The sequence below is a fragment of the Lonchura striata genome, chromosome Z (genome assembly GCF_050655825.1).
Source record: "Lonchura striata isolate lonStrDom1 chromosome Z, ASM5065582v1, whole genome shotgun sequence".
Taxonomy (NCBI): Eukaryota; Metazoa; Chordata; class Aves; order Passeriformes; family Estrildidae; genus Lonchura; species Lonchura striata.
In genome coordinates, this window is record NC_140740.1 from 11,676,951 (window position 1) to 11,820,324 (window position 143,374).

Below are 143,374 nucleotides of genomic sequence, written 5' to 3' on the forward strand. Positions count from 1 at the left end.
GCTGCAGAATCCCAGAGGACTTGATGTGTTTTCCTAGAGACGGATCTGAGCAGGGCTCGGGCCAATGGGTAGGATTCTAAGAGTCATGGGAAAGAGTGGGGAAGGTACGAAAAAGTGCCATGGATCTGAGGAATATACCATGGATGGGCTGGAGGCTGTCTCCTGAGAAATGCCTGCAGTACAGATTTATCTGATCAAGCCACTTCGATGTGTCTCTCTTGGACACATCTTTAGAGGCATAAAACTAGGATATGAAATACAGATTGTTATAAAAGTATCTGTTTTTTTCTTTGGGGGCACACGGGAAACACCTCCTGCTCTCTATTTCTCCTGTAACCTGATATTCTTTCACAGTATTTTTTATTGACAAAAATATAGCATTCTCACGAAAAGAAACTGTATATGTAGTAGTGGCAACATAAAAATGTCATAAAAATGACATCAATAAGACATGTGGGGCAGAAGGGCTCCTTCAGGATGGAGATAAACCAACTCCACCAAAAAAAAACCCCTACAAAGAAACAAACAAAACCAAAAAACCCAGCAAAAAGAAAACCAAAAAAACAACCCCATAAAAAATAAACAGGGAAAAAGCAAAAAACCCCAAACCACCAGCCCCCTAAAAAAAAATCCCCAACCAAAAAGACAAAAGTCCAAAACCATAAAATTTCTGTGAAGATTTTTTGCTCTGATGACTGGTTGGAAGTCAGGAGTCTAAGGGGAAATTAGGAAGCTAAAAATTCTCTTTGGTTTGGCCACTAGCATGCAGGACTTGCCTAGCCTTCTGCTGATGCAAGAAAAATCCCTGCTTCAGCCTTTAGCCGAGAGGGAAGCTCAGGCAAACCCAGGCCAGTCCCAGCTACCTTCAGAGGCAGCAGGAACACCCAGAGCGCTCTCTCGCTGCCTCGGAGCACAGCACTTCCTCTCGGGAGTCCTAAATGGCCCTGTGACACCAAACTCAGGAGGAACATTTGGTACAGCTCTGCTGACACCTGCACACAATCCACTGACCCTGAGACAAGAAATACACCAGACGTACGGAGCATACGCAGGTACTGTTCCTCAGTCTCCTGGTTCTCAGAAGCCACGTGGAGGTCGATGAAGGAGCTGAGAAGAAGGAGATCACCAAAGGCTGAGATTGAGTTCACAGGTTCCACATCATAGGTTCCTTTAAGTAATGCTGCTGCAGAGCGAGGATTGGGACCAGAGCCCGTGCAGACGTGCTGAAACTGCATCACTTTTCGAGGAGGGGGAAGTTCCAGTGGTCCGGGACAAATTTGGTGATCTTCACGGCCAGTGTGTTCTTGGAGGTTTTTGGAGGCTGCCTGGTGAGATATCAACACATGCACCTCAAGTCAAACAGAATATAGCAGTCAGAGACAACAGCTTATCCCTCTCAGACAAGAGTGACTGACTGTGAGGAAAGGGAAAGAACAGGTTAACAAGGAATACAGACAGCTTGGAAAAGAATGGGGCCTCACAGATTCCTAGACAACTCAATCATCTCCTTGCAGCTTAGCAAAAGCCAAAAGAGACTGTACAAGTGAAGAAGTGCTCCAGAAAACTGCAGAACACTTCCACAAACCAAACACACCTTTCCACAAAGGGAAAACAGACAAAAAAGCCCTGCCACCTGCAGCACTGCCACGTGTGCCCTTGGCCACGACGCTGCAGAAGCCCAGAGATCGACCTTCCCTGAGCCGAGCAGCCAGAAGCTCAGCCAGAGTCCCCAGACCTTCAGGGCCTCAAAGTGACAGGTCAAAGGCCAATTTCTAGCTGGAGGCCACTGCCTGCAGGAAATGGCTACGTCCCACAGGATTGCAGCACTCGGCATCCTCAGCAAGCAACATGCAAGTGCTGGCTGGTCAGAAACTTGCAGCTCTGCCTTGCACTAAAGACAGCACCACCCACAACTGGCACTTACTGTCTTGGATCGATCGGCCACAGCTGCAGGCTTGTGGTCATCTTGCTCCTTTTGCTCCTTTTTGGCTCCTTCTCCAGGAGCAGAGGGAGCCGGGGCAGAGACCGCTGTTCCTTCTGCCATCTGCGGCAAGAGAGAAGCATGAGGGACAGGCCGTTACCTCTCATTTATGACCTCGTTTCTCCTCAGATCCACAACCACCTTTTCAAAGGAGAAATCCTCAACTTTGTTAGCAATGGGATTCTAAGTCACTCCAACCAGATGAAAATGGGCCAGCTCAACAGAACTCTATTTGATGCACTCTATGAATTTGATAGTCCTCCCCGGCTGCCATCAGCAAGCAATGGTGCCCCTGCACAACAATGGAGCTTTGAGCTCTTTTATTTATTGCCCTGAAATGGAAAAAGAGGAAATAGCCAGCAAGGCCATTGCTATTGCTGCGGCAGATATGGAAAAGTCAAACTGGATCAGAATGCCATCCAGTGCGTGAAAAGGGCAGGAACGTTTGTGCAGAAGCATCTGTGCTTGTTGTAAAAGAGAGAAAATGGGCAGGGCTTCACCTCCTAGCAAGCCAACAAGCCAAAAGACAAAAGCGTCCCCTCCTCAGGTGGCTAAAGCACTTGGAGGCAGTGAGGGCATGTTTGGCAGGGAAACAGCCCTGGTGGTGAGCACTGTCACATATGGATCTATGGAAGTGTGCCTGAAGGTCCCTCAGGAGGCTCCCGTTGTCCAGGCTGAAACCCCTCCCTAGCTCTCGTGTCCTTCTCTGCACACGCTCCAGCCCCTCAAGGACTTTCAGCTTCAGAGGGGCCAACAAGTGGACACACACTCCCAGCTCTGGCCGCAGCGCTGCCCAGCCCAGGGGGACGGCCACTGCCCTGCTCCTGCTGCCCCACTACTGCTGACACAGGCCAGGATGGCCTTGGCCTTCTTGGCTATGTGGCCAAGCGCTAGCCCACATTCAGCTGCTCTTGACTGGCACCACTGGGTCCTTTTAACCTACTCAGGTCCCTCACCACAAAATTGCCCCTTTGACTTCAAATACAGCATCCCCGGTTCCAAGATGTCCTGCCTCTTCTCAGCCAAACAAGACAGCAGTCAAGGACTTGCAGCTTCACCCCCACCCTAGGCCCTAATGCCATTTCCAGAGCTGCAGGCTTCATCGCAAAAGGCGTCCACAGAAACTTGCCGCTTCTTCTTTCTGCCACACAAGAAGTCTTCCCAACGAGGCACTTGGTTTCTTTGGCCACACTCAACAAGAATGGCACCCACAGATTCCTAGACAACTCAATCATCTCCTTGCAGCTTAGCAAAAGCCAAAAGAGACTGTACAAGTGAAGAAGTGCTCCAGAAAACTGCAGAACACTTCCACAAACCAAACACACCTTTCCACAAAGGGAAAACAGACAAAAAAGCCCTGCCACCTGCAGCACTGCCACGTGTGCCCTTGGCCACGACGCTGCAGAAGCCCAGAGATCGACCTTCCCTGAGCCGAGCAGCCAGAAGCTCAGCCAGAGTCCCCAGACCTTCAGGGCCTCAAAGTGACAGGTCAAAGGCCAATTTCTAGCTGGAGGCCACTGCCTGCAGGAAATGGCTACGTCCCACAGGATTGCAGCACTCGGCATCCTCAGCAAGCAACATGCAAGTGCTGGCTGGTCAGAAACTTGCAGCTCTGCCTTGCACTAAAGACAGCACCACCCACAACTGGCACTTACTGTCTTGGATCGATCGGCCACAGCTGCAGGCTTGTGGTCATCTTGCTCCTTTTGCTCCTTTTTGGCTCCTTCTCCAGGAGCAGAGGGAGCCGGGGCAGAGACCGCTGTTCCTTCTGCCATCTGCGGCAAGAGAGAAGCATGAGGGACAGGCCGTTACCTCTCATTTATGACCTCGTTTCTCCTCAGATCCACAACCACCTTTTCAAAGGAGAAATCCTCAACTTTGTTAGCAATGGGATTCTAAGTCACTCCAACCAGATGAAAATGGGCCAGCTCAACAGAACTCTATTTGATGCACTCTATGAATTTGATAGTCCTCCCCGGCTGCCATCAGCAAGCAATGGTGCCCCTGCACAACAATGGAGCTTTGAGCTCTTTTATTTATTGCCCTGAAATGGAAAAAGAGGAAATAGCCAGCAAGGCCATTGCTATTGCTGCGGCAGATATGGAAAAGTCAAACTGGATCAGAATGCCATCCAGTGCGTGAAAAGGGCAGGAACGTTTGTGCAGAAGCATCTGTGCTTGTTGTAAAGAGAGAAAATGGGCAGGGCTTCACCTCCTAGCAAGCCAACAAGCCAAAGTGTTCCCTCCTCAGGTGGCTAAAGCACTTGGAGGCAGTGAGGGCATGTTTGGCAGGGAAACAGCCCTGGTGGTGAGCACTGTCACATATGGATCTATGGAAGTGTGCCTGAAGGTCCCTCAGGAGGCTCCCGTTGTCCAGGCTGAAACCCCTCCCTAGCTCTCGTGTCCTTCTCTGCACACGCTCCAGCCCCTCAAGGACTTTCAGCTTCAGAGGGGCCAACAAGTGGACACACACTCCCAGCTCTGGCCGCAGCGCTGCCCAGCCCAGGGGGACGGCCACTGCCCTGCTCCTGCTGCCCCACTACTGCTGACACAGGCCAGGATGGCCTTGGCCTTCTTGGCTATGTGGCCAAGCGCTAGCCCACATTCAGCTGCTCTTGACTGGCACCACTGGGTCCTTTTAGCCTACTCAGGTCCCTCACCACAAAATTGCCCCTTTGACTTCAAATACAGCATCCCCGGTTCCAAGATGTCCTGCCTCTTCTCAGCTAAACAAGACAGAAGTCAAGGACTTGCAACTTCACCCCCACCCTAGGCCCTAATGCCATTTCCAAAGCTGCAGGCTTCATCACAAAAGGCGTCCACAGAAACTTGCTGCTTCTTCTTTCTGCCACACAAGAAGTCTTCCCAACGAGGCACTTGGTTTCTTTGGCCACACTCAACAAGAATGGCACCCACAGATTCCTAGACAACTCAATCATCTCCTTGCAGCTTAGCAAAAGCCAAAAGAGACTGTACAAGTGAAGAAGTGCTCCAGAAAACTGCAGAACACTTCCACAAACCAAACACACCTTTCCACAAAGGGAAAACAGACAAAAAAGCCCTGCCACCTGCAGCACTGCCACGTGTGCCCTTGGCCACGACGCTGCAGAAGCCCAGAGATCGACCTTCCCTGAGCCGAGCAGCCAGAAGCTCAGCCAGAGTCCCCAGACCTTCAGGGCCTCAAAGTGACAGGTCAAAGGCCAATTTCTAGCTGGAGGCCACTGCCTGCAGGAAATGGCTACGTCCCACAGGATTGCAGCACTCGGCATCCTCAGCAAGCAACATGCAAGTGCTGGCTGGTCAGAAACTTGCAGCTCTGCCTTGCACTAAAGACAGCACCACCCACAACTGGCACTTACTGTCTTGGATCGATCGGCCACAGCTGCAGGCTTGTGGTCATCTTGCTCCTTTTGCTCCTTTTTGGCTCCTTCTCCAGGAGCAGAGGGAGCCGGGGCAGAGACCGCTGTTCCTTCTGCCATCTGCGGCAAGAGAGAAGCATGAGGGACAGGCCGTTACCTCTCATTTATGACCTCGTTTCTCCTCAGATCCACAACCACCTTTTCAAAGGAGAAATCCTCAACTTTGTTAGCAATGGGATTCTAAGTCACTCCAACCAGATGAAAATGGGCCAACTCAACAGAATTCTATTTGATGCACTCTATGAATTTCATAGTCCTCCCCGGCTGCCATCAGCAAGCAATGGTGCCCCTGCACAACAATGGAGCTTTGAGCTCTTTTATTTATTGCCCTGAAATGGAAAAAGAGGAAATAGCCAGCAAGGCCATTGCTATTGCTGCGGCAGATATGGAAAAGTCAAACTGGATCAGAATGCCATCCAGTGCGTGAAAAGGGCAGGAACGTTTGTGCAGAAGCATCTGTGCTTGTTGTAAAAGAGAGAAAATGGGCAGGGCTTCACCTCCTAGCAAGCCAACAAGCCAAAAGACAAAAGCGTCCCCTCCTCAGGTGGCTAAAGCACTTGGAGGCAGTGAGGGCATGTTAGGCAGGGAAACAGCCCTGGTGGTGAGCACTGTCACATATGGATCTATGGAAGTGTGCCTGAAGGTCCCTCAGGAGGCTCCCCTTGTCCAGGCTGAAACCCCTCCCTAGCTCTCGTGTCCTTCTCTGCACACGCTCCAGCCCCTCAAGGACTTTCAGCTTCAGAGGGGCCAACAAGTGGACACACACTCCCAGCTCTGGCCGCAGCGCTGCCCAGCCCAGGGGGACGGCCACTGCCCTGCTCCTGCTGCCCCACTGCTGCTGACACAGGCCAGGATGGCCTTGGCCTTCTTGGCTATGTGGCCAAGCGCTAGCCCACATTCAGCTGCTCTTGACTGGCACCACTGGGTCCTTTTAACCTACTCAGGTCCCTCACCACAAAATTGCCCCTTTGACTTCAAATACAGCATCCCCGGTTCCAAGATGTCCTGCCCCTTCTCAGCTAAACAAGACAGAAGTCAAGGACTTGCAACTTCACCCCCACCCTAGGCCCTAATGCCATTTCCAAAGCTGCAGGCTTCATCACAAAAGGCGTCCACAGAAACTTGCCGCTTCTTCTTTCTGCCACACAAGAAGTCTTCCCAACGAGGCACTTGGTTTCTTTGGCCACACTCAACAAGAATGGCACCCACAGATTCCTAGACAACTCAATCATCTCCTTGCAGCTTAGCAAAAGCCAAAAGAGACTGTACAAGTGAAGAAGTGCTCCAGAAAACTGCAGAACACTTCCACAAACCAAACACACCTTTCCACAAAGGGAAAACAGACAAAAAAAGCCCTGCCACCTGCAGCACTGCCACGTGTGCCCTTGGCCACGACGCTGCAGAAGCCCAGAGATCGACCTTCCCTGAGCCGAGCAGCCAGAAGATCAGCCAGAGTCCCCAGACCTTCAGGGCCTCAAAGTGACAGGTCAAAGGCCAATTTCTAGCTGGAGGCCACTGCCTGCAGGAAATGGCTACGTCCCACAGGATTGCAGCACTCGGCATCCTCAGCAAGCAACATGCAAGTGCTGGCTGGTCAGAAACTTGCAGCTCTGCCTTGCACTAAAGACAGCACCACCCACAACTGGCACTTACTGTCTTGGATCGATCGGCCACAGCTGCAGGCTTGTGGTCATCTTGCTCCTTTTGCTCCTTTTTGGCTCCTTCTCCAGGAGCAGAGGGAGCCGGGGCAGAGACCGCTGTTCCTTCTGCCATCTGCGGCAAGAGAGAAGCATGAGGGACAGGCCGTTACCTCTCATTTATGACCTCGTTTCTCCTCAGATCCACAACCACCTTTTCAAAGGAGAAATCCTCAACTTTGTTAGCAATGGGATTCTAAGTCACTCCAACCAGATGAAAATGGGCCAACTCAACAGAACTCTATTTGATGCACTCTATGAATTTGATAGTCCTCCCCGGCTGCCATCAGCAAGCAATGGTGCCCCTGCACAACAATGGAGCTTTGAGCTCTTTTATTTATTGCCCTGAAATGGAAAAGGAGGAAATAGCCAGCAAGGCCATTGCTATTGCTGCGGCAGATATGGAAAAGTCAAACTGGATCAGAATGCCATCCAGTGCGTGAAAAGGGCAGGAACGTTTGTGCAGAAGCATCTGTGCTTGTTGTAAAAGAGAGAAAATGGGCAGGGCTTCACCTCCTAGCAAGCCAACAAGCCACAAGACAAAAGTGTTCCCTCCTCAGGTGGCTAAAGCACTTGGAGGCAGTGAGGGCATGTTTGGCAGGGAAACAGCCCTGGTGGTGAGCACTGTCACATATGGGTCTATGGAAGTGTGCCTGAAGGTCCTTAAGGAGGCTCCCGTTGTCCAGGCTGAAACCCCTCCCTAGCTCTCGTGTCCTTCTCTGCACACGCTCCAGCCCCTCAAGGACTTTCAGCTTCAGAGGGGCCAACAAGTGGACACACACTCCCAGCTCTGGCCGGAGCGCTGCCCATCCCAGGGGGATGGCCACTGCCCTGCTCCTGCTGCCCCACTACTGCTGACACAGGCCAGGATGGCCTTGGCCTTCTTGGCTATGTGGCCAAGCGCTGGCCCACATTCAGCTGCTCTTGACTGGCACCACTGGGTCCTTTTAGCCTACTCAGGTCCCTCACCACAAAATTGCCCCTTTGACTTCAAATACAGCATCCCCGGTTCCAAGATGTCCTGCCTCTTCTCAGCCAAACAAGACAGCAGTCAAGGACTTGCAGCTTCACCCCCACCCTAGGCCCTAATGCCATTTCCAAAGCTGCAGGCTTCATCGCAAAAGGCGTCCACAGAAACTTGCCGCTTCTTCCTTCTGCCACACAAGAAGTCTTCCCAACGAGGCACTTGGTTTCTTTGGCCACACTCAACAAGAATGGCACCCACAGATTCCTAGACAACTCAATCATCTCCTTGCAGCTTAGCAAAAGCCAAAAGAGACTGTACAAGTGAAGAAGTGCTCCAGAAAACTGCAGAACACTTCCACAAACCAAACACACCTTTCCACAAAGGGAAAACAGACAAAAAAGCCCTGCCACCTGCAGCACTGCCACGTGTGCCTTTGGCCACGACGCTGCAGAAGCCCAGAGATCGACCTTCCCTGAGCCGAGCAGCCAGAAGCTCAGCCAGAGTCCCCAGACCTTCAGGGCCTCAAAGTGACAGGTCAAAGGCCAATTTCTAGCTGGAGGCCACTGCCTGCAGGAAATGGCTACGTCCCACAGGATTGCAGCACTCGGCATCCTCAGCAAGCAACTTGCAAGTGCTGGCTGGTCAGAAACTTGCAGCTCTGCCTTGCACTAAAGACAGCAGCACCCACAACTGGCACTTACTGTCTTGGATCGATCGGCCACAGCTGCAGGCTTGTGGTCATCTTGCTCCTTTTGCTCCTTTTTGGCTCCTTCTCCAGGAGCAGAGGGAGCCGGGGCAGAGACCGCTGTTCCTTCTGCCATCTGCGGCAAGAGAGAAGCATGAGGGACAGGCCGTTACCTCTCATTTATGACCTCGTTTCTCCTCAGATCCACAACCACCTTTTCAAAGGAGAAATCCTCAACTTTGTTAGCAATGGGATTCTAAGTCACTCCAACCAGATGAAAATGGGCCAACTCAACAGAACTCTATTTGATGCACTCTATGAATTTGATAGTCCTCCCCGGCTGCCATCAGCAAGCAATGGTGCCCCTGCACAACAATGGAGCTTTGAGCTCTTTTATTTATTGCCCTGAAATGGAAAAAGAGGAAATAGCCAGCAAGGCCATTGCTATTGCTGCGGCAGATATGGAAAAGTCAAACTGGATCAGAATGCCATCCAGTGCGTGAAAAGGGCAGGAACGTTTGTGCAGAAGCATCTGTGCTTGTTGTAAAAGAGAGAAAATGGGCAGGGCTTCACCTCCTAGCAAGCCAACAAGCCAAAGTGTTCCCTCCTCAGGTGGCTAAAGCACTTGGAGGCAGTGAGGGCATGTTTGGCAGGGAAACAGCCCTGGTGGTGAGCACTGTCACATATGGATCTAGGGAAGTGTGCCTGAAGGTCCCTCAGGAGGCTCCCGTTGTCCAGGCTGAAACCCCTCCCTAGCTCTCGTGTCCTTCTCTGCACACGCTCCAGCCCCTCAAGGACTTTCAGCTTCAGAGGGGCCAACAAGTGGACACACACTCCCAGCTCTGGCCGCAGCTCTGCCCAGCCCAGGGGGACGGCCACTGCCCTGCTCCTGCTGCCCCACTGCTGCTGACACAGGCCAGGATGGCCTTGGCCTTCTTGGCTATGTGGCCAAGCGCTAGCCCACATTCAGCTGCTCTTGACTGGCACCACTGGGTCCTTTTAACCTACTCAGGTCCCTCACCACAAAATTGCCCCTTTGACTTCAAATACAGCATCCCCGGTTCCAAGATGTCCTGCCCCTTCTCAGCTAAACAAGACAGAAGTCAAGGACTTGCAACTTCACCCCCACCCTAGGCCCTAATGCCATTTCCAAAGCTGCAGGCTTCATCACAAAAGGCGTCCACAGAAACTTGCTGCTTCTTCTTTCTGCCACACAAGAAGTCTTCCCAACGAGGCACTTGGTTTCTTTGGCCACACTCAACAAGAATGGCACCCACAGATTCCTAGACAACTCAATCATCTCCTTGCAGCTTAGCAAAAGCCAAAAGAGACTGTACAAGTGAAGAAGTGCTCCAGAAAACTGCAGAACACTTCCACAAACCAAACACACCTTTCCACAAAGGGAAAACAGACAAAAAAGCCCTGCCACCTGCAGCACTGCCACGTGTGCCCTTGGCCACGACGCTGCAGAAGCCCAGAGATCGACCTTCCCTGAGCCGAGCAGCCAGAAGATCAGCCAGAGTCCCCAGACCTTCAGGGCCTCAAAGTGACAGGTCAAAGGCCAATTTCTAGCTGGAGGCCACTGCCTGCAGGAAATGGCTACGTCCCACAGGATTGCAGCACTCGGCATCCTCAGCAAGCAACATGCAAGTGCTGGCTGGTCAGAAACTTGCAGCTCTGCCTTGCACTAAAGACAGCACCACCCACAACTGGCACTTACTGTCTTGGATCGATCGGCCACAGCTGCAGGCTTGTGGTCATCTTGCTCCTTTTGCTCCTTTTTGGCTCCTTCTCCAGGAGCAGAGGGAGCCGGGGCAGAGACCGCTGTTCCTTCTGCCATCTGCGGCAAGAGAGAAGCATGAGGGACAGGCCGTTACCTCTCATTTATGACCTCGTTTCTCCTCAGATCCACAACCACCTTTTCAAAGGAGAAATCCTCAACTTTGTTAGCAATGGGATTCTAAGTCACTCCAACCAGATGAAAATGGGCCAACTCAACAGAACTCTATTTGATGCACTCTATGAATTTGATAGTCCTCCCCGGCTGCCATCAGCAAGCAATGGTGCCCCTGCACAACAATGGAGCTTTGAACTCTTTTATTTATTGCCGTGAAATGGAAAAAGAGGAAATAGCCAGCAAGGCCATTGCTATTGCTGCGGCAGATATGGAAAAGTCAAACTGGATCAGAATGCCATCCAGTGCGTGAAAAGGGCAGGAACGTTTGTGCAGAAGCATCTGTGCTTGTTGTAAAAGAGAGAAAATGGGCAGGGCTTCACCTCCTAGCAAGCCAACAAGCCACAAGACAAAAGTGTTCCCTCCTCAGGTGGCTAAAGCACTTGGAGGCAGTGAGGGCATGTTTGGCAGGGAAACAGCCCTGGTGGTGAGCACTGTCACATATGGGTCTATGGAAGTGTGCCTGAAGGTCCTTAAGGAGGCTCCCGTTGTCCAGGCTGAAACCCCTCCCTAGCTCTCGTGTCCTTCTCTGCACACGCTCCAGCCCCTCAAGGACTTTCAGCTTCAGAGGGGCCAACAAGTGGACACACACTCCCAGCTCTGGCCGGAGCGCTGCCCATCCCAGGGGGATGGCCACTGCCCTGCTCCTGCTGCCCCACTACTGCTGACACAGGCCAGGATGGCCTTGGCCTTTTTGGCTATGTGGCCAAGCGCTGGCCCACATTCAGCTGCTCTTGACTGGCACCACTGGGTCCTTTTAGCCTACTCAGGTCCCTCACCACAAAATTGCCCCTTTGACTTCAAATACAGCATCCCCGGTTCCAAGATGTCCTGCCTCTTCTCAGCCAAACAAGACAGCAGTCAAGGACTTGCAGCTTCACCCCCAGCCTAGGCCCTAATGCCATTTCCAAAGCTGCAGGCTTCATCGCAAAAGGCGTCCACAGAAACTTGCCGCTTCTTCCTTCTGCCACACAAGAAGTCTTCCCAATGAGGCACTTGGTTTCTTTGGCCACACTCAACAAGAATGGCACCCACAGATTCCTAGACAACTCAATCATCTCCTTGCAGCTTAGCAAAAGCCAAAAGAGACTGTACAAGTGAAGAAGTGCTCCAGAAAACTGCAGAACACTTCCACAAACCAAACACACCTTTCCACAAAGGGAAAACAGACAAAAAAGCCCTGCCACCTGCAGCACTGCCACGTGTGCCCTTGGCCACGACGCTGCAGAAGCCCAGAGATCGACCTTCCCTGAGCCGAGCAGCCAGAAGATCAGCCAGAGTCCCCAGACCTTCAGGGCCTCAAAGTGACAGGTCAAAGGCCAATTTCTAGCTGGAGGCCACTGCCTGCAGGAAATGGCTACGTCCCACAGGATTGCAGCACTCGGCATCCTCAGCAAGCAACATGCAAGTGCTGGCTGGTCAGAAACTTGCAGCTCTGCCTTGCACTAAAGACAGCACCACCCACAACTGGCACTTACTGTCTTGGATCGATCGGCCACAGCTGCAGGCTTGTGGTCATCTTGCTCCTTTTGCTCCTTTTTGGCTCCTTCTCCAGGAGCAGAGGGAGCCGGGGCAGAGACCGCTGTTCCTTCTGCCATCTGCGGCAAGAGAGAAGCATGAGGGACAGGCCGTTACCTCTCATTTATGACCTCGTTTCTCCTCAGATCCACAACCACCTTTTCAAAGGAGAAATCCTCAACTTTGTTAGCAATGGGATTCTAAGTCACTCCAACCAGATGAAAATGGGCCAACTCAACAGAACTCTATTTGATGCACTCTATGAATTTGATAGTCCTCCCCGGCTGCCATCAGCAAGCAATGGTGCCCCTGCACAACAATGGAGCTTTGAGCTCTTTTATTTATTGCCCTGAAATGGAAAAAGAGGAAATAGCCAGCAAGGCCATTGCTATTGCTGCGGCAGATATGGAAAAGTCAAACTGGATCAGAATGCCATCCAGTGCGTGAAAAGGGCAGGAACGTTTGTGCAGAAGCATCTGTGCTTGTTGTAAAAGAGAGAAAATGGGCAGGGCTTCACCTCCTAGCAAGCCAACAAGCCAAAGTGTTCCCTCCTCAGGTGGCTAAAGCACTTGGAGGCAGTGAGGGCATGTTTGGCAGGGAAACAGCCCTGGTGGTGAGCACTGTCACATATGGGTCTACGGAAATGTGCCTGAAGGTCCCTCAGGAGGCTCCCGTTGTCCAGGCTGAAACCCCTCCCTAGCTCTCGTGTCCTTCTCTGCACACACTCCAGCCCCTCAAGGACTTTCTGCTTCAGAGGGGCCAACAAGTGGACACACACTCCCAGCTCTGGCCGGAGCGCTGCCCATCCCAGGGGGATGGCCACTGCCCTGCTCCTGCTGCCCCACTACTGCTGACACAGGCCAGGATGGCCTTGGCCTTCTTGGCTATGTGGCCAAGCGCTGGCCCACATTCAGCTGCTCTTGACTGGCACCACTGGGTCCTTTTAGCCTACTCAGGTCCCTCACCACAAAATTGCCCCTTTGACTTCAAATACAGCATCCCCGGTTCCAAGATGTCCTGCCTCTTCTCAGCCAAACAAGACAGCAGTCAAGGACTTGCAGCTTCACCCCCACCCTAGGCCCTAATGCCATTTCCAAAGCTGCAGGCTTCATCGCAAAAGGCGTCCACAGAAACTTGCCGCTTCTTCTTTCTGCCACACAAGAAGTCTTCCCAACGAGGCACTTGGTTTCTTTGGCCACACTCAACAAGAATGGCACCCACAGATTCCTAGACAACTCAATCATCTCCTTGCAGCTTAGCAAAAGCCAAAAGAGACTGTACAAGTGAAGAAGTGCTCCAGAAAACTGCAGAACACTTCCACAAACCAAACACACCTTTCCACAAAGGGAAAACAGACAAAAAAGCCCTGCCACCTGCAGCACTGCCACGTGTGCCCTTGGCCACGACGCTGCAGAAGCCCAGAGATCGACCTTCCCTGAGCCGAGCAGCCAGAAGCTCAGCCAGAGTCCCCAGACCTTAAGTGCCTCAAAGTGACAGGTCAAAGGCCAATTTCTAGCTGGAGGCCACTGCCTGCAGGAAATGGCTACGTCCCACAGGATTGCAGCACTCGGCATCCTCAGCAAGCAACATGCAAGTGCTGGCTGGTCAGAAACTTGCAGCTCTGCCTTGCACTAAAGACAGCACCACCCACAACTGGCACTTACTGTCTTGGATCGATCGGCCACAGCTGCAGGCTTGTGGTCATCTTGCTCCTTTTGCTCCTTTTTGGCTCCTTCTCCAGGAGCAGAGGGAGCCGGGGCAGAGACCGCTGTTCCTTCTGCCATCTGCGGCAAGAGAGAAGCATGAGGGACAGGCCGTTACCTCTCATTTATGACCTCGTTTCTCCTCAGATCCACAACCACCTTTTCAAAGGAGAAATCCTCAACTTTGTTAGCAATGGGATTCTAAGTCACTCCAACCAGATGAAAATGGGCCAACTCAACAGAACTCTATTTGATGCACTCTATGAATTTGATAGTCCTCCCCGGCTGCCATCAGCAAGCAATGGTGCCCCTGCACAACAATGGAGCTTTGAACTCTTTTATTTATTGCCGTGAAATGGAAAAAGAGGAAATAGCCAGCAAGGCCATTGCTATTGCTGCGGCAGATATGGAAAAGTCAAACTGGATCAGAATGCCATCCAGTGCGTGAAAAGGGCAGGAACGTTTGTGCAGAAGCATCTGTGCTTGTTGTAAAAGAGAGAAAATGGGCAGGGCTTCACCTCCTAGCAAGCCAACAAGCCAAAATACAAAAGCGTCCCCTCCTCAGGTGGCTAAAGCACTTGGAGGCAGTGAGGGCATGTTTGGCAGGGAAACAGCCCTGGTGGTGAGCACTGTCACATATGGATCTATGGAAGTGTGCCTGAAGGTCCCTCAGGAGGCTCCCGTTGTCCAGGCTGAAACCCCTCCCTAGCTCTCGTGTCCTTCTCTGCACACGCTCCAGCACCTCAAGGACTTTCAGCTTCAGAGGGGCCAACAAGTGGACACACACTCCCAGCTCTGGCCGCAGCGCTGCCCAGCCCAGGGGGACGGCCACTGCCCTGCTCCTGCTGCCCCACTGCTGCTGACACAGGCCAGGATGCCCTTGGCCTTCTTGGCTATGTGGCCAAGCGCTGGCCCACATTCAGCTGCTCTTGACTGGCACCACTGGGTCCTTTTAACCTACTCAGGTCCCTCACCACAAAATTGCCCCTTTGACTTCAAATACAGCATCCCCGGTTCCAAGATGTCCTGCCTCTTCTCAGCCAAACAAGACAGCAGTCAAGGACTTGCAGCTTCACCCCCAGCCTAGGCCCTAATGCCATTTCCAAAGCTGCAGGCTTCATCGCAAAGGGCGTCCACAGAAACTTGCCGCTTCTTCTTTCTGCCACACAAGAAGTCTTCCCAACGAGGCACTTGGTTTCTTTGGCCACACTCAACAAGAATGGCACCCACAGATTCCTAGACAACTCAATCATCTCCTTGCAGCTTAGCAAAAGCCAAAAGAGACTGTACAAGTGAAGAAGTGCTCCAGAAAACTGCAGAACACTTCCACAAACCAAACACACCTTTCCACAAAGGGAAAACAGACAAAAAAGCCCTGCCACCTGCAGCACTGCCACGTGTGCCCATGGCCACGACGCTGCAGAAGCCCAGAGATCGACCTTCCCTGAGCCGAGCAGCCAGAAGCTCAGCCAGAGTCCCCAGACCTTCAGGGCCTCAAAGTGACAGGTCAAAGGCCAATTTCTAGCTGGAGGCCACTGCCTGCAGGAAATGGCTACGTCCCACAGGATTGCAGCACTCGGCATCCTCAGCAAGCAACATGCAAGTGCTGGCTGGTCAGAAACTTGCAGCTCTGCCTTGCACTAAAGACAGCAGCACCCACAACTGGCACTTACTGTCTTGGATCGATCGGCCACAGCTGCAGGCTTGTGGTCATCTTGCTCCTTTTGCTCCTTTTTGGCTCCTTCTCCAGGAGAAGAGGGAGCCGGGGCAGAGACCGCTGTTCCTTCTGCCATCTGCGGCAAGAGAGAAGCATGAGGGACAGGCCGTTACCTCTCATTTATGACCTCGTTTCTCCTCAGATCCACAACCACCTTTTCAAAGGAGAAATCCTCAACTTTGTTAGCAATGGGATTCTAAGTCACTCCAACCAGATGAAAATGGGCCAGCTCAACAGAACTCTATTTGATGCACTCTATGAATTTGATAGTCCTCCCCGGCTGCCATCAGCAAGCAATGGTGCCCCTGCACAACAATGGAGCTTTGAGCTCTTTTATTTATTGCCCTGAAATGGAAAAAGAGGAAATAGCCAGCAAGGCCATTGCTATTGCTGCGGCAGATATGGAAAAGTCAAACTGGATCAGAATGCCATCCAGTGCGTGAAAAGGGCAGGAACGTTTGTGCAGAAGCATCTGTGCTTGTTGTAAAAGAGAGAAAATGGGCAGGGCTTCACCTCCTAGCAAGCCAACAAGCCAAAAGACAAAAGCGTCCCCTCCTCAGGTGGCTAAAGCACTTGGAGGCAGTGAGGGCATGTTTGGCAGGGAAACAGCCCTGGTGGTGAGCACTGTCACATATGGATCTATGGAAGTGTGCCTGAAGGTCCCTCAGGAGGCTCCCGTTGTCCAGGCTGAAACCCCTCCCTAGCTCTCCTGTCCTTCTCTGCACACGCTCCAGCCCCTCAAGGACTTTCAGCTTCAGAGGGGCCAACAAGTGGACACACACTCCCAGCTCTGGCCGCAGCGCTGCCCATCCCAGGGGGACGGCCACTGCCCTGCTCCTGCTGCCCCACTGCTGCTGACACAGGCCAGGATGGCCTTGGCCTTCTTGGCTATGTGGCCAAGCGCTAGCCCACATTCAGCTGCTCTTGACTGGCACCACTGGGTCCTTTTAACCTACTCAGGTCCCTCACCACAAAATTGCCCCTTTGACTTCAAATACAGCATCCCCGGTTCCAAGATGTCCTGCCTCTTCTCAGCCAAACAAGACAGCAGTCAAGGACTTGCAGCTTCACCCCCACCCTAGGCCCTAATGCCATTTCCAAAGCTGCAGGCTTCATCACAAAAGGCGTCCACAGAAACTTGCTGCTTCTTCTTTCTGCCACACAAGAAGTCTTCCCAACAAGGCACTTGGTTTCTTTGGCCACACTCAACAAGAATGGCACCCACAGATTCCTAGACAACTCAATCATCTCCTTGCAGCTTAGCAAAAGCCAAAAGAGACTGTACAAGTGAAGAAGTGCTCCAGAAAACTGCAGAACACTTCCACAAACCAAACACACCTTTCCACAAAGGGAAAACAGACAAAAAAGCCCTGCCACCTGCAGCACTGCCACGTGTGCCCTTGGCCACGACGCTGCAGAAGCCCAGAGATCGACCTTCCCTGAGCCGAGCAGCCAGAAGCTCAGCCAGAGTCCCCAGACCTTAAGTGCCTCAAAGTGACAGGTCAAAGGCTAATTTCTAGCTGGAGGCCACTGCCTGCAGGAAATGGCTACGTCCCACAGGATTGCAGCACTCGGCATCCTCAGCAAGCAACATGCAAGTGCTGGCTGGTCAGAAACTTGCAGCTCTGCCTTGCACTAAAGACAGCAGCACCCACAACTGGCACTTACTGTCTTGGATCGATCGGCCACAGCTGCAGGCTTGTGGTCATCTTGCTCCTTTTGCTCCTTTTTGGCTCCTTCTCCAGGAGCAGAGGGAGCCGGGGCAGAGACCGCTGTTCCTTCTGCCATCTGCGGCAAGAGAGAAGCATGAGGGACAGGCCATTACCTCTCATTTATGACCTCGTTTCTCCTCAGATCCACAACCACCTTTTCAAAGGAGAAATCCTCAACTTTGTTAGCAATGGGATTCTAAGTCACTCCAACCAGATGAAAATGGGCCAGCTCAACAGAACTCTATTTGATGCACTCTATGAATTTGATAGTCCTCCCCGGCTGCCATCAGCAAGCAATGGTGCCCCTGCACAACAATGGAGCTTTGAGCTCTTTTATTTATTGCCCTGAAATGGAAAAAGAGGAAATAGCCAGCAAGGCCATTGCTATTGCTGCGGCAGATATGGAAAAGTCAAACTGGATCAGAATGCCATCCAGTGCGTGAAAAGGGCAGGAACGTTTGTGCAGAAGCATCTGTGCTTGTTGTAAAAGAGAGAAAATGGGCAGGGCTTCACCTCCTAGCAAGCCAACAAGCCACAAGACAAAAGCGTCCCCTCCTCAGGTGGCTAAAGCACTTGGAGGCAGTGAGGGCATGTTTGGCAGGGAAACAGCCCTGGTGGTGAGCACTGTCACATATGGATCTATGGAAGTGTGCCTGAAGGTCCCTCAGGAGGCTCCCGTTGTCCAGGCTGAAACCCCTCCCTAGCTCTCGTGTCCTTCTCTGCACACGCTCCAGCCCCTCAAGGACTTTCAGCTTCAGAGGGGCCAACAAGTGGACACACACTCCCAGCTCTGGCCGCAGCGCTGCCCATCCCAGGGGGATGGCCACTGCCCTGCTCCTGCTGCCCCACTACTGCTGACACAGGCCAGGATGGCTTTGGCCTTCTTGGCTATGTGGCCAAGCGCTGGCCCACATTCAGCTGCTCTTGACTGGCACCACTGGGTCCTTTTAGCCTACTCAGGTCCCTCACCACAAAATTGCCCCTTTGACTTCAAATACAGCATCCCCGGTTCCAAGATGTCCTGCCTCTTCTCAGCCAAACAAGACAGCAGTCAAGGACTTGCAGCTTCACCCCCACCCTAGGCCCTAATGCCATTTCCAAAGCTGCAGGCTTCATCACAAAAGGCGTCCACAGAAACTTGCCGCTTCTTCTTTCTGCCACACAAGAAGTCTTCCCAACGAGGCACTTGGTTTCTTTGGCCACACTCAACAAGAATGGCACCCACAGATTCCTAGACAACTCAATCATCTCCTTGCAGCTTAGCAAAAGCCAAAAGAGACTGTACAAGTGAAGAAGTGCTCCAGAAAACTGCAGAACACTTCCACAAACCAAACACACCTTTCCACAAAGGGAAAACAGACAAAAAAGCCCTGCCACCTGCAGCACTGCCACGTGTGCCCTTGGCCACGACGCTGCAGAAGCCCAGAGATCGACCTTCCCTGAGCCGAGCAGCCAGAAGCTCAGCCAGAGTCCCCAGACCTTCAGGGCCTCAAAGTGACAGGTCAAAGGCCAATTTCTAGCTGGAGGCCACTGCCTGCAGGAAATGGCTACGTCCCACAGGATTGCAGCACTCGGCATCCTCAGCAAGCAACATGCAAGTGCTGGCTGGTCAGAAACTTGCAGCTCTGCCTTGCACTAAAGACAGCACCACCCACAACTGGCACTTACTGTCTTGGATCGATCGGCCACAGCTGCAGGCTTGTGGTCATCTTGCTCCTTTTGCTCCTTTTTGGCTCCTTCTCCAGGAGCAGAGGGAGCCGGGGCAGAGACCGCTGTTCCTTCTGCCATCTGCGGCAAGAGAGAAGCATGAGGGACAGGCCATTACCTCTCATTTATGACCTCGTTTCTCCTCAGATCCACAACCACCTTTTCAAAGGAGAAATCCTCAACTTTGTTAGCAATGGGATTCTAAGTCACTCCAACCAGATGAAAATGGGCCAGCTCAACAGAACTCTATTTGATGCACTCTATGAATTTGATAGTCCTCCCCGGCTGCCATCAGCAAGCAATGGTGCCCCTGCACAACAATGGAGCTTTGAGCTCTTTTATTTATTGCCGTGAAATGGAAAAAGGGGAAATAGCCAGCAAGGCCATTGCTATTGCTGCGGCAGATATGGAAAAGTCAAACTGGATCAGAATGCCATCCAGTGCGTGAAAAGGGCAGGAACGTTTGTGCAGAAGCATCTGTGCTTGTTGTAAAAGAGAGAAAATGGGCAGGGCTTCACCTCCTAGCAAGCCAACAAGCCACAAGACAAAAGTGTTCCCTCCTCAGGTGGCTAAAGCACTTGGAGGCAGTGAGGGCATGTTTGGCAGGGAAACAGCCCTGGTGGTGAGCACTGTCACATATGGATCTATGGAAGTGTGCCTGAAGGTCCCTCAGGAGGCTCCCGTTGTCCAGGCTGAAACCCCTCCCTAGCTCTCGTGTCCTTCTCTGCACACGCTCCAGCCCCTCAAGGACTTTCAGCTTCAGAGGGGCCAACAAGTGGACACACACTCCCAGCTCTGGCCGCAGCGCTGCCCATCCCAGGGGGATGGCCACTGCCCTGCTCCTGCTGCCCCACTACTGCTGACACAGGCCAGGATGGCCTTGGCCTTCTTGGCTATGTGGCCAAGCGCTGGCCCACATTCAGCTGCTCTTGACTGGCACCACTGGGTCCTTTTAGCCTACTCAGGTCCCTCACCACAAAATTGCCCCTTTGACTTCAAATACAGCATCCCCGGTTCCAAGATGTCCTGCCTCTTCTCAGCCAAACAAGACAGCAGTCAAGGACTTGCAGCCTCACCCCCACCCTAGGCCCTAATGCCATTTCCAAAGCTGCAGGCTTCATCGCAAAAGGCGTCCACAGAAACTTGCCGCTTCTTCTTTCTGCCACACAAGAAGTCTTCCCAACGAGGCACTTGGTTTCTTTGGCCACACTCAACAAGAATGGCACCCACAGATTCCTAGACAACTCAATCATCTCCTTGCAGCTTAGCAAAAGCCAAAAGAGACTGTACAAGTGAAGAAGTGCTCCAGAAAACTGCAGAACACTTCCACAAACCAAACACACCTTTCCACAAAGGGAAAACAGACAAAAAAGCCCTGCCACCTGCAGCACTGCCACGTGTGCCCTTGGCCACGACGCTGCAGAAGCCCAGAGATCGACCTTCCCTGAGCCGAGCAGCCAGAAGCTCAGCCAGAGTCCCCAGACCTTCAGGGCCTCAAAGTGACAGGTCAAAGGCCAATTTCTAGCTGGAGGCCACTGCCTGCAGGAAATGGCTACGTCCCACAGGATTGCAGCACTCGGCATCCTCAGCAAGCAACATGCAAGTGCTGGCTGGTCAGAAACTTGCAGCTCTGCCTTGCACTAAAGACAGCAGCACCCACAACTGGCACTTACTGTCTTGGATCGATCGGCCACAGCTGCAGGCTTGTGGTCATCTTGCTCCTTTTGCTCCTTTTTGGCTCCTTCTCCAGGAGCAGAGGGAGCCGGGGCAGAGACCGCTGTTCCTTCTGCCATCTGCGGCAAGAGAGAAGCATGAGGGACAGGCCGTTACCTCTCATTTATGACCTCGTTTCTCCTCAGATCCACAACCACCTTTTCAAAGGAGAAATCCTCAACTTTGTTAGCAATGGGATTCTAAGTCACTCCAACCAGATGAAAATGGGCCAGCTCAACAGAACTCTATTTGATGCACTCTATGAATTTGATAGTCCTCCCCGGCTGCCATCAGCAAGCAATGGTGCCCCTGCACAACAATGGAGCTTTGAGCTCTTTTATTTATTGCCCTGAAATGGAAAAAGAGGAAATAGCCAGCAAGGCCATTGCTATTGCTGCGGCAGATATGGAAAAGTCAAACTGGATCAGAATGCCATCCAGTGCGTGAAAAGGGCAGGAACGTTTGTGCAGAAGCATCTGTGCTTGTTGTAAAAGAGAGAAAATGGGCAGGGCTTCACCTCCTAGCAAGCCAACAAGCCAAAATACAAAAGCGTCCCCTCCTCAGGTGGCTAAAGCACTTGGAGGCAGTGAGGGCATGTTTGGCAGGGAAACAGCCCTGGTGGTGAGCACTGTCACATATGGATCTATGGAAGTGTGCCTGAAGGTCCCTCAGGAGGCTCCCGTTGTCCAGGCTGAAACCCCTCCCTAGCTCTCGTGTCCTTCTCTGCACACGCTCCAGCCCCTCAAGGACTTTCAGCTTCAGAGGGGCCAACAAGTGGACACACACTCCCAGCTCTGGCCGCAGCGCTGCCCAGCCCAGGGGGACGGCCACTGCCCTGCTCCTGCTGCCCCACTGCTGCTGACACAGGCCAGGATGCCCTTGGCCTTCTTGGCTATGTGGCCAAGCGCTGGCCCACATTCAGCTGCTCTTGACTGGCACCACTGGGTCCTTTTAACCTACTCAGGTCCCTCACCACAAAATTGCCCCTTTGACTTCAAATACAGCATCCCCGGTTCCAAGATGTCCTGCCTCTTCTCAGCCAAACAAGACAGCAGTCAAGGACTTGCAGCTTCACCCCCACCCTAGGCCCTAATGCCATTTCCAAAGCTGCAGGCTTCATCGCAAAGGGCGTCCACAGAAACTTGCCGCTTCTTCTTTCTGCCACACAAGAAGTCTTCCCAACGAGGCACTTGGTTTCTTTGGCCACACTCAACAAGAATGGCACCCACAGATTCCTAGACAACTCAATCATCTCCTTGCAGCTTAGCAAAAGCCAAAAGAGACTGTACAAGTGAAGAAGTGCTCCAGAAAACTGCAGAACACTTCCACAAACCAAACACACCTTTCCACAAAGGGAAAACAGACAAAAAAGCCCTGCCACCTGCAGCACTGCCACGTGTGCCCATGGCCACGACGCTGCAGAAGCCCAGAGATCGACCTTCCCTGAGCCGAGCAGCCAGAAGCTCAGCCAGAGTCCCCAGACCTTCAGGGCCTCAAAGTGACAGGTCAAAGGCCAATTTCTAGCTGGAGGCCACTGCCTGCAGGAAATGGCTACGTCCCACAGGATTGCAGCACTCGGCATCCTCAGCAAGCAACATGCAAGTGCTGGCTGGTCAGAAACTTGCAGCTCTGCCTTGCACTAAAGACAGCAGCACCCACAACTGGCACTTACTGTCTTGGATCGATCGGCCACAGCTGCAGGCTTGTGGTCATCTTGCTCCTTTTGCTCCTTTTTGGCTCCTTCTCCAGGAGAAGAGGGAGCCGGGGCAGAGACCGCTGTTCCTTCTGCCATCTGCGGCAAGAGAGAAGCATGAGGGACAGGCCGTTACCTCTCATTTATGACCTCGTTTCTCCTCAGATCCACAACCACCTTTTCAAAGGAGAAATCCTCAACTTTGTTAGCAATGGGATTCTAAGTCACTCCAACCAGATGAAAATGGGCCAGCTCAACAGAACTCTATTTGATGCACTCTATGAATTTGATAGTCCTCCCCGGCTGCCATCAGCAAGCAATGGTGCCCCTGCACAACAATGGAGCTTTGAGCTCTTTTATTTATTGCCCTGAAATGGAAAAAGAGGAAATAGCCAGCAAGGCCATTGCTATTGCTGTGGCAGATATGGAAAAGTCAAACTGGATCAGAATGCCATCCAGTGCGTGAAAAGGGCAGGAACGTTTGTGCAGAAGCATCTGTGCTTGTTGTAAAAGAGAGAAAATGGGCAGGGCTTCACCTCCTAGCAAGCCAACAAGCCAAAAGACAAAAGCGTCCCCTCCTCAGGTGGCTAAAGCACTTGGAGGCAGTGAGGGCATGTTTGGCAGGGAAACAGCCCTGGTGGTGAGCACTGTCACATATGGATCTATGGAAGTGTGCCTGAAGGTCCCTCAGGAGGCTCCCGTTGTCCAGGCTGAAACCCCTCCCTAGCTCTCGTGTCCTTCTCTGCACACGCTCCAGCCCCTCAAGGACTTTCAGCTTCAGAGGGGCCAACAAGTGGACACACACTCCCAGCTCTGGCCGCAGCGCTGCCCAGCCCAGGGGGACGGCCACTGCCCTGCTCCTGCTGCCCCACTGCTGCTGACACAGGCCAGGATGCCCTTGGCCTTCTTGGCTATGTGGCCAAGCGCTAGCCCACATTCAGCTGCTCTTGACTGGCACCACTGGGTCCTTTTAACCTACTCAGGTCCCTCACCACAAAATTGCCCCTTTGACTTCAAATACAGCATCCCCGGTTCCAAGATGTCCTGCCTCTTCTCAGCCAAACAAGACAGCAGTCAAGGACTTGCAGCTTCACCCCCACCCTAGGCCCTAATGCCATTTCCAAAGCTGCAGGCTTCATCACAAAAGGCGTCCACAGAAACTTGCTGCTTCTTCTTTCTGCCACACAAGAAGTCTTCCCAACGAGGCACTTGGTTTCTTTGGCCACACTCAACAAGAATGGCACCCACAGATTCCTAGACAACTCAATCATCTCCTTGCAGCTTAGCAAAAGCCAAAAGAGACTGTACAAGTGAAGAAGTGCTCCAGAAAACTGCAGAACACTTCCACAAACCAAACACACCTTTCCACAAAGGGAAAACAGACAAAAAAGCCCTGCCACCTGCAGCACTGCCACGTGTGCCCTTGGCCACGACGCTGCAGAAGCCCAGAGATCGACCTTCCCTGAGCCGAGCAGCCAGAAGCTCAGCCAGAGTCCCCAGACCTTAAGTGCCTCAAAGTGACAGGTCAAAGGCTAATTTCTAGCTGGAGGCCACTGCCTGCAGGAAATGGCTACGTCCCACAGGATTGCAGCACTCGGCATCCTCAGCAAGCAACATGCAAGTGCTGGCTGGTCAGAAACTTGCAGCTCTGCCTTGCACTAAAGACAGCACCACCCACAACTGGCACTTACTGTCTTGGATCGATCGGCCACAGCTGCAGGCTTGTGGTCATCTTGCTCCTTTTGCTCCTTTTTGGCTCCTTCTCCAGGAGCAGAGGGAGCCGGGGCAGAGACCGCTGTTCCTTCTGCCATCTGCGGCAAGAGAGAAGCATGAGGGACAGGCCATTACCTCTCATTTATGACCTCGTTTCTCCTCAGATCCACAACCACCTTTTCAAAGGAGAAATCCTCAACTTTGTTAGCAATGGGATTCTAAGTCACTCCAACCAGATGAAAATGGGCCAGCTCAACAGAACTCTATTTGATGCACTCTATGAATTTGATAGTCCTCCCCGGCTGCCATCAGCAAGCAATGGTGCCCCTGCACAACAATGGAGCTTTGAGCTCTTTTATTTATTGCCCTGAAATGGAAAAAGAGGAAATAGCCAGCAAGGCCATTGCTATTGCTGCGGCAGATATGGAAAAGTCAAACTGGATCAGAATGCCATCCAGTGCGTGAAAAGGGCAGGAACGTTTGTGCAGAAGCATCTGTGCTTGTTGTAAAAGAGAGAAAATGGGCAGGGCTTCACCTCCTAGCAAGCCAACAAGCCACAAGACAAAAGTGTTCCCTCCTCAGGTGGCTAAAGCACTTGGAGGCAGTGAGGGCATGTTTGGCAGGGAAACAGCCCTGGTGGTGAGCACTGTCACATATGGATCTATGGAAGTGTGCCTGAAGGTCCCTCAGGAGGCTCCCGTTGTCCAGGCTGAAACCCCTCCCTAGCTCTCGTGTCCTTCTCTGCACACGCTCCAGCCCCTCAAGGACTTTCAGCTTCAGAGGGGCCAACAAGTGGACACACACTCCCAGCTCTGGCCGCAGCGCTGCCCATCCCAGGGGGATGGCCACTGCCCTGCTCCTGCTGCCCCACTACTGCTGACACAGGCCAGGATGGCTTTGGCCTTCTTGGCTATGTGGCCAAGCGCTGGCCCACATTCAGCTGCTCTTGACTGGCACCACTGGGTCCTTTTAGCCTACTCAGGTCCCTCACCACAAAATTGCCCCTTTGACTTCAAATACAGCATCCCCGGTTCCAAGATGTCCTGCCTCTTCTCAGCCAAACAAGACAGCAGTCAAGGACTTGCAGCTTCACCCCCACCCTAGGCCCTAATGCCATTTCCAAAGCTGCAGGCTTCATCACAAAAGGCGTCCACAGAAACTTGCCGCTTCTTCTTTCTGCCACACAAGAAGTCTTCCCAACGAGGCACTTGGTTTCTTTGGCCACACTCAACAAGAATGGCACCCACAGATTCCTAGACAACTCAATCATCTCCTTGCAGCTTAGCAAAAGCCAAAAGAGACTGTACAAGTGAAGAAGTGCTCCAGAAAACTGCAGAACACTTCCACAAACCAAACACACCTTTCCACAAAGGGAAAACAGACAAAAAAGCCCTGCCACCTGCAGCACTGCCACGTGTGCCCTTGGCCACGACGCTGCAGAAGCCCAGAGATCGACCTTCCCTGAGCCGAGCAGCCAGAAGCTCAGCCAGAGTCCCCAGACCTTCAGGGCCTCAAAGTGACAGGTCAAAGGCCAATTTCTAGCTGGAGGCCACTGCCTGCAGGAAATGGCTACGTCCCACAGGATTGCAGCACTCGGCATCCTCAGCAAGCAACATGCAAGTGCTGGCTGGTCAGAAACTTGCAGCTCTGCCTTGCACTAAAGACAGCACCACCCACAACTGGCACTTACTGTCTTGGATCGATCGGCCACAGCTGCAGGCTTGTGGTCATCTTGCTCCTTTTGCTCCTTTTTGGCTCCTTCTCCAGGAGCAGAGGGAGCCGGGGCAGAGACCGCTGTTCCTTCTGCCATCTGCGGCAAGAGAGAAGCATGAGGGACAGGCCGTTACCTCTCATTTATGACCTCGTTTCTCCTCAGATCCACAACCACCTTTTCAAAGGAGAAATCCTCAACTTTGTTAGCAATGGGATACTAAGTCACTCCAACCAGATGAAAATGGGCCAACTCAACAGAACTCTATTTGATGCACTCTATGAATTTGATAGTCCTCCCCGGCTGCCATCAGCAAGCAATGGTGCCCCTGCACAACAATGGAGCTTTGAGCTCTTTTATTTATTGCCCTGAAATGGAAAAAGAGGAAATAGCCAGCAAGGCCATTGCTATTGCTGCGGCAGATATGGAAAAGTCAAACTGGATCAGAATGCCATCCAGTGCGTGAAAAGGGCAGGAACGTTTGTGCAGAAGCATCTGTGCTTGTTGTAAAAGAGAGAAAATGGGCAGGGCTTCACCTCCTAGCAAGCCAACAAGCCAAAGTGTTCCCTCCTCAGGTGGCTAAAGCACTTGGAGGCAGTGAGGGCATGTTTGGCAGGGAAACAGCCCTGGTGGTGAGCACTGTCACATATGGATCTATGGAAGTGTGCCTGAAGGTCCCTCAGGAGGCTCCCGTTGTCCAGGCTGAAACCCCTCCCTAGCTCTCGTGTCCTTCTCTGCACACGCTCCAGCCCCTCAAGGACTTTCAGCTTCAGAGGGGCCAACAAGTGGACACACACTCCCAGCTCTGGCCGCAGCACTGCCCAGCCCAGGGGGACGGCCACTGCCCTGCTCCTGCTGCCCCACTGCTGCTGACACAGGCCAGGATGGCCTTGGCCTTCTTGGCTATGTGGCCACACCCTGGCTCTTGTTCCAATGCTCTTGACCGGCACGCCTTCATCCTTTGGGCCCACGCAGCTCCCCCACCACAAAGTTGCCCCTTTGACTTCAAATACAGCATCCCCGGTTCCAAGATGTCCTGCCTCTTCTCAGCAACAAGACACCAGTCAAGGACTTGCAGCTTCACCCCCGCCTCCAGGCTCCAATGCCATTTCCAAAGCTGCACTGTAACCCTAAAAATGCATCTACAGAACCTTGCTCCTTGAGCTTTTTGCCTCACAACAGGGCTTCACATCTACACACTTTGTTTCTGTGGCCACAGGTCTTGTTCCCCACAGATTCATAGACAACACACTCGTCTCCTTCCATCTTATTAAAAGTCACAAGACAGCTGGGCCACACACTTTGTAGAACTGAATAAATTCTCAAGAAATCTGAAGAGCAATTTCACCAGCCAAACACATGTTTCCACAAAGAGAAAGCAAACAAAGCAAACAAATGAAGCTCCAGCACCACCTCATGTGCACTTGGCAACAGCACTTCAAAAACCAAGAGACAGAGCTTCACTGAGCCGAGCAGACAGATGGTCACCCTGAGGCAAACAGGCTTTGGTGCCTCAACATGACAGGTCCAAGGCCAATTTCTGGCTGGTGGTCACTGCCTGCAGGAAATCGCCGGGTCCTGGCAGGACTCCAGCACTCAGCATCCTCAGCCAAGCAGCAGCAAGAGCTGGCTGGTCAGAAACTTGCAGCTCTGCCTTGCACTAAAGACAGCACCACCCACAACTGGCACTTACTGGCTCAGAAAATTCAGGCTCTGCTGTGACCACTGATGGAGCCTTGCAGTCATACTCCTCAATTTGCTCCTCTTTGGCTTCTTCTCCAGGAGGAGAGGGAGCTGGGGCAGACACTGCTCTTTCCTCTGTCATCTGTGACAAGAAAGAATTATTAGGGACGGGCCGTTACCTATAATTTATAACCTTCTATATTCTCACATCTACCACCATTTCTTCCAAGGAAAATTGGGAAACTTTAATTGCAATGGGATTCCAATGCGCTCTTATGGCATTAAAATTGGCTAATCCACCTGTAATGCAAATTCCTCTGAAATAAATATTCCACCCTCCCTACTATCATGGAGCAATGATCTCTTTGTAACTGACTTTTTAATTCTTGAAAGCTCTGAAAACAAAAGGAAATCTTGCTGCTCTGTGTTGCACGATAGACAGCACCACCCACAACTGGCACTTACAGAAGTGTCAGGCTCTGCTGTGACCACTGATAGAGCCTCGCGGTCATGCTGCTCAATTTGCTCCTCTTTGGCTTCTTCTCCAGGAGCAGAGGGAGCCGGGGCAGACACTGCTGTTGCCTCTCTCAGCTGTAGCAAGAGAGAACCATGAGGGATGAGCCATTACCTCTCATTTATAAGAATCTTTCTTCTCCCATATAACACTAAATCTTCCAAGGAATATTAAGAAACTTTGATTGCAATGGGATTCTATGGTGGTCTCATGGTATTAAAATTGGCAGATCCATCTGTAATGCAAATTGCTCTGATGTAAATATTCCACCCTGCCTACTATGAGGTAGCAATGATCTACTTGTTTTTCTGATCTTTTGAATCTTGAAATCTCTGAAATGCAAAAGCGAAACTTGCAGCTCTGCCTTGCACTAAAGACAGCACCACCCACAACTGGCACTTACTGGCTCAGAAGATTCAGGCTCTGCTCTGACCACTGATGGAGACTCGCGGTCATTCTGCTCAATTTGCTCCTCTTCATCTTCTCCAGGAGCAGAGGGAGCTGGGGCAGACACCGATGCTGGTTTTGTGCTCTGGGACAAGAGAGAAGCGTGTGCGACAAGCTATTACCTATCACGTATAACCTCCTTCCTTCTCACATCTACGACCGTATCTTCCAAGGAGAAATCATAAAATTCCAGAGTAAAAGGATAGTAAAAGGATTCTAAGCCACACAGATCAAATTAAACCAGGCCAATTCAACAGAACTGCATATGGATATGAAGCTGATATTCCTCCCTGGCTGCCATCAGCAAGCAACATTGTCTCTGCAATGCAGAGTTTTAGCTTTTGAAAGCTCTGCAATGGAAAAGAAAGAAAGAGACAGCTGCACCTTTGCTATTGCTGCTGCAGACATGGAAGCCTACAACTGGATCTGAATCTCATCCAGTGCTGGAAAAGGGCAGGAAATGTTGTGCAGAAGCATATTTGCTTGTTGGAAAATGAGAAAATCAACAGGACTTTTCCTCTACTAAACCAGCAAAACAAAAATGCAACCAGCAACAAGCAGGGAGTGTCTCTGACACCAGGGTCTAAAGCACTGGGATGCAGTGAGGGCATGTTTGGCAGGGGAACAGCCCTGGTGGTGAGCACTGTCACCTATGGAACCATGGAAGTTTGCCTGATTGTCCCTCTAGAGGCTCCCGTTTTCCACCCTAAAGCTTCCTCAGCACCTCCTCCTTGGCCTTGTGCTCCACAGCATTCCCCAGCTCTTGTGTCCTTCTCTGCACACGCTCCAGCCCCTCCAGGGCTTTCTGCTTCAGATGGGCTCACAAGTGTTTACGTTAATAAAAAGATAAAAATCTTTCTAAAGTGTAAGATGACTTTAGAATGTAGACATAATTTTGGGAAATGTTGGGAAATTTGAAATTAATAAGCACAATCAGGACCATAAAATCGGGATCTAAATCATTAAGGAAAATTAAAATTTATAAAGCTGAGACTGCGAGTTGCTATAGTAAGAATTTAGTAAGGAACCAAGCTGAGACTTCTTTCAGCAGAAAGCCCAGAACTGTGTCTAGAAACCAAGACAGATTTCTCTCAGAGCTCAGTTGCTACAACAATAATCTGCCTAGTTCAGAACATGATGTAGCAACATCTGATTAGAAAAAAATAGGGTTATATCTTTTGGAAAAAAAAAGAGGTTTTAAGTTTTTAAACGAACAAATTTTATCCATGCCAGTCTCTTATGGGAGGGATAATAGTAGGCCTATGTATTAATCACTCTCACATTATAACTCTTGTTTTTTGACATGGAAAAAGAATTTTCTCGGAAGGCAGAGGTCAATTTGGATATTGACCAATTGAAGGTGGACACGCCTCTGAGAACACAGAGGGGTTAAAATCAGAATTCCCAGGAGAACTGGCTCTCTTTGGTTCTGGTCAGCGTGCAGTGCAGGACTCTCCCCTGCCCGGCCGTGGCTGGGTGGGGAGGGGGAGGCCCATGGCCTGACTGAGGTGGGCCCAGGGGTGGAGGGACTGGAACTGGGCTGGCCACTGCAGATAGAAGGGTGGAGAAATCTGGGATGTCTCCATTTCCCCCCAGAGTCGAGAGAGAGAGAGAGAGAGAGTGAAGAGACAGCGGTGGTTTTATCAGCATCAGCAGTACGCCGCAGGAAAGGAGAAGAGTGAGGGGCCGCAAGGTGCCCAGCTGCCTGTGGGAGCCAGAGCCTGAGCATCGAGCCAGCCCTGGGAGTCAGGACTTTTAACCCTTCCTTGAGAAATGAAAGCTTGGTGAAATTTCACTCCTCCTCGGTTTGAAAGAGAGGAAGAGAGACAGCTTGGACCCTGGGATGTTAGAAGGAGGAATTCTAGGTGGGAGGAGGTGAGGAGTGTTTTTTTTGGCTGGACTTTTCCTTGTTGGCCATAGACTGAACCGATTTTTCTCTTTCAAGAGAGACTGTATTTTAGGAGGATGCCAGTGAGCCAAGAGACCTGCTTCAGCTGGGAAAAGACAGAAGTGGAGCAAACAGAGAAGAGTTAGGGGGTTTGTGGTGGTGTCCCCTGACCTCAAAGAAGAAGAAGAGAAGAAGATCTCTGTTCTTGGACCCTCGGCCCCAGGGGAAAATGGGGGGAACTGTCGTCCCAAAAAATGAAAAAACTGAGCTGTTGTTTTCCCCCTCTTGGAAAGCATCCTTGAAAGAAAAAATCCTAAAAGCAGTCGGTCCATCCAGGCATTGGTGGTGAGAGCACTGTGCATGGAAAGGAGCAGGGTCACCATGGCAAACTTTTTCTCCGGGCAGTGCCATGTGTGACATGGAAACACAGGATGTGGCAGTGTGTTTCTTGGGGGGGTCTGTGGCACAGAGGAGACTCCTGTTCTCCCTTGATGGACTGAGTATCGATTGTCTGCAGGGTGGAAACCTGATTGGGGTCCAGATTGTGTCTCACTGTGGTTTGTTGGAGTTGGTGGTGGGAGGAAGAATACTTTGCAAGGTTTTAAATTTGATCTTTGTGTGGTTTTTTTCTCTCTTTTTTTTCCCTTTTATAGTAGTAGCTTGATAAAGTTTTTTCCTTGTTAAAAAGCTTTGGCTTGCTTTGCTCTGTCCTCGATTGCATTACAGCATTCAATTGAGAGATTGAATTTTCATGGGGGCACTGGCATTGTGCCAGTGTCAAACCATGACAAGAACATCAAAGAGTGAAATCAAACTTTGAAAGAAAGCAGAATTAACTCTCTTTATTTTTAATTATGTGTTAAAAAGTATTTTTTTTACTCTTATGAACTCATGCCAACTGATTATCGCATTGTGGCAAGACTGATTTTAACTAATTCACAATTTATGTTATTTATGAAAACTCCAGCAGAAAATACTTACTAAGGTTTTAAGGGAAAAATATGTTAGTAGTACATATGAAACATTTTCAGAAGCTAAATTGTCTAGCAAACTGCCATATGATAAACCAGACACAGAAACTTTTTTCCTAGGTCAGTGCTGAGAGATATTAAACAAGCTGCAAGAAAAACTTTCATTTCTGTCAAATCAACAGGTACTCCTCTTAAAGCATATTCGACCATGACACAAAGAACAAATGAATCATATCGTACATTTTTAATTAAGTTAACACAAGCTGTTGAATAACAACGCCCTGATAAAGCAGCTCATTCTTATATTCTCCAAAACCTAGCATTTGTAAATGCAAATGATGATTGCAAAAAAATTATTTCTACATTACCCAAACAGCCTCCAACTGTTACTCAAATGCTTTCAACTTACAGTAAAATTAGCACTCCAAGGTATCTTGCTACAGCACAAGCTAGTGCCTTTAGAGAGCAAATTACTAAATCTCATGATTCACTAAAAAACAAAGTTTAAAAAGCAATGGAAGAACAAATAAAACTTTTTGAAAAAACTCTTGCTGCTGTTCAATGAAATTCTACTAAAAAGTCGTGCTTCAGATGTGAGAAGACTAGTCATGTGATAAAGACTTACCTTGATCCAATAATAAAATCTGAAGAATACCTTCTCTTAGTCCTCAATATCAAAAAGGGAAACATTATGCAAAAAATTGTCATTCTAAATTTGATATAGATAGTAATCCCCTACCGTTAAACTCCAAGCAAAGCGTGACCCACCACGCAGTGAAACAAGCATTAGTAACCCAGAATTCAGGGAATTTTGCCCCCTTAGCCTTAACTAGGAGACCTCAAAGCCAAACACCTTTACCACCAGTACCACAAGATGTTCCTTCTTATTACCTCCAAGGACAAAACTGGACTTGGCCAACTCAAAATTAATACGGTTTTTAAAAAATTTCTGTTACGAATGTATACCTACAGGTGTGATTAAGAAATCACAACAAAGACAAGAATTTTAAATTCTTATAGGTTAAGACAACAATACAAGTCTTGGACTATAAATTTTTCCAGTTATCATTTCAGTAAACTACAATGAAGAGCTAATAGTTTTAGCTCTTCTCCTCAAAGCCCCAACAATAATTCAACCTAAGACGCCTCTTGCTTTTACAATGGCTTTACCTACAGACATACTCATACAAAATGTATCTCAACAAGATGCTTTGTTAACCAATCAAACGGTGTACCAAGGTGTTCCAGATGTGATTTCTACTCCAATGCTAGGTGTCTTCTAAGTAGAACATACTTAGAAGTATGTTCTAAACCAACCAGAACTGACTTGTGCCCTAACTCATCGTGGTAGAACAATTGATGTTACAGGCATACCAGATACGGTGCAGATGTCTCTGTAATTTCTCTCCTGTTTTAGCCCAGTAGCTAACACTTAGTATCACCTATGAGAACACTCACAAGGATCAGAAGAACTACTGTTTGCTTACAAAGTGAATCCATAATTACTAGTACAAGTCCTGAAAGGAAGACAGCTGCTGCACGTCCCTCTCTATCAATAATTCCTAGAAACTGGCCTCTTGTCATTATCGCTATAAAAGACTGTTTCTTCAACATACCACCACTTCATCCTGAAGATGCCCCAAGATTTGCCTTCTCAGTTCCAGTCATCAATCAAAGAAAGCCAATGCAAAGATATCACTAGAAATCTTTACCACAAGGGATGAAGACTTCTCTAACAATTTAACAATATTTTGTCACACAAGTACTGTGCCCAACTTGACAGAAGCATCCACAATCCACAATTCTACACTACATAGATGATCTCCTCATTGCAGCACTGACACAGACAAAGATGAAACAAACTCGTGACAGTGCTGTCACTGAAATCCAAAAGACTGAACTAGAATTTCTACATCTAAGATACAAGAAATCCCACTCTAAAAATATCTAAGATAGAAGATAGCAAAACAAACAATTTCACTACAAAAGATACACCTTCAAGTCAACATCAACACTTTGCAAGATTTACAGCAACTTTTAAGAGAAATTAACTAGATGAAACCTATTTTGAAAATTGCCAACGATGAACTTGCTCCACTTTTTGATCTACTGAGAGAAAACTGTGACATTAAATCTCCCAAGATTTTAACACCTGAAGCTCAACTCACCATAAAAAGTCACAAAAACTTTCCAAAGAAGACAAGCCCATCATTATGCTCCCAAGAAACCTTTCTTCCTGACTGCTTTGAGACAGAAGCTACAACTTTATAGCCTCATTTTTCCATGAGATCCATCTGAGAAAGATCCATTATTAATAGTAGAATAATAAGTTTTTCTTCCCTACAAGTCTCCAAAAACAATTTCTACAACCCTAGAGATAGTAGCACAAATTGTAATTAAGGCCAAAGCAAGAATATTAACCTTAATAGGTAAAGATTTTACAGTTCTCTAATTACCTTTAAATAAAGATTATTTAGATTAGGCATTACAAAATTCAGATGATTTACAAAATGCATTCTTAAATTTTGCAAGTGTTTGTGCTATTCATTATCCAAGTCACAAATTATTACAAACAAAATTGAGTTTCAAAAAATAGCCCTTGCTAAGTGAAGGGCCTTTAAGTAATACAACGCTCTTTGCTAATAAGTCAAGAAAAACACATAAATCAGTAATTGTATAGTTAAATCAAACTACAAAAAATTAGAAATCAAATATCCAAATAGTTGAAAGTTCTCCTCAAGTAGTTAAAATAGCTGCTGTTGTTAAAGCTCTTCAGCTATTTTCAAAACCTTTCAGTTTAATTACAGATTCTACCTCTGTTACTAATGTAGGTAAAAATATCGTTTTAAAAAATATTAGTAATAATAATTTATATTGCTAGCTCTCATGTCTTCATAAAAATTTACAACACAGAACTAACCTATATTTTATTTCTCATATTACAACTCATTCATCTTTACCAAGATGTTTAGCAAAAAGAAATACAAGAACAAAAAAACTGGCCATAGTTATCTCAAACACATTAGCAAACATTTTTCAGCATGCAAAATTGAGTCATACCTTTTTCCTCAATATACACAAGTACTTGTACAGACGTTTTGTATCTCTAAATCCCAAGCTAAAGCTATTATTAACAGTTACCCTGATTGTCACCTTGTGCAAACCCCTGTTTCTACAGGAACTGTTAATCCACAAAGTTTATAAAGAGTACAATTATAACAAACATCACTAAATACCCTTCTTTGGGGAGATTTAAAAATATTCATGTTTCAGTAGATTCACTATCAAGTACAGTTTTTACCTCTATCCACACAAGAGAACAAGTAATCGTACCTATCAACATTTTTTACAAACATTTACTTCATTAAGTGTACTCCAGGAAATGAAAACAAACAATAGCCCCACATATCTATCTCAAAAAGTAACAACATTCCTAATAAATTAAAATGTTCATCACACCTGTAGTATTCCCCACTCCCCCACAAATCAAACAACTGTTAAAAAGACATATCACATATTAAAAGACATTTAGATCAACAGAAGAGGGGAGCAGAAGTAATACTACAGATAAAATTGAGTCAAGCTTTATATGTTTATAATTTTTTAAACAGTTCTTTTGCAGAACCAGATCCACCAATTCTTAAGCATTTTACAAATAACACACAAACAAAACTAAAAAAAAATTCTCTTGTTTTAATTAAAAGACCTGAAAGAAGACAAATTAAAAGTCCTCGCCAATTAATAACTTAAAGCAAAGAGTATACTTGTATTTCTCCAAGTACTAGAAAAGCAAAGTGAATTCCAATAAAGAGCATCAAACCATACAACACACCAAAACACACTAACAAACCCAAAAGTAAAAAAGCAATCACACAAACGTAAGCTAAACAGAGACTACAAGTCACGCCCAGTGTTCCTATGTCACCTGTAGAATCTGCAAACTTCAATCTAATGATAATGATACATGTGTAGAGCTTGTTTCGTAGAGCTCTTTTAACAAAAACATGAAAAGAAAGATTTCTTATCATTAGATTCTAAAAAATTAATATTCTAAACTCTCCAAAAAATGCAGTTTAAAAGTTAAAATATTATCGAAAATTCTTTTAACAAAGAGTAACTCAACAAAAAAGATATGAAAGAAAATCAGTTCACTTTGTATTTTCTAACTTTGCTTACTTTTTATCATGCAAATTTTCCTATACAACACCAAAACCAAATGTCTAAGTCACATTAACCAAAGCTACAAGATCAGATACCATATGTATGTCTCACTCAAATCCAAAAAAGCCTTTTTCAACCTGTTTAGTTAGTGTACCACTAAAAATTAGCCAATACCTATATAACATGATCTTTTAACAAAAAAGTGATTTAACAACAAGCTAAGTGAAATTACTAATAGAAACAATCGCACATGGGATTAAAGCCTCTAGACCAAACAACCCCTCAAAACAAGTTCAGAACCCCAAGAATTAAAGATCCATAGTTCCTTAGCAATAAATTTCCGTGTCACATTTTCAAGAAACAATTAGAAAAAAAATAATTCTCCAAAATACAGTGCTATTCACTCTTACTATGAATACAAAAATTTAAGGCTTTAGTGCAATTACTCATACACTGTAGATAAAAATCTAAAGTTAACAAATATCCACGGAAATTACCAAAATGTTATTAGTTCATTTGTAGAAATAAAACATAGCAAAACATTCTATCATACCCTAAAGACAAACCATGTAACATTAGCACACTCACTGTAATAACACCTAGTACTAAAACAGTTTCAAAAAAGACAAGAAAAGACAAAAGATCTATTCATATATACCCAAAAAATTACAGCAGTAATTTCAGTCTTTCAAAAAAAACCACAAAATATTTCAACAAGCTTCTTCTTACCTACAATTGCTTCAGAAAAAACATTAAGACAAATAGACAAGATTAAATATTAACTAAACAAACAAATACCACATCCAGTGCGCTCAGTAACACGCAGACTGACATCAGCAGTGTCCAACAAATTCCAAAATCAAACAACAGTTAATTTTCTTTTCTAACACATAAACAGAGTTGAAAAGAATTCAAAAGAATGTGCTACATAAATTTGTCTAATCATTCTAAATCCATTCACAAAAATATACAAAAACTTAAAAACTCTACAATCTACAATTAAAAATAAAGAAACATAGTTAAACAATTTATTCAGGAAGTAGAGCTTAACTCCTTAATCAAAAGAACTTTACAAGTTCAGTAAAATCTTGTTATTAGAATATTAATATTAATACCACATACACTTCATTATTCACAACAAATTACAAACTCATCAAAAAAGTTTTTATTTTCCAAAAGAAAAAAATTTTTAAAAATTATAGACAATTCACAAAACCTCAGCAAAAACAATTAAAGTCACTCACAAATTTAACCTTTACATTGAGGCCTTAAAAAAGTCAAAATTTATCAGAACCTAATACAGATACTAAACCTAACTTTACCCAACATTAAGAATGGTTTAACTTAGAATTATAGAGCTTAAAACAAACAAAAACAAAAGTACCTTCATGTAAAAAGTTTATAACTTTTTTCCTACATGAATAAATATATGCAGTAGTAAAGCTATGGAACACAAAGTAATAAATAAGTGACAAGTCAAAAATAGTTTATTTAAAAAGAGAGGGGGAATTGTAGGAATATATAAAAGGTAAAAAACTTTAGAAAGTGCAAAAAGGCCCCAGAAAGTAGACATAAAGCTGAAAAAGGCTGGGAAATTTCAAAACCTTCTCATGGGAAGCTAGGAAAATAAGAACCAAGTGAATTCATTTATATTTATCATAAGGAGCAAGAAAGAACAAGAACTTAGTGATAGTTTGAGATGTCAAAAGTCCTAGATATATGCTTTGCAAAAATAGAAAAAGTTTCAGTCTTATATAATGAATTACTCTATATCGTTTGAGGTTCATAGAAGTCCTTCTGGTAATGTTAAACCCACATGGGTCCTTTTCTTATTGGTTAGGGTATAATGACTCTGCACCTTTTCTTTTATGGTATTGGTTCAAAGAATATGTAGAAAAAGGCTTTGCATCAACTGCCATCTTGCCTTTGATCTAGATTTGCATGGATGTTCATTTCTCTGTGTCTCTGGCTTTTTGCTTGGAGGATACAGACATAATAAATGCTAAGTCTGCAACCAGTCCGGGTCCCATCCTGTTTTGTGAGATGCAGACCGACCGGGCAGAAAGTGGACACACACTCCCAGCTCTGGCCGCAGCGCTGCCCAGCCCAGGGGGACGGTCACTGCCCTGCTCCTGCTGCCCCACTGCTGCTGACACAGGCCAGGATGCCCTTGGCCTTCTTGGCTACCTGGCCAGGCGCTGGCCACCTTCAGCTGCTCTTGACCAGCACCCTGGGCTCCTTTGGCCCACACAGCTGCCCAGCCACAAAATTGCCCGTTTGACTGCAAATACCGCATTAAATTGTCCTTCTAATTCTACAACCACATCTTCTAAGGAAGTATCATGAAGTTTTAGAGGGATAGGAATCTAAGTTGCTGTGACTTCATTAAAATGGGCTTATTCAACTCTCTGCAAAACTGAGTTTGTAGGTCTTCAAGGCTCTGAGTTGGAAATTAGGAAATATCCAGCTATGCCTTTGTATTTGTTGTGGAATGCCTGAAAATGGATTTTCTTTCAGCCTGCATGCCTGGCCCTCTACAGCCTACTGGTTCTGGCTAAGCATACAGCTTACTCTGCAATTGCCAAACAGCACAAACATGAAATGTTCCTTTCTTACTCACCTTAGGACCAGCACCGCTGAATACATGCTTCAGGTGACCTGTAGTAGGCAAGGGAAAATGAACCAGATGCTGTGAGAAAATTGTCTGGGCTGGTGAAACCCACAGAACAAGCACCACGAACAGAGAGTTTTCCCTTTCACAACATCCCTTCAGCAGACACATTTCATTCATACAACCAGCAAGAGATCCAGATAATATTCTTGGGCATGCCTACCCTTTGGCCTGTTTAGCCATTAAATGAACACAAACATGATAAAGAAAATGCAAATTGTTCTCTAACACTCAATGCTCCTGTTCTACCAAACACATAACACCTCTTTTAAAAATCCTCTCCTTCTGGTACCTAGGGTTTTTTTTAATCAGATGCATGCACAACTTCTCATTAACTTGCTGGAAACAGTTGCCCAGAAAAGCTTTTCCAAAATTCCACTCTGATGGGGCAGGCTCTATTGTGACACAACACAGCAGCAGCTCCAAGTTCCAGGAGCAGACACTCACTGCTTTGGAGTTTGCTCTTCCTTGCAAAGGGAATCACTATTTAACACTCAGTCAAGGCTCAAGTTAGACAGTCAAATCCTTTCATGACAAAATGTAGAAAGAAAGAAGCTTTCCCTGAATTCTGGGAAATACTGCACAGTTGTTAGAAGGCCTTCCAAGAAGGTCTCCAGTTTACATTTTCAAAGCTGTCTTGCATGTCCCAGCAAACTGAGGAAAAGACAGACTCTGCTGCCTCAGACTCTCCCGTGGAGGGAAAAGAACCCCTGCAGGTTCCCTTGCAAATGCTGCCCCTGTGGCTGCAGAAATCCCCTTGTACCTGGATGCCTTGACAGGAGCTTTACCAAACCAGTGGCACTCTAGTGTTCTTTCTGTTTTAAAATAACTCAGGCACTAACAAAGAGCAGGAAGACATACAGAAGCCAGGTTCGGGTACACCCAGGGAAAACCTCTACTTACGTGCCAGGTTAGTGAGGTAATAGCCAGAATAAACAACGCCATAAGCTGTGAAAGCTGCAGCAGCAAGTTGCTCAATCATTGTAGCACTGCTGTGCAGATTTGTCCAACACTAGAAAAAACAAGGCTCTTGTCAGTGGGCAGCTCTCACTGACAAGCACCTCAACCAGGAGGATGCTCCTGCACTGAGCAAGCCCTAGGGTTGCTCTGACACTGAGGCCTTCCGTGCACCAAGACAACCTTCTGCTGTCACCATGACCACATGGCAACCATGCCCTGACATCACAGTGCAAGCACTCTATATTGGCCTGTGAATTTATGCAGAGCAATAACCACCCTTCCGTACAGCAAACGCAAAATAACCGGGGAAGTTCTTCTCTGTCACAAAGCAGCACAAATTCACTTTGTGGCCAAACCCTGTTGTTCAAGGAATCCAAGAGTAACTCCAGGAGTGCACCAAACACCTATAGCCTGTACCCCAACTGAGCACTCAGATGGGACCCAAGCAAAGGAAACCAGACCAAGAAAACGGCCCAAAGCATTGCACTTCTGAGAAACAACGCTTACTTTTAAAAAATTTAAATGTTTATTAAATCTTAACAAAGGACTGAATAAGGAAAATTTGCAGCACTGGGAGTCTCTGACCATTACAAGCAGCACATCTATAGAATGGATGCTCTGCCTTTTATACCCTTAACCCCTCCAAAGTTTTGTCAAAGTTTTGCCATCCACTGGTGGAGATTCCTTTCTTACATTCTTATTGGAGGTCAGGTGTTGCTACGCCACCCACACCTCCTGGTCACAAGCCAGCCCTCCCCAAAACCCCTGACTACCAAGGCTATTGCAAGGGGCAGGGGAAATAGGACTCTGGGAGGATGTATTACAATAACATCACTATACATTTTTACATCCCCATAATATCTACCTCTTAACAGTGAGAGCCAACTGTTACATGACTCATCTATAACACACAGAACCAGGAGAGAAGGCACTGTTGGCATAACAGCTGAAACAATTCCTGACAAATCTCCCACATGTTTGCACATTTATTGGATATGCCCAGGGCTCCTGAGCATGTACATCTCTGCCTTTATTCCCCTTTGAAAGCAGTCAAACTGGCAGCATCTGCCTGCCAGTAGGAGCTGCTCCGAGCTGGGAAGAAGACTGGTGGTGCTGATTTCCAGAGGCTTCTGTGTCCCAGGAGAAGATAAGGAAGGAGTGGATTGAAAGGTGCTGGCGCTGCTGCTGCTCTGTGCCAGACAGCCCTGGCTGAGCAGGGCACGGCGCTGCAGACTCTTGCTCCTGTCAGAGCTGGGCACACCTGGGAACAAGGCATGGCAACTTGTGGGGAAACCAAGGACTTCATGGGTTCTGCACTGCTCAGCACACACCCAGGCCATCTGTGACCCAGAGTTCTGGCACCTAAAAAGATAAAGCAGACGGAAATAGCTGGGAAAAGTTTCATTTTGACCTTTCTTACCTGTTCACAGAAGTGGCCAAAATGAAAGTTACAGAGCAGGGCCTGATCCTTTCTCCTGCAGGAGGGGCCCTGTACTGGCTCCTGCCCAGGGCTGGTGCCCATGTGCTAACATTCAGCTGAGTGGGAGCAGAGCTCCTGGGGCTCTACAGCGATACACCAAGCCCAGCCCAGTTACCTGGTACACATGCAAAGCTTCAGAAAAAGATTAGAATGGAAAAATGTAACTGTCATGATCATTGTATTTTACTATGTTCACATGCTGTATAGGACTGCAATTTTATGTATTTGTGGTATTTTCACACATTTTAATCTCCGAAATACTGTCAGATACACTTTGATTCCTAATGGAAAGTCTTAAACTATTAATTTAGCTTATAAAATGAAGTTACTGACATTAAATAATATGTACTTTGTAGCGTAGAAGAACACAGTAATAGTATGAGTAATTATGATTGCTTAAGCACAATTGGCTTGGGTCTGTACAGGAATGTGAAATTTTGCAAGAAAATAATATTTTCACTAGGTTTTGTAAAATATTTGAGAAACACTTCTTGTTTGAAAGAATACGTTTCAAACAACCTTTTACTTAGGAGTTTGAGGAAGGTTCTTACTTTTGAGAGCAGTACAATTTTACATTTTAAGAATAATGTAAGCAGCTGATGAACTTTAGAATTATTGCAGACCATATTTAGTCTTTCAGAAAGTATTAGTGATATATATCTGATTCAATGCATCTTTTAGCCAGGTTTTGTCAGTGTAGGAAAGCCTGGTTGTAAAGCTCCCATTGTTGCCATTACAGCATTTATGTGCTGTAAATCATGTAAAAGTCTCCATTTTCCTGATTTCTTTTTTATTACAAGGGGTATTCAAGGGGCCGAATGATTCTTCAATATGACCCACTTGCAATTGTTCTGTGACTAATTCTTGCAGGGCAGTAAGCGTTTCAGTAGTAAGGGGCCACTGATCAACGCAGACAGGTTTATCTGTTAACCATGTCAAGGCTACAACTGGACATTCACCACCCTGCATCACAGTGGCTCCTATTAAAAATCCATAGCAATTCTGTAATAATAGTAATTAAAAATCCCAGTAATTCTGAGGGTCTGATGTTAGCTTGTTGGCCATCGGGATGTTTCACATGAATTACAATGGCTGACAAGCCACCTGTTGTAGAACCACCCAACCCCATCAGTCCAAAACTTGCACGAGTGAGAGGTCACGATTGAGGCCAACGCAGTCACGAGAGTATTGTAGCATCTGCTCCAGTGTCAATCAAACCTGTTACCGATACGGTCCCTGGATGATATCCACTGGCTGTGAGGATGCATGTCTTTTCTGGATGGTTCTCCGTTACTTTCTCAGTCCGGAACACTTGAGGTACTTACCGTATTGGGAACAAAACTCACAGAGGCTACAAGCTGAGTGATGCAAGTTCCTTTCTGAATAGTAATAGGGCACTCATCAATTCATATCATAGCATGACTCTGTCCTAAATAATCAACATCAATAAGTCCTAAATGCACATGAATACCTTTAAGTGTAGTACTTGATATCCCTATCAGAAATGCACTCAATCCACGTCCTATTGGGCCATAGGTGTCATGGGGCACTTTGCAGATTTCTTTTGTCAAAATAGTTACTGTGTCGGTGGTGGGTACATCAATCCCTGTGGACCCACTTGTTGCTCCTGAATACTGTTTGCAAATGGGTAGCTTTACAGTGCTGGGAAGGCCCATAATTGCTGTTAATGGTCGTCAGGTTATTTGTGTCCCCACACACCCCTTCGTGTTCTTCTTCCCATTTCCCTGCAACAGCTGACCATTTGCATGATACTTACTCGTGCACAGTGCCCAAATTTAGCACAATGATTGCACATAACATTGCTGCTTGCATTTGACTTAGATGTTATTTTCTGGGTATTACACTGTGCCCTTACATGCCCTTGCTGTCCACAATTACAGCATTTCGGTGGTGGTCTTAGAACTGCAGCAAGAGCTGTCATTTTATGCTCTACTGAACCATCTTTTGAGCAAGCAGTAACCATTTCAGGCAATGTGGGCTCCCCAGGTAAGGTGTCAATAATCGTTCTGCAGTCTGGGTCTGCACTTTCTTTCACCAATTCTATACACAATCTATGTCACAAAGGTTCATTATCTACCTGTTTTTCAATAGCTGCAGCAAGCTTTTCCACAAACTGCAAAAATGGTTCTCTCATCCCTTGTTGTATAGTAACATATCTCTGTTTTGGAGCTGCCATTTCCATTGTTTTAATTAAAGCACTCATGCCTATTTGCCGAGCTTGTGTCAAAATTGAAGGATCCCACCTTGCCTGCAAATCTGGGTTAGCAAAAGGCCCAGTGCCCAATAAGGCATCAACACCCACAGCATGACGAGTCGTGTTGAGGCAGCTGCATATTTGTTAAAGCTGTGAGCTCAGCCACTCACCTCCGAGTTTCTTGAAACACACCATACTGTACTGGTTGGAATAAAACTGTAGCAAGATGCATGATGTCATAAGGTACAAGCATACTGCATTAATTACATGTATTAATTGCATTACCTCTGAGGAATTAATACCAAACTGAGCCACTTTCAATTGGAGATCTTGCACAACCTTCCAGGCAAAGACATGATGACTGTCATCCTGCCCTATTCCAGGAACTGCATTAAAAACTGGAAAAGCCATAGGATTATCACAGGCAACATTTGCCTTAACACTCTCCTCCTGAGGTACTTTTGGGGCACCAAATCTTTCTATTAGGTCCCAATTTTTTTATTCAGCTGCTTTCTTCCTAAGAAATTCCCAAAACTTCTGAGGTTGTCATGGAAGCACAGTTACTTGACACAGAGGCAAAGTCCATGGGGCAGTAGGGCTAGATCTCTTAGAAGCTGAACTGCCAACAGTTCCCTGCCCCACCTCAGGTGTTACTGCGGGTGACTCTTCACTTGATTTGCTGTCACTGTCCAGCAGTGGAGGATACGACCTTGCAAACTGTTCATGCAGCTCAGAGGGGGGCGGGCGGCAAATGGCTGGGCTAGAGTGGAGGGGCGTAGGTCTTAGATTCAAAGAAAAACCATAAATTTCTAACCAGGTAGAAGCTTGAGAAAGTGTTGAGAAAGAATGTAAGTTCTTTATCTCTCTTGTTCACATTGTTTATAATTAGGTTTTACTACTGTACGTCATCCACTGCACACCAATAGGGTGACATGTTTTCACTTCAGGACCAATAGAGTTGGTCTGCACAAAGCTCTGTATAAAAGAGTGATGTATTTTGAAATAAATCAGTTATAGTCTCAGCCTTCTGAACAAAGTCTGTTCATTCCCATCCTGCCTCAACAGCGTCAGAGGGGAGCAGGGGGCAGACAGCTGGGTTTGTCTCTCTGCCAAAGACATTTCCGCTAACTGGCGCAGTGGTGCAGTGTATAGAGGCACCGCTGAAAGCTGCTGTGCAGGTGTGAGATAAAGAGGCTTAGGAGTCTGAGAAGGAGATACTCTGTCAGTCTGCCCAGAAGCCTTAGCAGCTTTCCCAAAAGCTTCAGCATCCAGCCCAGAAGCTCTGGCAACTTTCCTGGAAGCTTTGGTAGCCTGCCTGGTAACTTCCATGGGCACCTGCACTTTCTTCAAGGATGTATGCAACAAGTTCCCCATCAGAGGCCCCATCTGACTCATCCCTCCCATCAGACTACTTTATCAACCCCAAATCTTCATCCACCTTGTACTCTGCTTGTTCCCGCTGTTTTCCATTCCTTTAATGCCTCAAAAGGCGATCTCCAAGTAACAACTAGATTGACAATAGTTTTATCTCCCGCTCAGGTGACTTCCCACAGCTTGTTCCTGACTTTTTTTCCAACCTTTAACACTAAATGCTGTGTCAGGATCAGTAGCAAAATCCTATGATCTAGCCCACAGCAATATACTACAAAGGGCATAGTCTGAAGTAGTAATTCCCTTATTTCTTAACAAAGCTTTCTATGTAGCCAAAACAGTCTCTTCCTCTTTAGATTTATCTCCCATTATCACTAGTTGTTGCCTCACCTGCTTCCAGGTGTGTTGATAGGAGAAAATCAGGTCTGGACTTGCCTGTGGCTTCCACCCGCCACTCTCAGCTGCACCAGCGCCGCCTCCCCCGCCACTCCCCAGCGGGTCAGGGCTGCCAGTCGCTGGGACCCCGCGTGGCTCCAGACCGACCACGCTGCTCAGGCTGCTGCTCCACGCGGTGGGCACCAGCTGTCACTGGTATATACACTGCATCGTGAGGCGGTCGCCACACAAAGCACAGACCACAGGCGGTCTCAGATGGCAACTCTTTATTATCGAACATGACCTTTTATAAACTTTCTAATTGTTTATACTTCTTCTACCCCAACTGTTGGCCACAAAAAAATCAACATAACACCACTGGTGAACAGTAACAGTGACTTTAGTTAACTTTCTGAAAATGCTTTATCCAGCTGCAGTTCTCTCCTTATCTTTCTCCAGTTCTTCTCTCAGCCTCCTTGGTAGCAGCCTTGGAGAGAGCTCTTGATCAGCTTCTTGCCTCTCAGCTTCTTTTTGCTCCTTTAGCTAACAGGCCTGCTGTTAGCCCCTTCCACAGTAATTCATCCATGAGGGGCAGGAAACAAGAATAGGGGGCAGGAAGCAGAATAGGATTAAAAAGCCTAGTGATTAATTAGAATTGGTTAAAATCTGACAGACCTTGAGATGACACCAAAATTCATCATCCTAGAGTGTAGCCTACAGCACACTACTCGCATTTCTATATTCGGGAAACATGTTTTCTTCCTTTTACGCTGTCTTAATTTAAAAGCTGAAAGATTCAAGAGGAATTACTACATCCTCCAATGAGTCCATGAAGTTTCCTCTGAATGATCTCCTTTGTGTTACTGCAGTCTACTATTCAAGTATATAGGGACAACTGTCACAGTAATCTCATTAAAAATGTGTGCTTTGTTAAAATAACCATCACAAAAATCAGTCATAGTAAGGCAGGTAAGACAGAATCAGTATTGATACTGAAAATCTATTATGAATGCAGAAAAAGGCAGAATCCAAAAACTTCAGAAGTATGTATATAATATACTCATTTAGTTGAAAAAAACTTACACGTTTATTAGAACAAGTTTGGGATTTTTTTTAAATCTCATTTTTTCTACTTTGGATAGCTTTACCTCAGCAGTCCATAAATTATTTTTGCTGTATTAAACTAGTGAAACAAGGATATTTAGTCTAGATTTTTAAATTCCAGAAGGAAGTATTATGCAGTGTTACAAATGAAAAGCTACGTTAGATTCCTAATTTATCAGTAAAATACCTAACTGCAGAATGATATCAGCAAGAAATTCTATTATTTTGGAAGAGCAGGGTAGTATGTTAGAGAACTCTACCTTTCCAGACACTGGAGAAGAAGGAGTAGCACAGGGGCTGGAATAGCTACTGCTTTCTGCAGGTTTTACTGAGGACTGAGCTGATCTGTCATCTGAGGATTGTCCGGAGAGCAAAATGTCTTTTTCTTTGTACTTCTTTGGCTGGTGGAGTGCAGGAGAAGAAGATTTCACTGAAACCCTACAAAGGACATACCTTGAGTTTCACAAGCAGTCACTGAACAATTTACATCGACCTGTCCACCTACAGCATGACCCCATGTATTACAGCAACTACAACATCTATTAAACCTAACTAAAAACTCATACTGACCATTCATTGCTTTTTAATGCTACTGTTAAACTTCTTCTGCTACTTCTCAAACATCACAATTCATGGACAATATTCCTGACTGCTCTCTCAAACAGCAGCCCCAGGTATGAAATACTTCTCTTTGGGATTACAATGCAGCATACAACAGTATAACACCTTCCAAATGTACTTCCACTGTTTTCACCTATTACTAGCAGAAACTTAAGTGATACTTGTATACATAAACTGCAACCTACAGTAAGCAGAAGACCTCAGCATCTTACTTTTCAGCATGAGAGGAGTCAGACAATTCTGTTTCTGTTGAGCTTTTTCTGCTGCTGGTTGACTTCCATGTAGATGCCAAAGGAAGTTCTTCACAAGTCACAGGCCTTGGTCTCTGGCCAATTCCTGAAGGCTGCTGCAGACCTGCAGACTGTTCTTCAGCACTCAGAACAGCTGTAATTGCTCTTACAGTTGTTTCATCAACCTGAGACCACAGCTTAGAAGGAGCTCGCATACGACGCAGAAACAAGCTGTGCCACTTCTGCCTGAGCTGCAGCAGCATACCAGCAGCCTGCAATGAATTCCAATTCTGTTAAATACTGATGAAAATTAGATCACACAGGTAAGAGAACCCTGTCTTTTCCCTATCAAGCAACACCTGGCATTCCAATATAAACAGAGCCCAGAATTGAAGGCAAGACTAAGGTCTTGGGGAAGGGGAATAATCCATATTTAAACTATGATGTTAATTTGCTTTCTTTTCCTTGGGTACAAGGTCATTTTGGAAACATTTCATTTAGCTCTGTACTAAACTTAGCTTTGTATTGTAATTCCACAGACTTTTTTTTTCCTTCTTATCTTTCAAGAAAACTCAATCCTTTCATGCTTTATGCCCTTCCTCTCAAATCAGTCTCTACTCATGCACTCTTCAGTATAGTTGATGGAAAAGAGCTCTAAGTGATATTTTTCTTACATCAACACCTGGTCAAGTGTGATGACTAAATTCAGAAGACTATTGTCTAATTCTGCTACCAGAAACGCTTCCATTACGATAAATTTTTAAAAATCACTCTTCTGGACATGACTAGGAGAGAGAGTATTATTATTAGAGTTGGTAAAGTTGTGTGTTTCATGACCCATAAACTGCAGCCACAGCTCCTCAATGACATAAAGACTTCTATTTCAAAGAGGATTTGAAATGTATCCTTCCAAAATCTGACAGCAACTTTCTCTCAGCAACTTCAGCTTCAAGTGCTCCTTTTTTGATCTGATTTTGGTTATCCTCTCAGAGAAAGAAGAACACAATATGCCAATGTGACTGTTCTCTCAGCTCCTGTCCAGATTTTAGCTTATCCCAGCTTGTGCTATGGCCTGATGGAGCACCATGCAGGCAGGACAGGAGGCCAGAAGGAGCAGAAGGGCCCTTATGCTGTCACTGTCACCTGCAGCTTGCTGTCCCTTGCAGTCATCATTTTTTGTCTGCCAGTCTCTTCAGAATCTGCTGACTTGTGGAAAGGGACAAAACTGCCAAGCTCAGATATAAAACATCATATTACCCAGAAAGTTTTTGAAACAGACCCAACAGCATCTGGATTGCTGAGGCTTTCCTGCTCCCTTTTGTGAGAGACAGGACACCCACACCAATATGGAGGAAGAGGGATGAGCACTCTCACTGTTGACTTAGGTGACTATTCTCTTTCTTTCTGCTGACAGGTAAAAGAAGAGAAAGGTATGGGTGACAGGTGATCAAACACTGCAACTTGGATTTTGAATACACAAATTCATGCAACAGACAACTCTGTGCCAAAGGGGATTGAAGCCGTTTAATTCTTAATGAGCTTGTGAAGTAAAGGTTAAATCACAGAGTACCTAGTTCGAGAGACCTAAATGGACCATGACATTCTTGGAGAAAATTCTTGGCTACTCAAATGTTACAAAAACCTTTTCACATCTTTTTACAATTCCTCTACATGAAGCAAACCCAGGAGTAATTTCTTACTTCAGGGTCCAGTTTAAGATGGAGCCATTCATCCAGCTTCAGCAGTGCCAGATCAGCAGACGTCCTGTCCTCCATCTCACTGTCGCTGCTATCATTAGATACCCCTCCCCCTGAATTAAAGACAAAAGGTTCATCAGAATTTCCATATTTTTTCTACTATTATTTCTATACAAAAACCCGCATACTACTATATTACCAGCAATATTTTTCCTTCTAAAATTGACTTTAAATGTAAACATTTGTAAAACTACCTCTTCTTTTCTGCAAATACACTGCAAAGTCTTTGCTCCAGATAGCAGCAATCAAGTAGCCAGACCTGCTGAAGGTCCTACTATGTAAAAACGTGGATTGATATGATGTGACCCAACTCATGTACCTTCACCAGTTTTCACAGGCCACTATACAACTTTTGCCTAAAGCTGTTGGCAAAATCACACATGCCTCTATTTCCTAGTAAAACAGCAGATTTAAAGACCCAGTAAGAAAAAAAAATATGTATGGCTATTAATTAGGATTCTTTATTTTTCTTAAGTGCAATTCAGTCAGCATGAGTACTACTCTAAGGTTCACAGTTTAAAAGCAAGACAGGAAAGCTTTAGAAATAAGTTGGACTTTTAGTTTGATTCAAAGTATGACAACTAGAAGCAGTTATTTTTGCTTCCATTCCAACAGGACTCAATTTAAATGAGAAAAAAAGAAGGAAATGTAAATATATTCTCTATTACTTACAGTTAATAGTACAGTTAACTGAAATTAAAAATTATCAGTAGAACATATCTTGAAAATGTATGTGTTAGCTAGAAGCAACATGACTTGTTTGCCATACTGATTGTTTCTAAATTATTCTGTTTGAATAATCTGGTTCAATGATTCAAATAAAGTAGTCTGCAGAAAGAGAACATGCATACTACACTTCTCAGTACCAATACTACAGTTCTCATTAGATATTGTGGCTGCATTCTTTCCTTACAAACTATACTGCAGTTTCTGAGACCCTACGACTGTGTAATTTATGGACTTGAATAGGTAAGGAATCCCAAAATGGAGAGATTTGTTACAGAACCAACAAACTCTTCCTGAATAGCTACAGGAATTATAACAGCGCTGTTTCCAGAATCAGCCAATATATGTATTAAATATTACTGAAAAATAAGCTCTGCATGTCACACGCTGATGTATACCAATGGAAACATCCCAAATCCAGACTCCAGTGTACCTTGAAAGGATGAAGATGCCTGCAAGGCATTACTTTGCAGTCTGGCTGGTCCACAGAAGAGGGCCACGGTGACAGGTGTCACAACAGAGCAGCACCTGATGTTTGCTGTCTTGTGAGCTCTCGTCATTTCATCATATATAAGCCAGTCTGTGGGGAGGGCCTGGATGGCTGCAGCTTGTCCATTTGCTGGGGCAATCTGTGGAAGAGCAGGTAAAACCAGGCTATTGTACCCTCTACCTGTAATTAATGTAAATTTGAACGTATTTCTCATTTTATCCGGAGACACTGTGGGTGCCTCAACCTGGCAGTGCCCAAGGCCAGGCTGGGTGGAGCTCTGAGCAACCTGGACTAGTGGAAGGTGTCCCTGCCCATGGCAGGGGCTGGAATGAGATAAGCTTTAAGGTCCCTTCCAACACAAACCATTCTATGATTCTGTATTTTGAGAATTAAATACATGTACAATTATATACATATAAAAATATACATGCATGTTGCTATCATGCTGGCATGGTAGTGTGGAGGAAGGTTTTAGAAAGGCCTTGGGAATGGTAAACAGAGGAAAAAGATACATTTATGTATGCCCCATTGTTTTAGGAAGGCCCTGGAAATGAGAAACTGAGGGAAAAGATACATTTATGTATGGTCCATTGTTTCAGGAAAGTCCTGCTTCAGCATTCCTCTCTAAACCCCCTTTCTCCCCACCCCTGAGCAGTTCCCATTGGACCTGGCCCCTGGGGCGGTTCTGATGTGCCTAAGATGAAAACTGTCTCTATTGTTTAGACCTTAACTCTTAATTCTGCTGTATAAAACTGTATCTGGGCAATAGCCCGGGGCTTTTGGTCCCTGCAACCGTTCAGGCAATACAACCTCTCTGGACAAGCATACCATTGGTCTCTCTTGGTCTCTTTATCTCGAATCCTAGCGGCGACTGAGGCAACGCTGCCGCTCGGACCGTGCTAACCCAGCCCTGCCTGGTGAGCCCAGGGCAGCGGGACCGCGGAAAACCCCGGCCCCAGAGGGGACAGCTAGCCGGAGGGTCCCGGGGGGCCGGGGAGGGACGGGGGACAGCAGCGAGAACCCCCCGAAAGCCGCACATGCACATAAAAAAGTGTGAGAATTCAACCAGATTCATCAATTATCCTACCATGGTAAAACAAAATATGTTGTTTTAAAAAGAAATGTTAAAAATGAGTTTCAGAGAAAAACTTGCTTTTAAGAATAGGGATCATTATATCTTTAAAACAATTTTATAGCAGGGCAGTTTTTTTGCCTTTTTGCCTTTTCCATCTAGAGAAAGGACTAACTGAAACGACAGAAAAATGAATCAACTCCAATTCTATCAGCTGGGTAGAACAGTATTTTCTAAAGCTGTAGTGTTAAATGCCTATACTGCTTTTGAAGTACTGACAAACAGGAAAAGACATTTCTAAAACACGTGACAGATTTTAGTGCCCTTTTTTTTGAACTATGAATTCAAAGTGTCTTTACCTTTTTATATTGAGACTGACCAAGAACAGAGGTAGGATGAAATCGCACTTTCTTCTCCTTTGGTTCCGTCAACACCAGGCTGTCTCTGTCTACATGCACAAGATTGGGATACATCCCAGCCACTAAGGCACCTTTAATTACAGCCCAGTTCTCAGAGTTAGTATTAACATCTCTAATATCAGCTCCTCCTCTGGCTCTCACAAAACCTGACAAATGAAAGAGACAAAACAGTGCCATGTTACCTTGTGTTTGGCTCTCAAAAGGAGTCAGAAACAAAAGGTGAAATAAATGACTTCTTTGTTGCATTTTTCACCACTGCCAACCTTAACAGCACCAAGAAGAAACCATTACACTGAAATCCTTCCTGATAAGGGGTTTCATACTGACACAGAATACCACTATTTTCTACAATATAAAGACATTTCCTATGGGAATAATTCATTAAAACATGAAACGCAGTGGCATGTGGAGATGAAGGTGCTTTCAGTTTGATCAGCCACAATTCCTCATCTGCACCATACCCTGCATGAATGTGTGCATGACAGTGTATTTCAAATTAAGGAAAATTACACCAGTGAACATGATTTTTGTTACAATTTCTATATGCTTGACTTTAAAACAACGTTAAAATTGTTTCCAACTTCTCTACCTGAGGCTCTAAGCTGGCCAAGCACCTGTGTTCTCATTCCTGCAATGATTTCCATTGTGGCTCGGGACAGGAAGTTCTTTTCACAGAAGGCTCTCTCCCAGCCGTCACTGCGTGCCTTCTGCCATGCCTGAAAATGTTTTTACATTTGCCTATTAATTTGAAGGACTTAAACTAAAAACTGCAGGTGTTTTTTTAAAGATTACATTTATGTCAATAAAATGAATGCAAAACCCACTCTAAAAGTTAATGTATCAAACCAGATTATTTTTTCTGTTCAACAATTAGATTCTCTTTATGTGCTCACTCTAGTGATGATTATGTCAAATTAAAACAATAAATAAAGATCATTACATTAAGATCATGATTCAAAGTTCAGTGTAGTAGGATGCAAAGAGGCACATTGTTGAAACATTCAAAATTTTCTAGGGTTTGAAACAAAACATACTACAAAAAGGGTTCCCTCACAAATTTATGAGTCCAATACACAGGAAAGGCACTAGGCAAAAAGAAAGTCTTCTCTGAGGACTTAATCACAGTCCGCCACTCTACATCCAACTGGTACATCTGCATTTTGCTTGGGTGATGTGCTGTGATTAGTACTCTCTGAAATGAAAGACTACCTGGAAAGCCCTGAGCAGGGCCATGTGGTCACTGAATGTCCCGGCAGCAAAACGCTTCCTGCACAGCACGGCTGCACGCTTTTGGGAGGCCAGCGTGGGCAGCACAAAAGGGTCTTGGCAGGCAAGAGCACAGGCAATGGTCAGAACAGGATCCAGGCACTTCAGAACTACAGCATACAACACCATTTTACCGAGGTGTGGCTCTACAGGTAATTCAGTCAGCTGATAACCAAGCTCAGTGAGATCTTCCCAAGGGTCCAGGGCATCTATGGTCTGTTCATAAACAAACAAACAAACAAATAAAGGAGAGGAGGATGGGTACAGTGGACAAAATCAATTTACAGTGAAAGCAAAAAGGATGTGAATAATGGACTTTAACTAGACTTGTTTCCAAACACTGAAGAAGCAAGTCAGACTATTAACAGAGACAAGACTTTGAAGCACTCTCTTCCCTTGACATGGAAAAACACATCCCCACACACAAAATGAAAACAGACAACAAGCAAAACTTCAAAACATCCTTAAGTAATTAAAAACAGCTTCAGTACAAACTGAAGTCAGTAAACTGCTACACCACAAATTTGGGATCAAACACAATTACCATCTAAACTTATTCCTTTTCTGACCTTAAGCATATGCACAGCATTTCTCACAGTTACAGCAGGCGGAGGATCAGGAGCTTTCATAAGAAAGTCTACAATTGGACAATTAATTGGAGCCAGAATTTTTGTGTACAAACAGATCTCCTGCAAGGTAAAAGGCAGTACAAAAAAAGATTACCAAGATTTGGAAGCAGCCGCCAAACACATGATTTGTTGCAATTAGTAGTATGGTTTGAGGACATTGTATTTTTTAAAGTTATAGTTTCTAACTGAACATGCACCTGAAGCGGCAGTCTTAGAAGTTCTGGAGATTGAAATTCCAACATATTCTGAAATCGGAGCCTGCTGAAGAGATGAAAGCAGACCCCAGGCTGACAGCGCCCAGCCCTTGAAAATAAAATATGGGAAGTTGTGAAAATGAGGATTTCTTTCTAAAAACAAAACCAAAAGCCAACAAACAGACACAGAAACTCAGAATGGAAAAGAAGAGGCACTACCATGAAGAAAGTGTTGTTAGGTCACATGCAACATGAGAATTTCCTAATCATTAATTATTTTTGAGAGTGTGGCAATTTTTTACTGTAATTTTAACCCAACACTGAGAAATCTGGAGAAAGAAAAACAAGGCTTTTCTAATGTAAAGTGCTGTGGGTTTTTTGCTAACCTAAGACCAGTCCAAATCTCAATCATCCTTTGTTGTAAGGAACCAGTTGCAAACTTTCTTGCTTCCCCTCACATCCCCTAAACAGAAGTTATCCTTGGAGTAAAAGGTAGAATAAAGATGAAGTAACTTGTGAGTGAATGAGGGAGGAATGAGCAAATTCTCTCAGTCATATACATCTATGTGCATACATGCAGCTTAATGCCAATATGATTGATTAAACAGGCATTTGTTGCTACATAAACTTCTGAGCCCTCCCCCACAGTGCTGGGAAGAATATAATCATGGCCTGTTAAGTCATGGATAGCTTGGAGAAAGTGAAATAGGCAGTCCTCTGCCCATACACATGATGTGAAAACATTGTGACTGCGGGTGCTACGTGGGAGAAAGAGGAAGGAGAACAAATTAATGGGGGGAAAACAACCCAGACCTTTGGGAAATGCCTGAGCATCACTTTTCTACAACTTGGGAGATTATTCCAAGGAAATACATGCTGACGCCTACTTGTCTGCAGAGAACCAGTGTTGGCCTCTATGCAACACAACACCGGAATAGGCCAGAAACAATTACTATGTTGTGTGGTTTATTCTAAACATAAAGGACTGTGCATATCTGCAAAATGGGAACCACTATGAGGCATTTATTACCTGCCTTTTCTCTGGATAGCACTGGCTTTTGAAATCCACCCCATTTTTAGCACTGTAGCACAACTCAGTGCATCAAAAGACTTCTAGAAAAACAAAGAAAGGAATACAAACTGAAAACTCAATAGGGTACATGAAATACAAGTTACTAGTTAGATTACCAACAGGAGTTTTCTAAAAAGTATGAAATAGTAATATATACAGCAGCTTCTGAGACAAAGGTACCTTCTCAATTTCAAGTGAATTAATGAGGGTATCTCCTTTCTAGTATCTTAATGCTCCACAAGTTTTGAAATTCAAGATTTTCAAGGTTTTTGAGACGGATAGCTTACAGTATTTGTCTTAAAACAAATTCATGTTGAAGCCTTTCAGAAAGGACTGTTGCCTGACAGGCACTAGCTCTCAGCTAGTAAAAGCTTTTTCTCACTTTACTGTAAAGTAATAAAAAAAAAAAAAAGTTCTCCAAAATTTATACACTGTGTGTTTTAGAATCACACTAGGAAAATTTAAGGCAGTCCTACCTCTTTCACCTTTCCTGAGTCAATGACAAACACCACATCATTGACTGTTATGCTGGTTTCTGCAATATTAGTAGAAAGAATCTGCAAAGAAAAAACCCAAAACCACCAAAACTATAATAACTGCAAAAGCAATGGCAAAATAGGTCATTGTGGCATTGGAAAAAGTCCTCTAATACTTGCAATTTTGCGGATGCCAAAAGGTGGACTTTCAAGCACTTTCTTCTGGTCCAAAGTCTGCATACTTGAATGAAGCACGAAAACTTGGTATCTAATGCAAGACAAAAGGAACATTTTAAGGATCCTTAAAAGAAGCAATGAAAAGCCACAGTAACTAAAGGTTTTACCTGTGAGCATTATCAGAAAATCTCTTGTCATCCAAAACAATGCGGTCCCTCAGGCTCACTATCTCATCATACCCAGGAAGAAATATTAAAATTGCTCCTAAAAAAGGAAGTGGGTTTGCAAAGTTAAACAGAAAATTCAAATACATGTCGAATAGCACTCAGAAGGTTTTAACATCTGTGGATTGCTGAAAAAAGAGCATGATTATCAGAAGTCAAATCCACAACCACTGGTTAGGTATTTACCTACCTGCATCAGAACTATGACAGATGCTGTGAAGTAAGTGCATTATCAGATCCAGATCCACTTTTTCATCATCAAAACTGTGATGGTAAGCTGTCAGTAGCTCTCTGTCCTCTGCACTAAGGTCACTAGCACTTTTTTGGACCAGGGAACTGGAACTTTCATCCATGTTTCCAAATCCAAATGAAGCGCTGTAACAGGAAAATACACCAGAATCAAGGCTGCCCCTTCGGGTTTGCATTGAGCCATCAAATCAAACTTAGATTGAGACCAACTCAATTCAAGACTGTTGGTCTTGAATTCTGATGTTTAAGTGTTGCAGAAGGGAATCACCATACTATTACTGTTTACTGATTCCAATGTTAACCCAATGAAGGATGCCACTTTATTTATTAGTGTTAACTTTAGTTTTCTTCAACTTCATTGAAACACAACCATAAGCAAAGGAAAGTATAAAGATACTTCTCGTTTATCTGTTCAAGTAAAAATATTTGAGAGATATGTCTTCTCCAAAAATTTCCCACTAGCAGAAACTACACTAAGAGAAATTATAGTAGAGATAATCTTTACAAAACACTACCACAAGTATGACAACTGTAAGTTAATCAGAAAATCATTCTTGAATGGCCTAGTGTACACATTACTTCTGCAAATTTTCTTTAATATGCCTATTGCATATAAAAAATATAGATAAAAACACATTACAGATTTGTTTCCAAAATAAGCATGTGAAAAGAAAATGGTACATAGTATAGAATTAGCAAGTTGTGCAAGCATAAACAATATGCTATTGAGTACAAACTTTTTTGCTGTTTATTTTTTGAAATACTCCTATTCTTAAAAAAAGGTATTGCTATTAAGTCCAGATTTTAGAGCATGAAAAGCTAAAACCTGTTCTGATTAGAAGAACACAAATCTCAAATTTCCCATCACAACTCTATGTATATCATATACAACTCATTCTGCAAAACAGTTACAGCTTACCTGTAGGATTCCAACAGATGAACAACCTCTGTCTGTCCAAAGTGCCTAGCCCAGTCCACAGCCATCCTGAAATAGTTGCACAAGTATTTTTATTAGACTTTTCACTTCAAAAGATGCATATGAAGAGCACATCAGGAGAGGCAATTGACATCAGACTTTTGTACCCATTTCTGTATTGACATCAGTACTGTTATTGCTGGATCTGCAACTTCCCATTTGAAAGTGCTTGAATAGGTGTTAACAGCTGACTTTTAGGTGACTACAGTTCTTTACCACAACAGAATGTCAGTTTTACACAGGAGCAAACATGCTCAAGGAAGTGAGGAGGAAGAAGGTGCCATTCCTTTAAAAATGGTGCAGAGATCAGACCTGCCTGTTTGCAGTATCCTTGAAGTCATCTCAAAAAGTCACACCCCAGGCATAACATCTGGCTATTTCATGTCTTTCAGAAGCTGTCCTCACTATGCAGTTCACCCTTTTAACTTTAAATTGCATTTCTTCCCCAAGTTATTCAAATGTTAGTACCAAATATCAGACCCCTGGAATCCTAATTCTTATCATTCCATACTACAATTATTTACTGTACTTCCCTGTTTATATGAAGACATACTCCATGACCACAAAACCTGAGTTTCTACAGATCCACAAATATTTTTACATGCTACAATATATTTAGAAACATAACAGAAAGATCTTCTGATATGTGTAACTCCATGAAAATAGGAATTGCCAAATATTTTGGTTCAGTTCAGTAGATTACAGTTGTTCTACTAACCAGTATCCTAAACAAGACCTACTGAAACAAAATTTATAGCTCACAATCAAGACCATGTAATTAAGAATTCAATTTAGAATTTACAGAAAACAATGTGATTATCAGGAGTTAGAAATTGTTGAGGCTGTCAAAATCTATAGTTCTTACAGCAGTGTGATAAGCTAGCAAATTAATTTAGATGTTAAAGAATTTTCTTCCTCTCTCCTATATTGACAAATAAATCTATCTTTTGGTTTCTCTGTTTTTACCAGCCATTAGATGATTTGCAGTGGATACTTGCTCCCATGCTGATCAACTGTTCTACTTGACTCAAAAAGCCTCCCCCTGAAGAAATCATCAGAGCAGTCGCACCAGTTTCACTGTGCCTATAATCAACTGAGAAATAAAAAAAAAAAAAAATCCAGCAAACCCAGTAGAAATGTTATTTTTTCATCTAAATATAGTACAAATACTGCTTTCAAATTCCAGCCCAAAGAGAATTTGTTTCCTCACTTTATCTCTGAAGTTAGTTCATATGAATTCTACACTGTTTTAGAAACACACTTCTGTCAATACTTCAAAACAATAACTAACTAAACAACTCATTATTTCTGCTAGCCCTATCATTTTTCAGTCAGCATCAGAATGCAAAGGTAACACCATTTGAAACTGGAGATAAAAGTAGCCATAAAAATCTAAGTACATCTGAGGTTGCTCTTTTCTTATGCAATAACACATGAAACTTACCACTGACATTTTCAGTTAAAATAAGATTTAACAGCTGAGCAAACGAATCAATATCTTTATGCAACCAGATGTCAGAAAGACAGGAATCCATTTCTTTTACTATCCACGGTTCAAGGCAATTCACATCTTTTTCAGTCTGAAGATAAAAAACAATATTGAAAGCTTAATCTTTTCCAAGAGTTGTCTTTATTCTCATACATTACCCACAAAGAATTGCAATGGTTATTTTTCCCAGCAGCCACAGAAACCCAGCACTCAGGTATCAGTTCATGCATTGATTTTGTCATACGCAAGTACGAACACAATGGCAGTCGAGCCATTTGATCTGAGGAAAAGCTGTGTGCAACCACCCGAACTGAAGAGCACACTTCAGCAAGAGCCGTTCATCCTCATCAAGTAATCTTTAAAATACGTTAATGTCCTGAAAGATTCAACAGAACTTTAGAAAACAGATTTTAAATGGCTAGTAATACAACACAAATATAAACACCTGTAACATCTCTTCCGACTAAAGAAAAAACTTACCAGTTGATTAAATACTGTGTCACCGCCATCATCCAACCGTTTGTACTCCTCATTTGTCCTTGGAACCGATTTTTGTCTCCGAGATGTCCCTTTGTTAGTGTTATCTTGAGCTGAACACCACTCAGCAAGAGTGTTCTTCTGTTTCTCTTCTAGAATGCAAAGTATTCCCCAAGAAAGTTTTAGAGTCATATTTATTATCCATTGTTTTCTACTAAAAAAGTTAGTCACAGCAGGTTTTACCAAGTTTTACCCATTCAACATCTTTTTTTAGTCTAGAATGCTACTACCAGTCCAACATAAATGACATGTTTAAGGGTACCCAAAGTGCACTGCACCAGGGCTATAAAAACGAGGTAAAACCCAACACTTTGGTGTTTAACCCCCCAAACCTCCATTATTCCAAACTACTGCATTCAAAGTATCTTCCTTAAGTAATCACCTTCCACACAATCTCAGGCCAGATCTTTTTCCACAAATGGAATTCTGAAGACAAGTGATACAGTCCCTGCATGTAACAACTTACTTTTCTACACCAGTGGAAGAAACATCAGAAAACACCAGTGTCCTAACTGAACTTTTCTGACCCCAGTGATCAGAGATGAGCACTGTGATCAATACCCAGTTAGGACTGGATATTGAATGTTATAGCTTTGGGGTTTGCATTTTTTACTTTTCCTTTAAATAATCACTGGGATCATTACTTTCAGTTGCCAGGAAAACTTCTGAAGCAGTATCTACTTAATCAACTTAAAACCAATGATGTTTAGCTCAAGAGTGTTAACACTTAAAAAAATACATCCATGCCTGAAGAAAGCAGTGAAAAATGTTACTGAAGGGAATACCTTGTCCATTTAGTGCAAGATGTACAAAATCATGCCTGCTTTAATAGCTGCACTTTAATTTGCACCCAAAGGTACAGAGCATCCTATGCTTCTTTAGCATTCATGTGGGCAGAGCCCCCAGTTATATATAACTCTACAGCATAATAATTAGAAAAAAGATGACATTCATCAACTGAGTGAAAACAGAATGCAACCACTGAATCAAAGTGATCTTTTTTCTTTAATTGCATAAACTATTTCCATAATGTAAATATTGACAGCTTAAAGATACTTGCTGTCATCTAAATCACACTCATTTAATCTCCTGACTCTGGAATTTCAACAGAAAATAATCCTGTTAATTGTTTGTTCAATCAATGATTCTCATTGCCAACCCTTAGAATTAACAAGTCCGCTGACCTTGCTGCTTCTTTTCTTTGTACTTCACCATCTCTTTGTTTGTATACCCAGTGCTTCGTAAAATGTCCTCCAGAAACATCTCTTTAACTTCAAAAGGTCTCCCTTGGACTAAAATAGAAAAAATCCGTAAAAGATCATATATTCACCAGCTTCACTTACAGAATTAATTTTTTAAAAAACTACCTTCACTGGAGTTTATTTTTCTCGAAACTGTACAAAACAAAACATTTCCAAAATCAAATGCCACCTTGTTTCTCCTCAACCTCTTCAATTTTATGAAGTGTTCCAGCAGATGTTCGTAAGATTGACAATTATTAACTACAATTTTTTTTTAAACGAGAAAAAGAAAACAGCTGTTTTTGTTTAGGCTTACAAACAAGAACTTGCCATGTAAGTCTCCCATCTGGATTAAAAATGTAATTAAATAATAAGCAATTAATACAGCTTTTTGCAAGGTTCCACACAGAGACAGTAAATCTTTGTACTGAACTCCTTTCTTTTCATGAGAATCATGTGAGAAGGCAGCCTTATCTCCATGTCCTCTACTAATTCAGCAAAGCTGAGCTTTCTTTACTGAATACTTCTTGACAGATGAGACATCCCAGCGGCCTTTACCTTCTGATAATTTATCCTGATCTCTCTTTCAACAGGACTGTTTTCTAGACCTTATCTGTCGACATTGCAGGATGCTTTTTGCATGAAGATTAAAATCTCTACATTTTGATTTCTTGTTCCTTAACCTGACTCAGGAACACTCAGGATTTTCCTTCAGAAAGAACAATCCACAATTCACATACTTTTAGAAGCTGGTCACAGAGGAAGCCTTCCAACACTGATCACAAACTCTGTGTACTACAGCGATCCACAGCCACAAAATGTGGTTTCTGTGGTCAGGATTTTGTCAGCCGTATTGCTGAAGGAGACTCAAACCTTGTATATTAAATTAACAGACAAAGCCACTTCTTTTAATTCTTAAATTAACCAAAAAAAAACCCAAAAAAAAACCCCCAAAACAACAACAACAACAACAAAAAACGGGAAAAAAATATCTTTTGAATTGTTATTGGCCTGTTACATAACCAGCACAAACACTGTGGTAAATTGGAGAGATTGGGAGAGATTGCCAGCAGATTTTCCAACACAAATTGACCGATCTGAAAGAACAGGAAGCTGCAAAAAGACTAAACTGGAAAGTCATACAACAATCATAACCGAGGCACTCCCTTGCAAAAAAAATTCAAAGAACATGAAATCACGTGTAATTTCCAGATTCCTGTCTCCAACAAGCTGCAAACCTTATTCAACTGGGCAGAAATTCAAAACTGAGAACTAAACAATTCCATCTGCAAAAAAAGGAAGGAAAAAAAGGTTTCCTCCTCACAAACATTTGCTAAAATAAACCAGTAAGCAATCCCATTTCCTAAAACCATTGAGATTTTTTTTAAAAAGGCTGACATGCAGAGAGTCTACCTGATTGTCAGATAAAGCATTTCTCTTAAAAGCTACTTTTCAAAACACATTAAAGTTGGACATTACTGTTGAAAAAGTAAGAGGATTGCAAGGTGCCAGAGGAGGTCACCCATGCAGAAAACCTGCAAGCCAGGAGGGTGGGGCAAAAACCGCAAACCCACAAAAACCCGCAATCTCCCACGCATTTACATTTTGGCTTTACTAAAGATCAGTCAAATGAAATTAAACCAGCAAATAATGGTAACTTTTCTTTGCATTTGAATGTAGTCTAACTGCAGGTAACTGAGTCTGCAAACAAACTAAGCAAAACTGGATGTCTTTTCTGAATATTTACCTAGATGAACAACTACTAATTTTCCTTAAATCAGAGAATCATGTGATTCTTTTTTCATGTGAAACCCAATCTGCCTAAGCCTGTATTTCTGAACTGAACTGGTACAGTTATCTGTGTTTTATCCAGTAACCAGTGACAACCTTCACAAAGCCTGAAGAGTAAGATCCTACTGGAATGCACTGATATATATCACACTCATGTAGCTCCTAAGTCCTGTATCAGCATGAAGACAGAACTTCAATAACCTCTTCCTACTTCTTCAATTAAGAGTGGAGGGGGGCAGGATGTACCTGCATTTACAGAACTCCCAGTGACTCAAACACTTCACTTTGAATGAGGTGCAAACAGTCAAGAAACAAGAAACCTGCATACAGAAAGAACAAGGATTCCTGGAATTCTCAGTGTATTAATCATGTGCCTTTACTCAGAATAATTTGCTACAGTTTAGTAAGATCTGTGAGTCTCAGGGCAGGTATACTCAGACTTAAGAGTTAAGATCAAGACTTACTATGTATTACTGGGCAGCTTCCAAAATACCTAATAAAGAGATTTGCATCTAGAGGAGCACTAGAGAGAATTAGTTTTAAATTATTCTGGTTTTGCAGCACATCTCTCAGTTTTATTAGCAAGAAGTCACTGAACCTATCCCTCTCATGTACTTCATCCTGTAACAAAAAGGGAAAAAAAGAGATAAAAAACCATCACAGATTCACAACTTCTGACAAAAACAAACTTCTCTAAAAAAAAAATACATGTTTTGGTGGCACATTACAGAGGCCTTAATATGTGTGAGTCTAGTTTAAGTAATAGGTTTTTTTTAAAAAAACTATCCATAAAGAAACAAAAATGCCTCAAAAAGTTTTTGTCAGCGCTGAGTGCATTACAATGCTGAAGCTGTAAGCACCTTAACTTTAGAGGCTAAAGTGAGTATCTGAAACCTCTCTGGTTTTGTATTTGAAGCCAAATTTCAAGAAAACACCACAAAGTACAAATCTTATTTTAATAAATTCTCACTTCACCACTGATAAGCATTTAAAAAAATGTATGACACCACATAATCAGAAAAACAGACAAATTGCTTAGACAAGTCATACACAAAGCCTATAAGTTAAGGTACATAACTGATTAATCATCTTTTTCATTCTTCTGTTTTGATTTATATTATGAATGAAGGAAACAAGGAGTCAAAATACAAAGTTTGTAGGCTGACATCAAGAATGTATAAATCATTCTCATGCTTTTTTAACTCTGATAAACAGGCAGGCATCTAAACTTACCTTTTCATCTTCAGTACTTAAGTCTTGCCAAAAACATTCTAGTTCCCTTTACTTATTCAGTTCCATCATAGGAATATTGACATAATCACAAATGAACAATCTGAATAGTTTGCTAGCAATTAGACTCCACATTATCTAGAAAACTCTGGGCAAACAAATGGACTGAAAACCTGTATTGCTAAAACAAATGGTAAGAGAAAATCTGACACAATCACATTGAACCACATCAAGGTAAGCCTCCCTAAGGATTTTCTGCTGACCATGGAAGTTCAGAAATATTTACACTTCTGTCCCTCTCCACTCCTCCTGATTCCACACTTAACCATTGGCATGAAAATAAGATATTTTTACAGGAAAAACGCAAACACACAGAAAAACACCAAACTGCACGAAACATGCATTCTACTCTGAGGACTCAGAAAGTCTTTGAAGTTGATTCAGATTCTACCAAACAAAAACACCTAAAGTGCTCAGCAAATTTCAGTAAAACAAATGAGGACCTCATTTTCCAAAGCAATACATATTGCTCCACCCCACATGAAAGACCACAGGATGCTCACCACAATAACATGGGTCACGGTGGAGAGAGTGCTGTCTCCTGCCATCAGCGTGCCAAGGAGCATGTCATTAGTGCAGAATGTTACCAGCGTCTTTGGAGAAACCCTATGGATCACATCACAGAGACAACTCAGGGGTTTGCACCATTTAAAGCTTTCCATGGATCAAAAATTAAAGCAGCTGCTGACCAGAAGAGAAATTACAGTTCTCTCCTCAAAAGATTCATGCACACCACTTGTTTTTAAACTATGCCTTTTCCCAGACATTTCCTAACAATTTGTAGTGCTTGCGCCTCAAAACTCTGGACAACGTATTAATTGAAAGAATAAGATTCAATATTAATAACTAAGGAAATAAAAGAAAACTGTGAAGAAACCCTGCACGTCATTCATTTTACTAGAAAATTCCATGTGGAAAACCAGGTTCCAATTCCTCAGCCTGTGCTTGGATATAGCCTTTGTACTTGTCTACACGTGGTGGGATGAGCCTGTCTGGACGCCAAGTGCCTACCCAAGCCACTCTATCTGTCCTCTCCACGGGCAAGGGAGAGGAAACATAACAAAAAGACTACCAGGCCCCAGAGAAAGATAAGGAGAATGTGGTTCTCTCCCACGGGAAAGTGGGCTCTCCACGAGCTTCTCCAATATGGGTCCTTCCCATGGGCTGCAGTTCTCCAGGAACTGCTGCAGCACAGGTCCTTTTCCACAGGGTGCAGTGCTTCAGGAACAGTTTGCTCCAGTGTGGGACCCCACAGGGTCACAATCCTGACAGCAAACCTGCTTCTGTGCGGCTCCCTCCCTGGGGCCGCAGCTTCTGCCAGGAGCCTGTTTCAGCACAGACTTCCCAGAGGATCACAGTCTCCTTCAAGCATCTACCTGCTCCAACACAGAATCCTTCACAGGAGGATCCCTGCTGCACCACAGACCTCCACGGCCTGCTGGGCCACAGCTGCCTCACCATGGGCTGCACCATGGGCTGCTCTGGCACCTGGAGAATCTCCTCCCCTCCTGCACTGACCTTCCTGTGTGCAGAGCTGCTTCTCTCACATGCTTTCACCACTCTTCATGAACTGCTGCCTCTGTTGTGCAGGTTTTCCTCCCCCATTCCCCACTGTCCCAGAGGCACTATCACCATCACAGATAGGCTCAGCCTTGGCCAGAGGCAGGTCTGTCTTGGCTGGCACCGGCTCTGTCACACACGGGAGAGGCTTCTGGCACGTCCTCACAGAAGCCTCCCCACAGCTCCCAAAGCCTTGCCTTGAAGACACAACTCATTACAGCTGACTAAATCACAGAGGCATCTGCTTGATCCTCTGGTTTTTCAGGAGGTGAAAATACTGAAATGTTACAATTCCATACCTGGGGCACAGTTAGCTGTCCCAATAAAAACAGCAATTCTCACTACTCCCTCTGCTACTGCCATCCTAAAAGAGCTGAAAAGTTCCTCTGTACTGTACTCTACAGCTTTTCTCTGGAAGACAGTTGAGAAAACCTTAAAAATTATGTTTCTGTCTTACTAGAAACACCTCTCAACATCTCCACTCCAAATTTCTTTTGTCCACAGCTCAAAATATTGTTATCTCCCCCTTTCAGTGTTTCCCTGGAGTAATTGTATTGATTTTTCTCAAGCTGGATTTTCTGCACTGCTCCCAGTAATTCTACCATTTTCACCTGACTTTGCTCTTCTTCTGCCAGCATAGTACTTCCATATATTAATCATTCGGCTTATTTGTGACACATCTTCACCAGCTCTTCTAATCTCTTAATATCCTTGTGAGCTTTCATACACATATTTGAATTCTTATTGTGGCTTCATTGTTCAAGTGCATTCATTTTCACCAGCTATGTGTTATCTTTGTTCACTCAAGCAACACAACCTTTAGCCATCTTCTGGTCACTCATATCTCAACTGCTGGCCTTTCCCTGAAATGTCATTTCGCTACACGGTGCAAAGATGTAAAAACCCCAAACAATCCATTCATGCTCTGCTTTACAGACAAATTCATCAAGTGATACTGAAACCTCTACTTTTACATCACTTCATGTTTTAAACACAGCAGCTGAAGAAGAATACATTTAATCCAGGCTAGACTGATAAATAATGCTCAGCTTCATCAGTCACATTCCAATTTTTCTGTTTTCCCTTTTATGGCTCCTATCAACTCTCACTACATAACATTTGTTACAGCATACTGGTTTTCACACCTACCTTCAAAGCTTGCAGACCTTTTGAATCCACACATGTTAAAAGCAGAGAGAACGGGGAAAAAAAGAAGAAAGTGTAGACTTGATCTGAAAATCAGACAAGGATTTCCATGCAGAAGAAATCAACAGAAAATACCTGAGATTCAGTTCTGTAAGACAGCCTTCTACATGAAACTGCAAAACACAGGAAGAAAGCCATCCTTTTCACTCTTACGTATTCCTTACCTGCAGTAACGTATCCCATCTGTGAGGCTGCAGCACAAACATACTGCAGTTTCAATGTACACAAGATTCACAAGACCAACACAAGATCAACCGACACTTAGAAGTACCATTGGTACCTGCTCTCTAACCGGATCTGGTAACCAATTGTCTGGCCAATCTTCTCTCTTCTTTCTGCTGCCACTCTTTCAGCCACTGCAACAGCTGCTAAACGTCTTGGCTGAGTACAAAACACACGACAGGGAGTTCCATTCTTGTAGCAGTCATCAAGGATAAATTGAGGGATCTGTAAAGAAGTGGTTCAAATTTGCTTTTTGAGAAAGTCACAGCTTTGTTAGCACAGGGAAACCATTAACTGCATATCAATATTGCACATTGCAAAAGACTTTTCATTACAATTATCATAGCAAGCATATCTGAATCAGCAGAAAGTAAATTTCTAATTATAACCTATTTAGGTTTTTTTTAAAGAAAAACCTTACAGTGCCTCCCTCCTGCTTCAGAGAAATCTAAAAAAAAAAACAAAGCCCTGCAGATAATCTCACATTTTAACACAAAAAATAGATTACTCTGGATACTAAGAACAGAACTAGCCTTAGAAGAAAAAGGGTTATACAAACATCACAGCTACTTTCCCTTCAATATTTTGTATTATTTTAATGAAAAAATGGTATCTACCAGAAAATTGTAAGGAATCATTTTTGCTTCTAGTACCTATCTAGAGGCTTAGTGTTTCAAAAGCAAGAAAATAAATTGGAACAACATTTTCAATCACACAGGAAAAGGAAAGCCTTGAAACAGCATCAAAGTACCCCATATCACAAATGTTACACAACTGGCATTAGTTTAGAATAAATACTGTTATAGTTTTTATTTCATTGAAGCAACATACCTGCGTCGTTTTTCCTGATCCAGTCTCTCCTATAATCAAAACAATTTTATTGTCCTTTATGGTTTGGACAATTTCTTCCTGTTTTTCAAGAACTGGTAGTGACTGCCTGAAGGAATCAAACTCTGATTCCCCTCTTTTCCCTGGGACCTGGGGGATACCATCATTAAGTCGACCACTTGTCTTGTTTACTTCTTTCTTTTCTGTGAAGACAAGTTAAAAGGTCATTTATGCAGACACAGAGGAAGGTCACAAAAACACTGCTCAAAAATTGTACTTAAAAATTAACATTGCTGGCTTTTTATGCATCCCTGTGGGTAAAGTGACAAACCCATCACACATTTAGATGTCATATTTATAGCATGTCCTGCAGTGCTTGCAATAGATATTTTTCAAAACAGTTATTACTTTCATAGGTATTTTGAAGAAAACCAGACTCTTCCAGAGCATTGCTCCAAGTCAAAAAAGCCTACAAAGAGCAAAAGGAGAAACAAACTAAACCAGAGAATATCAGCCTGGCGTATTTTGGTGGCCTTTGTATCTGCGCCCACATTTCACACCTGCAGTTCCCCCTAGAAATACACACTGACAGAGTTAAACCTTTAAGCTATTCCACACGTTTGCCTGAAATCATACCAATGCAAGCATGCTGTATCAAGAGCCCTGGCCCCCACGCAGCAGTGCGATGTGTTAGAAAGCAGTGCATAAGTAGCCAAAAAACAGGCACATCTTCTGAGGGAGCTACTTCACATCCATCATTGCAAGTGCTACTCTGTAATTCCTTGAGAATTATTCTCTGGCAGAATGAAAAGTTTGCTGTAAACTCAGTTATACATATGTAATGCCATTAACAGATTCATATTCTAAATTTCAAGCTCTGTTGTACCAAGACAAACAGACTAAGAGATCAGGAGAACTAAAAATACATTCTTGAGATGCAGAGAAAGGCAAATATTAGACTGTTCATTAACTTATCCCTTACATTCCTAAGACATTGCATTTCAGCACTTTTATTACAGCTTCCCTCTGGTTCATATAACAATCCTATTAAACAACTAAAACAATTGGAAATAACAGCAAAGAAAGCACGTCAAGAAGAGACACCACGTATCAAAACCATACAATTAAACAAGGCATACTGGTACAAATGTTTTCTGTTCACTACACCCATCTCTGCACACAGAAACACAGTGCAACTCTTCCACTTGTAGCTGCTAAAGCAATAATCTAGATGAAAACCTTGCTTTTAAAAAAAAACCCAACATTTCGACCGAAGTTTGTCTTTCCGTGAACTCTTCCATATTCAAGAAATCAAGAAGTCTGGACAGTAGTCTCTTAAGGACCAAATCTATTTTGTAGAGATGAAGAAGTAAAAACTGAAATTTTTGATTTATCAAGCACATTAATTTCTATAAGCAGAACAGACAACCTCATTTTCTAATATAGGCATTCTTATGGCATCACAGTAACACTGACTCTTCAACCCCACCTCATAGTTACTTCTGTGAAGCCACATTTCAAAATGTGCTTCCAAAAAGATTTGGCTGGACTGGCTCAAAGATTCTAAATTAACACAACACAAGGTGGACATCTCAATGTGCATGATATGACTTCCCAAATTCCTCACAGCACCAGTTATAAAAGACCTTAAAAGTAAGGAAAATTAATGCATTTGTTTGAAGGTGTCTGTTAGGACACCAGAGGGGACAGAGCAGGAAGAGGTTTGTTTTGTCACTGGGTTGCAGGTGGTTTCGAGTGGTGTCGATGGACAAGTCCAAATCAGAACACATGCTGAACGTACCAGATTCAACAGCACAGGCACTTCCTCGCTCTGTCCTTGGCAGGAGCTCCGCGCGTTCCTTATTTGTGACGGGAAAGCGCTGAATTAGGCTCCGAACGGCGTGTTTCGTACAGAGAGCCAAGTCACAAGTCATGACTGCGTGTGCCTCTGACACATCCTTCTTCCTTACAGTCAGGTATCGATTGGCTCCTTTTCTGTTGGGGGGGAGGGGAAACTTATTTTAGGAAAAAGGAACCTACTCTAGGTTAACTTTTATCTGTCAGGGTATGAGATGCTAAGCAAAATCTTTAGAAAAAAAACAGAAATCACAGTGAGAACCTTTTTTAATGGAGCCATTAAATCCACAAAGTATAAAATCAAGCTGTCCCAAAATGCATGTCACAAGCTTTTCCAAGCATGCATACAGCAATGAACAAAGATGCTCATTTCTGTAGCTACTTTTACACTTTTTTTTCTAATACTATTCCTTGCAACACAGTTGAGGATGTTGAAAACATCAATCAGGTTATCATTAGTCTTGAAATTCTATCATCTGCACCAAAGAACTGAAAACTGTACCCCGACTCACCCTTTGCTTTTAGATACCAGTCCAAGAGACTGACAGAGCCGGTGAACAAATGCTCTTTCAGTACTAGTGAAACTAGAAGGAAATTCCATCTCTAGAATGATAAATAATAATGAAAAGACAGTAACAATGCAACAGGCAGTAATCTTGACAACTCAACGTTACAGAACACAGAATTGTTAGGATTGGAAGGGAGACCACCCAGTGCAACCCCCCTGCAGGGTCACCTGGAGCAGGTGACAGAGGAACACATCTAGGGTTTGGGATGTTTCCAGAGGGGGAAATTCAATGCTTTCCCTGGGCAGCAGTTTCAGTGCTCTGCCACTCAAAGGAAAGAAGTTCTCCCTCAAGTTCAGGTGGAACTTCTTCTCTTTGAATTTATGGCCATTGCTCCTTGTCCTGTCACCAAAAAGCCTGCACCGCCTTCCTGGGACTCATCTTGGAGATATTCATATGCATTAGTGAGATCCCCTCTCAGTCTCCTCTGGGCCAAACAGGACCAACTCCCACAGCTCTCCTGATGCGAGACCTCTCATCTCAGTGGTCTCTGCCGGACCCGCTCTATCAGCTCCCTGTCTCCGTGCTGGGGAGCCCAGAGATGGACACAGCACCCCAGCCGTGCCTCACCAGGGCCGGGCAGAGGGGCAGGATCCCCTCCCTGACCCGCTGCCAGCGCCCTCCCCACACCCGCAGCTGCCCCCGGGCCGGGCCGTGCCGCGCACCCGCCTCGTCCCCGCTCCGGAACCGCTCCAGGGCCAGCTGCGCCGCTATTGCCACCACCTCGTCCACGCCGGCGGCCCCGAGGGGCTCGGCCCGGGCGCGCACCGCGGCGGCGGCAGCCCCGTCCCCCGCAGCCCCGCCGGGCTGCCGCCGCGGGACCCGCCCGTGTCGCGACATGGCCCCGACACGGCCCCGCGCGGCCCCGCACGGCCCCGACACCGCCCGGACCCGGGGCCGCAGCCGCTCGGCCCGAGGGCGCCGCCGGGGCGGGGCGGGGCCGGCTGGAGCCGCCCGCAGCCGAGCCGGCCCCGGCGGGAGGAAATTGGCGCTTGTGCCGCCGCTCGGGGGGCACGGCTGCCCGAGGAGCGCGCTGCGCGTGTGGCTGCGGGCAGAACGCGGCCCTGCTCCCTGTCCCGTCATGAATTACCTGCTTTCATGGCATGGTGTGAAACGGAGCTGTGGCGAGGGTCATCTCGGCCCTCAGCCTCCTCACTCGGTAAAGTGTTGCTTGCCCTGCTTTTCCTGCTGTCCTTGGACTCCACGCTGAAGACACGAGCTAGAAACTTAACCAAATCCACTTGGGCCTGACACAGGCCTCGGTACTGAAGGCTGCTGCTTCGGAAACATCATTAGGTCAGAAGGAGAGTACTTGGAAGAAGAATAAGCTACTACTCCTCAGTTGAAATGGGCAATTAAATAAATAGAAAATAAACACTCACTGTCTGATGTAGCTAGCTGAAAAGTAGCTCTTAAGCGACCTCCAGCAAGGCTTTTACAAAGCTAACTTCAGCATAATTCTGCACTGAGAGATTACACTGGAGCGGAACAATTGATCTGTTCTAAGGTTACTTTAATTTTTTTTTCAGTTTTTCAGTTCAGGTATCTGACTATGTATCTTCAATCAAAGTACAAAATGCTAGTTCCTCATAGCTGTTCCTGTGACATTCAGTACTGCCACCTCAAAGCACATCACAGTTATGGAAAATTAAACACGCCAGCTGAATAAGATGAGCATTCCTCTTATCATCCTTGGTATCAACAAGGAAAAATGAGAGTTCATAACTAATTTGAAAGAGTCACATCTTTACTTAAGCACCCAGATCTCTTAACAGTTTCTACCTCTTAACAGCATCAGCTTGCCTTCCTACAGACAAAAAGCCCCATGATTCTGAAAAAAGATTCCTCGGCTCAATTCTGCTCTCAGTTTGCAATCCTGTAAATACAGCAGTGCACAGAGGTAACTGTTGGGTTAGGGCTCATCTGTATGGCTAAATGGTGTGAAGCCTGAGTGAATCCTGCATAACAAATTCCTTAATACATGCCCTTCTCTTTTCATTGTTTTTTTGACTCTCCAATGCTATTAGAAGGGTGAAAAAATAGGAGAGTGTGGTCAGGCATGCACTGCCTGCTGCAGCCCTGCTGAATACTGAGTCACAGTCTGCACTCAGCATATGAATGAGCAAAGAATTGTGCTTGACCAAGCTCTTAGACATGGAGATTGTATTCTTTATAGGTATTCTCCTAGTAAAAATCACTAGCTGTGGATTTTCATATTAGAAATAACAACCTGTAAGTATTTAAAAATTCTGCTTTCATGATTGGCCTCAGAGATACCTTCTGGCTAATGTTTACTCAAAACAAATAACCCCTGGAATAAGAATTATTTTCTTGTATTAACATACGTCAAATGCCCATGTATTTTTTATAAGAAGAATTAAGAGGCAGCACAGTTTTACGCAAAAAATACATCTGCATGTTTAAATACAATTAGGCATTCTTATTTTACCTTCCCTAGAGTCACTTTTGCTGACTTCTTTTCAGTTTGCAGAACATTTTCTCTCTTGTAAACACTCTTATGTTCCACAAAATATGCCAGTTCTAAGAGAAAAAGAACTGCAAAGGATGTTAGTGAAACAGTAGTATTATGCACTGTGTTAGACTGTGTCAGGCTTGACTGTAAAATAATTAGTCTTTCTGGTTTTTGTTTGTTTGGGATTTTTAAAATATTTTAAGTGGTGTAAGACTTGCTAGCTGTTGAAATATGATGCAAGGATCACTGGTAAGCCAATTCTTCAAGATCAAGTTAATGAAAGAGCACAAGATATATTTATCTTTTCAGTTCCTTGAATAATAATAAAAAAAAAAAAACAAAAAACAAAAAACAAAAAGAAGCAGAAAACCCATAAAAAACCCAAAACAAACAAACAAACAAAACCCCCAAACAACCCAAACAAAAAAGGAATTCCAGTATGCAGGGGTTTAAGCATTATGGTACATTTGTAACCAGACAGCTGTTTGCTGCTGTGATCATTAATGATCCCATGAAGTAAGTTATGTATTTATACAGATTTAGGGAAGTAAGGCTGATGTCAAATTATATTGAGAGATATTTGTTTAATAAATTAACTGCAGTGAAAATGGGCATTTCTTGCTTTACTGCACACTACTGGATACACTCCTACGTTGATAGTTCCCCAGACCTTTGGCTGCTGATCCGGGTGATTGCCACTGCCCCCTTTCTGTAACCTCTCCTATCATCCGCTGACGCATCATTTCTTACTTTTCTGTCTTTTCCACTTCCACTTCCCTTACTTCACTTCTATTTATTTTTGAGACATCAAAGAAAAGGCCTTTTGATCAGTTCTGTCTTGTTCTGTCTTTGTAAAACAATCTCTCTCAGGTCCTCACTTGCCATGGTCCAGAACTTGAGCTTTGTCTCTACAAATCCATTTCCCACATCACTGTTGAACTGAACTGAACTGCAGCCCTTCAGTGCCCTCAAGGCATCCATAGTATTCAGCAATTAATCCAGAATGAAGGCTGGGAAGAGCACGATTCCAACAGACATTGTGTCTCTCACTGCTTCCATTCAGGCATTCGCAGGGCCACTCTGGCTGCAGCCTGAACTCTACTGAGCGAGAGGCCACGGCCGAGAGGATCAAGCCAGGCCTCTCTGGTGCTGGGCACAGCCTGTTCCTGGCAGACCTTGGTGCCAGGCACGGAGAGGATGTGACTTGTGCACTGCTTTGTCACCACCGCTTCTGCCTGGGCTGCATCCAGCGGTGGGCACACAGGAATCCCTCGTGCCCACTCTGCAGGACACCCATAGAGACCGTCAGGCTTTCTGAGCATGCAGACGAGCATCAGGACACAGCCGGGACTGCCCCGGAGCAGCTGCCAGTGGCCACCGGCCGGGCAGGGAGAGCTCCCGGCTGCCTGGATGAGAACAGCCCCATGGCCCTGTGGTGTCCTGTGCAGCTGTGCCACAGGGGACACTGTCCCCAGCTGAGCAGGGCCCCTCAGGGCCGGAGTTCCCGGGTGGCCTCCTGCCCGAGGTGTGGGCCCGACTTTTCCGTGGACAGCCGCAGCTGCTGGAGCCCCTGCAGCGCTGGCTGCGCCGGAGGCTGGAGGGGATATTCCGGCTCTGGTGGTGGCTGGTTGAGGCCGCAGAGAGCTCCATCCTGCACGACCTGTGCCTCAAGGGGCTGAACGCCGAGGTGTTGGTGCAGGGGCTGCAGCCTGTCCTCGAGCAGCACACGGCTCCACTGGTGCATGGCACCATCAGCATCATGGTGGGCCAGTGCAGCGAGGAGGCCCAGAGGCTGCTGTGCTCTGGTGCCTTCAGGGATGACAACAACAGCCCTGTGGCCAGTGCCAGCTCCACCACCTCCAGCAGCTCCCAGAGCAGCAGCTCCTGGATGGGGGCTCCTGTCCATGGCCCCGAAGTCTGTCATGTGGAGGAGGAAGCTGGTACATCGGAGGCTGCTTTCCCTGGGGGTCCCAGCTGCCCCCCACCTGTGCCAGTCTCCGTGGAGTGGGACTGGCCCCAGGAGGAGCCATGGCAGGAGGTGGTGACAGTGGCAGATCCCTCTGCCCAGGGCAGCAGCTTCAGCCCCTCCACCCCTCTCCTGGGCTACAACCGATTGCCATGGGCACCCTTGCACCCCATTAAGAGAAGGGACTCAGCCCCTAGGACTCTCCCCAGCCCTGCAAGAGGCCAACCCACTGGCAACTCTAGCAGGGCTCTCACAAATCTTTACTGAAGGAAAAGGGAATAAATGGTTATTTCCCACACACGCTTTCTCCCTGTAGGGCAGGAGTGACAGGAGTGCTGGGTCAACTTCTAGCTAGCCCCTTCCCTGACCACGCCGAGAGTGGCCGCCCCTTGCCTGGATTGGCCTGGTGGCAGTATAGCAGGGCTGCTAGAAAGCTGCAGCAGTGAGGCTGCTCCCCCAGAGCACGAGCTGTATCTGCAAAAGGGTCGGGACAAAGAACAGGGAGGGGTCTTCCAATGGTTTCTCAGGGAGGTTTATTCCAGGAGAAGGGTCAGGGAAGGAAAGACACAGAACAAAGGTGTGCACCAATTTATATACAGGGGAGGGTACAAGGGGAGGTTACAGACTTTCTCAAATTTCAAGGAACCTGGGGAGGAGCAGAAGGTAGGGATTACAATGCTCAAACCCATAGGGAATAACAGGGGAAGAGTACAGTTTGAATGAACCAGTTAGGTTTTAGGGGGATACAAGATTGACAGGGAAGGATCTGGAAGTAAAGACGGGATTATACTGACAGACAAAGGAGGAGGGCAGAGTTACAGTGATGGACATGGAAGGTACTGGAACAAAGAGCATCTCTGGGGAGATGGACAAGGGAGGTGAGAGGATAGGCTTCAAGGACAAACCATCTGCACAGGGATAACAGAACCAACTTATGGAAGAAAAACACACTACCACCCCGGAGAAGCTAAAGGCAGAATGGACAGCTCAGGCAGCTGATCTTGATGCAGGACCACGCTCTCAGACCAGGGTGGGATTAAAGATAATTTTAATGACCATACAATGCTTGATGAGGGAGAATATGTGTTAAATGGAGTAGGCGAATTGGGAATCTGTACTTTCTCACTAACTCAGCGAATGAGGAAACAAAGAGGGCAAGATGAAATTGTGAGTTTAGGATAAAAGGGAGACTGCGACTTCCAAAAACTCAAGACACATCCCACAGAGTTATGGCCCAGTGGATTCTCTCCCCTTATTCATATCCTTATTTTTCTATTGACTTTGGCATTGCCATGTTGTTTTCCCTCACATGTCCTCACTTCTTCCTCTTCTCTGACTAGAAGAAAAACTGCTCCTATGGGGTACCATTGCCAAAAAGTTTGACTAATTCAAAGTTTCTTGCAGGATGTCACAGCACCAAAATGTTGATCTCATCTAGGCTCTGCTCCGGGGAACCGCTCATTACATTTCTGCTCCCAGCCACGTGGCCCTGCCACCACCATGGGGGCAGTGGTGGCCACTTCAGGGCTGGCACTATTGAACACCTCTCTTTATGTGGATGCTGGGAAGGAGAAGCTGCTGCCATCGCCCCCCTGCCCTTCTGTCCACAGTGCGGCTGGCCAGGAGCAGCCAGGCAGAGAAGGCTCACCACAGGTCGTGCCAGGATGGCAGCAGCCGTGGCAGCTCATCGCCACGTGCTGCACCTGGATGGCCCCTGGCAGCAGTGCCTCGCCACCCCTGGGAAAGAACCACACATGGGCTGTTTTGCTTTTGTTCTTCAATATGTCATCACAGAGATGTTACAACCTCTCTAATTTGCCCAGCAGCATGTCCCTCTTCAGAGCCATCCCAGACCAGCTCTGTCGGACATAGTGGAAGCTTCTAGCAGCCTTCCAGAGAAGCTACCCACATGGCCCTCCCCTGCTACCAAAAACCAAGCTGTGCCAAATCCAACACACCCAGGTGCCTTTTTCCAGCTCTGTCTTGTTCCTTCTTTACTTCCTGGGATATTCCTAAAAAAAAAATCTTCAACAAAGTGATTACAGCCCATTGCTCAATCAAAAGCTTAGCAGATCTTGAGGGCTGAGGGCCCAGGTTGGACAGTCATGAGCCATCATAAACTGAAATGAAGAGTCATCACCATCTCAGCAGAAAATGCCTTCAGTAGCCAAAGCAGCTGCCAAAGGGCTGTTCTTTACTGATCTCCTTAGGATCCATTGTGGAAACAGCCTGAAAGATTGTTCAGCACATTTAGGATTCCTAGGAAAAGCAGGCAAAAGCTGTACACACTGGGAGCAATAGAGTCCTTTTGAGAGGAGACACCAGGTCAAACACTGGGAAATAACGATCATGAGGAAGAAATGAGTAGCTGGATCTCAGGGGAGGCAGTGCCACAGCCTGGCTTCATTAGTGTGTGTGTAGATAATTTTACAGCCCATACTTGAATGTATGTACATATCAATTAAAATAAATACTTTTTAAGAAGAAGAAATCCAAATTCCAAATCGCTTCAGAATTTGAATACACTTCTGGAATAGAGTTTTCTATGTGTTTCCTGTGATGTTTGAGCCAAGGCAGGATTAGAGCTCTGCATCCCAAAGCCCCATTCAGGAGCCTAACCAATGTGTTTGGATTCTTGCAGGCACAGCAGACGCTTCAGCCCCCAGCGCTCCACCCGGCAGTGCTGGTTGTGCAGCGCTGAGGGCATCCAGCTCAGCACAGAATGCACCTGGGGAAGGGGAATCACCACCAGTAGATCTGGGCCTTGCTGCTGAGAAAATGATTTGGGAGAGCAGGAGATCCCTGCCTGAGAAGTCTCCTTCTGTTCAGGAACCTGCATTGGACAGGGATGAAAGAGGCTGGACTGAGAGCGTTTGAATGCTGTTGCACGGCTGAGAAGCAAAGGCTTCTTCAGTTCAGCTGTGAATGGACAGGGCAGGATTTGCTTGGTAAAAGAAGATTTCCTAAAGAAGAGGGAATGAAAAGGGGGATAGCCCTTAAGTGAGGATGAGAGGTGTTGGCCAGGTTTGCGTGCTCATTTTCCTGGGGAGAATCCCTTCTGCAGGGGCCTTTGTGGTAAGGAAGTGGAAGCTCTGTAGGTTCTAAGAGGCTTTGTTTGATGGGAAAGAAGAGAAGAGTGCCTGGAGAATTGCCACTGAAGGCAAAGTGTCCTGTGCAGGGAGGGGCATGCGAGAGGTGCCTCTGTTCCAGAAGCAGATGTGGAGATGTGGGCTCTGCCTCTTTTGGGTGGGAAGGCCAAGGCAAAGCAGGGATGGGCTGCAGCTGCTGCTGCTGTGAGAGCTCTGCTGTACCTGTAGGTGCTCCCAGAGCCATGGGTGGGGCTGGGCTGGAGCTGCAGCTTTCCTGTCCTCTCAGTAACCTGGTGCCTGCAGTCCAGTTTCCATCTGGGAAATCCTCAGCTGGGCAAACTGGCCCGTCTTGCTGTCCATGTTGCAGAGCTCAGTCGCCTTGCTCTTGGGCATCTCTGTGGGAAGAGATGTGTGTTCCCACGCAGTCCCTGCCAAGCTGTAGCCTGGATGAGACTGCTGTGCTCAGGGCTGTGGAGGGAGGAGCACATCCCTGTGCCAGGAGCTGGCAGGACTCCTTCCTTAGAAGCCATCTGTTGCCTTCATGGGAGACAACGGCGACCTGGTTGCAAGGAACAGCACGGCAGCCCAGTCTCCCCTGGGCCACTCGGGCTAACGACACACGCAGGACACCAATGTGGTGGACGGTCGAAAAGCATTTATTATCTTATCTCATGGGTTTAAATAGTCTTGGGGGACTCTGCTACGTCAGGGGGGGTTGGCAGGGTCTCTAGGGTTAGTCAGGAGTGGAAAACTACTTGGTTAGGTGTGGTTACATTCTTTGGGGTAATGGATAACATGTTGCAGGGTGAGAGGGGGATGGGGGTCTTTCTTTCCGTCACATCCCGAAATCTTCCGTTCGCCTGTCCCTATCTACTACACCATCCCATGTGTTCAGTGTCACACCCATGTCCAACACTGTCAGCTTTGACAGTTTTTGGACTGTGTTTGAGGAGTCAAATCTTTTTGACTATTGAAGGGCTTTGGTGCCCAGACTTCTTGTTAGGAGCAAGGGATTAAGAGTGTGAGCCACAGAGTTTTTGGACCAGGTGTTCTGTGTAACTGCTGAGAAGGGTTTCTTTCTTTCTGTTTCTGTTTCAAGGGGAGTGTTATTGTTGCCCCTGAGTGTTCAGGAGAGGAGCCTGTGGACAGAGCTGCAGCAGAGGGAGCTTTGCCTGGCACCCAGAGCTGCTGGAACAATTCCCACAAGCCTGGTGAGGACAGAGCCCCTGAAGGAGTCAGAAGGAGGGTAATCTTCGAAATGGGCTGATGTTTCAGAAACTTTGTTTATTTAAAATCCTCCTCTATAATCCATTCTAGAAAACTCAACAACAATCCTACTCCATAATCCTACTCTACAATGCTATTCTACAACTCTTCAACAACCCTACTCTACAATGCTATTCTACGAAACTCTTCAACAACTATACTTTACAATGCCACTCCACAACCCTCCTCTACAATCCTATTCTACAAAACTCAACATTCCTACTCCACAATCATACTCTACAATCGTAATCTACAAAACTCTTCAACAATCCTACTCTACAAGCTGTCTCTACAATTCTATTCAACAGAACTCTTAAATAATCCTATGTTACAATGCTACTCCACAATTCTCCCATACAATCCTATTCTACAAAACTCAATATTCCTACTCCACAATCCTACTCTTCAATCCTATTCTACAAAACTCTTCAACAACCCTACTCTACAATACTATTCTACAAAACTCTTCAACAATCCTACTTTACAATGCTACTCCACAGTCCGCACATACAATCATATTATACAAAACTCTTTAGCAATCCTACTCTACAATCCTACTCTACAATACTATTCTACAAAACTCTTCAACAATCCTACTTTACAATGCTACTCCACAATCTGCCCATACAATCATATTCTACAAAACTCAAAATTCCTACTCCACAATCCTACTCTACAATCCTATTCTACAAAACTTTTCAACAACCCTACTCTACAATACTATTCTACAAAACTCTTCAACAATCCTACTTTACAATGCTACTCCACAGTCCGCACATACAATCATATTATACAAAACTCTTTAACAATCCTACTCTAAAATCCTACTCTACAATACTATTCTACAAAACTCTTCAACAATTCTACTCTACAATACTACTCCAGAATCCTATTCTACAAAACTCTTTAACACCCCTACACCACAATCCTCTACAATCCTATTCTACAAGACTCTTCTACAATCCTATTCTACAATCCTACTCAAAACTGGTTGTGGAGATGACACCTTGTCTTGGTTATACATTCTTCCCTCCTGCATCCTCTTCAGGACAGTGATGAGTGGTGCCAGGATGGACACTGGCTTGGCTGATGTTACAAATGGATGCTGGCCAAAGGGAAAAAAAAAAAAAACAACAAACAAAGAACAGTGAACCATCTCCTTCCAAGTTTAGTGCTTCAAATACTCAATCACGATTCCTCTGGTTCCTAGAAAGACCTGAAAAGTAAAACAATGGGACCATCAGCTGCTCAATTCTCATGTGCAGGATCTTGCCATCACAGGCAAACCCGGCCCAGAATCCCACTCATCCATTTATTCTGGTTTCTCCATCTCGCTTGGATTTTTGCCCTGCCAGTGCTCTAGAAATGGTGCTTTCTGTCCCTGGAGTTTCTTCCTTTCAAGAAGCTCCAATGACTCCCATAGGTCCCTGTCTTGTGCTAGTTTCCACAGGCACACAGAGCAGTGTCTGCCTTTCCATGCCCTGCCCCTCCTGTGCTGCATGGCACCTTCCTTCCCAGCAGGGCCAGCCGAGTGGCGCTGGGTCCTGCAGTTCCCTCTCTGCCACACAACCTGGCAGTCAGCTGGGCCAGTTCCCCTCTGCCTGAGCGTGCCAGGCAGCAGATGGGGCTGGGACAAGTCCCTCTCAGCTCTCCCTGTTTGTGTGCCAGAAACCTCTAAGGGTGGGGTGGGGGGCACAAACCAGGACCCCTCAGAGGCTCACAGTGAGTCCCCCACAGCCCCTCCTGCCCACAGCCAAATCTCTCCAGAGTGCTCTGCCAGGACTGGCAGCCGTGGCTTCCTCCACCACCATTTGATGTCTCTCTACAATGCTCTACGTCAATTCTTTTGCTGTTAGGTAAAACAGGACATTACAGAGCCCTGCCAGCCCAGCCCGGTCTAGCACTCCTCAGCATTTTTATTTGAAGAGCACCAAGAGTGGAGGTGAGGAGGAAGGGGGCTCATCTGAGGCCTCGGACCTTGGTGGAGGAGGAGCCCATCCCTCGCACACTGTTTCACCTCAGCCCCTTGGCATTTTACCTGCAGCAGCTCGTTGGCAGACCAGCGCCGCTCCTCGTCTCTCTGCAGGCAGCAGCTCAGGAAGTCACGCAGCCAAGCCGAGAGGAGCTTGGGCTGCTGCAGCTGTGGCGTCCCTGCTGTGGCTATCAGGAATTTAGTCTGGAGAAACAGGAAACACAAGGCTCCACCTGCTTCTTTCCCATCTGTAACTGCCCTCCCAGAACCCATTGTTTAACCTCTCTTCTTCAGTGGCAGTTTCTGCCCTGGCAGAGACCCAGAGATGACTTTCCTTTACCAATAAAAAACCAAACTCTGATGCAGCCACAGCTTTTCCATCATCCCGCAGATCTTGCCTTGGCAGCCAATTTCATTGATTGACCTAGTTAGTTGGAAACTACATCAGCAAAAGCACATCTGCTTCTCTGAGGATTCACACCAGTTTGGCAGCCTTTTTGGAAGGGCGACTTTGTAATACTAACTAATTCCAAGGATTAGGACATGAAAGGCATCTCTGCAGTGCTTGTGGGTCCCTTCAGCCTGGTTGCCATACAACAAGATTCATCAGGTTTTTTGTCTGTTATTGAAAACAATGGTAATTGAACAAAAAGAAAGGAAATCCATCAGTTAATCCCCAGGTAAGGAAACAAATATTTATAATCTCATATTCAACACAGACACATTAAGGTGCATGCACAAATGTATGGGGATGAAAATGCCTGCTTGGACACACAGGAGCCACCTGCAGCTCTGTCTGTCAGCAGTCTGAAAATTTCAGCTTCCCTTATGGAGCAACAGAAAAACTTTTCCTGCTCCAAAGATGGAGAGGTGCCATCCCTGTGGACACCCTCTGCTCATTTAGCTACACAAGTCAATGCATGAATGGAAGGCCCATCCCAGAAAATGCCAGGAAACAAACAGGAGGTTTTTGCAGGCTCTCCCTCTCACCAGGCCCTGGCTTGGTGATGTGGAGAAGATGGCTTGGGTTATGAGAGAAACAGTCACTAAGTGTTTCAGCAACACTGCACAAGAAGCAGAAGAGACTCTGTGGCCCTTGCAGCCTCATGTCCATGTTCCAGGCATGTTTCTCAGTGGGCAGAAACTGCACAGGGGATGCAGTTCCTCACTAAAACCACTCTTTTAGAAACTCTGTTAGGTTTGGCTTTCTTTCCTTCATTTCTGGAAGGACAGCACCAATTCTAAGATGCTTGTGTCCTTTTATTGTGTCCATCTACACAGACCAAAGAACTGGAACCACTTACAACCCAAAGGAAAGTGTTGCCTGAGCACGGGGTTTATTTGCATGTGGTATAGCTTGAGTTCCACACTGATGCAACCACAACTACAGCAGATGCTGATGTGTTGCAGGGACATTTTAAGGACGGGACCTTGGTGGCAGTAGTTCCAGCAGATGGCAATGGGATTTTGTCCAATGGCATGCAGAACACAGGGCAGGTGAGAAAGACAAGCGGGATCAGTGAGTATTTGCTCCTTACCGTGGCAGGACTTCGGCTCCAGTAGGGAACTTTCCGTTCTATCATTTCGATTCCCACAATTCCAAAAGACCATATGTCCACTTTGGGGCCATATGGTTGACCCATCACCACTTCAGGCGCCATCCACCAAGGAGTCCCGGCTACTGAGGACGGTCTATTCTTCTCAGGGCTGAGATCAACAGAGATGCCAAAATCAGCTGAGGGGAAAGCAAAATACTGCTTTTATTTGAATTCTGTGCAATTAGGAAACCAAGCAAAAGAATTGCCCAGTAGAACTTTGAGAATGTGCTGTTGAATCTCCTGGACAACTGTCCCTGCTCTGTTTCCTCAGGATTTTAGCCAAATCCCCACATTTTGTACACTGCCTTCAGCAGTGGCTTTTGTTCTATGGAAGCTTTAGACTTGTTGCTCCCTCCCTCTGCAATGGACACACACAGAGCAACACCCCTTTTGACTGCTTGTTCCTTGTCATACCTCTGTGCACCTTGCAACCATGTCATCAGCTCAGAGCGGGGGGTCCCCGCACTGCCACCAGCACCATTCCTGGGGAGCTGGCAGCCACTCAAAGCAGCCCCTCACCCCACATCCCTGAACGCTGCACCTGACCAGGAATATACTGACCCAGCTTGACAGAGCCATCGGTTCTGAGAAGGATGTTGTCGCTCTTCACATCTCTGTAGATCACTTGGTTTGAGTGAAGAAAATCCAATCCTTGCAGGCACTGAGAGAGTAAACAGAACCAGGAGGGCAAAACCCAGGGATTTCATCACACCAGAAAAGAAACAGAGACTCTAAAAGGTTCCCATTCCCCAGGAGAATGGCGAGTAATGGCAGAACACAGTGCCATTGAGAGGAAGAGCTGCTGCTCCAACACTTGCAGAGCAGGACCTTTCTAAGGAAAGGCATGTCAGCTTTTGAAAGAGCAACAGCACCTGCTGTTGTAGACTCTCCCCTGCAAACCAGCCAGGATGACTGCTGCTGCAGTGGATGTGCTCAGAAGCAAAGAGCATTTTGGCTGCACTAGTACCCTTTTTAGCTGAGGACTGAGAGAAATGAGTCTCTCTTTTTTCCTTTGCTGTTCATTTCAAATCCTGCTACCAGCACCTTGCTTCTACAAGTGAGGAATGCAGTGAAGACAGGCAAAAGTTTAGGGAGGCAAGATGGAGAACAGCAGATACAAGAGGCAGAGTGAGAATACAACAGCAGGAGATAAGAGTACAAGAACTGAGTAGAGTGAGTGCAGGGGCACTCCAGGCATTTCACTGGAGATGCTTTTACGTGCCCATAGCATAGCAGCAACGCAGAAGCAAAGTTTGGCACATGAAACCTCTCCTGTTCTGAGCCCCTGTTTCCCAGATAATCCTGCCCAAACCCTTGGAAGCACAGGTGGGCTTGCTGACCTCCCGACTGATGACTGCTATCTCGATTTCAGTCAGGAAGGTCTTCCTGATGACATCGCTCAGAGCGCCTCCATCCATGTACTCCATGACCAGCCAGAGTTCCTCACCCAGAAGGTGGCTGAAGGAAAGAAACAAGGGCGTGAAGATAAACATGTATGGCTAGGTTGATTTTTTGCTTCCGGGCTTCTTGTTTCCAAGGCCCTTTGTGACAAGGACAGAATAAAAGGAATTTACATTCCCTCTTGGCTGTGCTTTGTTTGCAATCTGTACAGTCTCAGGGAGAAAGGAACAGCTGTGAAAAAGGAGATGTCTTAGATGGCCAGCAAGTGAAAAGTGTGGTTTAGTAAGAGCCCAGATCAAAAGCCTGTCACGCGTGGTGTTTCTGGAAATAAGCACCTAGTCTTCCTGGCATGCATAGCAACAGAAAAGTGGGGCAACAATCCAAAGGAAATCCACTTTAGGATGGTTCATCATTCAGCATTGAAGAAACTTTAAAAATCAATCCAAAAAAATGTGGAGGCAGTGAACTTAAAAGGTATTAACATATAAAATACAGCTGATCCAGGTTTTGAATAATTTTCAAACTACGTGTGCCAGGGAAGACTCTTGCAGACAAGATGCACTCTCTTCTCATCCATTGCAGATGAGTAGAGAAATATTAATACATTATAATTAACAGCTCTACTTTCTAGAAGTGTCCAAAGTAGATTTTTAACCTCTCATGTTTGCAGTATGTACATGCATATTCACAGGATAAGACCATGGCCACTCACCTGTCTAAATAATTCACAACACTGGGACTCCTCTGCTTCTTCATGATTGTGATTTCATTAACGGTTAGTTGCTTCCTCTGCCGTCCCTTAAGGCTTATTTTCTTTATGGCCACCTAAAATGACACTGAAAATCAGTAACTTGAGAAGCTGGTGGCATGAGACCACAAAGCACATGGAGCAAGTGATTTTGCAATGACACAGTCGAGCTGTGCCAAACTGCCTTGTGATTAGGCATTGCAGTAATTAGGAAGTGACATTGCAATAGCCCATTTCTCCACTCCCTTGGGGGCTAGTTACAGGACATGTGGCCACTGAGGTTTTGCCCTGAACACTTGGTGACACTGGTGTCTCAACTATCACCCACAAACCTCTGAGCCCACTCCCTGCTGCTTTGTATGGGATTCAGAAGAAGTAATCCATGCCTTAATACTCTGTGGCTACATCTTGGGCTATGGGCAGGGCTTCGAGTTTCTAGGGATGCCTTGCAGATCTCTCCCTATGTGCAGTTCCCAAGTGCAGCACTGCAGGTGGCTAAAGAACTACCAGTAACTTTCAGATGTATTTGCTGGCAACCAGAAGTGAGAATTCAGGACTCTGAAGCTGTAGCCCCAAAGAGCAGTGAGATGCTCTAAGGCACCACCTTTGTTTTAGCAATTGAGAGCGAGTGAGCACATCCTTCTCTGAAATGAACTGCTGCCCTGCGTGACTTCCTTCTGGCAGCTGAAAAGGACAAAGACTGTCCCCAATGTATTTTGCAGGCTGGTACCAGTCTGTGTTTCTTGTGCCTCTTCAGCACAGCTCAACCCAAAGCTCCGGCCACAGCTGCTCGCACCAGAGGGGAAAGGCCTTGAGTGCAGCAGAGTCTGTGGGGGATGTTGGCATTTACCTCTCCTCCTGTGGCTTGGTTGAGTGCTCTAACCACAGATCCAAAATGCCTAGAAACAAAACAGAAGCAGAGAAAGGAGAAGCTGTTTATTTCTTAGAGTGAAAGCTGGCCCACACAGGAGATCTCTGCTGTAAATGCCTAAAACCTGCAGGATGCAGGAGGGCTCTGCCAGAAGGCAGATGATGCATTTTCCTCTCAAGTGCATGGGCAGTGCCTGGGCTGGTTGCAGAAGCGCTGGGGTTTACTACCTCAGCTCTTAAAGGAATTGATTCTTTCATCTTGTGTTTCAGTTTCTAAACAGAGTGGTTCCTATCCTGACCATGGAGTATTTCCTTCCACAGACCATGTGAAAGAAATATTCCTGGGAACTGTTATCTCACAGCTTTGAGAGGGGCTAGGTTGCCCTTTCAGGCAAGCAAGATTCTTCTTTATTCATTAGTGTGGCAGTGTGGTTTTGAGACATACAAAAATACTGAAGAAATTAACACAGAGCTGTCCCACACTTGAGAGACAAGGAGATCTTCCAGGTCCTGCTCCTTGATGTATGCAGACTTTGGCAGCATGGAGATGTCTCTGACAATGCCTTCTGAGCACACTCACAAGTTCTGAGCAGCACTGAAGAGATGGGACAATCTCCAGTGTCTGAACATGTTTGCAGCTGACCTGACTTCACACTGGATAGATATTCCAGTGGAACTCCTGATATACCAGTGATATACCAGAAGAACCCCTGGCCCATGGTTGTGTAGAATTAAGTGTGGCTGGACTCACCCCTTGCCAATATATTCCATTTCAGTGTATTTCATCTTGGGATTTTCCACGTTCACCATTTTCCCTGAGGGAAACAAAATGCAAGATGCTCACTTTAAAGCAGAGATCCCAGCTTCCAGGAGATACAAAAGGCAGCCCCAGTGTCTGGAGGCAGTCAGCTAGTTGCAACAACAGCTACAACATCAACAGGACAGGCAGCCCTGCAGTGCAGATGGCTGGCACAGAGACTGATTGTGTAGAGCCCTTGGACGAGTTCTCTTGACAGGAAACAAAGCACAGGGAGATGCATTCCCAGGAGAGGAGCACATCTTCTCCAGCTTTCAGCCAAAACATTGCCCAAACAATGCCTTTCCAACTGTAATCCAGAGCAGCTCATGCTATAACCAATGTCGACAGTGCTTTCAGCATCGGGACCCTCACCCTTCATGAGCAGGCTGAGCTCACAGACACCCATCTTGGGGCTAAGGAAGGTTCCAGCCCTGTCCCACCAGCCCTCAGGGACAGGGCAGTGACCACAACAAATGAGTGCCTTTACCTCCTGGCTTTCTGGGTCCACACTGGAATAAAGTTGAAAATTTCTTTTTAACCAGGCTAAACACGCCCTTATAGCTTCATCCTTTTCCTGATGGCTATCAAATGCTAGCTTTACATTGTTTGCTCTCAGAACTGCGTTCCTGATTCCTTTTATGTTCAAAGATCTATACTCTCTCATACTTTTCCTCCCTGCTTCATTATTTGGGTCCCAATCCGCTGGTGTTAGGGGCATTTTAACCTCCCCTGGGGGAACATCTGCAGGGTTGCCCGTTCTATTTTCTTTCTCCCACACTTTTATTCCTGCAATTTGTATTAGCTGCATCTCCTCAGGAGAAAATAAAATCCCAATTATTGCATTTAATTCTTCACAGGTATAGATATTAGGGCCTAGAATTGATCTAGCTGGTCTGCAATTCCAAGGGGATCCTCTACCAAGGTCTTTATTTCTTTCTTAAAATTTCTGACCTCTGAAGCTGTCAATGGGGCATTCACAAATCCTATTCCCTCATTGGCTCCTCCCATGGGAACTTCCCTTAGGGGAACACAGACTTTCTGCCCTTTTGGCTCCTGAGCAACACACTTTCATTTTAAACCGAGTTCTAATGGTGGGCTATTGGACTAGGGGTTTCAGCTTTACCACAATTACAACCTTGAACTCTATTTCCTTGCACACTATTCTGCCAATCACTATTCACTACTGATCCCTCTCTCCCTTCAATCTTTGTTTCATTTATGTGTCTTGGAGGTGTTAAGACAACACTGTGTAAAGGAGGTTGATTAGCACTGGATCTGAGGAGGTTTGGAGGGTGTGACGAAACATTAATCCTGGAGTCAGGGGTTATAGCCACCTGACTTGGGGTTGTTAATGTACTTCCTATTGATGGTGTGGAGAGAATATGGGGAGGAGTCTGAGAGGCTGAAGGGGTAGGTTGGACAGGAGGAGGTATTGAAGGAGCAGGTTGGACGGGAGGAGGTATTGAAAGAGCAGGTTGGACGGGAGGAGGTATTGGAGGAACAGGAGGTGAAGAGGGTGGAAGATAATCCAAAGGATCCCACTTTCTTGTGGGTTCTTCCCTTGCGTCTTTAACGCCCTTAACGTCCTTTGACACTTTGTACACTTTAGCTTTTTCCTCCAGGCTATTACTTTCTAACCAGCAACTTGCATACTTATTTTCTTCCTCACTCACACTCTCCCTCCAATTCACACATTTGTTTGAAGCTAAACACAGCCACCTGTCCTTTGAACCATACCAAGGCCAGTAAACTGATCCTTCTTGGAGAGCTTCTTTTGGCCATATTTCCATGCAATATTGTATCATCTTTATTTTATCTAATCCTTTAAACTATATATTTGAAATAAAACAATTAGAATATATATTTTTTTTATTTATAAACAATCAAATTATAATTAATGAATTGAAACAAAACAATTAAAAAAATAGTCAGAAAAAAACAATTAAAATAAAATTTTTGGAATACTTTTTACTTTTATTTTTTTAAATATATGAACAATTGAATAAAATAATTAATCAATTTAAATAAAACAATTGAAATAAACCATTCAGAATAAAACAAATAAAATAAAACAACTGGAATTGAAATAGCAACTTTAACCTAGTTTAGATTTAAATGAGAATAGTTAAAAATCAGATAATTGAAATAGGATAAAATAATTAGTAGAATAGAAACTGAATAATTGAATTAGAATAACTGAAGTCACAACTGTCAAATTTAAATAAAATAATTAAATGGAATTATTGGAATTAAATAATTAAGATGGACAAATTTTGTCTAGTAAAACAATTGAATAAAAGAACTCATAAACGGAAAGAAAACAATTAAAATGTAAAATCAAAATAAAACTATACTATTAAAGTACAAAATGAATCTAACAGAAACAACGAAATAAAACAATGTGAATAGATTACAATAAAAAGATCAATCTAAATATTACTAGTAATGATCCAAAATACCAAATTACAATTCTCATAATTGAAATGAACACAATGAACAAAAGTAATGGAATAATCCAATAAAACAATCTATAGAAACAAAAAGAATAAAAGAACTCACTATAACTGACCACAAGATTCCAATCACAAGTAAGTCACACATAGAAATAGATTATGTTTCTTATAGCTTGGTGATCAGGATCACAAACTTGAGCACAACTAACAAGAAGGCCCCCAAGCCCTCTGTCCACCTTAGGCCCCCTCGGCCGCCTCCTTCTGCATCAATCAATGCCTGCCTGTCACCACTGCCCCTTCCAGGAGGGCCCAGCCCCGCCACAAAGTGGCTCCTCTGAGCCACCACTGCCTCGCCCCCAAATGGCACCTCGGAGCCCGCAGCACCACTCACTCCAAAATGAAGACTGAACTTTCTACTTATGCCAAAAATTGGAAATTTGTACCAATTAAATGCGTTCAAGTAGTCTTGAACTCAAACATAAAAATTTAGCAACTTATAATTTTTAATGCTTCTACCTTCAAACTAACAGTACACTAAACAGAAATACTCTCTCTCTAACTAAATGCTTTTAAGTTCATTCTCCCTGTCCGGTAAGTGGTCTGGGGACTCTTGGCTACCACCTCTCCCCAGAACCTCACTATACCGGTGCTCCGACCTTCTACACACACACAATGAACTCAGTGGGAAACAGTTAAACAATAACCATTTGTATCCCCAAATAATCAGAACCTAGAAAGCAATTATACCAACAATTAGGTGTACTAGGTAGTCCTGGACTCAAAAGTAAAAACTATGTAACTGAAGTACCATGCCAAAGGAAACAATAAATTCCCTATGGGAGGCAGGTTCTACTCTCCCTGACCCTGGCTCGCCGCGCTGGGACGAGATCCCAGCTCCGTCTCCAGCTCCCGATGAGCTGAACGGCCGCCCCGAGCCGGCCACTCTCACCTCGAGTCACCAGGCCAGGAGGATCCCCCTAACTCCCCTCGCCAGCCGAAACCAGGTGCGTCCACCTGCCCAGCCCACCCCGCGCAGGACCAGGTGCGTTCCCCGCCCCGAGCGCCCGGCCCTGCCGAGAATTGGGGTCCTACCCCCCTCAGCCGGGACTCCGATCCCCCCCACCAAAAAGGAGGACACTCCTCTCAACGGTGGCTCCCTGTCGTCGGTCTCCAGGTAGGAGTATTTACTACCACCGACGCTGAGGTCCTCCTTCCACGTAGGAAGGACCTTTCCAGGCACTGGGTTTCTGGGAACCCACGGGAGTCACCTTTAATGCCTTTGGACGGTCTTCCCAGACCCACCCCTGGGAAGCTCTGGGCACTCAGCCCTCCGTGGCCCTGTTAGGGGTATCCCCTCACTCCGAGGCGTTCCCTGGGTGCTCTTGGGACCGAATCCCTCAATCCAGCCCAGCCCGGTGGTCTTGGGGATGGCTGAGCCCCGAGGGTACCACACTCAGTCCTCTGCCCTCTCGCTTCCTTCCACTATCGCTCCGGGGGTCTGGCCTGCCGGCCCCGTCTCACTCACACACACTCCCTCCATTCGGGCCATACCCTTCCGTACCCTCCGTCCCCCTCGCACACTCACCCAAGTGCCGCTCACCCAAGTGCTGCGAGGACCTCTCCTGCTGCCTGGAAGGCGATTCTAAGTTGTTGAGGCTTCCAGCCGTTCCTCGGGATCAAGCCAGCAGCCCCTCTGTGCATCCGACCTAGTCCTCAGTAATCCGGGCAGCTGAAATCAGCTGGGTGCACCTCCCAAATCCAAGTCCTACACCGGACCCGCCTCTGGGTGTGGCTTTCCCGGGCGAGGCCCCAGTTGTTATGGACAGGCTTAAAACTTTGACAAAAAAAGAAGGCCATTTAATTAAAAAAAAGTAAGCCTGTTTGTTGCAGACAGAACAACTGGAAGCCAAAGCTTCCAGCTAGTCCAGAGACTGTTTCAACTACTTAGTAACTGTATTCCTAGGAGCATTTCCAAGCACACCTGCTCCCATGAAAGACCCGGGCGTCACACCCCCCAGGCCTTTTAAAGTCTCTCTCCTCTCCTGATTGGCCGCTCAGGATCCGTGCTGTGATAGGTCTCTTTTCCTGTTGCTGATTGGCCCATAAGTTGGTGCAGTCTTGGCCAATCATTTTGAGATTCTCGCCTCCTATTGGTTGGCCTCTCCTCCAGTCCTGATCCGAGCTGTGGCCGTGTTCCACGGTGCAATACTTCTGGAAGCTTCTCTGCCCCCCTCCACAAAGATTGGCATCTCCTCCCTGGGTCCAGTCCCCTTTTAGCTATACACAGCAGTATTGAGTTTTAATACAACTAATCACCTTGCTTTGCGCCCACAACACCCAACCCTGCACCTCGCCCTGTTAACTACAGATCCAATTATAACTTGTTACTTGTATCAACAACATCCCTTTTATACATACCTTGTTAACAACATTCCCCAAAAGTTTAAACTTTATTTTTTTTGTTCATAACACCAGGGACAGCACCTTTCTCCTTAGGCCCTGCTCTGCTCCGGAAGGTGAACAGAGCAGAAGGAGCAGAATCAGTATTCACTTTTCCTTCTAGCCACTCTGCCACGGGACCTGTGTTCAGAAGGAAGGGCTGTGGCTCCTGAGAGCAGCAGGGAACCCATCTCAGCCCTGCCAGGTTCAGGGCTGCTCCTCCGCCCCTGGTCCCGTTGGGTGCTCTGGGCTGTGGGGAGAATGGTGGGAATTGATCCAGGGCTCTGGAGAGCACAAGGATATGTTCAGCTCCTGCTCTGCATGAGGAAGCTCATTTCTTACAAAAGTTTCTCTGTTATTACAATTCATCCTTTTGGGTATTTGACAACATGCTGGGTGTTGAAGAATGGGTAGGGATGACTTTTCCATTTTTTGAAAAATCCAAAAGGAGATTTAATACTTTATATAAAAATGCAAAGACACTAAAGCAATTCCAAATATACATTTAATAGACGAATATTTAAGCACCTTGTATTTATCTGAAAGCACCGATTATGAGAAATGAACAATGCAAATATGCTGTCTTTCTGGTCTGGCCTTCAAAGCTCAAAAAGCCCCACTTCTCCTATGCCTACAGACCAATGATGAAATGAACTGAAAATGTGCTTTTCCTTATGCTGACAGCTATGCACCACAACTGAAACCAATGCTTTAACTCTTCAGTTACTTTTTGCTAATCAGTGCTTCCCTAGATCAATACTTTCTAAAAAATTATATATATATATATATATATACACACAGAGAATGCTTTAATTCCTAACCCTATACCAACATTTTTAAAGAAAATTGCCTCAGCCGATAGTGTTGAACCATACTAACATCTGTTTAAACCTATTATAATATCAGCTGAGTGCCATTTCATTACTTAAATTTACTTGACCATAAATCATTTCCTTAAGTGCTCCTTTTAATGAGAATACGTGGCATTGCATGTCACCTAGGAATATAGCTTTTAGAAAGACATTTAGATAATTTAGTAAGACATTTCTACGTACTGTCATTGCATCCACCAAGTAGCTAAAAGTCTACCAAAAAATGAGAAACAAAAAACATCGGTCTAAAATTTATGGCCATCTTGTAATTAAATAATTTTATTTGTGTCTGTTGAAAAATTACCTTTGAGTTTAATTTTGACAACTCAAGTAGTCTTCTTGACAACTCAAGTAGTCTTCATTAAAAACAAAAATCAAAAAGTCACTTTATCAGGCTAATAATAATGTTTTCATTTTTTTTATTAAGACCAAGCCACATAAAAATTAGAGGGTACATTGAACCTTGTCTATTACTACCTCTACCTAAATATGGCAATATTAGGACATCTTGAAATATGACTGAGGAAGCAGATAAATAATACGATAAAGACAAAAATGAAAAACCAAAACTAAGGATTCATGTCCACACAGACAACCAACTTTTAACACACAGAGGACCTCAGTTCAGTTTGGTCATCTGAGTTTTCTGTTTCATGGCACAATGAATTTACTCTCCCACTGTTTACCTGAGATCTGCCTGTGCCTCTTTATTACTTGTGTATAACAGAAGTAATTGTCTTTCCTCTCTTATGTCCACTTTTTAAATCTCTGGACAGTTGCATTTCTCTTCAGTGTAACATAGGATTATACTGCTGTGATTGAAGGAAGCTACAACACAGTTGTACTGCCAACAGCTCAAAGCTGGTAACCAACTGCAGACATTCAAAAACACATTCCTTCAGAAGCCTCCAGATTCTAATTCTAATGAAACCTTACAGCACTAAATGCAGCAGTTTGTTAATATAGCAGTCATTGTCAAAGAACATTGCTTTCTTTGGCTGCGTGCACAACCTGCTACTCTTTCCATCTTCTGAGCAATGAAGTCATAACATTTTCACCACAGCATCCACCAGAGTCTGGCCTGAGAAATTGAATCCCTCTCACCCCAAGCAGGCTGTGCTTCTTTTTCCCTGTACAACACACACCGGCCACAAGAACTACAATCAGTACAGTCCAGCACAGAAGAGCAGACAGGCTATATTTAAATCAATCAAAACTTTATTTATAATTGAATTCAGCAGAAATGAAAGTTTATACAGGAAGAACTATATACATAAAGAAACAAGTCTCTACACTGTCTATTGGCCAAGATCCATCTCAGTCTGTCCTCAGAAGCACTCATAAATAAATGGGAAAATATACTGCTGCATTGAGTTTCACCTCGCAGGTTGGGCATATGTGAGCAACCCCAAGGGCAATAGGGAGGCATCTGCTGCAGAAGACATGGCCACATAGGGTTGCCACAAGCTGTCGTCCGTGCTGCACAATCTGGAGGAAAGAAAACCACAACATGTATTGGGAGGAAAGAATTTGATTTTGCTGCTCAACTGGCACCAGGCTCTATTTAGAGCACCTAGAATTAGGATTATGAGGGACCCACACATCTGCCAGTGCCATCTTGGCAAGGGCTTCTGCCTCTACATTCACCAAGAAGTGACTTGTGGAGCTTCACAGCAAGGGCTGTGCTTCCAGCCAGCTGCCCACAGCATCCCACATCATGCAAGTGACTTGTGCAGCTCCCCCATTCTGGCTTTCACCTCCCACAAAGCAGAAAGGACAACAACAGGTGGATCCTTACCTCTGAGTAAAATTCCATGCAAAGCGGACACCTGATAACAACTCCTTGCTCAGCACTAGAGGAAACAGAACTAGAAAGAACACGCAGCTGTTAATATAACCACGCTTCAGTGGTTATTGATATATAAAATCTCACATATTCATACAACTGCGCTGACTAGCCATGACACATTTCCTTTGAAGAACCCTGCTGTCTTTAAGACTCTGTTTGCTGTGCATTTAATGAGGATTTGGGGTTTCCCCTGCCCTGAGGGAAAGGGTGTCCTGGCTTTCCCTAGGAGAAAGGTGCAGTCAGTCACCCTGCTCTGGGCTTTGAAGTAGCAGCAGTCTCTAGCACAGGCCAGTTTGTGTATGGCAACTTTGACTTCCAGCAGGTCATCAGTAACAGCTTTGTAACTACAGCATCAGCTGTCCTCTGGGAATTATTCACCCCAGAATATTCATTCCAGGACCCAATTTTAAACTGCAGAGTAACACAGTTCTGGCAAGATCTAGCCCTGGGAAGGAGCCTTTGGTCAATTTTAAATGCTGCAGCACTGAGCTATTTCAGCCTTAACTAAACAGAGCAGCTACATTCAGTAACTGAGAAGCTTGAGACTGGAGGGAAAAAGTATTCCTGTTTTATATTAACCAGGGGTTGGGATTTCGTCACCTACAGACTTAACAACCAAAACTTAAGCATCTACAAATTCATTGGTAAAATGCATTATGGTTTAGAATCGTAGAAGCCCTTTAGGTGGCATAGTTAAGGCCTGACACCTGAAAGTTCCATACTCAGGTAGTCTCCTACATTGCCTTTCCAAAAGGCTCAAAGCACACCAGCTTTATTAAAACCTGTGTCTTTCCCCCACCCCAAAAAGACACTTTGAAAACCTTAGATCATAATTCTAATGTTCTTTGTTGTCCCTAGTGACAAAGACACTTGGTTAAAATTAATCAGTCTGATGAACTGTGTCTTTCTTATCCTGATGGAGTGCTCCTACAGCAGGACTTTCCTGTTCCTCTGCAGAATGGGAATTTTACTGCACAGGCACCCAACTTGAACTGCAAGATTTCCATCACAGAAGCAAGCAAATCAGGGCTTGTGACATCCAGCACTGGCCATAAAAGCAGGACCTCCACAACTGCCTGTGTGCAAGTCTACCTTGTGAAGAAGGGATCCAGCTCCAGGAGAAAGGCAACCACCTAGCACCTTTCCAGCAGGGAATTTTTGTTGGAATTCGCCCAGCTGCTGCCTGCTGGCCCCGTGATGCCGAGCCCCAGTAATTACAATGGAAGCATTTCCATACCGAACATCACTACTACAGCTTGTCAGAAAAAGCAAATGCAATACTGAGCTATGGCCTGTGACAAATCCCCATTCCTTGCCATACTCCCACACTCTTCTCTAAGGCTCTACGCAAAGATGTACATCTGCTTTGGGCTGCTTTTTTCTCCCAAAATTCAAATGGTATCATGTGATCATCCTGCAACATGGGAGAAGGAGGGAAATAAGTAGAGTAGGGAAGGCATCAAAGATAAATCAGGCATAGCAGTATTACTAAGTCCTGCACAGAAAAGACAGAAAGGCACAGAATTCTGTGTGTGGTGGGGCATGAGGCATACATACTCTGAACTTTGAGAGTCCTCCTCCTCTGCTCCCTGTTCTGCAGGGCCTGAGTCAGCCACAGGTGCATCATCAGCTCCTGTTCCATTACCAGAGCCATCCACCTGTTCCTGGCTGCTCAGTGTAACATTTCTCCTTTCCTCTCCATGCACTGTAATTTAATTTTCAGAAGTTAGATCTATTATTCTCTCTCTCCCCAGAGCTACCTTTGAAACAAATGATATAAGTAGTCAGCAATGGTTCCTATTTTAAATGGACACTATTCAGCTGGGTTAAAAACAATTTCAAACAACTTTCCCAAATACTAGGACTGGACCCTTCCATACATTGTGACTACTCTGCTACAAAACAACATAAAATATTTGCTCTGTTCAGCCTCCACACAGCTAAAAAAGATGACCCAAGAGATTCTCAAGGAAAGTCCCTGGATACTATAAAATTACTCGGAGCAGTATCCCCTTTAAAAATTGCCATCATCATCCTCCTGAATTAAGATAATTTGAAAATGGAGTTATATGTTATGCAAAATGTAGACTATGTGAAAGATTTCTTAAGGAAGGATGCACTTTGTATTGCTATATTTGATCATTCTATACTTTCAAACCAAATCACCTGGAAGGGAGATTTATTCCATTAAATAGACAGCAACTAACAAACATGCTTCTAAGTGGGGAAGAAAAACAAATTCCTTCTTGGTAGAATTGCCTTGTAAAGGTTCCGGGATTGACATGCTTGAAGGATCTCAGATTTGGGGAAGGGTTAACAAAGCTTGGGGAGAAGGATGCCCACTGAGAGTGGACACAAAAAATGCAGAATTGAGGAGCCAAAAGAACATCTGGCATAACTCCCAAGACCAGGAAGAGACTAAGAAACCCAGCACTCCTGAAAGCAGCTCTGACTGGTAGACAATAATTCCTGCAGGGGGAGATTGCAACCCACAACTCATGGAGCAGCAACTCAAGAAACTCCCCAGCCCAAAAGAAGAGGGAAACTGAGCAATGGACCAAGTGGACTAATTAAAGTGAGAAATAAGCAATCATTACCCAAAAGAAGACAGAATACGAGCTAAGGAGATAACCATGTCACTTGTAATGCTAATTTCTTTGTTTGATAAAATCTATAAATAACAGAAATTATTTTGAGAGTGCGTGTGTCCGATTTGTGAAATACCACTGAGCACCCAGACTGGTGAAACACTGAAATAAATAACCAATGTCTCTCTCAAGTGTAGGATTATTTACCTGTCACACCCCAGTAACAAATCAAATTTTTGTGGACAACATATTGACCAAGTCACAGGGAGAGCCATTTTTAAAGGGCCTGCTCTGTAACAGCAAAAGGGTCAAGAAATGTTTTTTAACTCTCAGAAACCGCAGGCAGAGATGACCTCTGCAACTCCAGGGTCCATGTAACACTAATCAATCACTAATCAATCAAAACTGCAGAAAGTGTTACCAAATTAAAGTTCCTTCTGCGTAAGTATTCTGCTACTTTTATTGCAGGCATTTCCCACTGTGACTGACAGAGGCCACCACACACACATTGCATCCGTTCTCTAAGACACTGGCCAGAGGCTTTAGCCCTGCCCCTTGCTTTTTGCTAAAAGCAGTTTCAATCCCTGCTGCTTGACTTTTTTGGGAAAGTACAACAAAACTAATGATCACATTTTAGATAAAAGTCCATTACCTACTGGAAAACATCAACTCACCTTCAAGAAGCTTGCATTGGTGCACATGGGAAGGGAGAGAAAAGAAGATACAATTAGATTTGGTGAGCCCCCTGGTGCTGCACGCAAACCCCAGCTCAGAAAGCAGTTACAGCAGAAGAGGGGAGCAAGGGTAGGGTATCACCCTCTCAGTTTGCCTAAGAGCATTCAAAGCAGTAGCACAAAGAGCTGCTGCCCTGAAAAGCAAAGAAGTGGGTGCTGCTGATTGTGCTCTCATTGCTGCAACAGGGTACAGGGGCAGCTTAGGAACCCCCTAAACACCCTTCTCCCCTGTTCCTGTTCCCTATTTGGATTTGACCTGGCGCTGGGAGAATTTTCCTCATTCTCCCAAAACTGGCAAATTCTGCTATGATAACCTTAACACTTCACGTTAGATGAACAGCTACTGAAGAAAAGAAGCCACAACAGAAATCTGGAAGTAAAGAATTCCAGTTTGCTGTTCTATTGGCACCAGGCAAAGTGGACTTGGACTATGTGCAGTCTTTCAGGCAATGCTATAAAACTATAAGGAGCACACAGAGCTGCCAGTGCCATCCTGGCAAGGGCTTCTCCCTCTATGGACACCACCAAGAAAGGACTTGGAGGGATGGGCAAGTTGGAGCTTCCCAGCAAGGGCTGTGCTTCCAGCCAGCTGCATGTGGCATCCCACCAAGGACAACTGAGGAGACAGAGTGGCAGCTGAGACAGAGACAGAGCTCCCACTCTGTCTCCTCCCCTCCCACAAAGCAGAAAGGACAAGAACATGTGATAAGATCATCATGCTTACATCTGTAATGTCATCCTGCCATGTCAGAGGACTCTCAAAATGATCTGGCCATTCATCAGAGTTAATAGAACTAGAAGAATATGCAGCTGTCCATTTCACAGTGCAAAGAGAGCTACCAAGACATAAAATTGCAAAAACAGAAATAACCACTCATTCTCATTTAGCAACATCCCAGCCCAGAAACACACCAGTGCAAGAGCTTTTATGTACTGCAAGCATTACAGTGTATTGCAATCCATCATTTAAGAAACATTCAATAATGCCTTCCTGAATGGAGAAGAAAGGTTTCTCTGGGATTTTGCTCTGTTGTTGGGGGTTTTTTCCCATTAGTTCCCTTCCACACAGGCCACTATGTTTCAAATCAGATTCCAACACACAGAATCAAGCAGTTTGGCAAAAAAATCTGTCTACTGAATATCAGAAATTACACTTTGGAGAGACACTTCATCAGTCACATACTCATTGTTATCTCTTGGCTCCTCTTCTTGGTTACTCGCCCATAGCTCCGCTGAATTCTCTGTGTCACTGGAGCCATGTGGCTGCTGCTGGCTCTGCTCCTTGTCCTGCACCTGTGAGTTGACACCCTCCCGCTTTGCAGGACTAGCAAGACCTGCTGGCCATGCACTAGAGGGAACCAGAGAGAACATGCAGCCATTGAACGTGAAGCCAATAATCTCACTGCAGACAGAGTTACCAGCATGTAATACCTACTCTGATTAAACAAAATCCCAGCCCAGCACCACAACTGTTCCCCAAGCCGCTATGTGCTGCAAGCATTTCAACATCTATCAAGCCACACTGTAACAAATATTCAGCCATGACATCACGAAAAGAAAAGAAAGGTTTCAGCTGGATCTTGCTATGTGGTTTTTTGGATTCTTTTGCTTACTTCTCTGCCAGACAGGTCACTACATTCCAGGCCTGAAGTTTCTGCACAGACTTCAGCAGAACCCAGAAGCCTGGAAAAACCTGTTCCCACTATATATCAGAAATTAGATTTTAGAGAGATATTTTACTCTCACATACCCACTATCTCCTGGTTCCTCTTCATCACTACTTGCCAGTGGCTCGGATGAATTCTCTGATGCTCTGGAAAGATGTGGCTGCTGCTGGCTCTGCTGCATGTCCTGAAATGGGGTAGAAATGGAACCACCACTTAGGAACCACCTGAACACTGTACTTCCTGTGTCCCTATTTCAGTTCCCTAATTGGATTTGGGATGGAGCTGTGTCTCTCTTTTTCCCCCAGACTGGCAATTTCAGCTGTGATAGCCTGAACACTACTTATTATATGAACAGCTACTGAAGAGGAAAAAACCCAGTACCCAACCCTGCTCTTGCATTTGGTGCATGTGGAGCTGGGTCATGCAAATTCTGCTGTAAAATTTGAGGCCTTTTCTTTGCAAAGGTTCAGGAACAACCCTGTCAGGATATAACTCCTGTGCTATGTTTGCTGCATGTTTCTGTTTTGCACAGCAGCAGTGGCAACCCAAATTTGAGCAGATACACTGCACTGTGGGCTGGATCCAAGCATATTCTTACCAAATATTAAGGGAAAATGAAAAAATACCAAATGTGACCCTTTTAAAGACTTCTTGGAATAAGAAACCAGATCATTGTGTACCCCAGTCAGCCCCACTTGCATTTTACACCTCAATGACAGAGGTACCTGAAACTGATGTTGCAGCTAAAACACTTCTTCCTTGGGAAGTCAAAGACCTCCTGTGCTTTCCTTTAAATCACAGAAGCAACAACCTTTTAGGTTGCTCACCTGCTCTCTGCAAGCAGTTCTCAGGCATGCTGATATGTTCATGAGTGTGTTTGTGGTTGACTGGGAACTGCTGACTAAACTGTGGCAAATCAGAGCCATCATTCAACCTTTGAGGCCAGGGTACTCAGTAAGATTTCAGAAGACAGACAAGAAAACTAATTTGAATGCAAGATGGAGAGGAGTGTGCCAGTCATCACTTACCACAGGAGACTCATCATCACTGATAGTGATGACTTCAGGCTCAGAAGAGGCACCTGTGAGATCTATGACTTCAGGCTCAGAAGAGGCACCTGTGAGATCTATGACTTCAGGCTCAGAAGAGGCACCTGTGAGATCTATGACTTCTACACCAGCTGAAAAGAGAGAACATTAGAACCATGGTCAGAGATTGCAGAGGAATGCAATGGGTTACCACTGTAGAACAGGCTGTGGCTGGATTCACCGTGCCCTCAAGTTCAGGAATGTGTCCAGCATTTCACTCAAGCTTTGCCCTCAACAGTGCACAGGGAGCAGGGCAGACCCTGTGCAAAACAAGCTGAAGGGCAGCTGAGCTCCTCACAGGTTCTGTTGGATGACAACAGATTACAGGAGGTTCACATCAACAGATGATTCATTTCACACAGGGGAGTGTTTAGCACACAGGAAAAAAACCAAACAAACAAACCACAGCAATTACTAATTTTATGGCACCATGCTGTAGATTGGTTCCTTGAAGGATGGGGCAGAGCTAATGACAGGTTTTCCTCATCTCCGTCAAGCTTGGGAGATCTCAAACTCAGCTTGCCACCCTCCACTGTGGCAGCTGCAGTGACTGCCAGCTCATCAGAACACACGTTCAGGTGTTTGAGCAGCACTTGAGGACCTTTCCTACACAGCTCATCTCCCACTTGCAGCCACTAAGAGCAGCAATAACAAGCAGCAGCAATAATGATCTCAGTCACAAACCAAAACCGTTGTCAGAAGGCTTGCTGTTTAGGGAAGCCATACCAGGAGCTTCCTCAATCCCAAGGTTTCCCTTCCTCCCCAGTAAAGGGCCTAGAAACTGGCAAAAGCACATGGCCAGATGGTCTTCAACCCTCCAGAAGCCGCTTCTGTTCTTACCAGGCTCAAAAGCACTTTCCTCAAGGTCTGTTGGCTCCGTCTGCAAAGTTCCACCTGCGCTGGAGGGCAGCAGCCTGCTCCGTTTCCAAGCTGGTCCGGAATCAACTGCTCCTCCAGGGCGCTTTCGCTGATGCTGACGGGGAACAAAGCCTCAGCATTTTCTCTGCCACTAATAGTAACATGGCCCTTGGGTTTTGCAACACCAATGACAGCACACAAGGATACAGAAAGCACTCCTGCAAAGGCTGGAATACACACCAAATGCTGCTGTGGGCCATTCCCACCCGAGCACATCACATCTGGGAAAAGACAGCACCCCTGATCTCTGACAAGCCGCCTCCCCGAGAAAGAGCCTGTCCCAATGGCTGAAAATGAGGAGACCAGCTCCCAATTCCAGCAGGTTGCTGCTCACACCGTAAGCATTTCTGCACTACTGCTAACAAGCACAGACATTCAAAACCTTCCCAATTCCAGAACATCAAGCTACATGAAGTTTTCAAAGGTTTCTGTTCCTCTGCATTTGCTACAAACTCTTGAAATGCTTTCTAGACGTACCCTGGAAAACGTTTCAAGAATCAGATTTGCATTGAGTTGCAAAGTACTTACTGAGCTCATGGTGTTTCGTGATCAAAAACAACCACCAAAATAAGTGGGACAAACTGCAAAAAAGGAATGTCAGGGATGTGATCAATCCCTTTGGTTCCTTTAGGCAGCCCACTGCAGGTTTTTTGGCGTGACAGAAAACTGCTCTTCCAAACCTATCAGAAAAGTAGAGGTGAGATTATCCATTTGGATTGCCAGTTTTCTTAAACACTCCCATGCCCTAAGACTCCCATTCCCAAGTCTCCAGTTCCTGTCCAAAGCAAGAGGCGAAGTCCATGACTCTGGTACTTGAGCCCACCCGCAGCCCATCCTGCAGCCCAGCCCAGCCCCTCAGCATCAGAAGCCTTTCCAGGAATCTTCTGCACTCACCTGTACGATCAGTCCAGAGTTTGGCTGGCAAATGTCAGCAAATTGCTCTCTATTCCCTTGCGGGATGGAGAAGACGGATGCTCTGCGTCTGCTGCGCAGCAGAGAATCCCTCAACTGGCTCAACAGACTCCGTGCCAACAGAACCTTGGAACCAGGAGTGCCCCTGGCAACCGGTGGCAACATTCCATGCCCAGGTAACTGATGGCCGCAGTGCTCACCCATGGAGCTCCAGAAGGCCATGGAGGCAGCTCAGCCATCGCCTGCTGCTGCTGCCGCCCCCCAGGTCGGGGCGCTCAGGGCCCTGCCCAGCCCGGCCTGGAGCGGTCCATGGACAGGGCAGCCACAGCTTCTCTGGGCAGCCCGTTCCAATGTCTCACTGCCCCTCAGCTCTCCCGAACACCCAATCCCAATCTCCCCTTCTCGTCTAAAACCCTTCCCCTTCCCCATGGCTCTCTGCCCCCTCTGGGCACCGCAAGGCCGCGGTGAGGCCTCCCCGCTCCCTGCTCCTCCCCAGGCTGGACAGCCCCGGCTCTCCCAGCCTGGCCAGGGGACAGGTGCTCCAGGCCCCCACACATCCCCACGGCTCCTCCGGCCCTGCTCCACAGGCACATCCTGCTGGGCTGGGCACAGCTGGGCACAGCTGGGCACAGCTCCACACGTGGGGCAGGGCAGGGGCAGAGCAGGGGCAGAGCTGCACTTCCCGCACCCTCAGCCTGAGCAACCCGAGCATCACTGGAGCCTTTCTGTGGCTAAAGAAACCCCACCACACCACACCTCCCCAAGTCAGAAAGAAGTTTAAACCCTTCCTTAACCCTCCTCCTCCTGGTTTATTAGTCTGCTGCTGTTTTAACTCTTATCCGAATGTTTGAACTTTAACCCTAGTAAACAGCCATTAAAACAAATTCGAAGTTTGTTGTTTTTTTTTTTTCCAGACTGTTGAAAGTCTAACAATTCAGTACATTATTTCAAGTCTCTGAAGTCTTGACATTTTCAGGGGTCCTATGCTACTCTACCAGAGTTTCCCAAAAGGGCTGAGGAGTTTTCTTTGCTCCCGGTGTTATGGACAGGCTTACAACGAAAACTTCAAAGTAGCAAAAAAAAAGGAGGCCAGTTACTTAAAAACAAGCAAGCCTGTTTATTACAGACAGAACAACTGGAAGCCAAAGCTTCCAGCTAGTCCAGAGACTGTTTCAACTACTTAGTAACTGTATACCTAGGAGCATTTCCAAACACACCTGCTCCCATGAAAGACCCGGGCGTCACACCCCCCAGGCCTTTTAAAGTCTCTCTCCTCTCCTGATTGGCCGCTCAGGATCCGTGCTGTGATAGGTCTCTTTTCCTGTTGCTGATTGGCCCATAAGTTGGTGCAGTCTTGGCCAATCATTTTGAGATTCTCGCCTCCTATTGGTTGGCCTCTCCTCCAGTCCTGATCCGAGCTGTGGCCGTGTTCCACGGTGCAATACTTCTGGAAGCTTCTCTGCCCCCCTCCACAAAGATTGGCATCTCCTCCCTGGGTCCAGTCCCCTTTTAGCTATACACAGCAGTATTGAGTTTTAATACAACTAATCACCTTGCTTTGCGCCCACAACACCCAACCCTGCACCTCACCCTGTTAACTACAGATCTTGTTACTTGTATCAGCAACATCCCTTTCATAAATACATTGTTAACAACATATCCCAAAAGTTTAAATTTTATTATTTTGTTCATAACAATCCCCCCTCTAATTCTTTGATCGGGCTTTAGCCTGCATCAACCTTAACTCATCAAAGTGAACTTTCATAGTTTTGGTAAAACTCTTAACTTCTGGTATTTCTCATACATCTCTTTTGCACTTTCTATTCCTTTTCCTTCTTGGTTTTCTTTCATCATCTGTGAGAACCCCGGCCTTATTCTGGGGTCCCATGTGGTGGTGAAATTCCTCCTCCAACCCGTGCTTCCAAAGAAAACCTGCGCAGGCTCTTGCTCTTTGGACTCAAGGCAGTTTATTGTTAGTTATCTAAAAGATTGTCTTCTCAGGCTGCGGCTGCTTGATCAGCAGCCTGGGCAGAGGCACACACACACACTGACATCCTCTCTATCTACTGTCTTCTTCTTCTCTCTCCCCACCCAGGGCTGCTGCTATCTTTTATATTATATATTACGTATTACGTGTTTATAGTTTTCCCCCAATACCTAATACCTATATTGCAAAGTGCTTTTTTACTCTAAACCAATCTGTGAGTACCAACATCACCAAGAACATGAAGGTAAGGAAGAAGAAGGAGGAAGGACAGGATCAGCTCACTTTCCTCCATCTTAGAACTTCTGACCCCCATGTACAAAGTAAAAACCCCCCTGTACAGGTGCTAAAACCCCCCTGTACAATAGTAAAAAAAATTCCCCTCTACTTTGTAACTACTTTTACTATACGATCTAGCCCTTTGTGACTGCTTGTTCCACCTCCAAAGTTGGTAACTCATTCCATGGCTCAAACTCGAAATCACAGCTGTTTCCAGCTGCCTGCCAGGGTCTAAAATACTTCTGACCAAAGCCTGGAACCTCTAAAAATGTCTGAGAGACATTTTGAGTTCCAACAATCATCATAATTTTTCCATCATTTTTTAGATTCCTCTGCTTGTGTAGCCTCTGACTGTTGCCGTGTGTCATGTTTGCAGAGGATGTGAGGGGCTTTCGTGGTGAGCTGCTGGCTGTAAGATCTTTCAGCAATCAGCAGTGTGAGGCCACGGCTCAACAGCTGCGCTGGGCAGAAGAGCAGTGCAGCAGGGCTCTGGGACCCTGGCAAGCTGCAGAGGGAGCGGAGAAAAGGAAGATGGTGCAAAAACTGGTAAGAAACAATACATGGCTGAAGTTTTCAGATGAGTTTGGGGGGCTGGCTTAGCAGAAGAGCAGCCTGAGTATGGGACATGGTCACAGGTATCTGCTGTAGGCTACACGTTGCTGAGCCAGGCAGCAGAGAGGGTCAAGAGCTCACACTTGAAGGCCTGTGAAGAGCCAGAGGACAGTGCTGGGACAGTATATGCAGCCACAGGTTCAGCATGGACAGAAGCCAAGTTCCCCAGGAGGCTGGGTGTTCACCACCCAAAGCATGGCAGTGAAGGGGCAGCATCGTCCCCACAGCCTCGTGCCATGCAGCAGACTGCTGCTAACATTGCTGCCAACTGCAGTCCCAGCAACTGGGTTCCTTGCTTTCTGTCCTCCCACGGTGGACACAGGTCTTCCCTTGGAGACTGAAGCAGTTGCAACAGGCCCCGTGGTGCTGGCACTTCAGCTGGTGGCCTGTCTTGTGACTGGGTCATTGAGGTGCTAGCCCCGTCCTCGTCCTGCAGTCCATCTGCAGCTTTTCCTTGATCAAAGGGCAGGGGAATTTGAGAACAGAGCCTCTGAGAACAGACAGAAATCCTGAAGAGAGGGGGCCAGAAAACAGGCAGCCATCAGAGCAGGGAAGGAAGGTGACCTCTCCTTTCCTTACACATGCTGGCCCTTCTCCTACGTGCTGGAGGGCACAAAGCCACTACTGTGCACTCTTCAGGTGTGGGGCTTGTTGGAGGGGTGAAGCTTCTATTTTTTTTCTTTGGGGAGCATTGATGGGACTTGATCTGGATGTGTCTCTTCCCCTAATCAGGAGAGACAGCTGGAACAACAGAGTTGGGAGGCACAGGAGCAGCTGGAGCAATGGGCAAACTTCATGGCAGAGGTACAGAGGGGACAGGAGAAAAGGCTGCTGGAGATGAAGCAGTAAATAGCCATCATGCAACCTGGATGAGAAAAGATAAGAGCCAGAGCGAGTCAAGAGGCACAGAGTGTGAAAAGAGTTTGTGAGTTGTTTTGGACTCCTCTGGCTCCTTATGGGCACTGCTTCTCTGGATATTGTCTGTCTGCATTGTCTCTTATCTGGCCCTTGGTAAATACAGGAAGGAGAACAAACTGCTTTTCGAAAGCATGAGCACATCAATCTTGGTTGCCACACAAGTGCTGTGTGGGACATTTAAAGCCGTCTTCTCTTTGTTTCTGTGCAGCAACAGTGCACGAAGACTGCTCTACTTGATGAGATGTGCCAGCTGCTGGGAGATCTAAGCAAAGGCCAGCAGCAGCTACAGCAGCTGAGGCAGGAGCTGAATAAGGAGCGGGAGAATGGAAAGGTGAGCCTGACTAGCCAGGGAGCAGAGCTTGGAGGGGCAGTGATGGGATTGTGAACTGGAGATGTGAGGAAAGGGGAGGCAAGGACCATTGTAGGCCCTGGAAGCACAGAGCCTGGCAGGCTCCAGCACTGAGCAACAGGAAGAATAGCTAGGATGGAAGGGTTAGAGCTGGGTAGAGAAGCAGAAGGAAGTGGCTGAACACAAATGCTTTTGAGACTGCAACAGCAGAAACCTGAGCGAGATTGCAGATGCCAGTAAGATTCCTCTTGATAGAATACCAAGGACAAGCTGCAGGCAGTGTTGCGGGAAGCTCGGAGCAAGATGAAGGCAATGGAGAAGAGGCACAATGAAGAAATGGAAAGGATGCACAAGGTCCTGCTGCAGTACAGGCTGTCTGAAGGAAAGCAGGTGAGTGGAAGAGGAGGAAGCACTGCAGTCATGCAACAAGTGGTCTCTGCCCTTGCTGCCTTTCCCCTGCAGAGCTGCAGGTGCATGGGGCCAATGTCTCTGACCACCATGCTCTGTGGTCTCCATGGCAGCTGCTCAGAAGGACACTTGCTGGCTTGCTTAATCTCAGCTGCTGCCCTGGGCAGCAGGGCTAGTGCTTGGGCCCAGCAATCCTGGAATGTATTTCTACTGGCCTCTTAGTGCTCCCTTTGTTTTCTGAGGGGTTTGTTCAGGCGAGCATGGTGACCCATGCAGATTCTGAACAAGTTGTCCTTGTCCATGGTGAATGCAATCCTCAGAACAGGGTGAAGGGTAAAGTTGCCCTTTCCCTTTCACAGTCTCTACTACGGCTGACTGTGACAAGCTGCAGTCACTGACTGCTTGTTTGGGTTTGACTGGAGGGGGAAGAGTTGACAGCTCCGCTTGCAGCCGAACACCAGCGCTGCTCCTAAGGGCTTGCCTTTGAAATGCTCTGTCTGGTGCATCTCTGCCAGGCACCTTTCTGACACAAACAAATTTCTTGTCTCAGATGGGTGCAGGATATGCCATCAAACCTGTTGCTGCAGCAGTATCCTCCGAAGAATCCTCCTCTCTGCAGCCTGAAAACCCGAGCATGAGCAATTTTCCCCGCTCAAGCCAGGAGAGAGAAGCAGTTCCTGAAGCTGCTGAGTATGTCCTGTGCATTCTTTGTCCAATCCAGCAGTGTATTCTAGTGTGTGTGCCTCAGCAAGGGCTCTAGCACATGTTCCTCCTTGCTTTGGTGCTGGGAGAGGAATTTTGGACTCCCTACAGAAGCCACTGTGGTGCTTGGATGCAGGCAGAGATTGCTTGGGGAGTTCCTTTTGCCTTTGAGGGCAGCTGGGCATGGGTGGGCTTTGCCTGAGCTTCCCTCTACAGTGAAGACAAAAGCAGGGATTGTTTTGGGAGAAGCAGAAGGCTGCCACCTAGCAAACTCGGAGAAGGTGTGTGCACTAGTCTGGCCAAACTGAGCAGAACAGTTGGTTTGTTAGATTCCCTTTAGACTCCTGACTTGTCACCAGTCATTGGAGACAAAATACTGAGTGAATTGATCCTGGTTTTCCTGATCTTAGTCTTTTCTTTTTGGGCTGTATAGCTCAGTGAACCACAAACTCCACCTCTGCTGCTGACAGTTGCAAGCAGCAAATAGGCAAAGATCCAAAGTGCAGGTTCTGTGGAATTCTTTTCATTCTAAACCTCCTCAGAATGTGCCACAGGAAGAAGCAAACAGGTCCCAGTCTCACAGGTACTAGGAGAAGGCCGCAGGTCAACAACAGGAGTTCAGCCAATGGCTACAGGAAGAGGAGGAATTGGCAAGGCAGGTGAGTGCTGGAGGTGATGGAGGCCTGCCAAGCTGCCTGCTCTTGTCTTGTCCTGCTGAAATCCTGAATTTCATTGTGGTAAACAGGCAAAGTGAAATTAAAAGGAGGCTGATGACTTCTGAAAAACATGTGCCTATTTATTAAAAACTAGAACAACAGAGGATGAGGCCTCAGGGTAAGCCTAGGGTCTGTGGGAAAAGCCAGAGGTAACTGTAGCAGTGCCGTGTAACAAGGTGTTTCTCCAGACACGAGGTACCCTCGAAAGACCCCGGGTGCGTCCCACCCAGGGATTTTTAAAGTCTCTAGGGGTTTTCTGCTTGGTGCACTTTGGATCCTCTTGCAGATGGGTCCTTTTCTTGGTCACTGACAGGTCTGCATGTGTGGGGTAGAGAGTTATATCTTACTGACCGCCTTAAGATAAGAGATACTGCAACACTACAAAATCAGATCAACCAAAGCACTCCTAATCTATCAGTAATAATTAACAAAGTCTGAACTTGTATTTTCTATCCCAAGGCTTTGTACATCCATCCATCCATCCACACAATGCCACTGTGATTAACTACACTGACACACAGGTTTGCATAACCATTATTTTCCCAAATACACTGGAGTATGGTAGAGCAAAAGCAAACATAGTTTGCAGCGTCTAAAGACACTGCATGTGCTTAAATGTTCCCTTTGTGTTCACAGCTTTCAATTATAATTTACCTTTATAAAGAAAGGTACTAAGCGTACTATAAATAAAGGTGCTAGAGGTTCCCATGAGCTCCACAGATCTGAGAGAGGTCTTTGAAGGCTAGGTCTGTAAAAGGAGAGGTGTTTCATTTGGAGGTTTTGGTTGCAGAATTTCCTGGCTCTGAGTATTTGCTACCTGTCACTTCCCTTTACAATGTCTATAAAAACATTTTCATGCTGAAAATCACTGACAACTACCTTCCAGATTTATTCCTGGTTAAGCACCCATGCCGGCTCCTGTTGAAGCCAATAGCAGGTTTCTGAATATAGCAGGAATTGGATTAAAGCTAAAAGATCTGCCACTGCTATCACTGAAATACTAATTTGCATGTTTTCTTAGTTTAAAACCAAATTATGGCCATGGCTTTTAATATAATCACAGAACTGAGGTCATTTGAGGCTACAGAAAGGTAAAAGCTATGCATGGGAAGGTAATAACAGGAATTTCTATGTTTGTGCTCACCTTGTTTGAGACAATGAGTGCAGTGTCACCTGTGCATCCCTGGATATGCCTTGAAGGTGCAATGCTTAATTTGTAATCAAAGTGGAAATGTATCTAAATTTATTAGGATAACCAGTTATTTTGCAAATAGACTGATAGAGAAACTTAGCAACTTTTAAGGAGTAAAATCCCAAGGCTATCAGGAAAGTGTACATATGCTTTTTGTTAAGAACGGGCAAGGAGACCAGCTCCTTTTTAATGCCTTTATTGAAGTGACCAGCTCTGGGTGGGGGCCCGAGGGGTCGCGCACACCGCCGCTGCTCCCTTTGGCGACGCAGAGGAGGAGGTAGTCAGTTTTGGTGTGCAGCAGAACTGGGGCTTCCGTCCTCACGGGCGTGCCTGGGAAGACGCCTTTGGACTCGTCGACTAAGGTTTTTGCTCTCGGCTGGCTCTACTTAGGTATGGCGAGGCTTTGGAGATGATTTGTAGTGCTGGTAAGGTGGAGGGACTCCTTCCCGATGGCCAAAGTCAGTTTGTTGTTCAGGTTTTAAGTTGGCTTGTTGTCTTCAGGGGTTTTTCGGAGTTTCTGGTTACTGTCCTTAATTTGGATATCCCCAGAAGTGCTCTGGTCGCCATTTTCGGGAGTAGCAGAGGCAATACCCGGCGGTCGCAACATGGATGACAGGTACAGTGAAGGGGCACAACATGGAGAGAGGTAAGGTGTTAGAGGGATGCCGCGGGAGACAAGACTCATGCTATCATGATCATCAAGTCTCAGTTTATTGTGACAGATTACACAGTTTATATATGTTTGTTAATTAGCTCATACATATTGCAAAAGCCAAGCTCATGATTGGTTGCTATGTGACTTGTACTATTATCTTAAAAATATCTTTGTGATCGATACATGCCTGTCCAGCTGGCCTTGCAGTTAGAACAGCTTAGTACTCCTTTGTTCTTCTCTACTTCTACATACCAAGCAGTTTCAATATCCTGCTTTCTGCACACCATCTACTCTTCAGGGCCATGCGAACTTTGCAGCAGCCACGTAGCCCTCCCTATTTGGGTTAATTTTACAGTATCATGTCCCTTGTCGTTCAACCATTCCTCTGTCAGGCTCTCTTCATCTCCCCCGTTTTCCTTTTGTACAAGAAGGTGTGCATTCAGCATTTTCTGCAAAAGCTGCTGCATCAAGCCTTGCAAGCAAGTAAACACACAGGGCAAAACAAGCAAAAGTATCACAATTATGCTTAGAACTATTATGCCGTATTTGATAATGTCTCTTAACTATGGTCTGATCTCTAATCCTTTTAGCTATCTTTTTAAACCTAATCTATCCTCTACCTTTAACTGTTAAGTTAGCTCGGTCAATTTTCGTATTTGGTTATGGATAGATGTAGAGTGATCAGATAAGTTCATACAGCACATTCCTTCAAATTCTTCACAACTATGACCTTGGGCTAGAAGAAGTAAATTAGTGGTAGCTGCTCTGTTTTGCAGAACTGCATGACAGATACTACTTATATTTGTGGCAAGCTCACTCAACATTTTAGATGGAATACTAATTTACTTTTTTGTCCAGTAGGCTAGGATTTTCAATTGTGTGAGAGCTTGCACTGAAGCAACTTGTGGGGTGAAAAATGAGGTTATATTACAGAAGTGCACCCCACTTCATATTTCTCATGTTTTTGATTGTTCTGTTTAACATGAAAGGAACAAACTTAATTCTAAATACAAACTATATTTATGATAAACTTAATGTTATGCTTTTGATTATCTAATTGATTATCCCTCTTTTTCTTTTGCCATTGAAAAGCAATGGCAAAATGAACAGAAAAATCACAGGCATTACTAAAACTCATTAAAACTTAGCAAAAAAGTCTATAACATAATTAAAAACACACTTATGAAAAAACTTAAAAGCCTACAATCTTCTGCGGGTGAAACACAAATCTTTGCACAATTCACTTTTGCTGTGCATCCTCTGATTTACTTGTGGAGAGATTAGTGTTCTCTTGAAATTGATAAGTTTAACATTCTTCACTGAAATCTATCCAGATTCTGCACCTGCTAAAACACAAACAAATTCAACACTCCCCACAGGGACTGGAGGGTCCTCTCTCAATTCTGTTTCTTAAAATTTGCATGAAGAAATGGAAATATCAACATCTTTGTTATAAACATGAAAAAACATCAAGAACAAAACAATGCATACACAATTAATATTACATATAAAATCACAGTTACCAAGTGCTACACTATCAAATTGTCATCCCAGAGTCTGCAGCAGCTGATAAACCTTAAAACAACAGAGATTTGGATAAAACATGTCCGGATCATGTTTCTCCAAAACTCCCTTTGAGGCTCAGCTGCCCTACATGGTCAAATTGTCAAGCCAAAAGGACTTGAATACTTTTTGATGCAGAAAACACCTGGGTCAGTCACACCATCCATGTAGAGCCAGAGCTTGGCCAGAGCTCAAACTCTAATTGGAGGATATGTTTTAACACATTATAAAACAAAAGTCCTAGAAATAACAGTTATAAGTAAAAAACCTTATTATTAAAAATTTATCAAACTATCAAATAATTGAACCTGTCTAAAATCTCTTTCAAGACAAAAATTCTCTAAATACAACAAACCCTTTCTTCAGAAATCTGAAAATTTGAAGTCTGAAATTTTGAATTAAAATTTGGACAATGAATTTTTAAAGGAAGATGAATTGCAGCTGCATAAAAGATTGGATAAAGAAAACACATGAGTAGTTAAAAAATCAAAAAGACAGGATCCTGAAAAAACATCTTGTAATCAATCACCTAAAGAGACAATAAAACATATGAAAACTGACTGTAAATACTATAACAACACCTTAATACCTTAATACCTTAATAATAATTCTTATCACAAAAATCAGACAACTCACATTTTATGATCAACCTATTAACAAGAAATGTTTAAAATGGTTTAAGACAATCCTTTTAAAGCACTCATATAACATTAGTAACAATCACTACTTATCATTACAAAAACTTAACAATCACTATTTATCGTATTATCTATAAAACTTAAAAATCACTATTACTTATATTATTATCTATAAAAACCCAAAGACAGAGATTACAAACTCAATACTAAAATTCCATCAGATGAAATTTTCTCAACTCTTTGTTTGCAGAGACATTTTTGGTAATGAAATCATTACTAACATTTCTATCTTTATACAGTGATTTTTATCTATATCATATTTGAAATAACATTGATTCACATAATGTTCATCCTTCTTGGTATCTTGGAAAACACTCGGTACTGCTGTACTTTTTCATTACGTCTCTGACTCTTGTAAGAAATTGGAAAGATGCTGTTGAAATTTTTGCTGTAGTGTCGCGATCCCGCCATCGGCGGCGCTGCTGCTCTCGGCGTTGTCGCTGCCATGGCAACCAGGACTGTGCCGCCATCTCCGCCGCCATTGCTGGGCGCTGCGGGGCGATGAGGGGCGGCGCCGCCTCGCTCCCGTCCTTGTTGCGCCACCTTGTGGATGGGAGAAGAGACACCCCCGCCACGGCCGCGCCCCGCCTGCTCCGGCTCCAGCGCGGCCGAGCCCCAGGAACGCCCCTCTCCCCCCTTGCGCTGCTGCTCGGCAGCAAGGAGCCTTCCGTCTCTCGGCTGATGTCCGCTCCGCCCCGGGCTCGCCTCCGGCTCGGTGCTGGCCGGCCCCGCTCTGTCTGGCCCCGCGCCCGCCGCTCCGCGCTGCCGCTCCTGCGCTCCGCCCGGGCGGCTGGCCGGTGCTCACCGCCGCAGCCCGCTGCCTTAGTTCTGCCAACCTCCGACCTCCGCGGGTTGCTGCGCTCGCTTTTCTTCGGCAAGGCAGCGCTCCCGCTCCAGCTCCCGGCCCCGGCCACGTCCACAGCCGCCGTTCGGGTTCCTCGTGAACGCTGAGGTCTTCACTGCTCCAGCGGACTCTCGCAAACAAACAACGATGCGAAAAGTCTTTTTCCTCCCGTCGGGAACGGCCCAATTTGGAGTCTGGAGACTTTTGCTCCGTTCCACCTGATTCTCGTTCACAAAAAGGGAATTTGGGATCCCAGTCCCGTTGCCATAAAGCAATTTGGATCTCAATTTCCAGCACCTCAATGCTACTAGTGTCTATGGGAGGTACAGGCATTTCAGAAGCAGAGATGGGAATGGGAAAATTTGTGAGAACCGGAGGGTTTGGCTCACTGGAGAGAAGCGAGGGTTTACATTCCTTATTTTTCTCCCGAGCTGTCCGTATCTCTTCCACCGCCCTCTTTTCTGCCTGACACATTAACAATTCATTATGAACCACTCTCCAAAGTTTACTCATTTTCTTGCCCGGTTTATCCTCATCTAACACTAATTCCCACCATTTATCCCTATATCTTCTCCATTCTGAAAGTTCATGAACACTATGGGGGTTAAGGAAAAAGCCGTAAGACTCAGCATGATGCAATAGCGAGGCGAGATCCTTATCTAAGTCAATCTTCCTAATCTGCCTTTTTCTAAGAGAAGCACTAAATAAATCATATGCTGCTTGCCTTTCCATGGTTACGTCGGTACCGTTGCTGGCTCCTTCAGGCTTCGGCAGCACGTATCGGCTGAGCCCGCTTCTACGGTCACTCAGGGCGCGGAGCAGAGCGTTTCGCCTCTTCTCTTTACTTTTGCCGTCCTTCCAGCTGCAGGACCCGAACTCCAACGCAGCACCCCTCTCGCCTTAGGCTTGGATCAGGTCCCTGTTTTCGGGCGCCAGTTGTTGGACAGAGCCACGGGAGACAAGACTCATGCTATCATGATCATCAAGTCTCAGTTTATTGTGACAGATTACACAGTTTATATATGTTCATTAATTAGCTCATACATATTGCAAAAGCCGAGCTCATGATTGGTTGCTATGTGACTTGTACTATTATCTTAAAAGTATCTTTATGATCGATACATGCCTGTCCAGCTGGCCTTGCAGTTAGAACAGCTTAGTAGTTCTTTGTTCTTCTCTATCTATTTCTACATACCAAGCAGTTTCAATATCCTGCTTTCTGCACACCATCTACTCTTCAGGGCCATGCGAACTTTGCAGCACCTCTCTGATCTTTCTGCTTTCTACGCTGAGCGAGGCTCTCCTCCAGCCAAAGACATTGCCCTTCACGATACAAATCCAAGTGGGAGGCACCAAATGCTCTGGAGTCACAGCTGAAGGCCTGCATCTGCACAGGATGTTTTGATTGCACCACTTGCCCTTTGCTTTTTTCCTGCAAATGCCATTGCCCTTTCTGCCTCAACTAGAAATACTACAGCTGGCCAAAAGCTGCCTAGTTGGCCATATTCCCAAGACAGTGTGGTCTGGAGAGGATGAATGAAGAAGAGCCTTCCCCTACTTAAAAACAATACAAAAGAAGCCATAAGTGTGACTTAACACCCATAAAAACTACTGGTAATTCAGAAGGAAATGTTGAATTTTCTGGAGGGGTCAGAAAGAGGGCAGTCTTCCAAGTGAGTTTATTTTTCAGAAATTTTATTTAATGAAAATCCTTGTTTACAATCTTATTCTATAAAATTCTTCAACAATCCTACTCTACAATCCTACCCCACAATCCTACTCTACAGTCCTATTCTACAAAACTCTTCAACAATCCTACTCCACAATGCTCCTCTACAATCCTATTCCACAAAACTCTTCAACAATCCTACTCTACAGTCCTATTCCACAAAACTCTTCAACAATCCTACTCCACAATGCTCCTCTACAATCCTATTCTATAAAACCTTATCAACAATCCTCCTCCTATAATCATCCAATCCTCAAAATTGCTTGTGGTGATGACATCTCTACTTGGTTGTTACATTCTTCTCTGCTGCATCCTCTTCAGGACGGTGATGAGTGGTGCCAGGATGGACACTGGCTTGGCTGATGTTACAAATGGATGCTGTCCAAAGGGAAAAAAAAAACAACAAAGAACAGTGAACCATGACCTTCCAAGCTCAGTGCCTCACATACTCCATCAGGATTCCTCTAGTTCCTAGAAAGACCCAGAAAGGAAAACAATGCAACCATCTGCTCCTCAGTTGTCATGTGCAGGACCTTGCCATCACAGGCAAACCCGGCCCAGAATCCCACTCATCCATTTATTCTGGTTTCTCCATCTTGCTGGGGTTTTTGCCCTGCCAGTGCTCTAGAAATGGTGCTTTCTGTCCCCGGGGTTTCTTCCTTTCAAGAAGCTCCAATGACTCCCATAGGTCCCTGTCTTGTGCTAATTTCCACAGGCACACAGAGCAGTGTCTGCCTTTCCATGCCCTGCCCCTCCTGTGCTGCATGGCACCTTCCTTCCCAGCAGGGCCAGCCGAGTGGCGCTGGGTCCTGCAGTTCCCTCTCTGCCACACAACCTGGCAGTCAGCTGGGCCAGTTCCCCTCTGCCTGAGCGTGCCAGGCAGCAGATGGGGCTGGGACAAGTTCCTCTCAGCTCTCCCTGTTTGTGTGCCAGAAACCTCTAAGGGTGGGGTGGGGGGCACAAACCAGGGCCCCTCAGAGGCTCACAGTGAGTCCCTCACAGCCCCTCCTGCCCACAGCCAAATCTCTCCAGAGTGCTCTGCCAGGACTGGCAGCCGTGGCTTCCTCCACCACCATTTCATGTCTCTCTACAATGCTCTACGTCAATTCTTTTGCTGTTAGGTAAAACAGAATACACCACCAAATTAAAAAACAGGGCAACAGAAAGAATCAGAAAATAGAACACCTGTCCTGTCTTCTGCAGAGAGAGGTGGAAGTATTCAGTTTTGTGAAGAATGGGCCTCAGGGAGACTTTATCGCCACTTTGCAAGACTTCAGAGTGGCTTTGAAGAAAGTGGGGGACACCGTTTTTAACAGGGCCAGTTACAATAGAATGTGGGCAAATAGTTTCAAACACAAAGGGGATCTAATCAGAGTAGGTCTAAGGAAGACCTTGTTTACTCAGAGCAGGGTGCCACCCTGGCACAGGCTGTCCCAAGAGCTTGTAGGTGCCCCATCCCTGGAACCATTCCAGGTCAGGTGGGACAGGGCTCTGAGCAACCTGATCTCTCTAAAGATGTCCCTGCTCATTGCAGGACACTTGGACCAAAGGACATTACAGAGCCCTGCCAGCCCAGCCCAGTCTAGCACTCGTCAGCATTTTCATTTGAAGAGCACCAAGAGTGGAGGTGAGGAGGAAGGGGGCTCATCTGAGGCCTCGGACCTTGGTGGAGGAGGAGCCCATCCCTCGCACACTGTTTCACCTCAGCCCCTTGGCATTTTACCTGCAGCAGCTCGTTGGCAGACCAGCGCCGCTCCTCGTCTCTCTGCAGGCAGCAGCTCAGGAAGTCACGCAGCCAAGCCGAGAGGAGCTTGGGCTGCCGCAGCTGTGGCGTCCCTGCTGTGGCTATCAGGAATTTAGTCTGGAGAAACAGGAAACACAAGGCTCCACCTGCTTCTTTCCCATCTGTAACTGCCCTCCCAGAACCCATTGTTTAACCTCTCTTCTTCAGTGGCAGTTTCTGCCCTGGCAGAGACCCAGAGATTACTTTTCTTTACCAACAAAAAAACAAATTCTGATGCAGCCACAGCTTTTCCATCATCCCGCAGATCTTGCCTTGGCAGCCAATTTCATTGACTGACCTAGTTAGTTGGGAACTACATCAGAAAAAGCACATTTGCTTCTCTGAGGATTCACACCAGCTTGGCAGCATTTTGGAAGGGGGACTTTGCTATGTTAACTCTTTCCAAGGATTAGGACATGAAAGGCATCTCTGCAGTGCTTGTGGGTCCCTTCAGCCCAGTTGCCATACAACAAAACTTTCAAAGTTTTTTGTCCTGTTCTTGAAAACAATGGTAATTGGAAGAAGAGAAAGGAAATCCATCAGTTAATCCCCCGGTAAGGAAACAAACATTTATAATCTCATATTCAACACAGACACATTAAGGTGCATGCACTAATGTATGGGGATGAAAATGCCTGCTTGGGCACACAGGAGCCACCTGCAGCTCTGTCTCTCAGCAGCCTGAAAATTTCAGCTTCCCTTATGCAGCAACAGAAAAACTTTTCCTGCTCCAAAGATGGAGAGGTGCCATCCCTGTGGACACCCTCTGCTCATTTAGCTACACAAGTCAATGCATGAATGGAAGGCCCATCCCAGAAAATGCCAGGAAACAAACAGGAGGTTTTGGCAGGCTCTCCCTCTCACCAGGCTCCAGCTTGGTGATGTGGAGAAGGTGGCTTGGGTTATGAGAGAAACAGTCACTAAGTGTTTCAGCAACACTGCACAAGAAGCAGAAGAGACTCTGTGGCCCTTGCAGCCTCATGTTCAGGTTCCAGGCATGTTTCTCAGTGTGCAGAAACTGCACAGGGGATGCAGTTCCTCACTAAAACCACTCTTTTAGAAACTCTGTTAGGTTTGGCTTTCTTTCCTTCATTTCTAGAAGTATAGCACCAATTCTAAGATGCTTGTTTCCTGTTATTGTGGCCATCTACACAGACCAAAGAACTGGAACAACTTACAGCCCAAAGGAAAGTATTGCCTGAGCATGGGGTTTGTTTGCATGTGGTATAGCTTGAGTTCCACACTGATGCAACCAAAACTACAGCAGATGCTGATGTGTTGCAGGGACATTTTAAGGACGGGACCTTGGTGGCAGTAGTTCCAGCAGATGGCAATGGGATTTTGTCCAATGGCATGCAGAACACAGGGCAGGTGAGAAAGACAAGCGGGATCAGTGAGTATTTGCTCCTTACCGTGGCAGGATTTCGGCTCCAGTAGGGAACTTTCCGTTCTATCATTTCGATTCCCACAATTCCAAAAGACCATATGTCCACTTTGGGGCCATATGGTTGACGCATCACCACTTCAGGCGCCATCCACCAAGGAGTCCCGGCCACCGAGGACAGTCTATTCTTCCCAGGGCTGAGCTCAACAGAGATGCCAAAATCAGCTAAGGGGAAAGCAAAATACTGCTTTTATTTGAATTCTGTGCAATTAGGAAACCAAGCAAAAGAATTGCCCAGTAGAACTTTGAGAATGTGCTGTTGAATCTCCTGGACAACTGTCCCTGCTCTGTTTCCTCAGGATTTTAGCCAAATCCCCACATTTTGTATACTGCCTTCAGCAGTGGCTTTTGTTCTATGGAAGCTTTAGACTTGTTGCTCCCTCCCTCTGCAATGGACACACACAGAGCAACACCACTCTTGAGTGCTTGTGCATTGTCATACCTCTGTGCACCTTGCAACCATGTCATCAGCTCAGAGCAGGGGGTCCCCGCACTGCCACCAGCACCATTCCTGGGGAGCTGGCAGCCACTCAAAGCAGCCCCTCACCCCACATCCCTGAACGCTGCACCTGACCAGGAATATACTGACCCAGCTTGACAGAGCCGTCAGTTCTGAGAAGGATGTTGTCGCTCTTCACGTCTCTGTGGATCACTTGGTTTGAGTGAAGAAAAGCCAATCCTTGCAAGCACTGAGAGAGTCAACAGAACCAGGAGGGACAAAACCAGTGATTTCATCACACCAGAAAGGAAACAGAGACTCTAAAAGGTTCCCATTCCCCAGGAGAATGGCGAGTAATGGCAGAACACAGTGCCATTGAGAGGAAGAGCTGCTGCTCCAACACTTGCAGAGCAGGACCTTTCTAAGGAAAGGCATGTCACCTTTTGAAAGAGCAACAGCACCTGCTGTTGTAGACTGTCCCCTGCAAACCAGCCAGGATGACTGCTGCTGCAGTGGATGTGCTCAGAAGCAAAGAGCATTTTGGCTGCACTAGTATCCTTTTTAGCTGAGGACTGAAAGTAATTAGTCTCTCTTTTTTCCTTTTCTGTACATTTCAACTCCCGCTACCAGCACCTTGCTTCTACAAGTGAGGAATGCAGTGAAGACAGGCAAAAGTTTAGGGAGGCAAGATGGAGAACAGCAGATACAAGAGGCAGAGTGAGAATACAACAGCAGGAGATAAGAGTACAAGAACTGAGTAGAGTGAGTGCAGGGGCACTCCAGGCATTTCACTGGAGATGCTTTTACGTGCCCATAGCATACCAGCAACGCAGAAGCAAAGTTTGGCACATGAAACCTCTCCTGTTCTGAGCCCCTATTTCTCAGATAATCCTGCCCAAACCCTTGGAAGCACAGGTGGGCTTGCTGACCTCCCGACTGATGACTGCTATCTCGATTTCAGTCAGGAAGGTCTTCCTGATGACATCGCTCAGAGCGCCTCCATCCATGTACTCCATGACCAGCCAGAGTTCCTCACCCAGAAGGTGGCTGAAGGAAAGAAACAAGGGCGTGAAGATAAACATGCATGGCTAGGTTGATTTTTTGCTTCCAGGCTTCTTGTTTCCAAGGCCCTTTGTGACAAGGACAGAATAAAAGGAATAGACATTCCCTCCTGGCTGTGCTTTGTTTGCAATCTGTGCAGTCTCAGGGAGAAAGGCACAGCTGTGAAAAAGGAGATGTCTTAGATGGCCAGCAAGTGAAAAGTGTGGTTTAGTAAGAGCCCAGATCAAAAGCCTGTCACGCGTGGTGTTTCTGGAAATAAGCACCTAGTCTTCCTGGCATGCATAGCAAAGAAAAAGAGGGGCAACAATCCAAGGGAAATCCACTTTAGGATGGTTCATCATTCAGCATTGAAGAAACTTTAAAAAATCAATCCCAAAAGAATGTGGAGATAGTGAACATAGAATGTATTAACTTCGTATGATACAGCTGATCCCGGTTTTGAATAATTTTGGAATAATTTTCAAACTATGTGTGCCAGGGAAGACTCATGCAGACAAGATGCACTCTCTTCTCATCCATTGCAGATGAGTAGAGAAATATTAATACAAATTAATTAACAGCTCTACTTTCTAGAAGTGACCAAAGTGGATTTTTAACCTCTCCTGTTTGCAGTATGTACATGCATATTCACAGGATAAGACCATGACCACTCACCTGTCTAAATAATTCACAACACTGGGACTCCTCTGCTTCTTCATGATTGTGATTTCATTAATGGTTAGTTGCTTCCTCTGCCGTCCCTTAAGGCTTATTTTCTTTATGGCCACCTAAAATGACACTGAAAATCAGTAACTTGAGAAGCTGGTGGCACAAGGCCAAAAGGCACATGGAGCAAGTGATTTTGCAATGACACAGTTGAGCTGTGCCAAACTGCCTTGTGATTAGGCATTGCAGTAATTAGGAAATGACATTGCAATAGCCCATTTCTCCACTCCCTTGGGGGCCAGTTACAGGACACGTGGCCACTGAGGTTTTGCCGTGAACACTTGGTGACACTGGTGTCTCAACTATCACCCACAAACCTCTGAGCCCACTCCCTGCTGCTTTGTATGGGATTCAGAAGAAGTAATCCATGCCTTAATACTCTGTGGCTACATCTTGGGCTATGGGCAGGGCTTCGAGTTTCTAGGGATGCCTTGCAGATCTCTCCCTATGTGCAGTTCCCAAGTGCAGCACTGCAGGTGGCTAAAGAACTACCAGTAACTTTCAGATGTATTTGCTGGCAACCAGAAGTGAGAATTCAGGACTCTGAAGCTGTAGCCCCAAAGAGCAGTGAGATGCTCTAAGGCACCACCTTTGTTTTAGCAATTGAGAGCGAGTGAGCACATCCTTCTCTGAAATGAACTGCTGCCCTGCGTGACTTCCTTCTGGCAGCTGAAAAGGACAAAGACTGTCCCCAATGTATTTTGCAGGCTGGTACCAGTCTGTGTTTCTTGTGCCTCTTCAGCACAGCTCGACCCAAAGCTCCAGCCACAGCTGCTCGCACCAGAGGGGAAAGGCCTTGAGTGCAGCAGAGTCTGTGGGGGATGTTGACATTTACCTCTCCTCCTGTGGCTTGGTTGAGTGCTCTAACCACAGATCCAAAATGCCTAGAAACAAAACAGAAGCAGAGAAAGGAGAAGCTGTTTATTTCTTAGAGTGAAAGCTGGCCCACACAGGAGATCTCTGCTGTAAATGCCTAAAACCTGCAGGATGCAGGAGGGCTCTGCCAGAAGGCAGATGATGCATTTTCCTCTCAAGTGCATGGGCAGTGCCCGGGCTGGTTGCAGAAGCGCTGGGGTTTACTGACTAAGCTCCTAAAGGGAATTTATTCTTTCATCTTGCGTTTCAGTTTCTAAACTCTGTGGTTCCTATTATGAGCATGGAGCATTTCCTTCCAAGAACAATGGATTGAATTAAAAGCTCCTGGTACCTGTTATCTCACAGCTTTGAGAGGGGCTAGGTTGCCCTTTAAGGCAAGCAAGATTCTTCTTTATTCATTAGTGTGGCAGTGTGGTTTTGAGACATACAAAAATACTGAAGAAATTAACACAGAGCTGTCCCACACTTGAGAGACAAGGAGATCTTCCAGGTCCTGCTCCTTGATGTAGGCAGGCTTTGGCAGCATGGAGATGTCTCTGACAATGCCTTCTGAGCACCCTCACAAGTTCTGAGGAGCACTGAAGAGATAGGACAATCTATCTCCAGTGTCTGAACATGTTTGCAGCTGACCTGCCTTCACACTGGATAGATATTCCAGTGGAACTCCTGATATACCAGTGATATAGCAGAAGAACCCCTGGCCCATGGTTGTGTAGAAGTAAGTGTGGCTGGACTCACCCCTTGCCAATATATTCCATTTCAGTGTATTTCATCTTGGGATTTTCCACGTTCACCATTTTCCCTGAGGGAAACAAAATGCAAGATGCTCACTTTAAAGCAGAGATCCCAGCTTCCAGGAGATACAAAAGGCAGCCCCAGTGTCTGGAGGCAGTCAGCTACTTGCAACAACAGCAACAACATCAACAGGACAGGCAGCCCTGCAGTGCAGATGGCTGGCACAGAGACTGATTGTGTAGAGCCCTTGGAAGAGTTCTCTTGACAGGAAACAAAGCACAGGGAGATGCATTCCCAGGAGAGGAGCACATCTTCTCCAGCTTTCAGCCAAAACATTGCCCAAACAATGCCTTTCCAGTTGTAATCCAGAGCAGCTCATGCTATAACCAATGTCGACAGTGCTTTCAGCATCGGGACCCTCACCCTTCATGAGCAGGCTGAGCTCACAGACACCCATCTTGGGGCTAAGGAAGGCTCCAGCCCTGTCCCACCAGCCCTCAGGGACAGGGCAGCGACCACAACAAGGCTGGCAAAGCCCAAGCATGTGTACTGACAAGCAATGGGAAGAAGCCACAGGCAGCCTGGGCCCCGTACAAAGTGTTGCCCCCATTCATGCCACAACAGGATGGGCTTTGAGATCAGACACACCGAGGTGCAGATCAATGCCATTTTTGTCCCAACAGGTGATGGTAGACACAGAATCCACTGGGCTCTGTTCTCAGCCCCACCAGGTCTTATCTGAGAGTTCAGCACTGGCAGCTGTTATGGGCAAGAAGCAGATTCCTTGGGCTGTGCTGCAGAATCCCAGAGGACTTGATGTGTTTTCCTAGAGACGGATCTGAGCAGGGCTCGGGCCAATGGGTAGGATTCTAAGAGTCATGGGAAAGAGTGGGGAAGGTACGAAAAAGTGCCATGGATCTGAGGAATATACCATGGATGGGCTGGAGGCTGTCTCCTGAGAAATGCCTGCAGTACAGATTTATCTGATCAAGCCACTTCGATGTGTCTCTCTTGGACACATCTTTAGAAGCATAAAACTAGGATATGAAATACAGATTGTTATAAAAGTATCTGTTTTTTTCTTTGGGGGCACACGGGAAACACCTCCTGCTCTCTATTTCTCCTGTAACCTGATATTCTTTCACAGTAGTTTTTATTGACAAAAATATAGCATTCTCACGAAAAGAAACTGTATATGTAGTAGTGGCAACATAAAAATGTCATAAAAATGACATCAATAAGACATGTGGGGCAGAAGGGCTCCTTCAGGATGGAGATAAACCAACTCCACCAAAAAAAACCCTACAAAGAAACAAACAAAACCAAAAAACCCAGCAAAAAGAAAACCAAAAAAACAACCCCATAAAAAAAATAAACAGGGAAAAAGCAAAAAGCTCCAAACCACCAGCCCCCTAAAAAAAAATCCCCAACCAAAAAGACAAAACTCCAAAACCAGTAAAATTCTGTGAAGATTTTTAGCTCTGATGACTGGTTGGAAGTCAGGAGTCTAAGGGGAAATTAGGAAGCTAAAAATTCTCTTTGGTTTGGCCACTATCATGCAGGACTTGCCTAGCCTTCTGCTGATGCAAGAAAAATCCCTGCTTCAGCCTTTAGCCGAGAGGGAAGCTCAGGCAAACCCAGGCCAGTCCCAGCTGTCTTCAGAGGCAGCAGGAGCACCCAGAGCTCTCTCTCACTGCCTCAGAGCACAACACTTCCTTTCGGGAGTCCTAAATGGCCCTGTGACACCAAACTCAGGAGGAACATTTGGTACAGCTCTGCTGACACCTGCACACAATCCACTGACCCTCAGACAAGAAATACACCAGACGTACAGAGCATACGCAGGTACTGCTCCTCAGTCTCCTGGTTCTCAGAAGCCACGTGGAGGGAGATGAAGGAGCTGAGAAGAAGGAGATCACCAAAGGCTGAGATTGAGTTCACAGGTTCCACATCATAGGTTCCTTTAAGTAATGCTGCTGCAGAGCGAGGATTGGGACCAGAGCCCGTGCAGACGTGCTGAAACTGCATCACTTTTCGAGGAGGGGGAAGTTCCAGTGGTCCAGGACAAATTTGGTGATCTTCACGGCCAGTGTGTTCTTGGAGGTCTTTGGAGGCTGCCTGGTGAGATATCAACACATGCACCTCAAGTCAAACAGAATATAGCAGTCAGAGACAACAGCTTATCCCTCTCAGACAAGAGTGACTGACTGTGAGGAAAGGGAAAGAACAGATTAAGAAGGAATACAGACAGCTTGGAAAAGAATGGGGCCTCACAGATTCCTGGAAAACACAATCACCTTCTTCCAGCTTAGCAAAAGCCAAAAGAGACTGTACAAGTGAAGAAGTGCTCCGGAAAACTGCAGAACACTTCCACAAGCCAAACACACTTGTCCACAATAGGAAAACATACATAAAAAGCCCTGCCACCTGCAGCACTGCCATGTGTGCCCTTGGCCACGACGCTGCAGAAGCCCAGAGATCAACCTTCCCTGAGCCGAGCAGCCAGAAGCTCAGCCAGAGCCCCCATATCTTCAGTGCCTCAAAGTGACAGGTCAAAGGCCAATTTCTAGCTGGAGGCCACTGCCTGCAGGAAATGGCTACGTCCCACAGGATTGCAGCACTCGGCATCCTCAGCAAGCAACATGCAAGTGCTGCCTGGTCAGAAACTTGCAGCTCTACCTTGCACTAAAGACAGCACCACCCACAACTGGCACTTACTGGCTCAGAAGATTCAGGCTCTGCTCTGACCACTGATGGAGACTCGCGGTCATTCTGCTCAATTTGCTCCCCTTTATCTTATCCAGGAGCAGAGGGAGCTGGGGCAGACACCGATGCTGGTTTTGTGCTCTGGGACAAGACAGAAGCGTGTGGGACAAGCTATTACCTATCACGTATAACCTCCTTCCTTCTCACATCTACGACCGTATCTTCCAAGCAGAAATCATAAAATTCCAGAGTAAAAGGATAGTAAAAGGATTCTAAGCCACACAGATCAAATTAAACCAGGCCAATTCAACAGAACTGCATATGGATATGAAGCTGATATTCCTCCCTGGCTGCCATCAGCAAGCAACATTGTCTCTGCAATGCAGAGTTTTAGCTTTTGAAAGCTCTGAAATGGAAAAGAAAGAAAGAGACAGCTACACCTTTGCTATTACTGCTGCAGACATGGAAGCCTACAACTGGATCTGAATCCCATCCAGTGCTGGAAAAGGGCAGGAAACGTTGTGCAGAAGCATATTTGCTTGTTGGAAAATGAGAAAATCAACAGGACTTTTCATCTACTAAACCAGCAAAACAAAAATGCAACTAAACAACAAGCAGGGAGTGTCTCTGACACCAGCGTCTAAAGCACTTGGAGGCAGTGAGGGCATGTTTGGCAGGGGAACAGCCCTGGTGGTGAGCACTGTCACGTATGGAACCATGGAAGTTTGCCTGAATGTCCCTCAGGAGGCTCCCATTGTCCAGGCTGAAACTGCCTCCACACCTCCTCCTTGGCCTTGCCCTCCACAGCCCTTCCCCAGCTCCCGTGTCCTTCTCTGCACACGCTCCAGCCCCTCAAGGACTTTCAGCTTCAGATGGGCCAACAAGTGTTTATGTATATAGAAAGGTAAAAATCTTTCTAAATTGTAAGATGTCTTTAGAATGTAGACATAATTTTGACTCCATAATAACTCCATCTCCTTCTCCTGCTCAGTGGATTTTTGGGAATCCAAGTATGTATTACTTGCTACTGCAACTAATGGAATAGATTTGCCTGGCAAGCCCAGTTGTGTCTTAGATTCTTTTGTGCATGAGTCTCCTCCTGAACCTGTTGCAATGACCACCAGGGACCTTCAGGATACTCCTACCCCTATGCCAATAAATTCTGAGAAATTATTTAAATATGTCAAATAATTTGGAGTAGTGTTTAGCCTGTGAATTTCAGCAAAGTATCGAATATGTTTCATTCCATGGATACAAAGTAGTAAGTTAGATTGGTGGGTGTACAGGTGTCAGAGGAGTGATTCCCTAGGCACCGAATACTGAAATCAATGAATGCCTCCTTTGCAAGCCTGAGCTGGCTGCAGGGATCAGGCCCTGCTCTGTAACTTTCATTTTGGCCACTTCTGTGAACAGGTAAGAAAGGTCAAAATGAAACCTTTCCCAGCTATTTCCGTCTGCTTTATCTTTTTAGGCACCAGAACTCTGGGTCACAGATGGCCTGGGTGTGTGCTGAGCAGTGCAGTCCCCATGAAGTCCTTGGTTTCCCCACAAGTTGCCATGCCTTGTTCCCAGGTGTGCCCAGCTCTGACAGGAGCAAGAGTCTGCAGCGCCGTGCCCTGCTCAGCCAGGGCTGTCTGGCACAGAGCAGCAGCAGCGCCAGCACCTTTCAATCCACTCCTTCCTTATCTTCTCCTGGGACACAGAATCCTCTGGGAATCAGCACCACCAGTCGTCTTCCAAGCTTGGAGCAGCTCCTGCTGGCAGATGCTGCCAGTTTGACTGCTTCCAAAGGGGAATAAAGGCAGAGATGTACATGCTCAGGAGCCCTGGGCATATCCAATAAATGTGCAAATATGTGGGAGATTAGGAATTGTTTCAGCTGTTATGCCAACAGTGCCTTCTCTCCTGGTTCTGTGTGTTATAGATGAGTCATGTAACAGTTGGCTCTCACTGTTAAGAGGTAGATATTATGGGGATGTAAAAATGTATAGTGATGTTATTGTAATACATCCTCCCAGAGTCCTATTTCCCCTGCCCCTTGCAATGGCTTTGGTAGTCAGGGGTTTTGGGGAGGGCTGGCTTGTGACCAGGAGGTGTGGGTGGTGTAGCAACATCTGACCTCCAATAAGAATGTAAGAAAGGAATCTCCACCAGTGGATGGCAAAACTTTGACAAAACTTTGGAGGGGTTAAGGGTATAAAAGGCAGAGCATCCATTCTATAGATGTGCTGCTTGTAATGGTCAGAGACTCCCAGTGCTGCAAATTTTCCTTATTCAGTCCTTTGTTAAGATTTAATAAACATTTAAATTTTTTAAAAGTAAGCGTTGTTTCTCAGAAGTGCAATGCTTTGGGCCATTTTCTTGGTCCGGTTTCCTTTGCTTGGGTCCCGAGTGCTCAGTTGGGGTACAGGTTGTAGTTGTTTTGTGCACTTCTGGAGTTACTCTTGGATCCCTTGAACAACAGGGTTTGGCCACAAAGTGAATTTGTGCTGCTTTGTGACAGAGAAGAACTTCCCCGGTTATTTTGCGTTTGCTGTACGGAAGGGTGGTTATTGCTCTGCATAAATTCACAGGCCAATATAGAGTGCTTGCACTGTGATGTCAGGGCATGGTTGCCATGTGGTCATGGTGACAGCAGAAGGTTGTCTTGGTGCACGGAAGGCCTCAGTGTCAGAGCAACCCTAGGGCTTGCTCAGTGCAGGAGCATCCTCCTGGTTGAGGCGCTTGTCAGTGAGAGCTGCCTACTGACAAGAGCCTTGTTTTTTCTAGTGTTGGACAAATCTGCACAGCAGTGCTACAATGATTGAGCAACTTGCTGCTGCAGCTTTCACAGCTTATGGCGTTGTTTATTCTGGCTATTACCTCACTAACCTGGCACGTAAGTAGAGGTTTTCCCTGGGTGTACCCGAACCTGGCTTCTGTATGTCTTCCTGCTCTTTGTTAGTGCCTGAGTTATTTTAAAACAGAAAGAACACTAGGGTGCCACTGCTTTGGTAAAGCTCCTGTCAAGGCATCCAGGTACAAGGGGATTTCTGCAGCCACAGGGGCAGCATTTGCAAGGGAACCTGCAGGGGTTCTTTTCCCTCCACGGGAGAGTCTGAGGCAGCAGAGTCTGTCTTTTCCTCAGTTTGCTGGGACATGCAAGACAGCTTTGAAAATGTAAACTGGAGACCTTCTTGGAAGGCCTTCTAACAACTGTGCAGTATTTCCCAGAATTCAGGGAAAGCTTCTTTCTTTCTACATTTTGTCATGAAAGGATTTGACTGTCTAACTTGAGCCTTGACTGAGTGTTAAATAGTGATTCCCTTTGCAAGGAAGAGCAAACTCCAAAGCAGTGAGTGTCTGCTCCTGGAACTTGGAGCTGCTGCTGTGTTGTGTCACAATAGAGCCTGCCCCATCAGAGTGGAATTTTGGAAAAGCTTTTCTGGGCAACTGTTTCCAGCAAGTTAATGAGAAGTTGTGCATGCATCTGATTAAAAAAAATCCCTAGGTACCAGAAGGAGAGGATTTTTAAAAGAGGTGTTATGTGTTTGGTAGAACAGGAGCATTGAGTGTTAGAGAACAATTTGCATTTTCTTTATCATGTTTGTGTTCATTTAATGGCTAAACAGGCCAAAGGGTAGGCATGCCCAAGAATATTATCTGGATCTCTTGCTGGTTGTATGAATGAAATGTGTCTGCTGAAGGGATGTTGTGAAAGGGAAAACTCTCTGTTCGTGGTGCTTGTTCTGTGGGTTTCACCAGCCCAGACAATTTTCTCACAGCATCTGGTTCATTTTCCCTTGCCTACTACAGGTCACCTGAAGCATGTATTCAGCGGTGCTGGTCCTAAGGTGAGTAAGAAAGGAACATTTCATGTTTGTGCTGTTTGGCAATTGCAGAGTAAGCTGTGTGCTTAGCCAGAACCAGTAGGCTCTAGAGGGCCAGGCATGCAGGCTGAAAGAAAATCCATTTTCAGGCATTCCACAACAAATACAAAGGCATAGCTGGATATTTCCTAATTTCCAACTCAGAGCCTCGAAGACCTACAAACTCAGTTTTGCAGAGAGTTGAATAAGCCCATTTTAATGAAGTCACAGCAACTTAGATTCCTATCCCTCTAAAACTTCATGATACTTCCTTAGAAGATGTGGTTGTAGAATTAGAAGGACAATTTAATGCGGTATTTGCAGTCAAACGGGCAATTTTGTGGCTGGGCAGCTGCGTGGGCCAAAGGAGCCCGGGGTGCTGGTCAAGAGCAGCTGAAGGTGGCCAGTGCCTGGCCAGGTAGCCAAGAAGGCCAAGGGCATCCTGGCCTGTGCCAGCAGCAGTGGGGCAGCAGGAGCAGGGCAGTGACCGTCCCCCTGGGCTGGGCAGCGCTGCGGCCAGAGCTGGGAGTGTGTGTCCACTTTCTGCCCGGTCGGTCTGCATCTCACAAAACAGGATGGGACCCGGACTGGTTGCAGACTTAGCATTTATTATGTCTGTATCCTCCAAGCAAAAAGCCAGAGACACAGAGAAATGAACATCCATGCAAATCTAGATCAAAGGCAAGATGGCAGTTGATGCAAAGCCTTTTTCTACATATTCTTTGAACCTATAACATAAAAGAAAAGGTGCAGAGTCATTATACCCTAACCAATAAGAAAAGGACCCATGTGGGTTTAACATTACCAGAAGGACTTCTATGAACCTCAAACGATATAGAGTAATTCATTATATAAGACTGAAACTTTTTCTATTTTTGCAAAGCATATATCTAGGACTTTTGACATCTCAAACTATCACTAAGTTCTTGTTCTTTCTTGCTCCTTATGATAAATATAAATGAATTCACTTGGTTCTTATTTTCCTAGCTTCCCATGAGAAGGTTTTGAAATTTCCCAGCCTTTTTCAGCTTTATGTCTACTTTCTGGGGCCTTTTTGCACTTTCTAAAGTTTTTTACCTTTTATATATTCCTACAATTCCCCCTCTCTTTTTAAATAAACTATTTTTGACTTGTCACTTATTTATTACTTTGTGTTCCATAGCTTTACTACTGCATAAATTTATTCATGTAGGAAAAAAGTTATAAACTTTTTACATGAAGGTACTTTTGTTTTTGTTTGTTTTAAGCTCTATAATTCTAAGTTAAACCATTCTTAATGTTGGGTAAAGTTAGGTTTAGTATCTGTATTAGGTTCTGATAAATTTTGACTTTTTTAAGGCCTCAATGTAAAGGTTAAATTTGTGAGTGACTTTAATTGTTTTTGCTGAGGTTTTGTGAATTGTCTATAATTTTTTAAAATTTTTTTCTTTTGGAAAATAAAAACTTTTTTGATGAGTTTGTAATTTGTTGTGAATAATGAAGTGTATGTGGTATTAATATTAATATTCTAATAACAAGATTTTACTGAACTTGTAAAGTTCTTTTGATTAAGGAGTTAAGCTCTACTTCCTGAATAAATTGTTTAACTATGTTTCTTTATTTTTAATTGTAGATTGTAGAGTTTTTAAGTTTTTGTATATTTTTGTGAATGGATTTAGAATGATTAGACAAATTTATGTAGCACATTCTTTTGAATTCTTTTCAACTCTGTTTATGTGTTAGAAAAGAAAATTAACTGTTGTTTGATTTTGGAATTTGTTGGACACTGCTGATGTCAGTCTGCGTGTTACTGAGCGCACTGGATGTGGTATTTGTTTGTTTAGTTAATATTTAATCTTGTCTATTTGTCTTAATGTTTTTTCTGAAGCAATTGTAGGTAAGAAGAAGCTTGTTGAAATATTTTGTGGTTTTTTTTGAAAGACTGAAATTACTGCTGTAATTTTTTGGGTATATATGAATAGATCTTTTGTCTTTTCTTGTCTTTTTTGAAACTGTTTTAGTACTAGGTGTTATTACAGTGAGTGTGCTAATGTTACATGGTTTGTCTTTAGGGTATGATAGAATGTTTTGCTATGTTTTATTTCTACAAATGAACTAATAACATTTTGGTAATTTCCGTGGATATTTGTTAACTTTAGATTTTTATCTACAGTGTATGAGTAATTGCACTAAAGCCTTAAATTTTTGTATTCATAGTAAGAGTGAATAGCACTGTATTTTGGAGAATTATTTTTTTTCTAATTGTTTCTTGAAAATGTGACACGGAAATTTATTGCTAAGGAACTACGGATCTTTAATTCTTGGGGTTCTGAACTTGTTTTGAGGAGTTGTTTGGTCTAGAGGCTTTAATCCCATGTGCGATTGTTTCTATTAGTAATTTCACTTAGCTTGTTGTTAAATCACTTTTTTGTTAAAAGATCATGTTATATAGGTATTGGCTAATTTTTAGTGGTACACTAACTAAACAGGTTGAAAAAGGCTTTTTTGGATTTGAGTGAGACATACATATGGTATCTGATCTTGTAGCTTTGGTTAATGTGACTTAGACATTTGGTTTTGGTGTTGTATAGGAAAATTTGCATGATAAAAAGTAAGCAAAGTTAGAAAATACAAAGTGAACTGATTTTCTTTCATATCTTTTTTGTTGAGTTACTCTTTGTTAAAAGAATTTTCGATAATATTTTAACTTTTAAACTGCATTTTTTGGAGAGTTTAGAATATTAATTTTTTAGAATCTAATGATAAGAAATCTTTCTTTTCATGTTTTTGTTAAAAGAGCTCTACGAAACAAGCTCTACACATGTATCATTATCATTAGATTGAAGTTTGCAGATTCTACAGGTGACATAGGAACACTGGGCGTGACTTGTAGTCTCTGTTTAGCTTACGTTTGTGTGATTGCTTTTTTACTTTTGGGTTTGTTAGTGTGTTTTGGTGTGTTGTATGGTTTGATGCTCTTTATTGGAATTCACTTTGCTTTTCTAGTACTTGGAGAAATACAAGTATACTCTTTGCTTTAAGTTATTAATTGGCGAGGACTTTTAATTTGTCTGGTTTCAGGTCTTTTAATTAAAACAAGAGAATTTTTTTTTAGTTTTGTTTGTGTGTTATTTGTAAAATGCTTAAGAATTGGTGGATCTGGTTCTGCAAAAGAACTGTTTAAAAAATTATAAACATATAAAGCTTGACTCAATTTTATCTGTAGTATTACTTCTGCTCCCCTCTTCTGTTGATCTAAATGTGTTTTAATATGTGATATGTCTTTTTAACAGTTGTTTGATTTGTGGGGGAGTGGGGAATACTACAGGTGTGATGAACATTTTAATTTATTAGGAATGTTGTTACTTTTTGAGATAGATATGTGGGGCTATTGTTTGTTTTCATTTCCTGGAGTACACTTAATGAAGTAAATGTTTGTAAAAAATGTTGATAGGTACGATTACTTGTTCTCTTGTGTGGATAGAGGTAAAAACTGTACTTGATAGTGAATCTACTGAAACATGAATATTTTTAAATCTCCCCAAAGAAGGGTATTTAGTGATGTTTGTTATAATTGTACTCTTTATAAACTTTGTGGATTAACAGTTCCTGTAGAAACAGGGGTTTGCACAAGGTGACAATCAGGGTAACTGTTAATAATAGCTTTAGCTTGGGATTTAGAGATACAAAACGTCTGTACAAGTACTTGTGTATATTGAGGAAAAAGGTATGACTCAATTTTGCATGCTGAAAAATGTTTGCTAATGTGTTTGAGATAACTATGGCCAGTTTTTTTGTTCTTGTATTTCTTTTTGCTAAAGATCTTGGTAAAGATGAATGAGTTGTAATATGAGAAATAAAATATAGGTTAGTTCTGTGTTGTAAATTTTTATGAAGACATGAGAGCTAGCAATATAAATTATTATTACTAATATTTTTTAAAACGATATTTTTACCTACATTAGTAACAGAGGTAGAATCTGTAATTAAACTGAAAGGCTTTGAAAATAGCTGAAGAGCTTTAACAACAGCAGCTATTTTAACTACTTGAGGAGAACTTTCAACTATTTGGATATTTGATTTCTAATTTTTTGTAGTTTGATTTAACTATACAATTACTGATTTATGTGTTTTTCTTGACTTATTAGCGAAGAGCGTTGTATTACTTAAAGGCCCTTCACTTAGCAAGGGCTATTTTTTGAAACTCAATTTTGTTTGTAATAATTTGTGACTTGGATAATGAATAGCACAAACACTTGCAAAATTTAAGAATGCATTTTGTAAATCATCTGAATTTTGTAATGCCTAATCTAAATAATCTTTATTTAAAGGTAATTAGAGAACTGTAAAATCTTTACCTATTAAGGTTAATATTCTTGCTTTGGCCTTAATTACAATTTGTGCTACTATCTCTAGGGTTGTAGAAATTGTTTTTGGAGACTTGTAGGGAAGAAAAACTTATTATTCTACTATTAATAATGGATCTTTCTCAGATGGATCTCATGGAAAAATGAGGCTATAAAGTTGTAGCTTCTGTCTCAAAGCAGTCAGGAAGAAAGGTTTCTTGGGAGCATAATGATGGGCTTGTCTTCTTTGGAAAGTTTTTGTGACTTTTTATGGTGAGTTGAGCTTCAGGTGTTAAAATCTTGGGAGATTTAATGTCACAGTTTTCTCTCAGTAGATCAAAAAGTGGAGCAAGTTCATCGTTGGCAATTTTCAAAATAGGTTTCATCTAGTTCATTTCTCTTAAAAGTTGCTGTAAATCTTGCAAAGTGTTGATGTTGACTTGAAGGTGTATCTTTTGTAGTGAAATTGTTTGTTTTGCTATCTTCTATCTTAGATATTTTTAGAGTGGGATTTCTTGTATCTTAGATGTAGAAATTCTAGTTCAGTCTTTTGGATTTCAGTGACAGCACTGTCACGAGTTTGTTTCATCTTTGTCTGTGTCAGTGCTGCAATGAGGAGATCATCTATGTAGTGTAGAATTGTGGATTGTGGATGCTTCTGTCAAGTTGGGCACAGTACTTGTGTGACAAAATATTGTTAAATTGTTAGAGAAGTCTTCATCCCTTGTGGTAAAGATTTCTAGTGCTATCTTTGCATTGGCTTTCTTTGATTGATGACTGGAACTGAGAAGGCAAATCTTGGGGCATCTTCAGGATGAAGTGGTGGTATGTTGAAGAAACAGTCTTTTATAGCGATAATGACAAGAGGCCAGTTTCTAGAAATTATTGATAGAGAGGGACGTGCAGCAGCTGTCTTCCTTTCAGGACTTGTACTAGTAATTATGGATTCACTTTGTAAGCAAACAGTAGTTCTTCTGATCCTTGTGAGTGTTCTCATAGGTGATACTAAGTGTTAGCTACTGGGCTAAAACAGGAGAGAAATTACAGAGACATCTGCACCGTATCTGGTATGCCTGTAACATCAATTGTTCTACCACGATGAGTTAGGGCACAAGTCAGTTCTGGTTGGTTTAGAACATACTTCTAAGTATGTTCTACTTAGAAGACACCTAGCATTGGAGTAGAAATCACATCTGGAACACCTTGGTACACCGTTTGATTGGTTAACAAAGCATCTTGTTGAGATACATTTTGTTTGAGTATGTCTATAGGTAAAGCAATTGTAAAAGCAAGAGGCGTCTTAGGTTGAATTATTGTTGGGGCTTTGAGGAGAAGAGCTAAAACTATTAGCTCTTCATTGTAGTTTCCTGAAATGATAACTGGAAACATTAATAGTCCAAGACTTGTATTGTTGTCTTAACCTATAAGAATTTAAAATTCTTGTCTTTGTTGTGATTTCTTAATCACACCTGTAGGTATACATTCGTAACAGAAATTTTTTAAAAACCGTATTAATTTTGAGTTGGCCAAGTCCAGTTTTGTCCTTGGAGGTAATAAGAAGGAACATCTTGTGGTACTGGTGGTAAAGGTGTTTGGCTTTGAGGTCTCCTAGTTAAGGCTAAGGGGGCAAAATTCCCTGGATTCTGGGTTACTAATGCTTGTTTCACTGCGTGGTGGGTCGCGCTTTGCTTGGAGTTTAACGGTAGGGGATTACTATCTATATCAAATTTAGAATGACAGTTTTTTGCATAATGTTTCCCTTTTTGATATTGAGGACTAAGAGAAGGTATTCTTCAGATTTTATTATTGGATCAAGGTAAGTCTTTATCACATGACTAGTCTTCTCACATCTGAAGCACGACTTTTTAGTAGAATTTCATTGAACAGCAGCAAGAGTTTTTTCAAAAAGTTTTATTTGTTCTTCCATTGCTTTTTAAACTTTGTTTTTTAGTGAATCATGAGATTTAGTAATTTGCTCTCTAAAGGCACTAGCTTGTGCTGTAGCAAGATACCTTGGAGTGCTAATTTTACTGTAAGTTGAAAGCATTTGAGTAACAGTTGGAGGCTGTTTGGGTAATGTAGAAATAATTTTTTTGCAATCATCATTTGCATTTACAAATGCTAGGTTTTGGAGAATATAAGAATGAGCTGCTTTATCAGGGCGTTGTTATTCAACAGCTTGTGTTAACTTAATTAAAAATGTACGATATGATTCATTTGTTCTTTGTGTCATGGTCGAATATGCTTTAAGAGGAGTACCTGTTGATTTGACAGAAATGAAAGTTTTTCTTGCAGCTTGTTTAATATCTCTCAGCACTGACCTAGGAAAAAAGTTTCTGTGTCTGGTTTATCATATGGCAGTTTGCTAGACAATTTAGCTTCTGAAAATGTTTCATATGTACTACTAACATATTTTTCCCTTAAAACCTTAGTAAGTATTTTCTGCTGGAGTTTTCATAAATAACATAAATTGTGAATTAGTTAAAATCAGTCTTGCCACAATGCGATAATCAGTTGGCATGAGTTCATAAGAGTAAAAAAAATACTTTTTAACACATAATTAAAAATAAAGAGAGTTAATTCTGCTTTCTTTCAAAGTTTGATTTCACTCTTTGATGTTCTTGTCATGGTTTGACACTGGCACAATGCCAGTGCCCCCATGAAAATTCAATCTCTCAATTGAATGCTGTAATGCAATCGAGGACAGAGCAAAGCAAGCCAAAGCTTTTTAACAAGGAAAAAACTTTATCAAGCTACTACTATAAAAGGGAAAAAAAAGAGAGAAAAAAACCACACAAAGATCAAATTTAAAACCTTGCAAAGTATTCTTCCTCCCACCACCAACTCCAACAAACCACAGTGAGACACAATCTGGACCCCAATCAGGTTTCCACCCTGCAGACAATCGATACTCAGTCCATCAAGGGAGAACAGGAGTCTCCTCTGTGCCACAGACCCCCCCAAGAAACACACTGCCACATCCTGTGTTTCCATGTCACACATGGCACTGCCCGGAGAAAAAGTTTGCCATGGTGACCCTGCTCCTTTCCATGCACAGTGCTCTCACCACCAATGCCTGGATGGACCGACTGCTTTTAGGATTTTTTCTTTCAAGGATGCTTTCCAAGAGGGGGAAAACAACAGCTCAGTTTTTTCATTTTTTGGGACGACAGTTCCCCCCATTTTCCCCTGGGGCCGAGGGTCCAAGAACAGAGATCTTCTTCTCTTCTTCTTCTTTGAGGTCAGGGGACACCACCACAAACCCCCTAACTCTTCTCTGTTTGCTCCACTTCTGTCTTTTCCCAGCTGAAGCAGGTCTCTTGGCTCACTGGCATCCTCCTAAAATACAGTCTCTCTTGAAAGAGAAAAATCGGTTCAGTCTATGGCCAACAAGGAAAAGTCCAGCCAAAAAAAACACTCCTCACCTCCTCCCACCTAGAATTCCTCCTTCTAACATCCCAGGGTCCAAGCTGTCTCTCTTCCTCTCTTTCAAACCGAGGAGGAGTGAAATTTCACCAAGCTTTCATTTCTCAAGGAAGGGTTAAAAGTCCTGACTCCCAGGGCTGGCTCGATGCTCAGGCTCTGGCTCCCACAGGCAGCTGGGCACCTTGCGGCCCCTCGCTCTTCTCCTTCCCTGCGGCGTACTGCTGATGCTGATAAAACCACCGCTGTCTCTTCACTCTCTCTCTCTCTCTCTCGACTCTGGGGGGAAATGGAGACATCCCAGATTTCTCCACCCTTCTACCTGCAGTGGCCAGCCCAGTTCCAGTCCCTCCACCCCTGGGCCCACCTCAGTCAGGCCATGGGCCTCCCCCTCCCCACCCAGCCACGGCCGGGCAGGGGAGAGTCCTGCACTGCACGCTGACCGGAACCAAAGAGAGCCAGTTCTCCTGGGAATTCTGATTTTAACCCCTCTGTGTTCTCAGAGGCGTGTCCACCTTCAATTGGTCAATATCCAAATTGACCTCTGCCTTCCGAGAAAATTCTTTTTCCATGTCAAAAAACAAGAGTTATAATGTGAGAGTGATTAATACATAGGCCTACTATTATCCCTCCCATAAGAGACTGGCATGGATAAAATTTGTTCGTTTAAAAACTTAAAACCTCTTTTTTTTCCAAAAGATATAACCCTATTTTTTTCTAATCAGATGTTGCTACATCATGTTCTGAACTAGGCAGATTATTGTTGTAGCAACTGAGCTCTGAGAGAAATCTGTCTTGGTTTCTAGACACAGTTCTGGGCTTTCTGCTGAAAGAAGTCTCAGCTTGGTTCCTTACTAAATTCTTACTATAGCAACTCGCAGTCTCAGCTTTATAAATTTTAATTTTCCTTAATGATTTAGATCCCGATTTTATGGTCCTGATTGTGCTTATTAATTTCAAATTTCCCAACATTTCCCAAAATTATGTCTACATTCTAAAGTCATCTTACACTTTAGAAAGATTTTTATCTTTTTATTAACGTAAACACTTGTGAGCCCATCTGAAGCAGAAAGCCCTGGAGGGGCTGGAGCGTGTGCAGAGAAGGACACAAGAGCTGGGGAATGCTGTGGAGCACAAGGCCAAGGAGGAGGTGCTGAGGAAGCTTTAGGGTGGAAAACGGGAGCCTCTAGAGGGACAATCAGGCAAACTTCCATGGTTCCATAGGTGACAGTGCTCACCACCAGGGCTGTTCCCCTGCCAAACATGCCCTTACTGCCTCCAAGTGCTTTAGACGCTGGTGTCAGAGACACTCCCTGCTTGTTGCTGGTTGCATTTTTGTTTTGCTGGTTTAGTAGAGGAAAAGTCCTGTTGATTTTCTCATTTTCCAACAAGCAAAGATGCTTCTGCACAACGTTTCCTGCCCTTTTCCAGCACTGGATGAGATTCAGATCCAGTTGTAGGCTTCCATGTCTGCAGCAGCAATAGCAAAGGTGTAGCTGTCTCTTTCTTTCTTTTCCATTGCAGAGCTTTCAAAAGCTAAAACTCTGCATTGCAGAGACAATGTTGCTTGCTGATGGCAGCCAGGGAGGAATATCAGCTTCATATCCATATGCAGTTCTGTTGAATTGGCCTGGTTTAATTTGATCTGTGTGGCTTAGAATCCTTTTACTATCCTTTTACTCTGGAATTTTATGATTTCTCCTTGGAAGATATGGTCGTAGATGTGAGAAGGAAGGAGGTTATACGTGATAGGTAATAGCTTGTCGCACACGCTTCTCTCTTGTCCCAGAGCACAAAACCAGCATCGGTGTCTGCCCCAGCTCCCTCTGCTGCTGGAGAAGATGAAGAGGAGCAAATTGAGCAGAATGACCGCGAGTCTCCATCAGTGGTCAGAGCAAAGCCTGAATCTTCTGAGCCAGTAAGTGCCAGTTGTGGGTGGTGCTGTCTTTAGTGCAAGGCAGAGCTGCAAATTTCGCTTTTGCATTTCAGAGCTTTCAAGATTCAAAAGATCAGAAAAACAAGTAGATCATTGCTTCCTCGTAGTAGGCAGGGTGGAATATTTACGTCAGAGCAATTTGCATTACAGATGGATCTGCCAATTTTAATACCATGAGACCACCATAGAATCCCATTGCAATCAAAGTTTCTTAATATTCCTCGGAAGATTTAGTGTTATATGGGAGAAGAAAGATTCTTATAAATGACAGGTAAAGGCTCATCCCTCATGGTTCTCTCTTGCTACAGCTGAGAGAGGCAACAGCAGTGTCTGCCCCGGCTCCCTCTGCTCCTGGAGAAGAAGCCAAAGAGGAGCAAATTGAGCAGCATGACCGCGAGGCTCTATCAGTGGTCACAGCAGAGCCTGACACTTCTGTAAGTGCCAGTTGTGGGTGGTGCTGTCTATCGTGCAACACAGAGCAGCAAGATTTCCTTTTGTTTTCAGAGCTTTCAAGAATTAAAAAGTCAGTTACAAAGAGATCATTGCTCCATGATAGTAGGGAGGGTGGAATATTTATTTCAGAGGAATTTGCATTACAGGTGGATTAGCCAATTTTAATGCCATAAGAGCGCATTGGAATCCCATTGCAATTAAAGTTTCCCAATTTTCCTTGGAAGAAATGGTGGTAGATGTGAGAATATAGAAGGTTGTAAATTATAGGTAACGGCCCGTCCCTAATAATTCTTTCTTGTCACAGATGACAGAGGAAAGAGCAGTGTCTGCCCCAGCTCCCTCTCCTCCTGGAGAAGAAGCCAAAGAGGAGCAAATTGAGGAGTATGACTGCAAGGCTCCATCAGTGGTCACAGCAGAGCCTGAATTTTCTGAGCCAGTAAGTGCCAGTTGTGGGTGGTGCTGTCTTTAGTGCAAGGCAGAGCTGCAAGTTTCTGACCAGCCAGCTCTTGCTGCTGCTTGGCTGAGGATGCTGAGTGCTGGAGTCCTGCCAGGACCCGGCGATTTCCTGCAGGCAGTGACCACCAGCCAGAAATTGGCCTTGGACCTGTCATGTTGAGGCACCAAAGCCTGTTTGCCTCAGGGTGACCATCTGTCTGCTAGGCTCAGTGAAGCTCTGTCTCTTGGTTTTTGAAGTGCTGTTGCCAAGTGCACATGAGGTGGTGCTGGAGCTTCATTTGTTTGCTTTGTTTGCTTTCTCTTTGTGGAAACGTGTTTGGCTGGTGAAATTGCTCTTCAGCTTTCTTGAGAATTTATTCAGTTCTACAAAGTGTGTGGCCCAGCTGTTTGTGACTTTTAATAAGATGGAAGGAGACGAGTGTGTTGTCCATGAATCTGTGGGGAACAAGACCTGTGGCCACAGAAACAAAGTGTGTAGATGTGAAGCCCTGTTGTGAGGCAAAAAGCTCAAGGAGCAAGGTTCTGTAGATGCATTTTTAGGGTTACAGTGCAGCTTTGGAAATGGCATTGGAGCCTGGAGGCGGGGGTGAAGCTGCAAGTCCTTGACTGGTGTCTTGTTGCTGAGAAGAGGCAGGACATCTTGGAACAGGGGATGCTGTATTTGAAGTCAAAGGGGCAATTTTGTGGTGGGGGAGCTGCGTGGGCCCAAAGGATGAAGGCGTGCCGATCAAGAGCAGTGGAACAAGAGCCAGGGTGTGGCCACATAGCCAAGAAGGCCAAGGGCATCCCGGCCTGTGTCAGCAGCAGTTGTGCAGCAGGAGCAGGGCAGTGGCCGTCCCCCTGGGCTGGGCAGCGCTGCGGCCAGAGCTGGGAGTGTGTGTCCACTTGTTGGCCCCTCTGAAGCTGAAAGTCCTTGAGGGGCTGGAGCGTGTGCAGAGAAGGACACGAGAGCTAGGGAGGGGTTTCAGCCTGGACAACGGGAGCCTCCTGAGGGACCTTCAGGCACACTTCCATAGATCCATATGTGACAGTGCTCACCACCAGGGCTGTTTCCCTGCCAAACATGCCCTCACTGCCTCCAAGTGCTTTAGCCACCTGAGGAGGGAACACTTTTGTCTTGTGGCTTGTTGGCTTGCTAGGAGGTGAAGCCCTGCCCATTTTCTCTCTTTTACAACAAGCACAGATGCTTCTGCACAAACGTTCCTGCCCTTTTCACGCACTGGATGGCATTCTGATCCAGTTTGACTTTTCCATATCTGCCGCAGCAATAGCAATGGCCTTGCTGGCTATTTCCTCCTTTTCCATTTCAGGGCAATAAATAAAAGAGCTCAAAGCTCCATTGTTGTGCAGGGGCACCATTGCTTGCTGATGGCAGCCGGGGAGGACTATCAAATTCATAGAGTGCATCAAATAGAGTTCTGTTGAGTTGGCCCATTTTCATCTGGTTGGAGTGACTTAGAATCCCATTGCTAACAAAATTGAGGATTTCTCCTTTGAAAAGGTGGTTGTGGATCTGAGGAGAAACGAGGTCATAAATGAGAGGTAACGGCCTGTCCCTCATGCTTCTCTCTTGCCGCAGATGGCAGAAGGAACAGCGGTCTCTGCCCCGGCTCCCTCTGCTCCTGGAGAAGGAGCCAAAAAGGAGCAAAAGGAGCAAGATGACCACAAGCCTGCAGCTGTGGCCGATCGATCCAAGACAGTAAGTGCCAGTTGTGGGTGGTGCTGTCTTTAGTGCAAGGCAGAGCTGCAAGTTTCTGACCAGCCAGCACTTGCATGTTGCTTGCTGAGGATGCCGAGTGCTGCAATCCTGTGGGATGTAGCCATTTCCTGCAGGCAGTGGCCTCCAGCTAGACATTGGCCTTTGACCTGTCACTTTGAGGCCCTGAAGGTCTGGGGACTCTGGCTGAGCTTCTGGCTGCTCGGCTCAGGGAAGGTCGATCTCTGGGCTTCTGCAGCGTCGTGGCCAAGGGCACACGTGGCAGTGCTGCAGGTGGCAGGGCTTTTTTGTCTGTTTTCCCTTTGTGGAAAGGTGTGTTTGGTTTGTGGAAGTGTTCTGCAGTTTTCTGGAGCACTTCTTCACTTGTACAGTCTCTTTTGGCTTTTGCTAAGCTGCAAGGAGATGATTGAGTTGTCTAGGAATCTGTGGGTGCCATTCTTGTTGAGTGTGGCCAAAGAAACCAAGTGCCTCGTTGGGAAGACTTCTTGTGTGGCAGAAAGAAGAAGCAGCAAGTTTCTGTGGACGCCTTTTGCGATGAAGCCTGCAGCTTTGGAAATGGCATTAGGGCCTAGGGTGGGGGTGAGGCTGCAAGTCCTTGACTGCTGTCTTGTTTGGCTGAGAAGAGGCAGGACATCTTGGAACCGGGGATGCTGTATTTGAAGTCAAAGGGGCAATTTTGTGGTGAGGGACCTGAGTAGGCTAAAAGGACCCAGTGGTGCCAGTCAAGAGCAGCTGAATGTGGGCTAGCGCTTGGCCACATAGCCAAGAAGGCCAAGGCCATCCTGGCCTGTGTCAGCAGCAGTGGGGCAGCAGGAGCAGGGCAGTGGCCGTCCCCCTGGGCTGGGCAGCGCTGCGGCCAGAGCTGGGAGTGTGTGTCCACTTGTTGGCCCCTCTGAAGCTGAAAGTCCTTGAGGGGCTGGAGCGTGTGCAGAGAAGGACACGAGAGCTAGGGAGGGGTTTCAGCCTGGACAACGGGAGCCTCCTGAGGGACCTTCAGGCACACTTCCATAGATCCATATGTGACAGTGCTCACCACCAGGGCTGTTTCCCTGCCAAACATGCCCTCACTGCCTCCAAGTGCTTTAGCCACCTGAGGAGGGAACACTTTTGTCTTGTGGCTTGTTGGCTTGCTAGGAGGTGAAGCCCTGCCCATTTTCTCTCTTTTACAACAAGCACAGATGCTTCTGCACAAACGTTCCTGCCCTTTTCACGCACTGGATGGCATTCTGATCCAGTTTGACTTTTCCATATCTGCCGCAGCAATAGCAATGGCCTTGCTGGCTATTTCCTCCTTTTCCATTTCAGGGCAATAAATAAAAGAGCTCAAAGCTCCATTGTTGTGCAGGGGCACCATTGCTTGCTGATGGCAGCCGGGGAGGACTATCAAATTCATAGAGTGCATCAAATAGAGTTCTGTTGAGTTGGCCCATTTTCATCTGGTTGGAGTGACTTAGAATCCCATTGCTAACAAAGTTGAGGATTTCTCCTTTGAAAAGGTGGTTGTGGATCTGAGGAGAAACGAGGTCATAAATGAGAGGTAACGGCCTGTCCCTCATGCTTCTCTCTTGCCGCAGATGGCAGAAGGAACAGCGGTCTCTGCCCCGGCTCCCTCTGCTCCTGGAGAAGGAGCCAAAAAGGAGCAAAAGGAGCAAGATGACCACAAGCCTGCAGCTGTGGCCGATCGATCCAAGACAGTAAGTGCCAGTTGTGGGTGCTGCTGTCTTTAGTGCAAGGCAGAGCTGCAAGTTTCTGACCAGCCAGCACTTGCATGTTGCTTGCTGAGGATGCAGAGTGCTGCAATCCTGTGGGACGTAGCCATTTCCTGCAGGCAGTGGCCTCCAGCTAGACATTGGCCTTTGACCTGTCACTTTGAGGCCCTGAAGGTCTGGGGACTCTGGCTGAGCTTCTGGCTGCTCGGCTCAGGGAAGGTCGATCTCTGGGCTTCTGCAGCGTCGTGGCCAAGGGCACACGTGGCAGTGCTGCAGGTGGCAGGGCTTTTTTGTCTGTTTTCCCTTTGTGGAAAGGTGTGTTTGGTTTGTGGAAGTGTTCTGCAGTTTTCTGGAGCACTTCTTCACTTGTACAGTCTCTTTTGGCTTTTGCTAAGCTGCAAGGAGATGATTGAGTTGTCTAGGAATCTGTGGGTGCCATTCTTGTTGAGTGTGGCCAAAGAAACCAAGTGCCTCGTTGGGAAGACTTCTTGTGTGGCAGAAAGAAGAAGCAGCAAGTTTCTGTGGACGCCTTTTGCGATGAAGCCTGCAGCTTTGGAAATGGCATTAGGGCCTAGGGTGGGGGTGAGGCTGCAAGTCCTTGACTGCTGTCTTGTTTGGCTGAGAAGAGGCAGGACATCTTGGAACCGGGGATGCTGTATTTGAAGTCAAAGGGGCAATTTTGTGGTGAGGGACCTGAGTAGGCTAAAAGGACCCAGTGGTGCCAGTCAAGAGCAGCTGAATGTGGGCTAGCGCTTGGCCACATAGCCAAGAAGGCCAAGGCCATCCTGGCCTGTGTCAGCAGCAGTGGGGCAGCAGGAGCAGGGCAGTGGCCGTCCCCCTGGGCTGGGCAGCGCTGTGGCCAGAGCTGGGAGTGTGTGTCCACTTGTTGGCCCCTCTGAAGCTGAAAGTCCTTGAGGGGCTGGAGCGTGTGCAGAGAAGGACACGAGAGCTAGGGAGGGGTTTCAGCCTGGACAACGGGAGCCTCCTGAGGGACCTTCAGGCACACTTCCATAGATCCATATGTGACAATGCTCACCACCAGGGCTGTTTCCCTGCCAAACATGCCCTCACTGCCTCCAAGTGCTTTAGCCACCTGAGGAGGGAACACTTTTGTCTTGTGGCTTGTTGGCTTGCTAGGAGGTGAAGCCCTGCCCATTTTCTCTCTTTTACAACAAGCACAGATGCTTCTGCACAAACGTTCCTGCCCTTTTCACGCACTGGATGGCATTCTGATCTAGTTTGACTTTTCCATATCTGCCCCAGCAATAGCAATGGCCTTGCTGGCTATTTCCTCCTTTTCCATTTCAGGGCAATAAATAAAAGAGCTCAAAGCTCCATTGTTGTGCAGGGGCACCATTGCTTGCTGATGGCAGCCGGGGAGGACTATCAAATTCATAGAGTGCATCAAATAGAGTTCTGTTGAGTTGGCCCATTTTCATCTGGTTGGAGTGACTTAGAATCCCATTGCTAACAAAGTTGAGGATTTCTCCTTTGAAAAGGTGGTTGTGGATCTGAGGAGAAACGAGGTCATAAATGAGAGGTAACGGCCTGTCCCTCATGCTTCTCTCTTGCCGCAGATGGCAGAAGGAACAGCGGTCTCTGCCCCGGCTCCCTCTGCTCCTGGAGAAGGAGCCAAAAAGGAGCAAAAGGAGCAAGATGACCACAAGCCTGCAGCTGTGGCCGATCGATCCAAGACAGTAAGTGCCAGTTGTGGGTGCTGCTGTCTTTAGTGCAAGGCAGAGCTGCAAGTTTCTGACCAGCCAGCACTTGCATGTTGCTTGCTGAGGATGCAGAGTGCTGCAATCCTGTGGGACGTAGCCATTTCCTGCAGGCAGTGGCCTCCAGCTAGAAATTGGCCTTTGACCTGTCACTTTGAAGCACTGAAGGTCTGGGGACTCTGGCTGAGCTTCTGGCTGCTCGGCTCAGGGAAGGTCGATCTCTGGGCTTCTGCAGCGTCGTGGCCAAGGGCACACGTGGCAGTGCTGCAGGTGGCAGGGCTTTTTTGTCTGTTTTCCCTTTGTGGAAAGGTGTGTTTGGTTTGTGGAAGTGTTCTGCAGTTTTCTGGAGCACTTCTTCACTTGTACAGTCTCTTTTGGCTTTTGCTAAGCTGCAAGGAGATGATTGAGTTGTCTAGGAATCTGTGGGTGCCATTCTTGTTGAGTGTGGCCAAAGAAACCAAGTGCCTCGTTGGGAAGACTTCTTGTGTGGCAGAAAGAAGAAGCAGCAAGTTTCTGTGGACGCCTTTTGCGATGAAGCCTGCAGCTTTGGAAATGGCATTAGGGCCTAGGGTGGGGGTGAGGCTGCAAGTCCTTGACTGCTGTCTTGTTTGGCTGAGAAGAGGCAGGACATCTTGGAACAGGGGATGCTGTATTTGAAGTCAAAGGGGCAATTTTGTGGTGAGGGACCTGAGTAGGTTAAAAGGACCCAGTGGTGCCAGTCAAGAGCAGCTGAATGTGGGCCAGCGCTTGGCCACATAGCCAAGAAGGCCAAGGCCATCCTGGCCTGTGTCAGC

At 45.3% G+C, this 143,374-nt stretch overlaps 3 protein-coding genes and 1 long non-coding RNA gene across 4 annotated transcripts; all 4 read right to left on the minus strand.

Moving 5' to 3' along the window:
- Positions 1-43,663: 43,663 nt before the first annotated feature.
- On the minus strand, positions 43,664-60,526 carry LOC144248271 (3'-5' RNA helicase YTHDC2-like). Its single transcript, XM_085567845.1, has 19 exons — positions 59,518-60,526; positions 58,277-58,425; positions 57,752-57,887; positions 57,274-57,400; positions 56,251-56,316; positions 55,273-55,457; positions 55,026-55,122; positions 54,862-54,949; positions 54,682-54,762; positions 54,164-54,246; positions 53,137-53,242; positions 52,880-52,999; positions 52,254-52,526; positions 51,634-51,760; positions 50,985-51,190; positions 49,497-49,692; positions 48,281-48,390; positions 46,563-46,852; positions 43,664-46,167 (listed from the first exon to the last, which is right to left on the minus strand). Exons 1-19 carry the CDS (start codon positions 59,594-59,596, stop codon positions 45,897-45,899), a joined length of 2,790 nt encoding a protein of 929 aa, XP_085423971.1. The 5' UTR covers positions 59,597-60,526; the 3' UTR covers positions 43,664-45,896.
- A 2,075-nt stretch (positions 60,527-62,601) lies between these two features.
- On the minus strand, positions 62,602-72,633 carry LOC146763637 (3'-5' RNA helicase YTHDC2-like). The gene is made up of 4 exons (XM_085567846.1): positions 68,841-72,633; positions 68,273-68,466; positions 66,475-66,674; positions 62,602-65,868 (listed from the first exon to the last, which is right to left on the minus strand). Exons 1-4 carry the CDS (start codon positions 68,927-68,929, stop codon positions 65,683-65,685), a joined length of 669 nt encoding a protein of 222 aa, XP_085423972.1. The 5' UTR covers positions 68,930-72,633; the 3' UTR covers positions 62,602-65,682.
- A 19,198-nt stretch (positions 72,634-91,831) lies between these two features.
- Positions 91,832-96,248, minus strand: LOC146763638 (uncharacterized). The gene is made up of 3 exons (XR_014951422.1): positions 94,247-96,248; positions 92,639-92,708; positions 91,832-92,328 (listed from the first exon to the last, which is right to left on the minus strand). It is a non-coding gene; the product is annotated as an uncharacterized LOC146763638 (long non-coding RNA).
- Positions 96,249-96,339: 91 nt separating this feature from the next.
- Positions 96,340-98,751, minus strand: LOC146763639 (uncharacterized). The gene is made up of 5 exons (XM_085567966.1): positions 98,506-98,751; positions 97,762-97,862; positions 97,195-97,359; positions 96,619-96,847; positions 96,340-96,351 (listed from the first exon to the last, which is right to left on the minus strand). Exons 1-5 carry the CDS (start codon positions 98,605-98,607, stop codon positions 96,340-96,342), a joined length of 609 nt encoding a protein of 202 aa, XP_085424092.1. The 5' UTR covers positions 98,608-98,751.
- Between the last annotated feature and the right edge of the window lie 44,623 nt (positions 98,752-143,374).

What these genes read in the sequence shown, in the direction of transcription:
- LOC144248271 (XM_085567845.1), bottom strand. Translation starts at nt 59,596, where the DNA reads ATGTTTCTGGAGGACATTTTACGAAGCACTGGGTATACAAACAAAGAG. An exon ending in CATCTGTTGGAATCCTACAG is followed by an intron (nt 55,458 to 56,250) that starts GTAAGCTGTAAC and finishes TTCCTGTTACAG; the next exon opens with CGCTTCATTTGGATTTGGAA. An exon ending in TTCTAAGACTGCCGCTTCAG is followed by an intron (nt 53,000 to 53,136) that starts GTGCATGTTCAG and finishes TTTACCTTGCAG; the next exon opens with GAGATCTGTTTGTACACAAA.
- LOC146763639 (XM_085567966.1), bottom strand. Translation starts at nt 98,607, where the DNA reads ATGATGGCTCTGATTTGCCACAGTTTAGTCAGCAGTTCCCAGTCAACC. An exon ending in GAACTGCTTGCAGAGAGCAG is followed by an intron (nt 97,863 to 98,505) that starts GTGAGCAACCTA and finishes ACCCCATTTCAG; the next exon opens with GACATGCAGCAGAGCCAGCA. An exon ending in GAGGAACCAGGAGATAGTGG is followed by an intron (nt 97,360 to 97,761) that starts GTATGTGAGAGT and finishes GGTTCCCTCTAG; the next exon opens with TGCATGGCCAGCAGGTCTTG.
- LOC146763637 (XM_085567846.1), bottom strand. Translation starts at nt 68,929, where the DNA reads ATGGAATTTCCTTCTAGTTTCACTAGTACTGAAAGAGCATTTGTTCAC. An exon ending in CTGGTATCTAAAAGCAAAGG is followed by an intron (nt 68,467 to 68,840) that starts GTGAGTCGGGGT and finishes CCCCCCCAACAG; the next exon opens with AAAAGGAGCCAATCGATACC. An exon ending in TGCCTGTGCTGTTGAATCTG is followed by an intron (nt 66,675 to 68,272) that starts GTACGTTCAGCA and finishes TTGTCTTCACAG; the next exon opens with AAAAGAAAGAAGTAAACAAG.